The sequence below is a fragment of the Idiotropiscis lumnitzeri genome, chromosome 11, assembly GCF_059441095.1.
Source record: "Idiotropiscis lumnitzeri isolate Australia: NSW breed Sydney's pygmy pipehorse chromosome 11, RoL_Ilum_1.0, whole genome shotgun sequence".
Classification (NCBI taxonomy): domain Eukaryota; kingdom Metazoa; phylum Chordata; class Actinopteri; order Syngnathiformes; family Syngnathidae; genus Idiotropiscis; species Idiotropiscis lumnitzeri.
In genome coordinates, this window is record NC_142401.1 from 14,003,726 (window position 1) to 14,147,904 (window position 144,179).

At 41.0% G+C, this 144,179-nt stretch overlaps 4 protein-coding genes and 2 long non-coding RNA genes across 11 annotated transcripts; 3 read left to right on the forward strand and 3 right to left on the reverse strand.

Moving 5' to 3' along the window:
- Positions 1 to 8,058: 8,058 nt before the first annotated feature.
- On the reverse strand, positions 8,059 to 13,281 carry LOC148327607 (SH3 and cysteine-rich domain-containing protein 3-like). 2 transcript variants are annotated; one of them, XM_088309629.1, is made up of 12 exons: positions 13,259 to 13,281; positions 13,057 to 13,135; positions 11,451 to 11,607; positions 11,260 to 11,357; positions 10,794 to 10,875; positions 10,543 to 10,640; positions 10,401 to 10,464; positions 9,568 to 9,617; positions 9,378 to 9,481; positions 9,235 to 9,286; positions 8,247 to 8,384; positions 8,059 to 8,157 (listed from the first exon to the last, which is right to left on the reverse strand). In XM_088309629.1, the coding sequence occupies exons 1-12, from the start codon at positions 13,273 to 13,275 to the stop codon at positions 8,059 to 8,061; spliced, it is 1,038 nt and encodes a 345-aa protein (XP_088165755.1). In that variant the 5' UTR covers positions 13,276 to 13,281. The 2 variants fall into 2 exon arrangements, with proteins under 2 accessions (XP_088165755.1, XP_088165754.1); XM_088309628.1 differs by having other exon boundaries at positions 10,537 to 10,640; positions 13,259 to 13,275.
- Positions 13,282 to 15,452: 2,171 nt separating this feature from the next.
- r3hdm2 (R3H domain containing 2) lies at positions 15,453 to 60,902 on the reverse strand. 4 transcript variants are annotated; one of them, XM_088308817.1, is made up of 28 exons: positions 60,554 to 60,902; positions 60,108 to 60,190; positions 39,652 to 39,809; positions 38,128 to 38,291; positions 37,823 to 38,045; positions 36,399 to 36,440; positions 35,812 to 35,898; positions 35,597 to 35,720; positions 33,705 to 33,783; positions 33,267 to 33,326; positions 32,891 to 33,031; positions 32,690 to 32,798; positions 32,478 to 32,573; positions 32,171 to 32,220; positions 30,504 to 30,557; positions 25,944 to 26,179; positions 25,012 to 25,145; positions 24,593 to 24,691; positions 23,892 to 24,182; positions 21,894 to 22,029; positions 21,023 to 21,180; positions 20,754 to 20,893; positions 20,050 to 20,150; positions 19,440 to 19,609; positions 19,226 to 19,370; positions 18,189 to 18,283; positions 18,002 to 18,086; positions 15,453 to 16,822 (listed from the first exon to the last, which is right to left on the reverse strand). In XM_088308817.1, the coding sequence occupies exons 5-28, from the start codon at positions 37,979 to 37,981 to the stop codon at positions 16,479 to 16,481; spliced, it is 3,135 nt and encodes a 1,044-aa protein (XP_088164943.1). In that variant the 5' UTR covers positions 37,982 to 38,045; positions 38,128 to 38,291; positions 39,652 to 39,809; positions 60,108 to 60,190; positions 60,554 to 60,902; the 3' UTR covers positions 15,453 to 16,478. The 4 variants fall into 4 exon arrangements, with proteins under 4 accessions (XP_088164943.1, XP_088164939.1, XP_088164940.1 ...); XM_088308813.1 differs by lacking the exons at positions 36,399 to 36,440; positions 37,823 to 38,045; positions 38,128 to 38,291; ... (1 more) ...; positions 60,108 to 60,190; positions 60,554 to 60,902 and having other exon boundaries at positions 32,171 to 32,202; positions 35,812 to 35,967; XM_088308814.1 differs by lacking the exons at positions 30,504 to 30,557; positions 36,399 to 36,440; positions 37,823 to 38,045; ... (2 more) ...; positions 60,108 to 60,190; positions 60,554 to 60,902 and having other exon boundaries at positions 32,171 to 32,202; positions 35,812 to 35,967.
- A 1,877-nt stretch (positions 60,903 to 62,779) lies between these two features.
- LOC148327609 (uncharacterized) lies at positions 62,780 to 65,591 on the forward strand. Its single transcript, XR_015845733.1, has 4 exons — positions 62,780 to 63,706; positions 64,197 to 64,239; positions 64,310 to 64,425; positions 64,731 to 65,591. It is a non-coding gene; the product is annotated as an uncharacterized LOC148327609 (long non-coding RNA).
- A 2,602-nt stretch (positions 65,592 to 68,193) lies between these two features.
- On the forward strand, positions 68,194 to 72,792 carry LOC148327610 (inhibin beta B chain). The gene is made up of 2 exons (XM_088310093.1): positions 68,194 to 68,724; positions 70,314 to 72,792. Exons 1-2 carry the CDS (start codon positions 68,379 to 68,381, stop codon positions 71,078 to 71,080), a joined length of 1,113 nt encoding a protein of 370 aa, XP_088166219.1. The 5' UTR covers positions 68,194 to 68,378; the 3' UTR covers positions 71,081 to 72,792.
- Positions 72,793 to 87,624: 14,832 nt separating this feature from the next.
- Positions 87,625 to 140,540, forward strand: gli1 (GLI family zinc finger 1). 2 transcript variants are annotated; one of them, XM_088309937.1, is made up of 13 exons: positions 87,625 to 87,847; positions 125,909 to 126,021; positions 128,429 to 128,667; positions 129,305 to 129,397; positions 129,480 to 129,681; positions 131,266 to 131,428; positions 131,563 to 131,670; positions 132,678 to 132,818; positions 132,898 to 133,047; positions 133,693 to 133,857; positions 134,063 to 134,305; positions 134,848 to 135,160; positions 135,872 to 140,540. In XM_088309937.1, the coding sequence occupies exons 2-13, from the start codon at positions 125,951 to 125,953 to the stop codon at positions 138,415 to 138,417; spliced, it is 4,434 nt and encodes a 1,477-aa protein (XP_088166063.1). In that variant the 5' UTR covers positions 87,625 to 87,847; positions 125,909 to 125,950; the 3' UTR covers positions 138,418 to 140,540. The 2 variants fall into 2 exon arrangements, with proteins under 2 accessions (XP_088166063.1, XP_088166064.1); XM_088309938.1 differs by having other exon boundaries at positions 129,483 to 129,681.
- On the reverse strand, positions 118,080 to 120,294 carry LOC148327612 (uncharacterized). Its single transcript, XR_015845841.1, has 3 exons — positions 119,946 to 120,294; positions 119,554 to 119,793; positions 118,080 to 118,466 (listed from the first exon to the last, which is right to left on the reverse strand). It is a non-coding gene; the product is annotated as an uncharacterized LOC148327612 (long non-coding RNA).
- Positions 140,541 to 144,179: the final 3,639 nt, after the last annotated feature.

Sequence of the window (144,179 nt, forward strand, 5' to 3'; positions counted from 1 at the left end):
GCAGGATTACATTTTCCAATCAATGTCCGCTTTACAGATGCCCCACAGTGTTTACGTATATAGCACATCTTGTTGTCTTTTCCCACAAAATACCATAATTGAAACATGCATATTGTGGATCATGATCAAAGAAGAAAATAATTGATTTTATTTATTTCAGGTGAGGCATTGATTTATCAACCCATTGTCGAATTATGGAAAAGACGTTGTGGTAATAGGGTCCAAGCAAACAGACATGTTGCATATTTCCACGGCGAAAAGTCAAATAATTCCACTTCATACGACAGTCTGACCTTCGTCAGCCGTTTGTCCCTCTTAGTTCGTCAAGCACTTCAGATTAAAAATTCGACTTCCTGCCGAGCGAGCAGTCAGTCAACAGCCGGCATTCATCAAAAATAATACGTTTGCCGTTTTTTTGGCGTCGGAATGCGTGGCGAGCGTGACAAATTTGTCTCCGCTTTGTGTTGCGCTGACAGGACGGAGGCGACGCGTCTCAGCCGACCGACTTTGTGTGATTAAAGAGACGACGGGCGCAAACCATCTGCCTGTCACGTCCATCTGTCATTGCCCGGCGCTCGCCATCAGCTGCTCATCACTCAAAAAAAAAACAACAACAACAACAATGGCGGGGAGGAGGAGGTGGTGCAGCTTTAGAAATATCGAGAGGTATTCGAGAAGGACCTGCATAGACGGGACGCGGCAATAACATTTATTCGAGACTAATCAAGACACGAAGGCAGCAGCTATCAAATAGTTGATTATTCAGGTAGATATCCGACTGAATATTTGATCGAATAACCGAATATTCGGATTAGAATAAAATGCTTTGTTATAGAACAAATGCAGAAGACAAAAAAAAAACATTTCCCTTTGATCATTTTTTTCACTGTTATAGCAATACGATCGAACGACTTTGCAGTGCATTTGAACAAACGGTCCAAAAAGTTTAATCAATATTGGCAGTTGCACGATTCCATACTTTATTTTTAATTGTTCTGAGGCTGAATTTTTTTTTCTCGTAAGATAATTTTTTTTTCATCAGCAGTGAGTTCTTTTAACATTTCCGAATTCTCATCTCTTGAAAAGGCAAATTTTATGATATATGACTATTCTATTTAAAAGAAAATCACAGTATCCTTTTTCCACCTCATTCAATAAAACCTTAGGTGACATTTTTTTCTGCAAAATATAATGACAGTTTTTTTTCATCAAAATTTTGCAAAATTCAGTTTTAGAAACAAAATTCAGATTTTTTCTTTTTCTCTCAAAATGTAGACGCGTTTGGTAAAATACGTTTAGGAAAAGGTTTACGTAGTACAATAATAAAGTAATTAAAAAAAATGATGGTTACAATTGTTTTTTCTGTCAACATTGCATTTTTTTCTTTTAATTACTTAAAAAATAGTGACTTTCTTCCCTCATAATATTGTGTGCTTCCTTAATGTAACTTCTTGGAATACAAGTGCATTCTTGTAACATTTCCAACTTTTTATCTCTCATAAAGTACACTTATATCCCTTAAGATTGTTTTTTTTGTTTTCATGATTGTGTTCTCGTAATTTTACCAATTAAATTTCCTGAAAAATTCCGAATTTTTTCTCAAACCACTGTGCCTAATCAAAAATGTAGGAATTCTTAGATGGTTACAAAAAAGGCAATACGACTACCAAAACATTCCAACTTTTTATTTGACGCCAAAATGTCTATGCATTTTTTTTTTTTTTGTATCTCCAGTGGAATGTCACCTTCTCGTAACATCACAACCGTTTTCATGAGAAATTGTCCTTTTTCATCACAGTTTTCCAAACTTCAGGATTACCTTCCCCTCGATAAAGACGCAGTCAGCAAAGGGCCTTTTGGGAGTTTGTGGGCAAACGCAGCCCTCATTTTTCATCTTCGCATTCCTGGCCACGTTCCCTCTTTCCCCACCTCCACCTCCATCTTTGTCTCCCCCTCTGCCCTGCAGCCACATACCCGGTGTCTTTTCCCCCTCCCCTCCCGCCGACTATCTCCCTTGGATTATCGATTTGGCGCGGGCTGTGATGGAGTCTCGCTGGGTGTAATGCGGGGCCCCAAAGGTGTCTTCGGAATGGAGAGCATCATGACTTATGGACTAAGTATAGTAAGGCTTCCACAACACCTGAATCGCATACACACCAACACAATGCCAAATGTAACGCGCCCTTGCATGGAAACAAACAATGTGCACATTGATCACATAAATTAAATTCGCATTGCTGAATTGACAAAATGTCACAAGAGGAAAAACTCCAAGGTCTTTTTGGAATTTTTTGTTGCATGCAGCTGGCTTTCTATCAATTGTGATAAACAGTGGAAATGTTCCACTCTTTAACACTAAAACTGGTGACTTCAGATATGGATGACCCGACACAGGTGTTTCTCAAGATACACGAGATTAATCAGATGATTTCTTGCTTTATGGTTTTATTTTGTTTGTGAGCGCAAATTTATACGATGGCAGGTGATTCAAATCACGTCACAAACAAGCACCAGTTAGCCGAGTGTAAAGAATTCTTCCAAAAAGAAGCTTCAAGATGTTTATTGCCTGTCCCAGTTGAAATTCGCAGTCAAACCAAACATGAAATAATCCAGGCAAAAATGAGCAAAAGACAAAGCTTCTGACAGCTCAATTCTAACATGCAATGGGAAACAACTTTGGCACATGGCCTGAAAATTTGCATCTATGTGGCGTTCTTGTGAAGATGCATGATATGTGTTTGATTGTGCAAAAGAAAAATTCCTTTGGTGATTTTTCTTTTGTGGGATTTTTTTAATCAACTTTTGCAGCTTGTCATTATTTACCTCTTTGAATAAAACAAAACAATATTTGATTGTATTTTCTCATTCCTAAATCTCCCTTGACAATCTTTCCATTAACATGTTATTTGTAATTATTATTGTTATAACAATGTAATAATATTGAATGAACGTTTTCCTTCTAAGCTGTAGACTTCAATAAAAGCTGATTTGATACACATCTAGATGTATTAAAGTAGAACAATTTGATTTAGTTCGAGTCAATACTCGTTTCCATCAAAAAACTTTTTTTTCTGATTCAAATTACAACAACAGTCATGATGCATGCAAAAAGACCAATTTTTTCATTCATCCACGTTTACTGGAACAGTAGAAAATATTTCCAGTGGTGCTTTTTTTTTTTTAATTAACTTTAGTAACACGTCATTAATAACAAACTTGAAATAAACAATTACTTTTAATTTCCCTTTAGTGTTAATTCTGGCATAAAAATGTCTTTATATTTGCATCTATCCGCATTTGCTGAACCAATGGAAAATATGCTTTCTTCTGGTTTTTCTTTAACGCATTATGAGTCATTGTTCACAGAATACAAATAAACTATAACCAAATGAATTAATTCTTCCCTTCAGATCGAGCATTAGCATATGTAAGCATTAAGTATAGTTTAACGTTACCTTCATCTGTGTTTTTTCTGAAACAAATAATAAGTGTAGCTGATATGAATAACTATAAATAAAATAATAATTCTAAACATGTTCAATCTTTTTTTTTCATTAGGTAGCAAAGATTTTTCATGGACTGACAACAATTCGGCAATAGTTGTGATGGTTGTGAGGTGCTGATGTAAATTCCCGATTGGGATGTATATGCTCTGCTTCAACAACAACAGCAACATTTTCTTTCCCTTTTCAATTTATCGGTGTGGCCCGGTACCAAATGTTGGAGACCGCTACGCTAAGCTATCTGTAATACTCATTTGGATTCCTGAGCATGCAGTCGAATTACAATTGATCCCCCCCCCGTGCTGAAGTTATTCATGCAACGTCGCTAGCTGCCGCCACATATTATTAATGATAGTTTGCGGGGCTTACAATAGGGGCTGCATAATTGATTAAAAGGCGTTTATTGTGAGGCTGCTTCCAAATTCTACGCATGCTTTTATCATCCATGCATTAACAAACGCACTTTCTCCTGGAGGATGCTACCTAAAGCCCAAAAGCAAAGGCCGCTCATTGTTAATATGTGAATCCGATTACGATTGGCCCCAGAGTCGGCCTCTGCTTAGCAAATAAATAATAGTAATGATGATGATCCCTCATCTTGTCACTGGGGCGCACCCCCTGAGAGGGGGGGGGGGGGTGGTTGTTAGTGCGTGCGTGTGCGTGTGTGTGTGAGTGTGTGGTTCATTTTGGCCTAATTGGTTCCAACCCTGCAGCCTTTTCCCGGCGTCACCTCCCTCGCGCTCAGGATCCGCTCGGTAAACTAGTGTGTTTCATCCTCTCTGCTTATCTGTCTCTATGTTCCACCTCTAGAGTGGACCCCGCTTCCATCACCAAATCTACGGGGATAGACTCCAGTTCCCTGCCGCCCTAATGAGGAAAAGCATGATGGGAAATGAATGGATGTGTCCTGCAATTGACTGGTGACCACTACAGGTTGGATCCCACTTCTTTTGCCAGAGTTCAGCTGGGATAGGTTCCTACGCTCACCCTCACCTCAAATGATGAAACTTAGCAAAGAAAATGGGCGGATGCGTGGATTTGCCTTATTTACTGGCGACCACATACATCTTTCCCCAAAAGCCAGTTGGGATTGGCTCCAGATTTTTGGGGTTTGTCTAGACTTAGTTTTAGTTTGGCTAAGGTGAATTTATGTAGCGGTAGATATTGTATTTCCTTAACTTTCAGGAAGACACAAATACTATTTTGTCATCTCAGTGTAGCGTTTCTTGCTTTAGCTTGGATAGTTAGCCTAACATAGCACATCTTAACATGACTTAGGTGACCAGATGTTACATCACTTTCTAGCACAATTCTATGCTGTTTACCTTACATTGTTTATCTTGATGTACAAATGTCATTTTGTCATTTTATTTTATTTATTTGGTTTTTTTTTTCTGGTGGAGATTGATGTTGATCTCATTTTAGCAAAGCTTGTATGATGTGAACTCATCCAATCATATTGCATTGTATTTACAAGGGCTGTCAAAATTAAAGAATTAATTGGAGAAAAAAAAACGAACGCATTAAATATTTTAACTCTGTTTACTCAATTTTATTTTATTTTGCATATTTTGGAAAGGCAAATTCAAATGCCGTACCACATTAGCAGTAAATCTATCACAAATCATCTCAGAGTAAAACGCCCTGCACACGTTGCAACTGGGCCTTGGAGTGTGGTGCTTGTTGGCAAAACTAAATATAAGTTTTGAGAATTGATTCTTGGAAAAAAAAGCCTGTAATGAAAAGTGACTCAGTTTAGATGGAATTCAAGAATCTAAGAGCTATTAGAAAAGTATTTGAATTAAAGTACACCTTATATTTGGGGATTTTTATATTAATTACAAAATATTATTCAAGTAAATATATGTTACAAGCTTCACAAATAATAGTCGTTGAAAAATTTGATTAATAGCAATTAATTACGGATTGTTTTGTGATTCATTAGATAAAATATTTAATCTCTTGACAGCACTAATCTTAGCATATCTTTTCTAGGACACACACGTTGTCTTTTCATCTTGGCATAGTTTAGCTTAGCTAGTTAGCTTAGCATGGGTTGGGTGACCTGCTCTTAAGCTGTTTTGTATTGTACCATTTTTTTTCTGTTTGAGCTTACATAGCTAACAATAGGCTGATATCATTTAGGTAGCTGAGGTTTTTATTTTTTTAGGTTTGTTTAAAAAATATATATATACACCTTTGATTCTCTCAGGAAGTTGTGGAATGTGGTTTCACGGTTTTAGTAGTCAGACAGAGACAGGAAGCAGCTCTGGAAATGTCCCACTGAGTCGACCAAACATTTCTCAACAACAAAAGTCAACAACAGATTTTGTCACACAAAGACAATTTCTAATATAGTAACTGATTTTCATCACATGTGGGTTTTGTAAATACTAAATGTTCAGGATGCTACTTTGTGCAAAGTACATGCAGCATGAATCGGTCACGTGTTGTTTTTCACTCCAGCAAATTAGTTAGGCAGTATTAATAATACCGTGAAATAATTACCTTCACATTTAAATGTATTCATCACATATGTTGCATATTACGATAATATGCAAAGAAACGATTCTATCTGCTCATTAACGCATCATGCAAATATAATCTCCGTGTACTTAATTAATTGCGTTGAGTAACAAATCAACGCAATAACATGTTGATCCATTTTTGTCCATGTTGAGTTGATCATAATGTGGCGCAGGAGAGACCTCTGTTGGCCAAAAGAAACATTACATGACATGCTTGTCAATGCGTCCTGTTTGTTGAGATTTTTTTTTTTTTTTCATAAAAAAAAGAATTAAAATTTAAAAAAAAAATTTAGATAGATTACAGGGTCCTTCTTGACTTTTGGCAGGATAAGAGTGGTAAACCCTGGACGGGTCACTTGTCAATCAGTTAAAACATGAGTGTTAGTCAACCCTACTGCATTTCTCCCAGCCCATCCTTTAGAAAGCAATTTAATAATATGCAGGTGACGTCATGCCTGGTGACTTAAGACATCTTGGCAAATCATTCCTGAATTGCATCTGCTTAAGCAGGTTTAAGATATCTCGCTGCATGGCTTCAAATGGAGTAGGATGTTTCCAGGGGCGGAAGTGACCTGTGTCCACCTCCTCGCAGTTCCCACCCTCTGATGTCAATTGACAAAGACATCTCAAGATGGAGGAAGTGAAAACAGATTGAGGACACATGATGACAGTGAGAGCAAAGAGGAGGGGAGGGTGATGACGTGCATCTGTCTGTTTTGGTGGTTTCCCGGCCTGCGTGGCATGTGGAATGCCATTCCCGTCATTTCAGATGCCTCTTGACATGGTAAACTGGCCCCTCGCTGTTACTTGTTTTTCATGACGCCCCATGGAAAATAGCTACACGTGTCTTTGAAAGTCTTTAATTGCTTCATATAAATGTGGCCAATTTGTCCAGACACTTTGGAACAAGGCCAATAGAAAAATTTCCTATACATCCTTGACAGGGTTCCGCTTGTTTGGAATTTCTTTTCTCAGGTCACTTAGTTAATATGTTGAAATATGCCTCCTGTCTGGAGTTTGAGGAGTTCGGGCACTCAAAAAACATGAAGGATAGTTTTATTAAAGATTAAAAAATATACTTGGGAGTGAATTTGAATATTTTTGTACAACACATTTGCCCTGAAATGCATTGGTGACCAAAGTCAGATGGATGAGGACAAGAAATATAAAAAATTGATGGATGAAGGGCTCAGACTGTGGAAAAAATTGGTGACTGGGAATATTTTAGTCACACATGAGGTAGGTTTTGCTAATATGATTTTTTTGTTTTCGTATTTTTTTTTTCACATTTTGACAACAATCCATCCCTTTTCATTACAGGGAAATCCATATGCAGGAGTTCTACTTTCAATGGAGACGCAGCAGTCCATTGTATGATGTTGAGTCGTAAACTGGAATTTTGTTAGATGTATTTTCATATTAAGCATGGCCCTTTTTTTTTTTTCTTGGTGTGTGTTAACAAGTGGCCGTCTTGAAAGTGAAAGATACACCGCTAGATGATTCTTGAGACCGCTACAAATCTTTCTCCCACATGAATGGAATATTGATTGCGAATGTTGCGTTCACGTTTGCCAGCGTTCTCGAGAATTTTCTTGTCAGGACAACTGTTGGCTGGAGAACATTTAGGAACGATCCATGACGTGAATGCGCATTCGCTACTTTTGCCAACACCTCTCAGTGGGATACAGGTTTAAATAAAAAATTGCAACAATGAACCACCAGAAGAGATCAAATGGGCGAGAAAATATCTTTGACTCTTTTAATATAGTATTATCATGAGGATTCCTTCATTTGCTAATAATAGAATCAAACCACGCAAATTCAAAATATCACAGTCACATACATTAGAGGCCAGACCAAATGCCATTGTTGTGATAAAACTGCTACTTTAGCATAATCTCTTCAGTTGGCGTAATTGTGTATAAACCCTTTTAAATTGATTAAAATCAAAATATTGACATGATTGTGATCTTCATGACAGGTCATTTAAGGAGTCACTATCATACCATTAAAAAAAAAAATAACCTTCAGATCTCCTGCAGTAAGTTGGCAGGGAAGAAGCCCAACTTGCGTCCCGTGCTGACCTTTAGGTAACCGTTGACCTCATCGCCTTTCTTCACCACAATCTGCACAATCACACACACACAAGGCAATTCATTTTGTGCGTCTCACACAACCTTCTGGGCTTTAATTGTCAAATTGTGTGCGTCTTCACCTGGTCTTTCTTCAGAGTAATCTGGCCCATCTCTCTGTTGCCAACAAAGGAACGCGTCACCTTGTACACTCGCTCACCAGCCCGTACTCGGATGATATAGTTGGCCGGGATGAAGCCCGTCCGTTCGCCGATCTTCCCCTGACGAGAGACAAATTTGAGTGTGATGAAAAGCAAAGTTGGTGAAGATATATCATTTGACATTATTTATTATATTTTGGGCAACTTTTCAATCTGTTTTAAAATGTTAACCAAATGTATAAGGAAAAGGTATTGTAAAATATTCAAAAGTTATGTTTATTGTTATAAGTGTTAGGAGACCAAAAATGAAGTTATTCATTTAATATGTATATCTTTTAATCAGTCATCCGATTAATCGATTACCGGAATTTTTCTTCTTATAAAAATCAGAAACTGTATTGACATTTCAGTTCACGCTGTCGACTTGTGTGATGTCCGTTTAAGGCGGGAGCCATTTCTAAGTGGGTCAGACTTTCTTCAACTAGTAAATCGAGTTTGAGACAAGGTCTGTATTATAATGGTAGAAATAAATTGAGACTGCTTCTTTTTCACGACAGACACAGAAACATTTATGAAATCAGTTAACTATCAGTTGCGTTTTTGAGTGACTAGATTCACGTTAACACGTAATCGGAAATGCTGTAACACGACTTTTGAATAGCATATACGTGGCGCCGTTATTATGCTTTAAGCGACTGATATGTAAACACAAACGGTGGAGCAACACATGTAGTGATGAACTATAACAATACAAGTATAGAATCTTTATCACCGCTCACGGCTAAATGACTAATGTTACTGTAGATTACTGAGTCACTTATTGCAGTCATTAAACTCCCATTGTTATTTTACACACCAGAAGGAGCCATAATGTTTTAATCATGGTGCACAAACCGTTTGCTTCTTTGTGTATCTCAAGGCACCACTCTATGAGTAAACACTTTCTTGTTAAAATGCAAGATGTACTCACTCTCCACCACTCCTCATTGGAGTCATCGATCACTGTGATGCGGTCGCCAGCACTGAGTAACAAACAGGATGTCATTGTCGGCACATTTAAAAAAAAACAAAAAAAAACATGAGAAGTGTGAGGACATCTCACTGTACACTTACTGTACATCCAGGTCATCTTTCTCAATAGCCTTGAAGCGGTACAGGGCCAAGTAGTAATGAGACTGACTGAACATGCCGATCTTGCCTGGCTGAGGCTTTTTACTCTGAGTAACACACAAGACAAATGTCGTCGTCATATTCGTCGTTTTGTCATTAATTAGCGTGATCATCAGAACGTGGTTAATTAGACCTTGTCGTCTGCTGGGGCCTTGTCTACTCGCTTATCTCCTTCTGAGCTAGCTACAACACACAAAAAAGACACTGATAGTCCTGAAATAATTTGAATTAAATAGAAAACTTATAATAACGTATAATAATTTCCAAAAAACAAACGAATCAGGATAGTTGACACACAACAATGATATTTTGATACTTTGCCACAATACTGATTGTATCACAATACATTTCCAAGGATGATGCTCGTAGCACCCATTTCGAGTGCTACAAATATTATTACGTTAATTTGCCAATACTGATGCTATTTTGATACTTCCCCACAATACTGATAGTGGCACCTGCGTCCTCAACAATATGGACATTATCACAATCATTTGTCAATGATATAATAATAATCCACCCATCCATCCAATTTCCGAGCCACTTTTCCTGAGAGGGTCGCAGGTGTGCCGGACCCCATCCCAGCTGTCTTCGGGCAGTAGGCGGGGTACACCCTAAACTGGTCGCCAGCCAATCACAGGGCACACACAGACGAACACACATTCACACTCACAATCACATCTAGGGACAATTTTTAGCGCTCAATTAACCTACCACGCTTGTTTTTGGAATATGGGAGGACACCGGAGTACCCGTAGCAACGGAGAGAACACGCAAACGCCTCACAGGAAGGCCGTAGCCCTGATTCGAACCCTGCACCTGTGAACTGTGAGGAAGACCTTATAGAATAATTATATAAATGAAATAATTTAAAATATTAGCAAAGAACAATGATATTGACAGTATCACCATACATGGTCCAACAATATTGACTATTTTACAACTAAAAATTAATTAGGGACTCACCTCCTTCAGCGTCATTCTCCTGCTGCTTAGGCTGGGACTCGTCCTCCTCAATCATCATCATCATCTAAAATGAACAGTTCGCTAAGACACCAATTACTGTACTGACTTGGATTGTAAGACCACTTCATGCGTCCACACTGACGTTCTTTTTGTCCTCCGAGCCTTTCTTGCGCTCCTTGTTGGCCATAATGACGCCGATGCGCAGCGTCTCAAATACGGGGTCGGTGCGATTCGCCTGTGCTGGAGACCCAAATCGTCCAACCGGTGTGAGGGAAAACACAAATGATGGGAATGGAAAAACGTAAGCAGCGATTATACTGACAACAACAACAAAAATGCAATTCTATTTGAGTTTGTTCCGTTTATGGGTATCGGCGTATTAGTTGGACTCACAGAAGGGCAAGAGCTGGGAGATCGTAGCATTCTGCTGGCTGCTGTACAGAGGAGAACTGTATGCTCTTCTGAAGCCTGGAGGCTGACAGACACACGACACACTGATGTGATGTGAAGCTTTGGAAAAGATATTGCCAGCCTCACAATATTGACAGGACACAGCAACTATATTAAAGCATCTCTGTACTTTGCAAATAATACTGACAGTATCCGGATAGTTCAACTATCCTGCTCGTCTTGCAATACTTTGCCAACTATACTGGCAATATCAGTGTGTCTTTATTAGTGGTGTAAATTTGTGGAAAAATCTGAGAAATTATGTGAGAAGTTGTCATTCAATGACAAGTTTGAGAATGTGTATGTTTCAACACAAAGTACTAAACATGTATATAAATATATATTTCAAAATATATACATATATATATATTCATAGTTTTTGTGTTAGCTTTACTGTGAGGAAGCTCACAATTTTGCCAAAGCACCTCTGGAACTCCACGTAGGACTGACACTGGTGGTGGATGCTGGTTTTGCAGTTCTTGCAGCGCAATGCAAACTTGTTGTTTACTGGAGATAGAGAAAACGAAGGTAAAAAAAAAAAAATAGATAAAAATGTGAGTGCAACACGTCACTTTTTGTCAAATATGAAGACGCACGTACAAACAATCATGCGCGCGCACACATCGCAGAATTTGGGCTTCTTGCAGTAGTGATCCTTGAATTTGTGCGGCCGATCGTTGATAGGTTTGATGGACTCTGGCGGCGGCGGTTCGTCTCGCTCCTCTTCCTCCACCTCCTCGTCGTAGATGAAATAGACCTGCGCCATAACATGACATTTGCTAGACAAGTCAAACAGCAGATCAAAAATAAATAATTTAATTAATTAATTAAAATAAAAGCTAAAAAAAAAGACACAGAAAGTCTGCCATTTCGGTTAGTCATGGAGACTTTGCTACCAAATTTGAATTAACTTATGCTTGGCAAATGTGAAGAAACTACGTTTTGAAGACTTGGCAACATGGTCAAAGCATGTTGGTAAAGTTTGGCCTATCCTCCTCTTGCTTCTCAAAGTTTCTCTAAATCCAGCACCAGTTTGACTTTCACTTGGCATGAAGACAATTTATAGTCATGGCAATCGAGTACAACCAAAAAAGTCTCAAAATCCATTGCCTGATGAAACTAATTTCCGTTTGAAGGACCGCGTATACTATACACACGGGTGATGCTAAATTGCAAAGAGTTTTAGTCACTCATCATATTTAACACATCCAGACAGCGAGTGTCACCTCAGTACATTCTGCTTAATGTCATAAAACGAGTTCAAAAAGTAACTCGGTAGACTCGATACACCACAGGTGGGACAGCACGAAAAGGCTTAGATCCCAAAATAGCTTTTGACTGCCAACTGGCAGAATCCCCAAATGAAATATAACAAAGCTTTACTACGCTCCTCCTAAATATACTGCTGCACTGATCACACACGCACAGTTAGGCTTCAGACGTGAGCGGCCTCCAGCTCTCCATCATTGTCAGGATTAAAGGTTGTGCTGCACTTGTCAGGCTGTGGATTAGTACTGCAATCAGCGGTAATACTGCAGACTGTTCGCACATTACGCCACCGTCAATCGGCAACTCCATCCAGCTGCCTGCATTCCTGAAGCCAGCAGCCACAATGGGTCGGAACATTCCAGGTCGGAATTCCCCCCCGACATCCAATCTGGAGAAGTGCATCCCAAGTGGGAACAATAGCCGATGTCGCTAACCAATGGAAGATTTAGAGGCGGTCATATGCCATCATGTCATAAAGAAAGGCCCCAAAACCCACCACGAAAACCGGACAGTTTTATCCTGAACCTTAGAGTAATCATATATTTCAAGAGAATGTAAATAAATGTTGTGCATAGTGATTTCTTGTTTTAAAACATTGTTATCATGTGATGCGCATACCTTGGCCAAACAATTGCAGATGACAATAATCATCTTGAAACAAGCCCGTGGTTATTATTTTTTTTTTGGAATAGTTCATTATTTGCTGCTTGTTTGTGAAATTTGCTGCCAACATCTAACATATCTGAAATGTTTGCTTGCAATTCAAGAACAAAAATTAAAGCAGCAGCATTGCTATAACTAAAATGCTGGAGAATGTACATTGTGGAAAATTTCATTTTAAAATAAAAATATCACTTCTTAGTGCATTAATCCAACAGCTACTGTATACTTAACTTGGGACACGGCCTGAATAAATAAGCAATGTAATATGATTTACCGTGTTGTCCTCCTCTTTCACCACATTATCTGGCAGAGGGGGGTTGTCATGAATATCCACAGAATCCTTGTCATCCAACCTGTCATCGTCACATAGCAAAACATCACATCGAGTGGAGAGAAAAAAAAAATCAGCACAGACAAATTCCATCAAAGAATATCCACATTTTAGAATCAAATCAGGGTTGCTGACATATACTCACGAGTCGTAGTTGGCCATGCTACACGGCTGAGGTTTTGGGTCCAAGACGTACTGAGAAGCTGAAGGTTTAGTCACAGAAGGTGAGGTTGTAAAGTAGTAGTTGTTGCGGTGTTAGGTACCAGTCGCAAAAACTGAGGTTTGAAGTATCTAGAAGTTGAGGTCTGGAGTCCAAGCAGAGGCAAAAGGAACAAACAAATGTGTGATCATGAAAAAAAAATCTATCATGATAGTACAAGCATGCAGCCATACAACACCACAAACATCTAAATATTGTGACAAAAAAAAAAAAGCTACAAATGAGTTCCACGCACAATGCAGTAGGTCCAATTGACCCTAAATGTCGAACTCCACGACTTCTCCTCAAGATTCTTTCTGGCCGACGTTCCAAATGAGTCTCCAACAGGTGGGAGTCTGGGAAGTGAAATGCCAGCATGGCCAGTCCAGCCCTTCCCAGTCTTGGCTCTCCATGCGTGACAGTTCGGGACAGCTGAGCACTTGAAAAGCTTTGCAAGGGTCTCCCAGCTGAATGGTAAAGAATTGCACTGCTCCCCCAATTGCGCATGGCCTCAATATAACATTTCACTTAAGAAGATGAGCACGGAGGATCTCCCTATTACACGGCATGAAAAAAAATACATTCACAAACTCAATTTCTGTATTAATGGTAGAGACAAATACTTTTTTAAATTCAGTTTTAATTCATTGTACGCATAATCCCTCATGAAGGAATTCAAAGAATGGGACACAGAAATGTTTCAACTTCAGAGCTAGGCAGCTCCTGAGTGCAAGGTATGATTTCAGCACCTTATCTTGCTGACTTAGTGGTTGCTTGCATTCCATCCGCAGCCAGATGCTCACAACATGTTGCTCTTTCGATGATTCTGAAAGCTGAAAAGTCGGCAGTACAGTTCTAGAACATTCTCTGCATTGCATACGGCACTCTGGAAGGTCTCTGTAGAAATTACAACAATTTTAAATCTCAAATTCAGGCTAAGTGTCACTCTTTCGCATTTTGTGAAAGCACACCGGGTATGTAACTAGACGCTTGTCCAGCCGAACCCTGATTTTGGCCTATTTCATTGCCCCTTCTCTCCTGCTAAGAGTGGGGCCAAGTGGCCATGAGTGTCGTGATGTTAACCACTACGGCTTCCCCGATGGCCTTGCCGTGGAGGATCCTGCATTGACTGACCGGGATGCATATTAAGAGGTACAACTACCTGTACACGTCACCCACCTGTGGTGCTTCATTTCATAAAACCAACTCATGCTATTTTAACCAACTTGTAAAGGATCATATCCTGTGATAAATGTTAAGCACGTGCCATCCATTGCAGCATGGTCATCCATTTATGGTATCTTCTCGATGCTTGTTCCGTTTTTTTCTGCTGGAATAACCTTATTGAGGACAATTGCTCTCATGCGCAAAGCTCATAAGGACCGGCAATACGTAAAAAACAGATGGATCTCAAATAGGACTGAGGGAAAAATCTGACCAGTTTGTTCATTAAAAAAGGTTAACGTATGTTTTTGCATTGACAGCACAATTGCATGCCATGCGCGCACTTCTCCCGTGCCACAAAAAGTCCATTTCAGTGCATCTAAACGACTGAAGAACTTTGAAGTCTATTGGCACCCTCTCTTGGTGGAAAGTTAGCATTGCATGCGGCCATGTCTCACTCATCAAGTGCTGCCTCTGTGATTGTGTGTTTGACAAAGTTTCTGCACCGAATACCCTTCTGTATGTATTCCACTCATTTTTTTATCCGAGTTTGGCACCGGATAACACACGCAGCGTCTTGGAATTAGCGTCTAGCACACCCAATTAGGATGCTAGCGTTCCAGGCAGCCAACAATGGTCAGATGTAACGTGATATTTTTCTTTTCTTTTTTAAATCTACAAATCCACCAGTTACCCCAGCATTGCTAGTTGGAAACTAGTGCAAGTGCTTGTAGACTGGTGATGTTAAAACAACTGTTAATGGAAATTAATGACTTGATTATTAGATGAAAGTGTCATTCAGGTTCTAAAATTATTCCAGAGCGACAGCCATAATCTCAACATTAATAAAACAAAAAAAGTCCCAGAATGGTGAGACACGCATAAACGAGATAGCAGTAGACAGGGCCACAACCAAGCAAGTAACTGGACGGCTGAATGTATACGCACTGAAGAGTAATAAAAACAGGACAAGCAATTCTCTTTGATTTTTCAGCTTTTATATTTTTAAAAACAAACAAAAAAATAACAGATTAAATAAAATTTACAGTAGACATATGCAAACATTGTGCACTTCAACTACATTTTCTGATACTTTCTGCACAGCTGTCAACAAAAAACGCAAACACAATGTGGTCGGGGGTAGTTGGGCGTTGTGGGAGAGGACAGTAAAGAGGGGCTATGTGGGGAACAGGAGCAAGGGATGAGAAGGGAAGGAAGGAGGAAAAGGAGAAAATAAAAAGGCAAATAACATTTCACTCGGGGAGGAAGAAAGAAAAAAAAATCACTGAATATATAGATTTCTTTATTCCTTACATCACTTATATAAATATATTGAACCCTCTCCCTCCCCCGAAAAGAAGAGCGCAATACAGAACCCCACAACAGCAGTAAGGCAAACAGAAAGCGAGAGGAGAGCGAGAGACAGAGAGAGAGAGAGAGAGAGAAAGAGAGAGAGAGTGAGAGCAGAGCAGCATGAGACATGGCGAGACTGACTCGAGAGAGCGAGAGAATGTGTAAATCGAAGAGGTGGCAGGAGATGATTGGTGACGGGAAAAGCGCTGGAAGAAGAAAGGACGCAAAGAAGGTGGAGGACGAAGAGGCTTGACTGAGGTCGACTGTCCAGTGTTTTTTCCTTTTGTGTGCTACGTGACCCTGTTGTGAGCGTGAATGTGTATATGTGTGTATCCTGTAGTGTGTGTGAGATTGCATTTTCCGTATGATGGCAGCACAAATTTCAAGGGTGAAACGCATGCTTGCGTGTCCCGTGTGCTCTTCCGCTATTTAAATACAAAAAACGAGGAATAAAAACCAACGACTAAATCATAGTTGAAAGCAAACACCGACCACCTCAAGATTCACACCTTCCCTTTTTATACATTTGACACGTTTAAGTTTTTTTTTTTCCTTTGTTTGTAATTGTACACCAAGAGCAGTCCCCCTCCCCCCGACCCACCTCAGTCCTCCGTCCTTTTCCCGCCGAGAGTCCGCGCATGTCGTCCTCTCACTGAGAGCTGGCTCTCTCCAGCACGCGCAGGTCATAGTTCTTTTTGGCGGCCCTCAGTTTGAAGAGGCCGGCCGCGCTGTTGTTCAGTTTGAAGGAAGCACTCTGGGCCGCCATGGTGCTGGGGAACACGGCCACCACCGTGTACAGGTGGGCTGGGTCGACGCCGCAGCTGCCCGCCACACCCGCGGCCCCAGCGGGTCCGCAGCCTGCCCGGCCTCCCTGAGGCTCCTTCAGCCACTGGATCTTGGCGCCGCACAGCGACAGCTGGTTGAAGAGTTTTTCAGCGTCTGGGCGCGAAATCCCTTCAGGCAGGTCCGTTACTTCCAGCACACGACTCACCACTGAGATACGAGAAGATGGAGGAGGGTTAAAGAGACAAGGGTGAGATTAGCGGACCTCGGAACAGAATTGACGGTGGGGTGGGAGGTGTGTACTAATATTTTCCATCATGATCAGACCGAAAAATTTAGATTTAGGCACAGTGATGCACCAGAAATTGGTGAAAATCCACAATAGAGAGACCAGAATTATTTTGTGTATGTAAACTTATCTAAATAGACCTAAATGCATGAAAAGAACTGAAGAGAGGTGCTTCGTTTAGTCAGGCCATCAACTTGTCTTAGAGAAAAAGTGCTTTGCTGCTATTTTGTGGAAAGTGTAGCCAATTACAAACCTATTTGCGTGGGCTTCAACGACTTGCGGATTTTGCTTATCGCTGTGATATACTGTACTACTAATGTATGTAATGCAACGTCTGTGTACATTTTTTTTTAAAAGACGCAGCCAGGTGGCGTGGCGACTCTGAATGTTGGGTGCTTAATCATGAACGATGTTTGACAGCAGATTCTTTGTGCTGAAGGTGAGTATACGGTAAAATCAACCCCCCAAAAAAAATTAAACGCAATTTGGAGGGCCACAAACTACGACGCAGATCATAAACAGTGTCTTAACAGGACTGTCAGTCAAAATAAAGGCAAATATTTTGCCTGCACGTGACTTATGTCTTGTTAATACCGCATGATTCAGTTGACACTTTTTGATCTCAGGTGGCACAAATAGTGAGATGGACAACAATTAAGTCAAAAATAAGTTTTTTGACATCTTTTAAAAATCATGTATTAAAACCTTTGTTTTGTTTTTGGATCAGAGTTGTGATTGATCACATTTTATGACTTACTGTAGAGTGACATATCTGGACCTGCGTTGGTAGGTTTAACCACTTATGCTTTTCAAGTCCTGCTTATAGTTGTGCCTCTGAATTTGGTGGCTTCATTGTTCTGAGGTGTCCGACTTTAATGTTTGTGGTATTTCTTTAATATTGTTTACGTCCATGCTAAAGTTAAATGTAATTTGGGTCAGTATATGTCCCTTGGAATGTAGTTGATTAAAAAAAAGATATAGGCATTAAATATAACCAAGCACCTGGGCCTAAATCTAACCAAAAAGGTTTCTTAATCACTTGGCAGACTTGCGCTGAATAAATGATTTTGCCACATCACCTCTATGACATTCAAACTCACCAACATCAGTTGTGCCGAGATCTGTGGATGCCGATTTAAGCGTTTGCTTCTTCCCTCGTGCACCGTGTTTCATGACTCCTTGGCCCTGAACGTGACACAGAATGGATTACGGGACTGCAGCTAGGACCAAAGATGGCGACAAACACAACATGGCGAATTTAAATGTCCCAAGTAAGCCAGGCCTGACCTGGTGGGAGTTGTATGATGACTGGCCATGCATGAGCTGAGGAGGGCACAGGCTGTACTGGAGGGGCTGTCCCAATAGAGAGTAGCGGCCGTCACCTGAACACAAGTTAAAAGTTCAGAACACAACAATAGGAGGTTTACTGCACAAAAAAAAAAAACACTCACAGGATACTTCATTCGATGCACCTGCAGACGCTAAGAGCCAATACAAGAGCTGTCTGACTTTAAAATATATATGAATTCTCACTTTTGATTGGCACCGTGAGAGAGATAAAATGTTAATTATTATAAAGGAATATTAAAAAAAAAAGTAAGGCTTTTGCAAGCACCATGTACTGTATGGGCAAATATAGGTCCAAGTGCAGATGAGTAGCTCGTGTGTTTTGTAAACACTATGTTTAAAGTGGCACAAGGCCAGTCATGTGACCCAATGAGGTGACATGACAGCCTAATGGCTTAGTCATTACTTTAAAGCAATTGAGGGCGACGGGAAATAGGTGAAAGATCATTGCCTTCATCGATTTTTCAACTATCCCAAGTATGCATAGTTAGATTGTTGATTTTATGTTGGCGAATATAACTTGGGACATTTGGGTTTGCACAAACTAAGAAACCTTAAAAGGAACAAATCATATATTATATTATATATAATCAAACTTTTTCTTTTTTTTTTGGAATACAAATAGTAAAGCATGACATTCTGAAAGACAAAAATCTGCAAGAGTGCCATTCATTTGCATTCTGGACACTGAGGAGTGATCATCTCCTGATGGGGAGAGAGTTTTATAGTGTCCAGAAATCTCCAATAACACCACAAAAAGTCACAAGAATTGTTGCTAGTCCATTAAAAAAAAAAAGTCATACGGGGTGGGTGGAAAAAGTCACCAAATAAAGCACCTAATTTGGCAAAACATCGAGTAATTTTCCCTTAGTCTCCGCCCCGGTCACCATTAAATGTTTTTCAAGTCCATTATTCATGTCCAATATTTCTGCTTCATAAATGCCATATTTGGTCACAAGTGGATGCTTTTTTTTCACCTGGAGCCGTCCCTCCTGGCCGTGGAAACTGGGGAATGAGGGGTAATGGTCCCAGGCCCGGACAGACGCTGCTGACGCTGCCAGAGGGAGACGGGGTGGGAGACTGAGTCGGAGAGGCCAGCGGACTCGTCAGCTGGGTGCTGGCCTGCATATGAAGAGGAGAACATATAAACAAAGTGCGAACGACTGCTTGGCAGAGCTTCACTTGATTTACCTGTGGAGTGTTGTCAGCTTTGTAGAGCTCTCCCGGCTTGTTGGGTCTTTGTTCTATGCTGTAGTACTTGCACGGGTTCCACTGGACCAGTGGAGGATTCTGGGAAGGTTGGGGTCCATTAGGGACGCTGAGCTGCATTACCATGACTCCAGGACCAGGAGTCGGGACTCCTGATGACACAGACACATGATCAAACATCAAAGTTGGATGTATATTTACAGTATATGACGTTGTTTTGATGTATAAAGGCATAAAGCACAAAGAAGGATTCCTCTGATACTTTCAAGGGTGACTGATAAAGTCCATGTTATTTTGATCCACATTCATTCGCAGCCAACGGTGTGCAAAAGGCAATGGTGTTTTTCAGGTTTTCCCAAATTTCCCAAAAAGTCTTTAAATATTATCTAGCGAGTAAGAGCATACCCTTTTTGTCCCAGTCTGAACTTTCCCCAGGTAAACCTTCACCTGGGTTTTATGTAACCCATGACACTACACACAATGGTGACTAAATAACAAATTGTTTGAGCTATCAAAAAGGTGATGGTCTTCACATCCAAATTTTCACGAAACAAAAAAAAAAGGGTAGCATGTCAGAACGTTGGGGTCTTACCTGAATATTGCTGCTGTAACTGTTGTGGGTTGCAGGGGGACGGCGATTGTGTGATTTGATATTGTTCAGAGCTGGGGGGCTGCAGGTAACCTACTGATGGGCTGTGCAAAAAGAAACAGACATTGCAATTTTTTTTTATAAAGGCACAATGACGAACATCAATGACTTTCATCCGATTGTTGAAATCATGGTTTTATTTACAATTATGTCAAATGGCCAAAGGTTTGAGAGACCCTAAAAATGGCAGAATAAAAAGCTTGTAGTTTCTAAATGGGAGAGTACAAATGGCAAATAATAATAATAATAATAATTAAATCATTGGCTGTGCTTGACATGAACCATCATTCTTAAGTGCAGTAGATCACACCATCACATTAAGCCAACATCCCTTGGAATTTAAATGTAAAACAAATGTGTTGAATGTTTTTTAAGACAGCTATACAGAATAGTGCTTGATTACAGGACACACAGTATTTCAAGGCAAACAATAAAAAAAACAATTTCCCTTTATGGTTATTGCACTGCAAGAACAAAATATCTTTCAGCGTCGCATTAAGATCATTTAATGCAGATAATTTGGTATTTGGAGAACCAGCTGCAATATTTTCAAAATGGTAAAATTGCCTTTTTGCTCAGCAGGGGGCAATATCTGCAACATTTCACTATGTTCTGGCAAAGAGAAGGCTGCACAAGAGAATTTGTACCTTGTGCTGTTCTGCTGTGTGGGTGTGATAACACTGTAGAAAACCGGCATGGGGCCCTGGACTGACTGGCTGACCGGCACCATCACCTGCTGCTGGTACTGCTGCTGCACCACCTGCTGACTCTCGTTAGCCACTGGCACCTGCACAAGACAGCCGGATCTAATAAAGCAAGCCTGAGTGGATTTGGTGTGGTTGTTGTTGTTTGCTTTAGTGGACAACAGACATTTGAAGCCATTTCATATCATGACAGTTGTTGTCTTCAACTGTACCTGATAGGATGGCATCTGTGGGTACTGCACCATGATACTTTGCATTTGTCCTCCAATGCCAGCTCTCTGCGAGTTGAGCAGAGCAGGGTTTTGCTGCTGCTGCACCCCTATCATGCCCTGGTAGCTGGGCTGCTGGCTGGGCATCATAGTCTGCAGACCTGGGAACAGCAAACAATTAACGCACAAAGATTAGGAAACCTTTTGTTTACTGATAGATTAAACTAAATTTAAAATTGTAAAAATTATCCTGTTGTGTGGGATGTGTTGAGAGTGACTTTTCTGCTCTGTAAGATGCTCGGGACGACAACCGTAAATATTAAACCGGTTCAATACCGGTTCCCAGCAAAGATATGTTTGTAGTGTGCATAATGTCTCGAGAACATCACACAAAATAAGAGAGGAGTATGCATAGACCTGCTGATTTTTTTGTCGCTCAAATGATTAAAAAAAAACAAAACATGTGTACTCTGCCAAACTATATTTGTTTAAAGAATTACTGGCTTAAAGACGGGTGAATAGAAGTCTCTGAGCTTAGTGGCACATTTTTCTCTCAGCCAAAAATCAAACAAGACAATGACCGTGGATCAAGGTCACACTGACCGAGATCCACGTGGATCTGGCAGATAATCAGTAAAATAAATAAATGCTAAATTAAAAAAAAAAAAAACACACTGGAGTCCAGTGTATTTGTCAACACCATATATCCAATACATGAGCAACCACCGCAAAATAGAGATGGAAGCAGCCAGGGGGCGATGCATTTTGATTAAGGGTAGAGGTTATCAAAGTATTTATAAAAAAAAAAAAAAAAAAAAAAAAGAAAGATTTTTTTTTTTTTTGTGTGTATGGGGTGTTGAACAAATGTACAGACCTGACTGTTGTGCGGGCTGAGGCATGGGCTGCGTGCGTTGAGCAGGGTAAGACACCTGGTGGGAAATGGGCTGGGCCACACGGTACTGCTGGCTTGAACTGGGATACTGACCAGGGGGGTAATATGAGACTTGAATCTGAAAAAACAAAAAACACAATCACTATACAGTCATATACAAGGTGTGTATGGGTACGTATTATACAAATTCCTTAAGAGTGAAAATTATCCCAAATTTTGGACATTCGCTGTCTTTCCGCCTGGCTCAACTTATTTCTATAAAAAGTGGTGCCTGCGACTGCAGTTAGATTAGTTCATATGGAAAGATTATCGCTGCGAAGCTTACCATTGCAGCCATAAAAAAAAATCACAATAATTATTTAAGAAACACTTCTAGCCTGGGCTGTAATCAACAGAAAAAAAATTGTGCCAAGTGACAATGTATTCTTATACGGCCGCAGAAAGTACAGTAGTTCGTTCCGTGATGTTCACGAGCTCGACATCTTGTATAACGGCTACGTTGTACAGCGAGGTCTCCTTGGACAAAGCAGCATTAAGGGGAGAAAGTTAATTCGAGTTTTAAAAGCTTCTATGGTCAAAACTCCACTCTACTCGAAAGGTGCGTCACCACGGTCGCTTTAAGGACCACACCAACAAAACTTAAGACTGTTTTGCCTTTATCCATCCGTTGAGTGTAGAAATAGAACATAGTCAAATGAAACTTTTCAGGAGAAAAATCAATAGGACTTGGCAAATGTTGCAGCTTGAACCACTTGTGTCTTATACAACGAGGCTAAAAGTGGCATATACTATTTCCAAATGAGACATCCAGCAGGAAGGCAGAGGGGAAAGCGAATGTGAAAGAGGATCGATCTCTTCTTCCTGCATGAAAACATGCAGCCTTTTTTTTTAAGGTGAACCTGCCAATATCTCCACTCCTGTTACACTGGGGACTGCCCACACGTTGAACAACACAGGGCAACAGTCTCTGTCAGTAAGAAGAAGGGAAACAGCCGTGCGTGTGAGTGTACAGCGTGTGCATGTGTGTGTTTAATTGTACCTGTGCACGACAATAAACCTTTAGAAATACACAGAGAGTGTATCGCTTTTCACCTGGATGCAACATTCTTGGCAAAGCCTCACCATGAGTGAGTGCAGCTATTAAGACTCAACTTAAAAAAAAAAAAAAAAAGACCACTCCAGAATTAACCTACGCTTTTACCGAACATTTCCCATTACTCCCGTCGTTGTGCGTTTAATAGCCAGTTTAGAGCAATTACGCCTTTATGGATTCCAGAAAAAAAACTGACTGGGTCAGCAAAGAGTGTGAATGACAGCGAGTGAGCGATGTGATTTTAAATGAACAATTGTCCGGTTCATCCCGTGAAGGTATGGGAAGAGGGAGGGGGCGTGGCTATTGCTAGTTAGTAACTTACTGATTTATCCAAAACTAATTGATTTAAAAAAAAAAAATCAATCAATCAATCAATCAAATGCTAGTAAATCTAATTTTTCTGTTAAAAGAAAAAAAATACAATACATAAATTGAGCTTGTTAGTGAAAAATGGACGATCCGGGCCGGATGGTCCCGTTGAAGTAGGATCCTGTAGCGCATTGTTGCCTAAGGTAGAATAATAGTTATTGCACCAAATTGCGCAATAACCAGTTTTGTTTTGACATAAAGAAGCTGCAGGCTAAACAGGCGATACGTCACACATTGGTTGCAATCACCACCACTACTTTCTACTTTATACTTCTACTTTCTGTTGTCTGTTAAGCTCTGAATTATGCCATTCAGCTGCTTGTTTGAGACTGAAGTTGGTCAAAAAGTGATGAAATTCCAAAAAGATGGACATGTGCAATCAAAGTTTAGAGACGTTAAAAAAAATATTTTGCCCGTCAAGGTCATGCTGCATTTATCCTGAGTTGATTGAACCCTAAAGCCGAATGTCCCTAACTTTTTGTGAGTGGTGTATGTTCCAACTACGATGAGTGACTTACCTGCTGGGGAGGAGGTGGTTGCATGTAGCCTTGCGGGGGCGGCGCCTGCATGACAGGCTGGGACGGAGGAGGTGGCGGCGGCGGGGGATGAGGGTGTCCCGTGGCAGGCTGGTAGCCTGACGGAGGAGGCATGGGCTGGCCGGTGGTCGCCATGATGTAGCTGGTCTGAGGAGGGGGGTGCTGAGAGAGGACAGTTGGTGCAGCCTGGTACAAGGGAGGAGGCTCAGGGTTCTCGCTGGAGCCCTGGCGGCTCAGCGTCATTTGGCTGAACTGGGGAGCCAGTTCGTCTCCCTTGGTAGGGTGGAATAAACAACAACAACAAAAAAACGGGATTAAATCATGTCAAAAAAATTAATAATACAATACTTCAATGTACTGTTCTGTTTATTTATTTCACTTAAATTTGAATGGGAGGTAGGAATTAGTCATGGGAGTTGGACTCTGAAATACAAGTTCAAAAAGATATAAAATGGAAATGTCTATCAATATAATTAACCAGTCTCTCACCGCAATTTATATAATAAGAAGCAGGGAACATTATAGTGTTTTAATGATTTTGTACAGCAAAAGTAATTAAGGTTAATGGCAGTATTATTTCAAAGAGGGAGTGTGTAGATTAATATAGCATTGATTAATTGCCGTGTGAAAGTGTCAGTCAAACAAACAAACAGAATGTAATGACGCCACAAATAGGCTAGTACCATTGTGTACTGCTGGGGAGGAGAAACTGGCAGGAGAACCTGGGGGCAGGAGGGGCTGGAGTAGGAGACAGGCTGAGAGGGCTGCAGAGATGCTACGGGCTATACACACGCACAAGCGCGCACGCACGCACACACACCCATGCACACACGTCACCAGAAAGAGAGAGGAAAAGGAGCACAGCAAGAAGAAAGGTGTCAGAAGCAGGCAGAAGGCAGAAGGAAATAAAGACACATGAAGACATTGGATATGTGGGTGAGATCACTGGAAAAAAGCTGATAATGATAAGATGGCTTGTTGTGGGAAAACACTTTGTTACTGAATGATAAAGAGTCTGAAAATCTACAAAACCTTTTTAAACAACAAATGAAAAGTAATTGGAATGAGAACTTGTGTGAAATAGAAAATGCTTGAGACTCACCTGAGCAATGATGTGGTTGCCCATGGGGTGTTGCTGCGGGGTCGGCAGCAGGGCAGTCTGAGGCAGCGCCTGGGGTTGCGGCTGCTGAGGCGGCTGCGTTGGGCATGGGAGCAGGCTACGGCTGGACTGGGAGGCTACAGGTGGGAGGACAGTGGTTCAGTCTAAGTCGGGTTCAAACTCATCATGCAGCGGTTTAGTGTTCTTAAAAAACAACTGCACAAGCAACGATGAAAAATTAACACTGATCAAATTATTTATCTTGATATTACTGTTTAACTTGGTACCTTGTGCAGTTCATTGCAAAGAATCGTTTAACAGGAATCGGCACCAAAGTGTCCAACCTCATACAATAATGATGTCCCAGCTTGTCAGATGGGTATGCAAATAACTTGCTTGACCTATTACAGTTTTCATACGCATTTAGAACCAGTTCTACAGTTTTGGGCACTGGGCAGTCTGTCAATACTGACGGAGGGTCTGTCAGTCAGTCAGTCGACTGAAAATGACGACGGCGGAATGATGGCATCCACTTTGAAACACTGATGGAATATGAGTCACCGGAACCTTCACAAACCCGTAAAGCAAAGACGACCTTTGGCAAACGTTATGTTACATGTTGGTACGTTAGCCAAGCTGCATCATATCAGAAAGACTGCTGGATTTCGTAATGAAAGGTTGTCTGTTGCAAGCTCCCCAGGACTGAAAGTCCTCTCCTGGGCCATCTTCCCCAAGGAGCAAAAAGAAGCGTGGGTAGACTTGTTCACAAAGTACAACCACACACACCAATAACACCCACCCCAACAGCCTTTTTTTTAACAGAATGGTACTAATAAATTGAGACTCAATGACTGAATAAGCAGTTGAGGTAAATTTCTGGCAAGCGTTCATGAGTTTTACACTTGTGGCTAAATGTTCACCACTTCTGTACTTACCGGAGCGAGAGCCTTTGCAGCTTCCCTGCGAGCCTTTGTTGCTGCCGAGGCTGTCTCCGCGAGTCAGGATGGAGATGCCAGAGAAGCTGCTGGCCTTGGTGACGGGAGGCCGCAGTGTGCGGTTGGAGCTGTCTGAGTCAGTGCTGCTCCAGGGCCGCGGCTCCAAGCATTTCATGTCGCTGTCCGTGCTGCTTTGACGACTGCTGGACGCCCGACTGGAGCTATCGCGGTTCCCTCTGAGAGGAGACGCAAAAGGAGGGATGGGATGAAACAAAAGGGGGATTAAAAAAGATATATGGGTAAAATACAGAGCCAGGAATGGAGAGGATAGAAAATGAAGTTGAGAGCTTTCAAGACAGAGTAACAGAAAAAAAAATAAAATGAAAGGCTTGTAAGAGCAAAGAGGTCCAGTCACGTCGTAAACAAGTGCATCAACAATGAGACCGTATGAGTTTTAGGGGTGAGGACTCTTAACACAGATGCAAAGTACAAATCAGGCAACGAGCCACTTGACAAAAATTTGGATTTGAAAAGACATTCAACCACAATCTCTCTGAGGCACGCACGCACACGCAAACAAACAAACCGGAGGAACACATGCAGAGGGAGGAAAAAAATAAAAGACAGACAAATATCAGACTCCTTGACAGTGACACGTGATGAGATGAAACTTGCACAAACAATCCAAGACAGGAGGAAACAACCAAGTGATGAAATGAACATGATGCATACAAATAATGACAAGGTTGTCAATCTGAATACAGTGGAACCTCCAATTCAGACACCTTGTGAATCGTAAAAATATGTTATCATAGCAAGTGCTCTATTATCAACAGTAGCCTTATGCATATCAGAGCATAGGTATTGGTTCAGTCAGGTCATATTTAGCACATTATCATAAGCTTCCACTTGCTGTTCTATCTTATTCTGGTAAAGCAGGGTAGACATTTTTGTTTAAAAAATGTAACAAAGTGCAGGGGGTTTGTAGGCTAAGCAGTAACATTTACATCTACAAATCAGTTACTCTAAAATTTTTAAATTTCAATCATACACTCATTCAATACAACTTTATTTATATAGTGCATTTCACAAAAGCTGGAGCTTCAACAAAAATTTCAAAAAATTAGAAGACTAACTAAAACACATAAACACTCATTATCCTCACCATTTTAAGTATTAAAAAAAGAAGAAAAAATCAAGCACCCACAACATATCTACTCACCAGCAGGTCACAAGTGTGAGGTGCCAGCAGAGAACATCTCCTCAAAATAATTTTTAAACGATTCTGAATTCTCAATATCCGCGCTGATAATAGGCCTAGCCAATAAACGGTCACTCACTCGAACACACATACCGATCAAATTCATGTTTGGAAGATTATCCTGAGCAATTATTTTGTTGTTTTAAAATGTTTTTCCTCCCTAATCTGCTTTGGAAGCCTGGCCGACAACTATAAATTTTAAAACCGTTCAATAAGATCATTTGGTCAGCCAATTTTATGGACTATGTGAATGAGATGCAAAACAATAATCATTAAACTGGTTAATTTCAATTTCTACGTTGACATTTACTAGCACTACAGGCACTACTTAAATCAGTGCCTGTGCAGTAAATCGGGGTTGATTGATGGGGCAGTTGTTAACTCGGGAACAAATACCAGTACTCGCAGACATTATTAATTCCAATGGGAAATTTGCATTTTATACAATGGAATGAGCTTTGTTTGACTTTGGAGGTTCCACTGTACAAGAAAAACACCACATGCATTAAAACAGTTTTGTATAACGGGCAAACCGAACACACACACACACAGGTAATTTCATACAACATATAAACCCACGGAATTTTATGGAATACAAAATGTTTCAAACATTCAGACTCACACACACATATACAGATACATCATCTACAAAAAAATCGTCTACGACCACTGGTTCAGCACTACTATGTTCCTTATGCTACAAGTAACGTATACACACGCCGGTTGGCCTTTTGTGGTTTGGTTTTGTGACGCTGTCACCCTGGAGGAAGGCCACTTTTGAGAAAACCAATGATCACACTGTAAGGTGAGCCACCACTCAGTGCAGCCGAGCTTACGATGTTACCGATAAAAATGACGAGCGGGTGTAGAAAAAGGCCTAACTTCCCGAGTCCTGAGAATTTTCTTAGATGAGTGATGCATGTCCGCGTAGTGAGCTGTGTAGCGGCGGCTGAAAATATATCCCATCCTCTGTAATTAATGGAGGATCTATTTTGAGGCTTCTCTCATTCTCCCTCTCTCTTTCTGCACAACCTATTTTAAGTCAGGATGCCATTTTCTATAAAGGCTGATCCACACATGTTTACAGATGGAGATGAACTGAGGAGTGAGACAGGCGATAGTGATATTTCTTCTCCAGCCTCATAACAATATTCCCTACCACACACACACCCACACACGCACGCACACCACCCCCCCCCCCCCCACAACGACACACACACAGGTGGTCAATCCATTTCTAGTCCAATCTAAACATGAGCCACATGCCGTATATCATTATGCTACAACACAGAGGGTGAACAAGACACTGGGTCAATAACCAAGTCTTGACATGCCTATGATTGGACTCCACCGCAAACAAATGTAATAACGTATCTCCAGGCAACAAAAAGGAAACGGTGGAGAGACAATGAGCTGTTCAAAGGACAGCAGATTGTTACTTTGGCATTGTGAGTTCAATTCAGATGCTTACTGAGCGTATTTATACATAAAGCAAGATTGGGTGAATTTTACACCATGGTGATTTATCGGTAGTCTGTCTCACAGTTCTGAAGTTTGGGTTTGAATTTGGTCTGCAGGTTTCCTCAATGGCTTCCAGCTATATTCCCAAAACATGCATGACAGCTTCAATGATGACACTTAATTTTTCTTAGGTGTGACCGGTTGTCTATACATTCCCTGCAATTGGCTATCGGGCAGTTCAGGCCCTGCCGGGGCGCCAGACTGCCCCTAAATGTGGGCATGTTGCTCCAAAAATTTGAGAAAGTGAAAGGACATTTTTTATCTACTCGCGCCTGTGAATGAACATGGAAATGCAGAGACAGCCAAGCAACTATTACTTTGACTGCATTTACTTTTAAAACATTATTGTATTTATATACAAACAATGAGGAGCATCCCAGGGAGGACCGGAAAGGACGTAAATCAGTGAAAAAGATTTCAGTTCAAACGTGAAATCATGGTAAATTATCTTTCACCTGTATTGGCACTTTTTCACCTATTAAGGCACTCAAAGCGCTTCGCACTGGCTTTGCATCTACTGACGGCACAGGAGCAACTGGGAGTTCAGTCGCTTGCTTAAGGACACTTCGACATGGTCACAACGGCTGGGCATTGAACCGATAACTTCTGGGTTGGAAAATGACCACTCTAGCACCAAGCCATGCCAACCCCATCATCTTTAATACTGAACCAAGTGGAAGATGGTAATGCTGCGGTCAGACCGAACGCGAGCTGAGCGTTCCTAGCGGTGCATTTCCATATATAATCGATGAATGCAGTTTGCGCGGTTGCATGCATGAAGCAAAAATTCTTGGCCAATTTCGCCTGGGATCATATCGCATCGCTATTAGACAATCAGCAGTAGTACATGCCCATACTGACACAGTGTGGTGAAATTAAAAACTTAGGGCAGAAGCATTTCGGTCTGTGGGACCGAGAGATATAAAACACAGCCAGCTTACAATAGTGGCCGGGACCGGGCTGACTCGGGAGAATGGGGGGGAAGGAAGTTGGCATATCTGTTCTATATTGACTGGTTTGGAGCTGTTAAACTGTCAACCAAGATATCATTTAACAGCCAAAGTAATAACACAGCCACCAATCAACAGCTTGACTAGCGATAATCAAACTTTTTTTCCCTGTTGGCGGAGGAGTTGTTCCACCTCTTGTTGTGCGAGACGCGGGGGCGATGCAATATTTCGTTTTCATTCTGAATTTAGCACAAGGGCGCTACTGTACATTTTATTGAGTGAACAACAGCGTTAATGTGGTTGTGTGATAGCATAAGTATTTGCAGTTACCATGTGTTCAATTCAGACTGAGGGGGGTAAAAAGGAGCAGGTTGTGATTCTCTGCAGTAAATTGATTTTAGGCAGCAGTTTGGAATCACTGCAATGATTTCAACTCTATAATCTCCTTATGTTGGCTCAATTACATCATATGGCTTCTGGCAACAGGTGGCATGCTAACAAAAAACTACAAGAATAGGTCAACCACAAAACAAACATGTCGCTGAGGAGGCAATGTGAGTACTTTATACAATGGTGGCGGTGGATGGGAGGTCCAGAGGTAAAGTACATCAGTCAGTCCTCAGTGAAACCACAAAGCAGCCATGCATGGGCCGCAGGGAGCCCCACGGTGCAGTCGAGAGTGGAATAGCCATCAATCAGTGGACTATGCCAAGCAGAGATACCAAAAAAATGAATACAAATCAAAAGACGTCACCACTATCATCACTAATCCACTTTCAAGTATGGGCATGGCAACACACAAGTACAAGTGCAGCAGCAGCCCAATACCTAAAGATCTGCCTCCTCTTTTGAGAGCTAGAGCAGTAGCCCTCGGTGGAAAGTCTGTTGGGGTTAATATTGGGAGAAAATGCTGGCATTACAAGACTGTAGTTGACAACAGGGGGAAAGGGGAGGGGGGTCGGGTGGGGAGAGGTCATCACAGTGGAGCATTTTGATCTTGGAAAGGACGAGGGAGGGAAGGGCAAAATGCACACAAAGCAACATTCATAACTGTTGAAAGCTCAAGCTTCCCTTTTCTCTGCATGTTATACAGTTTTCTTTCAACTTCTACGGCCAGGGTGCGATTGGTAAAGAGTTGACAACTCTGTGGGATCAACTTCTATTAATCAAAGCCGCCCTTTCTTCAATTCGTTCTCAAACACTGTAGATTGAAGCTCATGCTAAAAAGACATTTAAAATAAATAACTTAGACTGGATTTACACTGCAGGTACAAATGCCCAATTCCCCCCGCAAATAAATGTAAAAACAGTCAGTAACCTGTTAAGTAAATTTGTAAAATCATACATGGGAAATTTAAAAAAAAATAAAAATACGCCAAGGGAAACCAACTAACAGGAGACAGAAGGCATGACTAAGAACTTGTCAATAATTCTCACGCACTCGCGGGCACACCGTTGCGGTCTCAAACTGTTACATTGTTACCCATTACATTGAGCTTGAAGGGGAAAAGTTAAAAGGAAGCGATTGGACATATCCCGAGACCAACTTGGGTGAACATAGGAGCTGCCTTTGAGCGCTAGAGTGACCACAGGCAGCTGAGACGATTTAGAACCGACAAAGGCTGAGCAACATTTTTCCTTCAGAGTAAAGTTCATCCCCTCTTAGATTACATTCCAAAAAAATAAACATTTTGTTTTATACAAACTCTCCATTACAAATACATTGCAAGTCACATCAGTGAGAGTCGTGGATTTGACCAGATGTGAGCAGCAGCATTGTCCAAGTGAGGCTATATTTAAATGCACAGATAAAAAAAAAGTGAAACGACAACTATTTTTGATAAAGAATTAATCACTTGGAGACAGTCCAACCGAAAATTGCCCAAATTCTTGCAATGGGAGCCTCTCGCTGGGAAATACTCTCAGATGTCTGTTGTCCTCCCTGAAAGTAGACTGGCAATTTTTGTGTTTAATCAATTTGAGACATTTGCAAACATTTGCTTTTGCTTTGGAAAATAATGATTAACATTTTCGGCTATTTACAAACTAAACCAGTATTTGAAGCACAATCAATTTTAGATTTGCATTTTCTGCATTGTTAATTTGATGTCTCGTTTGCGAATAAAGGGATGCAAATGTGATCCATATAAACGCCATTAATCGGAATACTACTATGAAATAAAGCTCGATTCGTCGGGTGTATCTGGCCTGCCCGTTTATATGGCACTCGCATGGGCAGCGATCTGATATGGATCAAGTTTTTACCCACATTTCCTAATACGCTGACATGACGCGAATCTAAACCGTGCCACTTGAGAGCAAAGAAAAAAATAATTGTGTCACTTGAACCATGCAGTATATAAATCCAGCCTTAGAATTCTTGAAGAAATAGTCAGAGAACTCAAAACTTTGTTACAGTTATGGGATCTAGCAATTTTTTTAAATAATTGACACCCAACAAAAAAGAAAGAGCAAGTGGCGACACATTATCTTACCTGTTGTCGTTGATGTATCCATTCTGAGAGGACTGTAAAAAAAAGGACACCTGCACATTATGAAAGGCTTCATTCACACTGAGGTACCGTCATAATTTCCATCAGTGCAACAGCTTCAAAGTCTTTCATGCACAATGTTACTTTTTTTAAACATTGACAGAATTGAGTCATGCTTTGAAACACTAGTAAGTTCATAAAGTTTGGCCCGCTAACCTCAGTTTACGCCTAGGTATCATTTATCTGGATAGGAGGAGGAGGCTGCAGGCAGTCTGTGTTTGCTTCACTAAAACCAAGATCCAAAACTTACTTCTCGGGCAAAGATCCGGTCTCGTACCCGCTGATATTCTTCCTCTCGCTCCTCGATGGATTTGCTACGCCGGCCATCCTGCAGTGGTACACGGATCTAATATTGGAAAGAGGGAAGCATTCGATTAGAGTATGTAAGAGTAAATTAGATGTGACAAAATGAGAAAGCAGTCCACTAGAAAGCACATTTAGTCCACCGATGATGTATCCTACCTGATTATCATCCTTGTCCATGCTGGCGTCATCTCTCTTGAGAATGAATTTCTTCTGGAAGTCCATGTTACGCTCATCCTTGATGTGTTCTGAGAACCTTTGCTCAGGGCTAACAGACCATAAAACAAGTTCAGTTATTTAGCACTATGGGGGGAAAAAAGTCAAACGGACTTTTAGCAGAGGTCCTGAATGAATGCTCACATGCGCGTATTGCCTGTCTTGTTGATGATGACCGCCTTGCCCGTTTGATCCACGTTGTGATCCATGCCAAAATAGGCGGCCACACGGTGCAGCAGCATGCGGTGATATGACGTCATTTGAGGAAACTTCTTGTACTGGTTACTATGAGGAACAAATTACACACTGTTAAGTGAGTACTTCCGACTGAATGAACTGAAACTATTTTCATAACACCTCAAATACAATAACATCTCGCGACCATGAAGGATCGATATCATCTTCCAGTTAAAAGAAGGCCCATATTAACTCACAGATTGTAATCTTATTCTTAACACCTTGAAAAGTCTATAAATACATAGAAAGGGATGCGAGTGTCACTCTAAAGCGAGTAACTTACTTGTCGTCATTAATAAACTCCAGGATATCTTGTTCTAGTTTGAGCAGCATCATTCGATCCCTGGCAGCCCAAAGTGGAGGAAGAGAGAGAGAAAGATCAGTGGCTGGACTTGTTGACCGTCTTACTTTTACATTTAAAACACGTCAATTGCTCTTGGTTGACAAATGCTGTTCATTTACATTTTAAAGATTAGCTTGAAAAAAGTCAATCCCTGGAGGGGGAACAAAAACATTCCTGACTTCTCAAAGTCTGGAATTTTGTTCTTTTTAAGAAGCCATGAATCAAAGCGAAACAAATACTTTACCTGCAAACCACTAGTGTGCAACAAATGGATCAAATAGTCACTTTTTTATTTGTGAATCTAAATAAGACTGTTTAACTTTTGCAAAATATAATAAGAGTAGAATCAGAACAAGAGACTAAGGAACAAGTGCCCACCTGGGATTGTTTTTCAGTGTGTTGACCAGAAACTCATGCACGTCGATACCCGTGGAGTCAGTGTATTCCTGACTGGAGTCTGACGGGAGACAGACAGAAAAAAAGGATTAATCAGTGCAAAGTCAAGAAAGTTGCTTAGAATAGCAGCCAGAGCGACTTCTGACATGGTATTAAAAATTCCTAGTCGCTCGGGGGACGACAAATATCAGGAAAAGTAAAGCCTTTACACACACAAACTCGCACACGCACTACATCAGGGGATCGTTTTCCACTATTTTCCACTACACTAAACAGCCAGGACAGCCATTTGATCTCCGCCGCACTCAGAGGCTAATGATGCCTGAGGGCCACTGCCCAAGGTGTGAGGGAGGAAGATAATGAGAGAGAAAGAGCAAGGGAAACCATTTCCTCAAGAAAGAAATTTCCTTTATCATTTTACTCATGCCATTAATAACAAATAGAACCGGCCATCATCTAATAACCAGAAGTCCGTTCTGTGTGTGTGTCTCCAATTTGTAACAATGTGATTATCACATACAAAACAGCGCAAAGGCTTCGAATCATGAGATAGTTGGACCGGATTCTACCATTTTTACCCAGTCCGATCAATGTCAGCCAAGGCTCAATTATCAGATGTCTCCAGCAGATTAGAATAAGCAATGATCGTGTGGATTGGGGTGTGTGAGAAGAGTAAGACTAGGAATGCACCAATACCAGTATCGGTATTGCCGCTGTACATTGTTCTTTGTACTCACGATCGAAAAAATACGCCCATACCATGGCACCAATACCACTTCACTGCCAGACATAACTTCTGAGCAGGTAGACTAAGCTCCATATCATCCCTGCGGAGAGTTTGAGGGTAACACGGGTGACAACAGTAGTCCGCCCGGAGCCGAGCAGCACGGAGCAGAGCACGAGAAATTCTTGCCGGAAAGCCCACCCCCACAACGGAACTGGGTGATGAACTCCACTAGTGTGGCTATGGAGACAGCTGCCCCACAAATTGTGTCGGCCGGCATTCCGGCAAGCATCAAGTGTCTCAAACTCAGCTCTGCACTGCTCCAGTTGAGCCAGCTGCGCTCCCGTCACAAAGCCATGGCGGAGCTGGCCAGCTGGGCAACGCGCTGCAGCACAGCACGTTAAAAAAAGATAAGTAAGCAATGATGTGGAGAAAGTATCATTTACAATGTCCCGCTAACAGTTTTATTTTATAGCTCAATTGCCTCATTTTACAGGGTACATTTCAGTAAAATGTGGAGTTAGACTGTGGGAAATCATGAGAGTGGATAATAAAAATGTGAGTAATTCAAGGTGTTCCTCAAAAACGGGTCAGAAACGGGTTGCCCAAGGACCACAAGAGCAGCCTACAGGCCTGTTCCAAAAATAGCTTACCGGTGAAGGAGAATTGTGATATTCTAGAAATGTTGTAGAGGATCATTTAAAAATGAACACCATGGAAGAGATTTATCCTATCGATTATTCCATCCATTACTGGGGTAATCGCCAGCCAAGCAACCCCACCCCCACCAGTTTTGAGGCAGAATTTTTTGCATCGACAAATTAGTATGACTGACTTAGCTGAGTTCGCAGGTTTTTTTCCAGCATGAATAATAAACATAAAAATAATATGTTAAATGTAAAGTGTGTATAGTGCGTGTAGGGCAGGAGGCTTACAATTTTCAGGAGAGGTTACGCGTTATGCTGATACTCAAGAACACCACCACAATAACAGCAGTTTTTTTACTCATCATGTGTAGGGTCTCTCACATTTGAATAAATAGGTTAAGATGTTTCATTAAGTGTGGACAAGCATAAGTCACATCAGCCCGGTTTCCACACAGTAACAAAACATCACATTATTCCAAGTTTAGGCTCCACCATGAACTTACCACGAGACAACATTTTCCGTGGAGCCTTATCCTTCTTCTCCTTCTCTTCATTTTCATACTCATCCTTGGAGGACTTCTCCTCTTCCTTGTCTGACGGACAGCTGATGTGAAGCTGGATGATATCCTAAAGGAAAAAAAAGAGGTTGCACACAAAAAATTTACACAAAAACCGACTGATAGTGTTCAGTATTTGAAATTATGTAGCGGGACAGTACCGATTCTGGAGGGCCATCATTGGAGAAGAGCCCAGAAGACTCCTCACATACTGCCAGACTCCTCACCAGCTTCAGTTTGGCATTAGACTAAAACAGTAAAGACATTTTACCAGTTCTTTAATAGGTGTTGGCTGTGCAACCATCTCAACAAAGGCAAGAGAAAGTTCAGACTTCAGATTGCTTTTGTACTAATAAGTGGAACAGAATTTAAAAAAAAAAAAAAAGCACATTTCTGCAAGGAACGAGGACGGCCATTAAGTGTCACATGGCGGACGCACAAAGGCTAAATGCGGCAGAGCTCATTAGGACACGCTTTCCTTAGGCAGATTATGGACACTTAAACAAATAGAGGGTGATCCAATTGTTCAGACGGTAAAAGCTATACATCAGTCACCCACTGAGGTACCAATTGAGCTAATCAATCACCTTTACAAGAAGCATGGTGCACATATAGATATTTCTACCGCATACGGATAAATATAAAGAAATATGAGTTGAGAAGCAAAAATAACATTGGTCATCTTGCATAACTAGCTAGCAGGAGTGTCCAAAAGCTGATGTAAAAGAGCGGCGTGAAAGAAATTTACCTTGGCCCTTTTTCTGCCATGGCTGTGGTTAGGAGCCCGTTTCTGCAAGACAATTTCAAGGAAAGGTTACAATGATGGAAGGCAGAAGTTACTTTCATTCCAACATGATATTTAATGTCTCATGTTAGAAATGTATGCAATATAAAATTGCTTGCGTGTGCACTGTCGGCACAACAAGTCAAGACAGAAGTCACAACAATTGTTCATGCTGTCCATGACTGAACTATGTGGGGAGGCCAACTTCAAAATAAAATCTTTCCAATGACAATAATATACAGACAGTGACTTTTTATTTTGAAGCCGTTCTTAGCGTGTCGCAGTGTAACAGCTGACTTGTAGCAAAAAAATAAAAAAATACATACATATTGATTATCTAAAAATGAAAAGCAGTTGGCCATTCATCATTTTGAAAACTATATCAAGGGGCTTTGAAAGACCTTAATTATTGGTTTAAGAAAATATATTTTTTACCTGCATTTAAAAACATTTATACTCTCTTTTATTGGTCAGACTGGCCAATAAATATTTTGGTTTATAAGACAGTTTCAACGGTTTTAGGGTATTTTCATGTCACTGAATACGAAAGAGACATTATTTTTTCCGATTTGGCTCTAGTTGGGATATTCAATGCTCTTCTTTACCAGAAGTGCTAAAAATGTGCAAATTCTTACATTAGTATTTATTCGCTTTATGCCAAAACTTTGAAACTGTATCTTTCTTTTCAAGCATGTCATCTACACAGTATTCTTTCATTTTTGATGCAATATCATGAATGGTGGCAATGATTACCAGAGACTTATGCATATGCATACTTTATGCATATCGTTGTTTCATGTGAAAATCAAGCAAAAATTGGGCAATACTGTTTAGATAGTACACAAGCCCATTTAATTTTTATTGGAGAATAAACAACAAGCAACAAGCCGATATCCCCAAATGAATTATCAATCAATTAATTGTTGCAAATGTAACTCTCTAAGACTAGAGCCAATTGAAAGAAACAGATGTCAATTTCAGACCCAGTTGGCCAGAATTAATCAGAAATTTTAAAAAATGTTTGCCACTTGAAAAAATGTAATAGAATTGTTGCCTTGTTAATATCTGATGCAAGAAAATATGGCGGCTGTATGATACAAAATTACATAATAGAAAGTGCTTTTTAAGGGTGATTTTGGTGGGTTGTATTATAAACAGTATACACAACATTTTATAGTAATTGTAACAGAGTAATTCCGTAGCAATAAAAAAAAATACAATTATTGTATTCATAAAAGGATTTGTGACTTTTACACACGGCAATAAAAACATTTCATTTTTGGTCACATGCAGTACTACATTTTGTCTACAAAAAAAAAAGTTTGAATGGCCTTCAAGCCTATTGGCAAGATTTCCAGTGCATGTACACTGTGTTCATTGTTCCCAACCTGAACATCCTGTGGGGCGCTATCTTCAGGCTCCAGACATTCTCCTGTGCCTTCCTTGGCGCCCTGTGGCTGAGGAGAGGACTTTCCTCGACCGCAGGGCTCGATGAGTGGCCCACTCTCTCCCTCCTTCTGGATGTCTGGGGTCAGGCTGACTGACATCTTCTTCTGGGAGAGGGAGAGGGTGGGAGATGGGGAGGGGATTGGGTGCACGACCCAGGAGCTTCTGAAAGGAGAAACAAAGCAAACAAAAAAATTAAAACTCACAATAATTGTGTTTCGATATGATAACGCATTATGATATCTACCTTTGGGTGGTATCAGATCGTCTGTTCACGTTTTACAGTGAGTGTGGCGGGGAAACTATGGAGAGGAAGATGCGGAGAAGAAGCCACTAAGGTTGTGTACTGGGATGGGCTCCAGCAGGAGGCGAAGTGCAGGCCATAGTAAGCCTCAGCCTTCCAGGGTTGGGCTGGAGAAGAAAACATTTAGTTTATTTGTGATGCAACGGATTAAGAACTGGCCCTTTCTTTTAACCAGAATGTTGACGCTTTTATGGTGAAAATTAACATTTAATGCCCATCCAACTAGCGTTTCTCTGAACCATCTGTCAGCCTTCATCCCGCAGACACACTCGCAAGTCTTTTCCTTTTTCCACTCCCCATCCATCCATCCATCCATTATCTGTACCGCTTCTCCTCACGAGGGTCGCGGGGGTCTTGGAGCCTATCCCAGCCGTCTTCGAGCACAACCATCCGCGCTCACACTAATACCTACGGGCAATTTAGAGTGTCCAATCAACCAGCCATGCATGTTTTTGGAATGTGGGAGGAAACCGGAGTACCCAAGGAAAACCCACGCAGAAAGGCCGGAGCCAGAATCGATCCCACGACCTCTTTCCTATGTATGATTATTATATATTGTAGCAAGAAGTTTTACAATTTTCTACTGTCTGCAAGTGACTGCAGGTGGCCAAATGTGATTCTCAGTGCTAACATCTAGACAAGTGAAAAAAATCTGACTTCTTGATTAATCAATGTCGACTCACCTAAGAACACCTTAGAACAATATATCAATTAACAAAAGAATTTAAGTTGTTCACCTCGAAGCACACAGTATTCACATGCACACACCAATTTATTACCTTGGCTACGTTTACATGCAGTCAATTATCCTTTCAAAGCATTTCCAATATTTGGGTTTTTAAAAATCAAGAAGAAATGTTAGTCTTAAATGTGATTACAGGAAGTACTTGTATGCAAGGCGACGCCGCTTAATTGCGGCAGCAAGAAGTGACCGGTGGCCATCTTTCATTACAACTCGCTACGCAAGCCTAACTTATATACATTGATTTCTCCGCGGCGTTTTCACATTTTCTGTCAATGGCGAAAATGACACAGTGTGTATATGGACTGACACGTATATGTGTGCATATAAGTCAATACGTCTGGCACGTAACTCACCGGAAATACAAGCAGAGGTTTACAAACACGGCGAAAATTATTTTGCAGCGGGGAGGAAAGAGGCTGCTGTATTACTGCGGTGAGTGCCATGAATATATTTTACTGGCAGTAGAAAGGAAGAAGTGGAAATTTGCAAGGCAATGTTATCCATACGTTGCGTTTTATATCAGAATATTCCAGTTGATTACAATTAACAAGTAGACGGGAGTAATTCGGTCCGCTCACTGATTTTAAAAAATGTATTCCAAATGTTTCAGAAATTGTCATTTCGACCTAAACACAAACATTCATCACATGTAAAAGTTGTACTTGTCACAGTCATTCACAACTTAAATATCAGTGGTGTAATCAAATAAACAATATAGTTACAGCAATCAGGTGAAGCGAAGGGGGGAGCAGCTCGCCGGCCAGTCGAGGAGGAGGAGCACACCAATGGGCCAGCCACCACCTCAGCTCTCCTCTGGGGCCTCTCGCGTGTCTCCCTGCGACTCAGTGCAGCAACATGGTCGCTCTTCCACTCGAGAGCCCTGAATAGACAAAGCGAAAAAGAGGAAGACACGCATGACGTCATGTTTCTGAAAACATACACACACAGACATACCGAGTGACTCATCTCTGCTGCTTGCTGCTGCTGCATGTAGAGGAGAGGATAGAGGAAGAAGCGAGCTTACAGTCCATCAGGTTTGTTCTCCCTCCATTTCCTGAATAAGTCACTTTTAAAAGCAACTTTTTAAGGCATCCGAAGTGTCTCTTCTATCCAACACGACATCGAAACAGCTAGACGGAGAGATTTGGCAGCCGAGTCAAGCAAAGCATCTTACACCTGGAGACTGTCTCGCTTGCATGCACAAACGCAGATTACCTGCGTGTGCTGCAGGATCGTCTGAGATAAGCGAACAATCGAGGCAGGGTTTCCCAGGGCAGGGAGAACCCGGGCAATGCTACAGCAACTGCGTCACAGTAGCGCCATTGACCGTGACGCCCACAGCTAGGCTTATACAAGACTCCCACTATTTGCCTTATAGAGACTATCCTCCATTGCGGAAGATCCTCTCATGGTTATGTTTAGATTCAATACATTGGTAGCTTAAGCAGTTACAGTCTGTTGTTATACATTGTGTTCTGATATAACAGGGATGGACAGGAAGTCGGTTGTTGCGGTGTGTCACTAAGGACAACGAAAAAACAAAAGACTTGGGGGTAGAATGTGATGGCTTGCACTGATCTCAGTCCTTGGGGCCACGCTGCAAAAATAGTGCGCTTATGAATAAACTGGCTTCACCTAGTCCCTCCTCCTCCACCCCAATCCTCTTTCATGTTCCCTCCTCACACTCCGCCTGCTTCCCGCAACACACTCGCAGCTACTGGCACACTAGGTTGCCAGGGAGACGGCAACGTCATTCTCAACTGCTGCCATTTGTGTTGAGCGAGTACCAGTGAGGGGGGTCAGGTGGAGAATGATGGCAAAAATAAATACACAGCTTGTAGCACAGACAGGAGAGAAATGTCGATAACGGTTGAAAGCAATAAGGAGGAGCAGTCAGGTATGCATTCGCTAGCGTTCAAATGTGTGCAAGGTTCTTGAGTCTGAGCCACGCAAAATTGACTAGTGGATGACTGTGGTTACAAAAATCAACATGCTCAAGACATTTTATGCCTCATCTTAATAATGACAAAATGAAACGAACTCAGCCTGTTAGAGTCCCCCCCATCTCATCCAAATAATCCATTGTTCCACCCACCGCCTCCACTGGGGATCAAAGCCAAGTAGGACTTCCGTTACCACCACAACCAGGGCAAATAACCTCCACCTCCTTTTAAGTACAAAGTATGTGCTGGTTATCAGACGCTCTCAGCTTTGTCATGATAATACTTCTGTGTGCAAAGCCTGAAAGTGACAGATATCGGCCTGGCAAGTCAGGTGGGAGAATTCAGTGTTGGGACTGAGTGATGTAAATTTGCCTCACTGTTTCGTCATAATTCAGCTCAACTCTGAATGGCTTGCTCAAAGACACATTTTCAGAAGGAGGCAGCTCCCAAATGATTTACTATTCAATTTCTCACTTCATGAATGGGCAGGCACGCCATTCAGCCAAATATTTGCATGCAAACAAATGTATAAAATTTCCATGATGTCCACTTTTAAGGCGGTGTGAGGCTAAATTTATAGCGCAACAAATATTCAAGACATTTTGCAAACTTTCTAAAAATTCAATAAAATAGTTGGTATTGTTTTGTAAGCCATTACCCTCTGTGTATTACTACACCATTTTTGTTTTATGTTAACTATGTATGAGTCACATCAATGACCAATTTAATTTCAGCACTTTGCGTTATGGGTTATTAAGGCCAAGTGTACAACAGACACAGTGCCAAAGAGCAGGCGAGCGACAAAAGCTGCAACTCTATCTGCCCGCGTCACCACTTCGATTGTGCCTGCTGTTATCACTTGACATGTACCACACAGCTCAGGCTTCTTGCTAGTACTGTACTTACAAAAGGTTATCTGCATAATTAAACTACCATAAACCCCATGTACAAACACACATGACATTATCAACGCTTTCAATGACCAACACCGATTACCAACATAATGGTTTAGGACACCCTACAGCTGGCTCGTTACGATGTTATAATAATAAGTTTGACTTGTTTCTGATTCTGGGAGGTTTAGCTGCCCACTTTTTAACATGCATTTAAAATATTGATTCTCAAAGGTTTCACAAAAACGTTTTATATTGACGCGCCTCCTTATCGTAGTAAAGAGTTATATGTCAGACTCGTCTGTTTATGATCCTGAAGCCGAGTTATCTGGGACTTTATGCTGGTAAGGCCCATTCAGGGATGCTAGAGAGGAGAGTGCATTGGAAAATTAAATCTCAGTTTCAGGAGGAGCAGTGTGGTTTTTGTCCTAGCGGTGGAACAGTCGACGAGCTCGACACACTTGGCAGAGACCATGGGAGTGTATGGGGCAAGTCCACACGCGTTTTGTGGACTTGGAAAAGGTGTTTGACCGCTGGAGATCCGTGCGGCAGTGCATTGGGAGAATGGGGTAACGAACACCCTGATGGTGACCAGGTCCGCATTACCGGCCCCAAGTCAGATTTGTTCCCGATGAGGGTTGGACTCCGCCAAGGTTGACCTTTGTAACAGATTTTGTTCATATAAGCTTCATGGATGCTTTAAACTGGGGGAACAAAACCACAATAAATTTAACTGCTGCAGCCTCATCTCACTCTATTTTAATGGCTATTACTAAATACTAAAGTCCTCTGGGGCAGTTTGCACTAAACTGCCTAAAAATGTAATTTTTCTCTATGTAAAACGCCAGAGTTTTGGGGTGTTTTCGAGCATAAATTGTGAAAAGAAAAAACAATTTAAAACAGAAGAGGACTGTTTGCTCACTTACTATAAATAGTAAAAACTGTATTCTATAAAAATATATATGTATTTGAATTATTTAACGTGTATGACACTAATGAGTTAAATGCATTCATTCAGTGGTTCTGTCAACCACACACTGAACATATTGAAATTGGCCATAATATATTTATATCAGTCGGGTCCGAGAAATAATTGAGTGTGATGGCAGCCAATTAGGAAGAGTGTCTGTAAATTACAAAATTTTGGGATCACTGATGGCTTATGAGTTAACCAGTTCACAGCCAGCCAACTCAACACTCTCATTGGCTAGGCAGGTCCCAACCTTTAAAGCCATACACACTTAAAGACACTACAGAGTGAAAGGAAGGTGACACCAAGTGGATAAAAACAACTGCATCTCACTTAGATGTCGTATTTAATCATGCAAAGCTTTTTTTTTTATCCAATTACTTGATTAACTGATGGGGTAACCATTAGACTTGTCAATCTTAAAAATAGCCCTAGCAAATTTATATGAATAAATGCGTGGCAATAGGTGGTGGGTGAAGCGCCCTTTATCCCCTGACGCAGCACTGCAGTGGAAACCATGCTGACCCACTTCCCAGGCACATAGTATGTACTGACGACTTGAAAATGGGACCCTCCTGATGACAGGTAACCAGCTGAGGTGCAGAGGCCAAGCTGCCCTGCCCAGTGTGTCAAGTTTCCACACCAAAGGATGCATGGCTGGGATGAAACACTGGATTTATGCGATTTATCCACTTTGTGAAAGAGTGAGCAGTATGTATCGGGGCTACTCGAGGCACTTTTGTGTGTTGGTGATGTTTTAGGTGCTATGAGCTCATAGTCAGATTTAGCCACAAGTTGAGCTGGGTCAAGGACTGAGCAAAATTTAGCATTGGGGCAAGCGACTGAAATAAGAAAGAATTCTTCAGGAAGGGTCAGTACCTTATCTAAACCAGTAAAGAACATGACGAAGCCCCTTTTGAATGACTAATTCATCGTGCAAAGGAGCTTTAGAATTAAGTTTATAGCACAAATTGGAGATGAATCTGATTTTGTGGTGCATTTAATTTAGAATTCAACTCGATAAATAATGTACTCGTCACAAGTCAGTGTGCACAAATAGAAACCAAAAGCAAAAGTCATGTTTAACTCCCTTTGCCTTGCATTATGCATATTAAAGAGACTTGCACAAACCAATGCACTTCACTGCGCACAAAGTCAACTTCACAAAAATACACAGTACAGTTCAGGCGCTAGCTTGACACTAGATCCTCGTTTGCTAAGCGTGAGAACGGCCAGTTTTGTCGCTACACAGAACGAAGATGCGACTGATTCCAGCATAGGTCACACAACTAATGTCTTACGTGAGTGTATAGTACGTGACAGGTTAGCTGTCAATATGGAGATGTTCCGGCACTTGTCAAAGGTAGTGACCAGGACGATGGACAGCATCTGCACTGCTATGACCACAACATTCTCATTGTGAAATATGAACATGAAACATGAACAAGCATTTGGAAGTGGACTAAGTTGACCAAGCTGACAAAGGACAACTCCCACAAAACCAAATTAAAAAATTGAAATAAAATTAAAAAGCATGTTAAAACAAACTCTGCATGTTACTCTGTGAATTGATGGCTGGATAGTCATAGTAACCGATTAATTGTGTGAAAATGATTGCTCTCGAATAGTATAGTGAAACAAGTGAGGCAAAAATGCTTTTAAACAGCAGAGTTCCTTTATTCGGTCTCCAAGAGATTCATATCGAATCCCTTCATGGTAATACATTGCAGGTTTTTCTGAATGTGTTATATAGTACCTGAGCAAAGCTAAAAATATAATGCAGCACTCTATGGTGAAAAAGAAGAAGTAACATGACAAATATTGAGTATATCTTTTGTAATTATTATACTATTGTGTTTATAAAGATCTATCACCTGCTTGCGTGCGAGCTGTTATGTTATTTTCTCTCGAGACGCCTATTAATTTAACTTAATTTAACAGCTACATTGCAGTTCATAGTTGATTACTCTCCCCCGGAACATGGTTCCAGACAGACTTATATTAAAAGGTTCTCCAGCACCTCAGCACCTCAGTTTTTTTGCTACTCTAAATTTCAAGTTAGCTTAGCAATTAGCGTTGCTTCTCATCTTCTCCTGTTCTCTCATCTTGCTTTGTACGTTGCATGACTAATTAAATATTGTCATCCGTGGAGTTTATTTGCCACCGAGGCAAGGGTTATTAACTTGCAGAACAACGGCATTCCCTGAAAGGACAGTGTTAAGCCGCGCTTTTCAAGCCAGCTGCAGCTCACAGAGCAAGTCAGCAATCCCCCGATAGTTTCAAAGATGTCACGAAAGCAGGAAGCAAGACGCTCCTCCTCCAGCTCTGTGGTCAGATATGATTCATTTAGATATGCTGATGCCATCAACAAGAACCATCGCAATTTGTCACATAGTCCAAATCCATTTAGTTGGCCACATTTTAACAGCATATACGACATGCCCCTTGTTTAAACTAGTTTGTTGTCAACACATATATCCAGCAGGTGTCTGCTTCAACGTTTTCGCCGCACAGAATTATTCTGACCATTGGCACTGAAATAGAAATTCTGAAAATTCAAAGTATAAGATCAAGGAATTTTAGTCTGAATAAAACAAAGCTTGATTAGCAACAAAAACAGAAACCAATGTCATTCATTTAGAAATGCGTAAGTTAGAAGTTATATTGTTAACTGTATAACTGGGAATGTCGCACTTAAGAATGCCTCTCTGTGCTCTCCCCAAGGATGAAGGAGGGAGGAGAAAAGAGAAAGCCCAGGAAGCGTGTAAACAGGTATGTGCACGCATGGACAAGCCCACAGACAGCAAAGGGAGAGCCATCCACAGGCAGCTTGACCCAATTCATCTCGTCTGTATTCAGCCGAGCACCTCGCCCATTTGACGTCAGAGAGAAGCCATTTCACAAAACACAGCAAGGTTATTTCTGCACACAGTGAAGGTTGCCGTGTGTGTGTATGTGCGTGTGTGTGTCGTAACAGCCAAAGTTGTGCAAGCTCAGAGCCTCCGCATATCATATATCAGCAGCGTTTGCGGTGTGTGCGGGCGCCGCGCTCATCTATGTCAGAGAGGATTCCCCTTTGCATCGGTTACACAATATCTCAGGGAGGGGATGGGGTTGCTGCGGACTGGAGGGGACGGCCCGTCAGTCTGGGCGTCGCAGGAGCGATTTCACACGCATGCACCATTTGGCAACGTGACATACTTCCTTGTATAAAAGCGAGGGGCAACTTGTGTTGATGACGACAGAAACACGACATACATGGTCATCGGCAGCGGAAGACGGGCTTTCTCTTGAACCATCTACGTCCTCGCAACCACCCCCACTTGTCGTTCTTCTTCCCGTGCGGCGAGGATACCCCTTCATTCTGTCCTTCCTGCCATCCCTCGCCTCCCCCCCCCACAACTATACAGCATGCTCTATCCGCCCACGACAAAAGTGTTTGCTCTCTTTCTCTCCTTTTCTTCCTCTTTTAATGTGTCTTCTTAAATTGTCAGCCCTGTTGCTGACGCCATCCTCCTCCACAGTCGGCCCACTCAGTCCTGTGGGACGAGCTATGACTCATTCGCTCCCTCCTTCCCTCCCCGTCCTCGTTACCTACCTACCTCCCTACCTTTCTGCAGATTCCCTCAAGTCTCTTTTACCGGCACTCTCGCTACAGTAGTTAGGATCTATGTTTAGTTGTAGGTAGAGTTGCCTGGCAGGGCGTGTGAAAGTTGGGAGGTGTGCCAAACGAAGTACGCAAATAGAGTTTGAAGTAAGACGTGACTGTTTCACTGTTGACTTTCAGGAACCGAAAGCCGACCGTTCACTGCCACTGACAAATGTATCCGTCAATTCTGTTTTTCCATCGGGGAGGTGTGGAAGACAACTCAGACAGCTCGTCTGTGAAATTCTTGCTTGTACATAACTGAAATGACAAACAAACACCAGTAGATTGCAGAGATGCATTGCTTTAGATTTGAGATATGCACCGCTTTTGAGTCGAAAATAAAGATCAGGGGATAAACTTGGCTTGTCACGTCCATTAAAAACAAGAAAAAATAACACACTTGGAAATCAGACCCGTTTAGAAACCTGACACTCAAGAGAGTACTTGCATGTATGAGATAAACAGAGTAGGTGTAGCATTGGGTAGAAAATGTGCGAAAACGGAAAGTCTCTCTCTCTTGTTTAATTAAATGATTATATTGTCATAAAATAAGCAATAGTCTGTAGGTCTTGAAAGATCATTCAAAATGTTCGAAAATAGATAGCATTACAGGGAATTCCTAAAGAATTCGTAAATAAAGAAAAACAGCACGGTATAAACCAAGGCAAACGAGAACACATAGAAATTTGTTAATGTTTTGTATGAGGGCAATTAGCGTACATGCTCGTATCGCAACGGATCACGAGTCATGGCTCGGATCGGCTCCGGATTTTTAATCAAGGATCGGATAGTTATTCAGATCATAAATTCCTCATGTCAAATGTGGCTGTTCAGGATTTAAGAATGCAATCTGGTTTGTATGGTGTATAAAATAAGATATCCTGCCAGAAATTTTGAGCTAAATGTTTTCTTGAAATTATTTAATGAGTAAAAGTGTTTTATAAAATAAAAGACAAAGGTTTATTTAGCTTTTTTTTCATCATAATAAAAATACTTCAAAGAGCAATTTAAGGCATTCCTTCCTTTAAACTTGGAAAGTGCAAAAGTAATCTAGCTCCACAATATTCAAAAGGAAGTTAAAAAAAAGGATGTCAAGGAACAGCTGTTGAACTACCAGCCGAAGCACTTTTGCTAATGTTAACAGCTATCTGCTAGACACTAACGCCGGGCACTCATGTCGTTATCATACAATGAAGGCGTTATTAATTAGCATCTTGAATTCTTTTACCATTTCATACACTCAAATGTAACAAGCACCTCACAGGAGTACTGCTAATCAGTGGGAAAAAAACAGTTGTATCCCCTGCAAAAACGTCACATGCATAAAACACCGTTCTAGTTCATACAGTTCGCCCTTTAGTTAATTTCCAAGCATCACAACTTCTATTTCAGTCTTTCTGGGCTGCCAGTAGGAGGTGAGAAAGACGGAGGAGCAGCTTCTCACGAGTGAGACAGGAAGAGAGAGGGAAAAAGTTCTCAATGATGAAACAATCCGTGCTGTTAAGTGATTGGCCCAACCCTCCGCCAATCGGAGGAGCAGATCCATGGCAACAAGCTCTGTCGCCAAGAGAAATCCAGCCATATCCCTCAACACCCCCATATTTTTCACTCCCTTCCGCACCCTCACGACCCCCTCACGTATCCACCCACCTTCTCCTTTCCCAAATTCCAAAGCCATTATCAAAGGGTACTGAGTTTAACATAGATTTACACCATTGGGAGGAGGGAGAAGGAGAAGGGGACGGGGGGGGACACTTAACGACGCGGCTAAACGGCACAGACAAAAACAAACCCACACGTGCCAACCAAACATGGCTTGAAGATCCCCCGGACTTAATGAGGCTTACAGAGTGATCAGAATGTGATTCATTCACAAAGAGTCATTAAAATGTGCAGCTTCTTCACACGCAGACGGTCGTGTAACCACTCACAACATTCAAATTAAAGCTGCATTCACACAATAAGTCACAGTTTGATCCCTCGCTGACATTACAGGCGGTGGTTACCAAGGTAATTCTCACATGTCCACATTTTCTTGACAAAAAAAAAAAAAAAAAAAAAAAAATCAAGAAAAATCTGCATTTTTCAAGTGTTTTTAAAATGTACTCACCGCCTTTATCATTGTATGTTAAATTGCCACTACCTTTCTATAATTATTTTTTTTTAACAAAATGATTATTCACACTTGGAACTGCTGTGAACTGCCCGCTCCTCAACACAATACAGATCGATAAAGGCTCAGTCAATTCCCAGCATTGGCGCGCACACTGTGTGGTGTAGTCTCGAGTGTGATGGATGAACTCTTGGGGTCAACTAGGAAGAAAATAAAATGGGGCGGCCATCTTTAAACATGAACAAATGCTCGGCGGAAGAAAATCAGCAAGTGCTCTGCCAGACAGACGACTTGCATGCATTTTCTAAAATTGTATGCAAATGTATTGAGGTACGGATCGTTTTGTGCATGAAAAACCTGGAATGAAAGCAAACTTAAATGATATCATGTGCAAAGAGATTTCGTTTTAAACTGAGTCAGTCATTTAGATTGATATGTATAGTCCAATTTATTGATATCGGTAAACATTATGCAAGAAGAACATCTACGTTTGGGGGGTGTGCGCGGCGGCTTGGCATTCATTCTTTTAAAGTTAAATTTATTGTGTAATGAGTATTTAGACAACTGGGAACCATGTCGGTAGAGTTCGTAATAGAGGCGTAAATCCCCCCCAAAATAAAAATTATAAGAAAAAATAATTTAAAAAAATAAATAAATAAATTAAATTAAATTAAAAAAAAGAAAAGTCAACCTCTACTTCGCGGCTTGTCACTTTTCGCAGGAGGTTCTGGTCCCCATTAACCGCAATAAACGAGGGATTACTGTATTGTACAATTAAGCTATCTTGCAAACTCCAGATGGGGACCAGTGGCTTTCATGACGTGCACAAATGCATCCATTTGACAACAGCTGGTAGCCTGGGCCGACATGCCATCAGTGATGGAGGCTTGAGAGCTGCCAGCAAACAGGCTTTACCCTGGAATCAGGCAACCGGCCAGTCACCAATTCAGGCACTGTTCATTGCACGAGTGTGAAGCGCTAAAGTCACTCTTACAATGCGACGAATTGCATCCCAAAAATAGCCAGCGGGAAAGCTGCAAAAATAACCGGGGCATAAATCAACAACACAAAGAAAATCAGACTGTATGATTGCAGGGTTACCTGCAGGATTACTTGTGAAACTCCCCGAAAATCTCTGCCTGCCTCGGAATTGCTTCGTGACTTTACAGTCAGTCTCAGAACTTTCAAGAACTGCAGTGAATACATTTCTAATATGTGTCAGGTTTCAAAATCGAGTGTAACTTTGCGTTATTACAAATTCACCTGAAACTAAAACTATTTGCTCTGATTTGGTGGCATGCAATCAAGGTGTAAATGCTTCAACTATGCGATGATGATCACAGTCAACTGCATTTCTGCGTCGTTCGACTCAGTCAGGGCGGCCAATCAAGCTTCACCCTGCACTACTAACAACGGCCGATGAGAGTGATCATCAAAAGTGAGTAGGCCAATTTAAACCCGGGCTTAATTTGCCCAGCTCATTCTGTACCAACTCCACGGACTGAATGACTCTGGTGTGCAAGTTTCTTCTAGGCTTCAGGTAAGTCAGTGAAAACCTTCTGACCTAAAGGCAATTACAGCAGTGAGTTACTCCAGGGGTTGTCATTGATTATTTTGTCCCCCTCCCCACCACCACCAGCCTTTCCTCTGCCTCTTGAACATCCGCTCTCTTGTGCTTGGTCTTTTTCCCACGCACTGCCAATTAGTATGCAGGCTGCGGGAGGGCCTACTACCTGGGAAGCAGTCGTGCAAAGTTAAAAAAAAAAAAAAAAAAAAAAAAAAAAGGAGTTTGAGTGAAGTTTCCAGGGAAAATTTGCCTTGTCACACAAATTATTGGACATCGTAACGTTATGGTATGCAATGTTATATACAACACAAGGCTTCGTTTCCTACACATTTCCCTGAAAAGACAATACTATGGGAAGAAAAAGACTACTGGAGGTTACTGTACGCAACAATATGCTAACAACAAAGACCTTTGACTCTGATCAGCTGATAAATGTTGTGCATTCGAGTCTCATCAGTGTATAATACCTGAAGAAAGCGTGATCCCGTAGCCATTGAATTAGCTTCTGGCAAACGTTGCTTGTTAGCGCCCGCATGCGCAGGCTGGCTAGCTGTCAGACGCTTGTCACTTGTGATAAAAATGTAAAGTGTGTGTGTTATAGTTGAACATTTTCTATTACTGGTTGATTTTAGTTTATAAAGTTTGTGTTATGTCAAAGAATGATGTGCATGTTTAGCATTAGCGGTGAAATGTTTATTACCATTCATCATTAAAGCATATCAAAGCAGGTGTTACTATTGCTAATGAACTAACACTAGACTGTTAATAATGGCTTTGTGCGGCCATGTTAGTTAAAAATGTTTTATGGACGAGTTGTTCCAAATTCCATCACAATATAATTCCTTTTTGTCAACCTATTTCACGAAATAGTTCGACTTTTGGGGTTCCGCTGTATTATGTTGCAGAAAGGAGATAACTGTTTTTTTTTTGATGCAGCAACATTCAATTAAAAAATTACATGTGACGGTGCAGCGGCTTTTGCTCTCCTTTTTTTTTTTAACTTCAATCTAAGAGATTAAATATCAATCGTCCAGATTTCACCAATTATTTAAAGTAGATGTGGGCTGACTTACTAATGGGCTAAAACTGAGTCTGATTTTGCGAGGCTGTAACCATCAGCAGAGAGCAGGTCTTGGAAGCCAGGTCTCCTCAACCTGAAACAGTCAATGAGGGCGCTTTGCTATTTATAGCCACAGATTTTTTATTCAAGAGGGCTCTTCTGTTGTGCTTTTCTCGCCTCTTGCTCACCTCCTCTCGTTTTACTGCTCCCCGCACATTCGGTCTCAACAGACGGTGAAAATATGGACGTGCGCTGGGGAGACCGAATGAGATTTGAGTGTGTGTGGCGCACACCTAAACTGTCACGATGGCTCGCTACTGCTGTAGCTCTGAGCTAAGGTGATCATTGTGAATAAGCGTCAAGGTCTCTTAACGCAGGACTTCCCACATGCAGTCTTATGTAAGCGACTAGGTTACTGCACCCCTCCCCTCGCTCCTCGGCGTGACGGCGTTGCAGCGATGCCTTCTTTCGCTGCGACCACCGCCACCCGCCGTCCCTCCACCCACACAGGGACACGGTGGAAGGGAATTCCTCATTACCTCCGCCTTTAAGTGGCCACAAATTAGTCAAGACAGCGGGGTCCATATTTGAAGCAATATTGCTAATTCAAACTATTATTCAGATTTTAAAAAAAAGTTACAAGGCATAAGTTAACAGAGTGACAGCAGAACTTTATAAAAGAACAAATCACAATACAAGCCATGCTAGAAGCACAAACAGGCATAAATTGATGTGGTGGATTCAATTGAATTCCAAATAACTTGGAGACAAGCCATGCTTACTGTATGAAGAATTCATCTTGATGGATCTCCAGCCAAGTCAGATCAGGTCAGGTGGTTGATTTTAGTTTTGTTTTGCTTTCAAATCACGCAAAAGGCATCACGGCAGAAGAAACAGCAGCGCTGGACCGGAATGAACTCTCACTGCTAAACTGCAAAACCTAATGAATTCCATATTTTGGTTTGATTTTTTTTGGGGGGGTGGCGAGTTTCAGACAAGTTCAGCTCATTCTACTTTCTCCTTATCACAACGTGCCCTGTTCTAATGCTGAGAGGCGGCTCTTCTTTTTCTCTCAATGGAACTCACACATGCACCAGGATATAAACCCTCGCTGGCTAGTTCTTTCTCGCTCTCATGCCATCATGTGCAGCGTTCGCAACGCTGCCGTCCGTCTCTTGCAAACCCTCCTCCCTTTCGTGTGGATTCGAGCTCTCTCTCTTCCTCCCTCCCTCGCACATCTTGTTCGCTCTCTGGGCTACAATATAATTGCAGTGACAGCCGAGCGAAGGGCTCGCGAGCACCCCAGCTGTTTTAAAAGGCGACATGAATCGGTCACCAAGGTTTCTTGGATGTGGAATATTTCCACCCCCCAATTATTAAAGTATAACTAGTCACGACTGATCAATCCCCATTCACACCGCATGTAAAAGGACATTCTGAGGTTGTATCCGAGGCGTTTCACAATGCCAAGACAGGGATGTGAAATTGAACTCCAGATTCTCAGTTTTGCGCTGACAGCAATTAAGTGTATTTTACACACCATCTAGTTAACTGACGGAGGGAAGCCATGTTGTGAAAATGTACATTTGTGGAGTTCTCTCACTTCACTGGGTTTGTCATAAAAGGATTGAATTATGGCATTACTGTGTAAAGAGGCTGATGATTGGTGGGAACTTCTCTTGCAGGGTATGAAGAGCTGACAGCTGATAGCAAAACACAGCAATGCTGTGACGGTCAAAAGAAAATATACAAAGAATATAAAAGGAAAGATAACGGGCAAAAATTAATGAAAGAAAAAAAACTCATTAGCTAAGAAAGTCTTAATCCCTCAAGACGACATATTTGCATGTTCTCCCTGCAGCCTCAGTGAATACGAGAGGACGTCAAAAGTTCAGCATCAAAGCAAGTATCTGCAGAGAGCCGAGGATAAGACAGATGTCGAGGGATGTCTGCTTGTTGCCACGCTTGACTAACGTGGAACTGGGATTCATTTGGGATACGAGTACATCAAGCACCGGCTTTGATTTACCAAGGAAATATGCAACTGAAATGATTATGAAAACATGTTAGCAGTTAACAAAACCATTAAACGGTCGTCATATGCTACAAATAAAAAACAATACACTCAAACCTAATGCCCCCTGATGTCTTTATCAATTCATCAATAGTCACACATTAGGTCAATTGTGTGAAATTGACCGTCGAACTGTGTCTCAGAAAACAACAACATGATGTCTTCAAAGAGCTCAGCGGAGGCAACACACCCTGGCAGCATTATTCCGAATACAACATTGAAGGAGCTCAAAACGTTCAGACTTTCCGAGCACGCTTAAAAGAAGAATCAACATGTGGGCCACTTATAGGCTATTCTTTGTCTCTCAGGTGCGAGCACACCATGACAGGTTAGTTAAGTAGGAGATAATGGCTTTGCCAATGATTAATTTCACCTATGGAGTGGTCGGGTTCATCACTGTTTTGCAAGATTTCAATCACACATTGCCTTCCAACTATAGCCATTCATCTTGTACAAGATTTTGTTGGAACAGTAAAATCTATCATTTCCAAGTGCAGTCTTTCAACACAACAAAAAGTCAACAGTCAAAAACACATTTGAAATGGAAGTTAGACATGCTAGCCATATCTATATCTTTGACTTAACTACAACAAGCTAGGCTTGCATATTTGATCACTGTCCTCACAGGAAATCTCGGGTCGGCCACATGACCAGGGATAAAGTGGACAGCACTAATGCCGTCTAATGCTTCGCTAGAATGAGCAGAGCCATGTCTTTTGCATCCAAGCTCTTCAAGTCTTTCGTGGGACAGCAGAAGAAAGAGGTGATAGGCTTAGAAAGGAAAATGGATAAAGAGGAGAGGCACTAAGTGAGGATCAGTGGCCAAAGATATCACAGATAAACGATTCGGCGCTATGAACACCTTCACCGGACAGGTAGCGGTGGTGTCGACATGGAAAAACTTGAAAAAAAATGTACATACAGTATGTTAAGCGACCTATTCTGGATGTAATTTTGCATTCATTGAAACCATGTAAACTTATGAAGTAAGAGTCATCATGCACTTGAGTCCATCTGTCTGTGCTGTTTGACAAGAAGCAGCAGTGTATGGACTGAAGATGGAGACGGCAACATTAGCTTCTTTCATAAGACACTAGAAAATTAGCTGCCATTTGCTTGTCACTTGCGATCAAAATATGTTACGTGTCGAATGTAAGGTTTCACATTCTGAGTAGGTGATTTCCTCACGTTACGACGCACTGGACCTGCAACGTTTCGACTTCATGACGGCCGGGCTTCGTCCGACATTTTGGGTTCACATTGAACGCAAATGAGCCCCCGATCGGATTCTTTTGCCCGTATGCGACTTGTATCAGTTTTAATGACATGCTAATTTTTTTTCAAAGCCGACTTGGGCCACTATCATATGTGGACCTCGATTGGATACGTACGGGATTTCTGGAATGGAACCACAGCCGAAGGGCCAGGTAGCATGTATCTGTCATTGACGTCATACGGAGCCCAAAATGCAAATGCATTTTCTTAAAAAAAAAAAACGCGGTCATCTGCATTCACGGAGGACTAAAGAAAACTTGTTTACTGTTCAGAGGCTGAAATACTGAGGATTTGGACAACCATGACAAGGTCTCAAAAGGATGAATCAATTCTTGAAAATTATGATTGATTAAATTGCAAAACATATAATCTAGTAATTGTTGCACCACAATACAAAAATATCTCATTCTTTTACCTTGTGAAAAAAAAAATCTATTTTTTTTTCTTTTTACGTTGTGTTGAGACAGAGGCTATTAATGGTCTTTGCCAAGTGTTGCTATATTTTTTTTTCATGACTGTATTTTTGGTTTTATATATGTCGTATGTTGTATCTGCTGTGCAGGACCGCCCTCCCAAATGAGACGTTGCATCTCAAGGGGTTTATCCCAAGTAAAATAAAGAATTTTGGTCATCTGTCCCCCATAGCACTTGACACAAGTTGACAGTTCCCGCCACTTTTTACAACACCTTTAACAATTTAAGACCAGAGTTACTATTATCCTTGAAGCCAATCTTTTTTGCATTACAACTACTGATCATTATTTCTGTCTTGGATGAGTGTGAATGAAACACTAACCAAAGCGAACACAGCTGCAAAGTCAGCTGGACTATGCACGTGTTCGGTGTGAGGTGGCATGTTAACATTCAGTCCAAATGTATACAAGTAGTGACAACTGTAATTCCTTCTCTTTGACAACTAAAAACTTTTGATGCCATTTTCATCTTGAAAAGTCGTTGCACAACTGAATAAACACAAGCCCAGGTTATCACCCGTTTAATGACAGCTTAGTTTTCAGTCAGATGCCGTCCCTCTCGCTTGTAACATATTGACAGCGGAAACTGTTATGACATCTGACCTTTCCACGGGAAATGCTTAAAGTGCTCCCTTGCATAAGGTCCATTAAGGGTTCCCTTCTGTTATTGAAAGAAAAACCCGGAATGATCGCCAAAAATTAACCAATGAAGCCTTATTTTTTCCATAGTCTAACAGAATTATATTAAAAAACTAACATAACAAATATAACCCCTCAATATTTTATTGCACAACCTTTGGCGGAATCACTTGCAATTCCCAAAAAATTCAGTAACTCTCAAATAGACTTTTAGCACGTGTCAACATGTATTTGAGACCCGACAAGTATTGTGGCCCACTGTTCATTAAGTGCTGCAACCATCTCAGGTTTGAAGGTTGTCTTCTCCTGAATACATTTTTCATCCTCATTTTCTTTCACAGATCTCCAATAACATCAAGACACTTCAGAACAGGCTCCTGTTTTTTTAAGATGTGTGTTTGTCATCCTTTTGGAAGACCCATGATGTGCAACTCGGAGCTAGCTTTTTGACACTGCAACGCACTTCACTCCAGAATGCCTTGACTTCCTTGAATTTTTTTTAAACACCCAGAGCCAGCACAAGTTCAAGAGAGACACCTTGTGCCGGATTTAACAAAGCAAGCCCAGAACGGAACTGAGTTCGCTGTTTGCTACACTGTAGTGGGTAAAGTGTTCTTTTTGTTGTACAGAAAAAAAGCTGAACTGTTGCGACCCTTTTGTTAAAAAAATGAAAAAACCCACAATCAGTGAAATTACTTAAACTGATGAGACTGGAATTATCAGAAATACATGTGCTAACTATTTCCATTTGATTGTTTTCCATTTATGTTTTTCATATATATATATATTTACTGAAATTTGACAGCGCGAGCATGGGTTAATATCTTGCGTACAAATTCGAGTTACGTCGCGGCCGTGGGAACAAAAGTTCAGCGTAAACCGAGGACCCCTTGTAAATTCAACTCGCAATGACTTCTGGTGAGATATGAACAAATCAGTGATCGAACAGCATCCAAGACCACCGCACTGTGTTCGGCCTCAGAGGTTCCACTGCCTCATGCATATGCATTCTAACCCTCCAAGCTTTGCAGCAACGCCTGTGAAGTCAGCCAGGCAATGATTTAAAGCCGTCACCTACCCTCCAACTTGATCAATAATTGACTTCAAAGCAAACTACGGAGGACACGAGTGGAAACATCGGTTTTGGGGGGTGCGGGGGTGAAAACAAACAGAGCTGAAAGATGAGAAGGAAGGAGTAAAGATGGAGACAGAATGAGAGGAGAGGGGAGAGGGATGGGAGCAGCAGCAGCAGCAGCAGCAGCAACACCACGCATGGTGCTCTGGCAGCAATCTATAAATAGCTCTTCAAATCTCACTAGAAAAAGCCACTCTTCTTCCACTGCTGCTGCAAACAAGACATTCAAAGACATAAGCAGATATGGATAGCACGCCGATGAATAAACCTGCGGACTGCATCCCGGTGGGTCAGAGCTGCCCATTTCAATGACATCACCTCTGTAAAACGCACATTTTTAAAAATGCTTTCATGTCAGCCTTCTCGGCTTGTATTAATAATTGATAGTGGGAGTGGAATAGAGCCGAGCTAAGCACACATAACATAATGCGCAGTATGGTAATAAAAGGCAGAAAAACATAAATATCAGACAATTATGGTTCAAGTGACAATTAAGATTCGTTGCTTGGGTGGCACAATTGGGAAATATATCATGGCAGCGAATATATTATACAAAAATAAATAAATAAATAAAAGACATTCAATCAGTTATAGTTGTATTATTTTATCGTATTTACATTGCAAAACTCCCGCAACAAATAAAATTATGTGAAGTAGTGGCTAGATTTTTACAGTATTATATTATTTACAGGATGTGTTTTAAAGCTTTATGACCCTCCACACACTCTTATAAACCTTTTCCATACACTTGTAAAGACTTCATTTTAGTGTTAGGTCCATTGAATAGTTTTAGAATACCAATCATCCCATCCATAAATTGAATAATCACAAGTTTTTACATAATACGCTTGTGACATGCTTATTTTTTCACGTTATTCAGGAACGCATAGAAAGTGCACTGCCAACTGGGTCTCTACTTATCCATCTGATCACAATTTATTCTAACTAGCAGTGATAGATTAGAAAAAATTAGCTAACGTTTACTTTACTGTTGACATTGACAAGCAGTTGTGTATGACAATTTTGCTTTGCTTTTGCAATAGAATATTGATCATCTTTTTTTATTTATTTTAATTAATGAGTTTTAATTAATATTTTATTTTATTTTTATTTAAAGTGTGAGATGTCTGTCTTTTATGCATCCTTTCCTCCTGGTTCATGCTTAATTCTACTTGAATCCACAGCAACATCAGAACCTGGCGAACCATGATCACCGCAAAATCTCAGAATATCGAACTTATTTAAAAACAAAAAAACAGAGTGAGACAGCAAAATGAGTCTGCAATGAGGCGAAGGATGACTGTAATTCCAGATTGGAACGGGTTGTTTCATGTGTTCCGAGAACGCAGCCACATTTGACATGAGTCGCTTAACATGCATGGGGACAAAATAAATCATCTTCAGGCATTAAATTGGAAATGGTCATTGGATCTGCAGTCTCAACCCAGCTTTGCTTAGACAGCATACAGTGGAACTTGAAAGTCGAACGGTATAAAGCATGTGAACTTTAAAGTTCAGTTCAGGGTTAGGATAATATACAGTATATTACTGTATATGTCATGCAAATTTTGGACATTGAACTGTCAATGCATGAATTCAGTCTGCCTCATTAGACTTCATTTCAGGCAGCATTAAAGATACGAGTGTTTTGCCTCAAGTGATCTCCCCATCATTATGGTCATTGACAATCACCAGTAGTCATGCGGGCGACCGAGCAGAAGTGTTGCTTCTGATGGGTCGGATTTTACTTCCCGTTTCAGTGTACAATCGCGTTGGCAATTGTTTAGATTGTGGGATGACCTATTCAACATATATCGAGCCTCCATGGAAGATTTTGCTCAGAACCCACCCCCAAAAAAATCAGAAGTCAAGCAACGTCATGGAATGGATCTTGTTTGACTTTTAAGCATTACGCATGCTGTTGCGTTCTTAACACCACAGAGCAGATGTTCGAGTCACAGCTCGAGGGGTCTGCGCGATGATCCTGCTATGTGTGACATCGAGCACCTCTTCATCTATTTACAGCTGGGGTGTCAATAATGTGATGTCGCTAGTCACCGTTTAACAAGCACTTTTTCATTTTGAAATGAAACAAAGCAAATGACTAAACTTGACACGGGACGGTGGACACTTTCAGATTGAAATTCAAAGCAAGGCGGATTGATTTTTAAGTGTTACACTCCCTTTTTGCAGGGATTAGGGAACACAGGCTTGCCTCAAATAATGGTCACCGCACACACACTTTTGAAAAAATAATGGCCTTTATTAATATTTAAATCCTAAATATAACCCAACCTATCATCCCAAATACTTCAATATCCTCTCAAACTCATTTTACACTATTGCCCTTAAAGATGTGATTTTTGCGAATTTCTGAGCAAAAACTCATTTGAAACTGTTAGAATCATCAACAGATCAAAAAGTATAGTAAAACATTATAACTTATTTTTCATGTCATAGCTGCCATCTTTGAAGAATTTTCTAAAAGAAAAAAATATGAAATATGCACTTTTGAAAAATCTTCAAAAATCCTAACAAATGAATTGGCAAATTAGCAATTGATTACTAAAGTACAAGACCTGCAACAGGTATAGTGCTCACACTGCTATTCTCACAAAAAAAATCTCAATTTGTGCTATTTAAATTGAGCTTTTAGGACAGGTGACCCTGTTTGAAACATCACAGTACTTTATTTCACGTAATTTAAGGGTTGAACTGAAACTTGTCTGTTTCAGAAACTTGTCATTGGGGGGGAAGTTGTCAGAGTAGAACATGAAACAAAAAGGCTTGAGGAGATATGTTGAGGAATAAAAAAGTAATACTCTTCTACTCTAGTTTGAAGGTGTTTTTTTTAGGATAATTTTCTCTAGGCAATATCAGATAAAACCCAAAAGGGCCATTTGTTCCAGAACCCATCATCGGATTTTGTAAATTCTGTTTAAGTAGCAATTCTGAAGAGAGTCAGCAATTTGACTATCATTTTTAAGAAAGCGTGTCACATTTTTTCAGGAGGAGGTAACAGGTGGTAATAAGCAAGTTAGTCTTTTGATAAATAGTTGCACTCTTTCAGAAGTAACCTATGTGAGTTTGAAAATGGTGACTCAGTGGGGGTTCACGCTATTAGTATTTTACAATTGCGTTGGATGCCATCAACAACATTAGACTATATAATTCTCTGTGCTTGCTTCTTGGATACCCATTACATCGTGTTGTCACAGGAACGCAGGCTTTCAGCTCTTCGAAGTACCACCACCTCCTCAATTTAAGCCATTCCAACGGAGATTTTTGCCAACATACAGTCATCTCGCACCAGGCAGAAAGGCAACTTTAGAGATGGCTCCTTGCATTCAGTGTCTGAACTTAAGTCATTAGAGGCGTTCGCCTTACCTATCTTTTGCTGGGCCGAATACAGGAGGATCCGCGTTGACGAATCCTTCCCCCCGTATCCGTCTCTCTCTTACAAGTTGGGGCTGTAGGAAAGCAGATGGTTGGTGTAGTCAGAACCAGGACCGGTTGAGATATTAGCCACACAAGACCAGAAGCTAACAATAGCTAGCACACACGGCATAAGCTCCTCGCCTCCTCCTCCCCCGGCGCATATAATTAGCTACACTCACACACGCGCACAAGCGCACACACACAGCACCTAGCTAACGTTAGCCTGCTAACTAGCCTTTTCTCCATACCAAGCAAATAGATCGAGTCGCTCATCATGCACATTAGCAACCCAAGCTATAACACGCGTTTTCAGCAAACCACTTGTCAGCCCCCCACCTCGAAACGGGAAGGTGCTAGCTTGGTGTCATTCGTCTCGCTGCCCGTATGTGACTTACCAGTGGCTAATGCTAGCCGCTCGGTAAGTGGTGGAGGTGGCGGTGGTGGTGGTGGTGAAGGATCACTGCGACCCCCGGACTGTCAAAATAGCGCCTCGTGAGGCTACACGACAAGCTCGCAGTGGTGACTCAAGAGCGAGTCATTTTCAGAAGCCGACAGCAACAGGCCGAAACGACAAAAGGTCCAAATGAATCGAAAGTAAAGAAAAAAAAGAAAAGAAACCCGATTTCCCCCCGCCGTCTCAGCTCCGGCTTGTGAGTGTGTGTGTGTGTGTGTGTATACACTGTGTGTCGGCGTCACTTTTTCGTCCACCCCCGACCGTCTTCAATTGCCCCTGCCTGCAGCCCGTAGATCAGGGTTGGACTACATGTGGGTGGAGCTAAACGTTTGACTCCGGAAGTGGTCGAAACATTATTTGCAGAGAGAACAGAGGGTCGAACAGGCTCGGAAGACGGTTCCAGTGTGTTCAGGGGCCATGAAATTGAGGAGCCGACTTTGGTTCTTAGTGACTGTTGAAAAAATGTCCTCCACATACAGATGAGTGGAATAGTACTACAAATCCCCAGCAGAGGGCGCACTCTCTTGATGGTTGAAGTGAAGTTAGTAGCAAAGGTATTAGAACAGAAATTATGAAATTAACTTCAAGTGAGTAAAATTTCATATTTTGTGCCATAACCCTTACATGCAACAACTGCATCAAGCCTGCGAACCATTGACTTCACCACCCTGTTGCATTCTTCAGTTGAAATGCTTTTCCACATATTTTTCGACAGCCTTTTTTGTTGCATGATGAACCTTTTCCTGATTAGTTTGGATGCATTTTTTCCATAAATCTCAGGACAAAATGCTTTTGTACACTTCAGAATTCATTTAGCTGCTTCCATCACGAGCTACATCGTTTATAAAGACGAGTGAGAAGCAACCAGGCAAGCGCAAGTTTTGACATTTCCTCCAACATGCTTCAAAGATGAGCTTGTGAGGTTTGGATCATAATCAAGTCCTTTCTGGCTCCATACTTTGGCCTTTCCATCACTTTGGTAGAAGTTAATCTCCAGAAGTTCCATCCATTCCAATACTTTTGTGGCGGTTGGCAATGATGTCACTGACTGTTGTCTTTGGGTGTTTCATCACAGCTCTCGTAATGTTTCTGTCAGCAACTACTGTTGATACACTTGGCCGACGTGTTTGATGCCTGTTGTGCAATACACCAGTTGTTTCTTTCTTTTCAGGACATTAGAAATCTTTGTATAGGTTCTGTCGAATGCTTGTGCAATACATGTGATTGATTGCCCCTCTTCTCTCAGCTTCAAAATTTCTGCCCCCCCTCATAGACAGTTATATTTTCTCAATGCTTGCTTGACAGCAAATCCAGTTTTCACAGATGAAACCCAAAGGAAAAAAACAAGCACTATCGAATGTAACCAATCTAAACGCCCATCCATTCAATCAAAAGGTGCTCTGTCCTGAGTTATCTCAACACATCTAGATGTAGATACCATGAAATAAAAGCTGGAATTCTGAACTTTTGCCTCATCTTCCTGTTTTGATCTGTCTCCGGTATAAAACAAGCGCCATCTCTCTGTTTTTCTGTCTCTCCTTGCCCAGTTTGCAAGACACTGCCGTCTAATGCTCCATTTGTAAAGCTGCAGATCAAGAAAGTTGACATTAACATGCTCATACTGATAATCAGTTGTATGCTTGTCATTATTATTTTGTCATTGGCTGTATTTTATGGTTTCATAATCTCAGTTTTGCCGCATCTGAACCACACAGTGACAATAATCTTTTTATTCTTATTTGTTTTTTTTTTTATTTCTAATTTTTCTCACTCTTTCTGTACATTTTGTTACAGTTGTGGTTGATTTTGTGGTCTATAAGCAATCTTGAGTTAAGCATCTCATAAAAGCCATGCAAGTCTGTGTACACCCGGACCTTTAGGCACTGTGAAAATGCGAGTAGCTCATTAAATCAGAAATACATGCTTTGATCACTTCGCCGAAACTTGGAAAACCGTTTGAAATTGCTCCTCTATGATGTCTTTTTAGCAGAGAGCTGCAGTGTAAAACAAGGTGCTATAAGTATCTCCCCGTCTCAAAAGGGTTGATGACCCCTGATTTAGAATCAGAAGGATTTGAATGTAGCCTCCGTTCACAATTCCCTGCCCCTCATCGAGCCAGAAGACGTGCAAAGTCCAAACAAGACAAAGTCAGACATGGTTCCCTACACTCTAAAAAAGGATTGGTTAAAAAAACTACCAATCTATTTGGTTAAGCTTATTTTGGTTAGATTAACCAATAGATTGGGCGGTCAATGACCAATCCGGTTGTTTATAAGAATACCAAATACATTGGTTATCCAAACAACCAATGAATTTGGTTACAGAAAGGACACTTCACTAGCCCAACTGTTTTGCTACATAGTGTGTAGTGTGCGTCAGACCTACTGAACGAGTATATATTAATTTACAATTTATTTATGTTAATTTAAATTATATTATCTCTATGAATCAACAAGAAATATTGGTACCATTTATGTCATTAATTTAGACATAAATAGTCTGGCGTTGCATTTCACAAACCACGTTGTCTCTCATCGCAAACTTCCATTTTGACTTTTGGATCGAGACGCTACAGGAGTGGGGATTAGAAAACTACGTGGAAAGATTCAAGGGTAAGTATGGAGACTGTTTTTAATGGTTGTACTTCAGCTTGTATTCCCGGGGCTCTCCAAATGGCATGCGCTCCGAGATAAACATCAGACAAGTGTTTAATACTGTTTAATTTACGTATGTATAGCATTTGAAATTAATTACATCTGAGCAGTCTAAACCCTTATTTCAAATGTCCCAAATGTTAACCAGTGTTTGAATCGCTTTAGACAATAGTGTTTGCATGGGTAAAATGTTAGAAATGTGTTTGGCCACCATTGGAAGCTGGCGCTGTTTCGTCCCGTTTGCACCAAAGGAAGTGAAGAAGACGGAAGGCGGGAGCAGACGAAAGCAGGCTTTAGGCGGTTACTTGCTGTATATGGCGTCGGGGGGGGGCGGTCAGTGTAGAAAGAAGAGTAACTGTTAACATCCGCACGGTATTACATGCCTAGTCCTGAACACAACCTGTAACGGCGAGTCCCTGAAATGTAATTGTATTCTCACGGTAAGTCTTTGTTGTCACTCTCATGCTAGAGCTCTTCGGAGAACGTTTGCTGCGCTGGTTTTGAAAATGTGAAAACGCCCGCCATTAAACGACGGTAATGGCTTTTCCAATGTTTTTCGTCAACTGAGCAATTTTTACTTTCGTGAGAACGGTCAGGAAATAAAACATATAAGGCTTTTGTCGTATACTGCCAAGAAATTGTATTCAAATAAAGCTAGTACACCCGCGATATCAATGTATTAGAAGTGCGTGTGGTTATCAACAACGTTGAAGCCCACAACATTAACTTAGCATATTGGCAATGTCGACGTGTTCAAGCTGCTTGTTTTGGAGGAGGACTGACACCTGCTTCATAAGATAACCTGCGCTGATTTGTGTTCAAGCATTCCCCTCTCTTCCAAACCAGTAAACCTGGGGGAAACACTGAATGATATAAGTTTGTAGTGTGTATATGCACTGCCGAGAAAATAATACATTTGTTTATTTCTAGGTATTAGTGCTTGGTGTGTGATGCTTGAATCTCAATTAAAAAGGTATAGTATCAAAAGCATAATGTCATGTATAAGGACTGTGTGATAATATATTAGTTTTGTTCTTTTTCAGAGGAAGAAATTGACAAGGAGAGTTTTTCATGTCTTGCTGATGATCTGGTGAAAGACATGTTTCCCAAAGTGGTTCCACGGGCCAAGTTCATCCAAAAACTACAATACTTTCTGAAGGTGAGGCATTAATTTTGGACAGTACATGTATAGAGTTGGTGTGAAGCATGGTTTACATTTGTTTTAAGTGCCATAAAGAAATCTTTCAGGTTTCACATTTTAACAATGACAATGAGGTCTATTTGTGTTACCAAGATGCATGCATGCACACATTCCGGAAGTAAAGTTCAAATTGCAAACATTTGTTAAATGCTGACCGAGGTAACGAAATGTTTTTTCAATTATTGTTTTAGTTATTTTGTTAGTTTTCATTAACTAAAATAACTGTCTGTACAATAAACTGTATTTTTCTATTCTCATTCCAGCCTGGAAACAGACCCCCTTGCCTGTCAAAGGGAATGGATAGAGGAATGTGCGAAGAGAGGGGTCACATGCCAGCCCAAGTGGTTGCCTCTGGGACCACAGTCTTGGCAGCAAATATTTTCTACGTCCTTTTATGACGACTAGTTTACCAGTTGGACTCTCTTGTCAAAATTGGATATGATGTGGAATACCCAACAGAAGCTGCTGATGTGTGGATGTTTCTTCAGAGGTGCGTGTGTATGGCATTGCCATACCCTCTGATGTCTTAACTCCAAGGACTCAAGAACTAATTATCAAAACAAAATACAATACAGCTTTATTTATATAGCGCATTTTTCAACAGCTGGAGCTGTAAAAAAAAGCGCTTTTGATGTGGTGTAATATTAATTTGTGGGAAATTAGCACACAAATTAAAAGATATAAACACATACAATAGATACCAGAAGAACAACGACAGTCTCATGTCGAGTCGAAAACTAAAGAATAAAAATTTGTCTTGAAATGTGTTTTAAAAGTGGACAGAGAGGGGGCTCACCTAGCATTTAATGGAAGCTCATTCCATAGGGAAGGACTGGCAATTGTAACTTGTGTTTTGTTATCACTGCATTAACTGTTCCAAATGCTATTTACTAAATATTTTGTATACTGTTATGTATTGTATTATGTATGCATTGTAATATATAGTGTATTGTTTTTTAAATTAAACTGAACTGCATTGGTGCTTTAACCTTGCTCATTATTTTATTCCAGATAACAGTGTTAAATTCCAAGCCTGCAGTACCAATCAATAATGGTACCATTTTAACCAATTAAAATAGTCATTATGAACCAATATAGATGGTTCCAGTCCAACCAATTTATATTGGTTGCTTGTGCACAAATTAACCAATATCTTGGTCAAAAGGACTGACGTGTATTGGTTGGAACCTACAACCAATAAACATTGGTTAAAAACGCTATCTATTCTCAATTGGTTGTTTTAACCAAAAGATCAGTCGGACACATAACTACCAACTAGATTGGTCAATTTTAACCATTTTTTTGGTTAATCTCACCAATCCTTTTTTAGAGTGTAGGTTGCTAAAATGATTGACTTGTAATGGAGTGTTGCTGTAACGATAAATGCGAATGATTTGAAACTTACATTTTTGGGGAATGTACAAACAATCGAAATCCAAAAAGAGATAATGAACTTTTTGCGTTGGTTCTGATTCGTTCCAGCTGGCTGTGATCCTCTAACCTCTGAAAGGCAGTTTCAGTGTGCAACATGCGAAGAAAAGTGCAAGGCAAGAATGTGAACCTCACCCCTCTGATACATTAAAGCAGTGGTCTTCAATCCTGTACCTCAAGGTACTGCCTGTTTTGCAACACACTGGTTCAGATGAACAGGATCTGCAAATGTTGCTGATGTTGTTATCTGATGGACAGGACAGCGGCCCTCGAAGAACAGGATTGACGACCCCTGCGTTAAAGAAAGGGTGCTAGCTGGTAAGCGAGCAGCTCAGGCCTTTAGCCGTTTTAAAAACTGCTAGCAAGATTTCTGCTAGTATTTAGCTCTCATTTCACTTTGGACCGTAGGTGTCTTGTCATGTTCACCTCACTCCTCTTACTTTATTGTTCCTCGTCAAAATTGACTGAAAGAGTTGAAAATGTTTAAGTTCAGCACAATTACCAGTATGTGTGTATCCTTCTGGAATCATTCCAAATGTATTTTAGATTCCATCATCTGGCAGTATATGCTTTGCACAATGAGAAAGTTTGGTCACCCGTTGCCAATTCAAGATGCAGGATATATTTGGCATTTAGATTTAATTGCTGCTTGAAAGGAAATCACTTTGTCGCAGAAACAGCCACTAATTACAATAGGCCATGTTACAGTGTTTACATTAAAGGACCTGTCAACAAAAGCTGAAAGGCAAACTGTAAATGATTTGCAAAAATCAAAGCATACATGAGACATGAAAATAGTATTTTTTGTTTTAATGATGTCATTCCAACGATGACATGACTATAGTGCCATATGCATCAACGTTGGCAAATCTATGCCATTTTATTTGCCTTGATTTGTCCAAGAGAAAATACGTTCCGTTTTTTTTTCTTTTTTTTTTTTAACCAACGTTTTAGGACCCTTTAGACAGGCCATCCACTGTTTGCAGAGAGCAGTGCCTGAAATGTTGCATCGCATTCACGTCATGAAAAATGACGGGAGTCACCGAAAGTATTTATCAAATACCTTCTACTATGCATGATTTCTTGGGAAAAGGGAATATCCTCATTGAGTTGTCTTCTGTCCTCCAAAGCCGTGTCTCTCTCTGCGCCCTCTTGTGATATGTATAAGAATCACTGAATCCAATTCCTGGACAGTATTCTTAAGTACAGACCAGTTGCATTTAACTTGTAAGTACAGTACAACACTTTTTGGGGAATAGAAACTCTTCCTCGTTTTATGATGAACACTTACTCCTACTGCACTACTGTATGTTTATGTTGGGCATGTTGGTGAGATTTGCGAGGCAAGACTTTCTTGAGGCAGTACTTGATGTAAAAAGTTTGAAAGCCACTGCTTGAACGGCTCATTTAATGTAGACTGCATGTTTCTTGCTACGGGTAAGCTTTTACACGTATGGTAACTTCCCCCCAGTTGTCTTGAAAAGCTACTTTGTATATGTGTGCGTGTCACGCTTTAACAAATGTGAAACGTTTGCATTAAAAAGGGACCTTCCCTGCCTGACTTCTGTCGAACCAAAAGAATGTAGTTGCATAGATTCTCCACACATCGGCAGTCATGCACTACACAACTGTCCTAACCAACTCTTGTATCGGGCACGAATATTTGAAACCATATCATACGTCTCACTTTTAAACCAAACATTTATCAAACACATATTTTTTATTCATTAGAATATTCACCATAGATATATTGTGATAATATAATATGCTAAAATGTGCATTTTTAGCGTTGGCAATGCATGCGAACGCATACAGAAAGCTTCCACATGCAGATATGGTAATTTATTTCGTTTTGTACAAATTGTAACTACTTGTATTGAATTATTATCGTAACAGTACAACAGGTGAATATTACACCAACGTCGTGGCTACATGTGGACAAAACGCATATGAATAAATAGTATTTAATGTTGCCATTTATGATTGGAGCTACATGACGTACACCTGACATTTTGCCGTGTTGGAACTAGGTAAAAGGGCACCCATCAATTCAACTTTGGCCGACTGAGGTGATGTCACGTTTTCTGCGCATTTAAGTGCGGCCGCTCTTTTCACCCCACGTGTGAGGGGCCACTCTTGCACTGTGTACTTTTCTAAAAGTGGACCCACACGCTCTCATTTGTCCCTGTATGTTCTCGGTCATTGCCAATCAGTCATCCACCTTGTATTGCCCACATGTCTGCATGCGAGTACGTGCTGCGTCTGCAGATGCGCTGCGAATGATTTGAATGCCCCGGTGCGCTCATTGGTGCGTCCCTCCAACGTGTCACCACTTTTGGGGGATTACCCCACAGCAGATATCTTCACCACCAGGACACCGAGCCATCACTCAACTCCTGCTGCAGACCAGGACCTCCTCTACAGAAGCCTTTTTTTCTTTTTGCTATTCGTTTTAACGCACGTGTTGATTTGACAGTCAAATGGCGCAGTCTTCCTCATTGCGTGCGTTTCTCTTTTTGGCCACGTTGCTGTGGGAGGTTCTTTGGGTAAGCGGTAGCCCCTCGGGTTGCGCGTCCTGCGGCCCCCGGTCCCTGGGGGGAGACGCGGAGGAGAGGCTGATGGTGGAGATCGCCAAGCAGCAACTTTTGGACAAGCTGCATCTGAAAGAGAGACCCAAGATCTCTCAGACGGTGCCCCGGGCGGCGCTGCTCACTGCGCTGCGCAAATTGCACTCGGGGCGCGTCAAGCAGGACGGTACCCTCGAACTAGACAACAATGTGCCATCCAAAGACCAAGGCTATGAAATAGTCAGCTTTGCCGATATAAGTAAGTGTACTAAATGGCCTTTATGTACAATTTATAAAATAACTTTTAAGTGGTGCATGGTCTGACACGTGCCATTGGGCAAAAAGGACGAATCAGGATGGATTCTTTGTTCCTGCGTGTCTGTTCAGGTTGTGAGGAAATTGGGTGAAAGTGCAGGAAAAATTGTCTCACCACTTTTCAAGTAATCGGTGTAATAATAGTAGCCTATCAGCATTTCATTGGCGAGTTTCTGGTAACGCTGCAGGTCTATTCCACAAGAGTAACTATTAAATATGACTTATTTAGCTATTTAACTAAAGGTCTTTTGCATATAGATGAAAGTAAGCATGGGGTGTATTTGATAAATTGATGGATGGATTAATCTACAAACAGATGGGTTGAAGACATAGATGGATGGATGCATGGATAAATGGACGGATAGACAGCCGGTAGGTGGATACTCCGAGATACTTGATGAATGGCAGATATGTAATTATAAGGATCACAGCTAGATGGAAAGACAGAAAAACCGAGAGGCAGGTGGATGACCGAAGGCTAGACAGATAGCGAGAAGCCATCAACAAGACAGTTATAAGGAAGCATAGACCGATAGATGAACGGAAAACCTGAAAGATGGATGGTATTCCAGATGAAATAGATAACAGATGTATACAGACGGACAAAGAGATGGATTGATGGATGAATTGACAGTAAGAAAGCTATAAGGTATCATGGTAGAATAGTGGTTCTTAAACTGTGGTATGAGTGCCATTAGTGGTACTGTACATGCATGGGCTCATTCCAGTGATTTGCAACAATCACTGAATTAAATGTTAAAGATGTGCATCGTTATATGGTATCTAATATTGTGTGTAGCTTAAACTTTTTTTTTTAATCCAGTACATTATATTTTTAATTACTGTGAGTTGTATTAAACTTAAATATGTCTGTATTTGTATTTGATAATCGTGTTACAAACATTTAGTTAAAAATTTTATAACGTAATGATACAATAGCTTGAAATAATATTAAATACAGTTTGTAGGACTTAAACCTCTCCCTGCTTTTTATAAAAAATTGGGCCACCTGTGCTCTTTCATTTTAATGTTGGTCATTAATATGCTACTTGGAGAGCCAAGTATTTTGTGAGGTGGCACTTAGTGTACAAAGTTTCAGAACCACTGTTGTAGATGAAGCAGCTAAACAGATGGACATAATGATAGTCAGACATTAAAGATGGACAGCCAGATTTATGGATGAGTGGAGAGATAGAAAACTTTACAGGATCAGAGATAGAACAGAAGGACAAATTAACGGACAACAAGAAGGCATCGTAGACAGATAAACCGATGACTGGACAGACAAACAGACAGATCTTTGGATGGATGGGCAAAAGGATGGGCGGACAGACAGACTCCTTGAGGGCATTACAGATGGGCAGAAAGATGGATGAATGGCCAAACAGGATGCGGTACGGATATCGATAGACAATGAGAAGGCAACATTGACAGATACATTTTATGGATAAATGGATAGATTAGTCAGCCGTGGATACACACGCTCATTGTGGTTCACTGACATTTCCTTACTTTGCTCTGTTTGACCCACAGATGAGAGTGGACACGAGGATGAAGCAAATCTCAGCCTTACCTTCCAGATCCTGCAAGAACATGGGCGCAGCATCCAGGTGCTGCAGTCCTCCCTTTGGATCTACGTCCGCTCCTCCAAGTTGCCCTCGCAAGTGCCGGCTCAAGTCTTCCTCACCGCAGGCAGTGGAACGTCAAACCGGACCTTGGTGATAGAAAAGATGCTGGAGGTCCAAGATAGTAACTGGCACACTTTCCCCATCAGCCGCACCCTCCAGGCCTTCCTGGACGGCGGCCAGAAGCGACTCTCTCTGGAGGTCAGCTGCGACAAAGACGGGAGAAATCTCTGCTCTCTGGAAAACTCTCTCAACAACCCGTATCAGCCCTTCCTGGTGGCTCAGGTGCGTCTCCGCGACGACCCGGCCAAACACTTGCTCAGAAAGCGCGCCTTGCGGTGCGGCAACGACGTCACCGTGTGCTGCAAGAAAGACTTGTACATCAAGTTTAAGGACATCCAGTGGCACGACTGGATCATCGCTCCTGAGGGCTACCACATGAACTACTGCGTGGGGCAGTGCCCCCAGCATCTGGCCGGATCTCCCGGTATCGCCTCGTCCTTCCATGCCACCGTCTTGAGCCAGCTGAAGGTCAACGGTATCAACACGGCTGCGTCTTCGTGTTGCGTCCCCACAGAGCGCCAGCCTCTGTCCATGGTATACTTCAACTCTCAGCACAGTATTATCAAAACCGACGTGCCTGACATGATCGTGGAGTCCTGTGGATGCACATAATAAGAGTTTGTAACAATGAACAGATTTGTTTTTATGCAGAAGTCCTAGAGTATTATTGTATGTGAAGTACGGCTGGCCACAAAAGGCTTGCCAGTGGCTTCAGAATGAGACGCATTTATAGGCAAAGGAATATTGGCTAATAGAATAAATATCATTTTCCAAGTGGAAAGTTGACAAATTACAGGCACCTATGCAACGAAATGCAGTAGGAACGACACTGAAGAGATTCTTTTACCACCATTACAACTAGTGCACGACCAATATGGATTTTTTTTTTTACGCTATGCTCATTCCGATATTTGGAAATCGTCCAATTAATTAAAAACAAAAAAAAACAAACTCATTTTGGGGTCTCTAACTCTAAAAATGTGGATTACAGGCAAAACGGTCAATACAGACAATACTTGGTCCTAAAGTAGCTATTTTTTTAACTTAATAACAGCGAATATTCTGCAAAAATTGTATGATTTCTTTGGGAGCGTCATCATCTTTGTCTTATATATGTATTAATATGTTAAAAGAAATCCAACAAAAAAACAACAACAATAACAACCAAATGACCGACCGACTTTGTGTTCCGTTTTGATTATGTGGTCTTTGAGAAATTTTAGTGCATCTTGTTGAGACAGACATGATCACCCAATTTTGTGACAACAAGGTATTGGGGGCGAATTATTTCCCAAATTTTCCAGGGGGTACGACTTGAGTGAACTTTGGGGCACTGTGGGGGAACACCCCCTTCCTTCTCCCCCAAAAAGTTTACTCAGCATCTCCACTGTATTGTTGTCACAAGCGGTCTTTTCAGATGGACAACATGGTCAGCATTATAAACCCAAGGTCATGATTTGGCAAACATTGGGACATGATTGCCTCAGTGGTCGGGTAATGTGAAGGTCTGCGCGGCGGGTGGGTCAAATGAGCATGTGCTGTTGTACGTTGGCGCGTATAATTGTCAAGGTCCAAAGTTTACTGGTGTGATGTATAATTAGAATGTTTCCAGCAAAACGCAGCCTGTTAATCATTCCACCGGGGACTTGACATCATCCCAATTGCACAACAGGCGCTCAACTACCCGTGTCTCGCATTTATGGTACATTAAACATGCCAATAACCACACCAATAAGCATAAAATGGATCAAAAAAGCCAAAATATACCAGGATTTGTTTTTGTTGGAAACGTTTTTGTTTACACCATGCTCATATTGTAGACTAAAAACCTGTATAATGGTTAGTCGTTCAAATATTATCTTTTAATTCATCCACAGTCAATAGGACATACATCTGTTGCCTCCAAAGCTGCACTTGAATTGTTGTTTTGCTGTTTAATACAGAAGGTTTTTTTGTGTTGTTATTATTAATAATGTTATTATTAGCATCTTGTTGCCATCATACCATAATAAGCACTTTAACACCCCGAGACGATTGTGCTCGAAAACTAAGTACAGTATAACCAAACTGAGGAATAGTTTACTTCACAAGATAAAGAAGCCCACAGAAAACAAATGTCAATCAGTTTATTTTCTCAGGTTTTATTTCTATGAAAATAGGTGGCTTTTGTCTGTAGTGGCATGACTGTAATTGTGTTTTTATTTTTTTATACAGGATATTATATTTTATTGAATGATTCATTGTCAGATTTTTTTAAATTAAAGCATTGCAGTTTCAATGTACTGTATGAATCTATTTTGGAATAAAAGAAATTAACAAATGCATCCGTGCTGTTTTTCTATTATATTGCATTTTAAATAATCCGTCCATCCATTATCCAATCCGCTTCTCCTCATGAGGGGTGCAGGCCTGCTGGAGCCTATCCCAGCTGTTGTCGGGGTGGGCAGGGTATACCCTGAGCTGGTTGCCAGTCAATCGCGGGGCACACATAGACAAACAACCACTCGTGCTCACACTCACACCTAGGGACAATTTAGAGTGTCCACTCAAACTGCCATGCATGTTTTTGAAATGTGGGAGGAAATTGGAGTACCCGGAGAAAACCCACACAGGCACAGGGAGGACATGCAAACTCCACACAAGAAAGCTGGTACCAGAATAAAATCCTGCACCGCCGCACTGTGAAGAAAACGTGCTTACCAGTTTCCCCCGTGCAGTCTCTATTTTAAATTAATACATGATCTTAAAATTTCATAAGCCTAATAACATAATTGCGTTCTTGCGAAAAACTGTGATTTTTCGATTTGTCTGTGTAGCTGGTCAATCATCCAGGTCATGGTAATCTGCAAGGGTTGAAATGAGACAACTAAACTCTTCTTGACAGTTGAATTCATTGTGGGTTTTTTTCTAGTTTCCAAAAACATTTGAAAATGACTGGAAATCATGCTATCATACTAAATGATATTACTTTATGAATAATGATCCAATTTCTGCATTGTCTGAATTTGGGTTGCGGGTGAGCTGTTGAGAGAAGCGGAATGCACTTTGGGTGAGGATTAGAATCGTTTTAGGTAGTTCATTAGTTATTATTTCATTTTAACTTGATTTTTAGATTCCGTTCGCTTTAATTTGCTTCTAGAGCAGGTTTGTTAGTTTTATTATTTTTGTATTTTTCAAAAATGCTTTATTTTATTAGAATTAGTTTTAGTTTTTTTTTTTTTTTAAATGAGTATTTGTCAAGTATACGACTAAAAGAAAAAGTTCACTAAGTATTATGTAATAAAGTAAAGTAAACTTAATGGATGGAAGATTTTTATGCCCCCTTGACCTAAGAGACAGACGCCCCGCCGACGGACTATGATCGAAAATCTTTGTCAGCCCAGGGCTGTGGGGGGAAATGTGGATGCCCCTCCCCACCAGGTAGATGCCCAGGCGGCCGCCTCGTTAAAATCACCCTCTGCATGCCCCTGTTGTGACCAAAAGAGCAATTTTCGCTGGCATGCTACCTGCCATGTCCACGTCTGTAAGGCAAAGGGTGTGTTTGCTCATACAAACAGTGGAAGTGCCTTTATCGACTGTCTGTGTTTGGTGTGTCAACAGTTGTCACATTCCCTTGGCATGCACATATTTTCATTTCGCTATGAGGGTAAATGATCTCTTCATGTGAGCCAACTCAGGATAAATTACGACATCCAGGGCATGAGTGCTTTGTCTCATGGTTCTGCACCCCAGGTCAAGAGCCATATTAGAATCTAAACATATATTTTTGCAGCTCGAAGCATATACTATTATTAGCCATTGACACGGCCCGTGTTGTTTGTCTGCAATGCATGGCTTACTTTGTAAAATGGATTTCAAGGCAGGAGAAGAAAACAAAAAAATGAATTAAAATTCCTCATATCCTTGTTTTCCACAATTCGCACAGCATTCAGAATAATTTTTTTGTGTTCCATTTCCAGCTATGTGGAAAGATCAGCTTTGTAGCAATTGCACTTCTTTTGATTCTGGGCGGTCCGAGCTTGAATGGTGCCCTGTGCAAGACCCCGCTTTGGCGCCCCTGCTGGAAATGCTGCTGTATGCATCTGCATATATCACACATGCAAGAAACGGCCACGGTCGACGAGGGGGATGCAAGGCCACTGGCCAACCAGAAATTATGAAAATTTTCAACTTTTTCCTTTATCACCTGGTTGTTTTATAAAACAAATAAAGCTGTATTTAGAAATATTGCTTTGCCTATCTTCGCTTAAAATGAAAGGTCAGTTTTATCATGGTAAATTAATTGGAATTGTAAAGAATTAAGAGGCTATTGCGTCATTGTGCTTTTTAGATGTAATTTGAATGAATGGACCACTCATTGTAGCAAGCAAAATGGCTTCGGTTGTCTGACAATTGATCACTCTGATTGGCTGTTAGCGAGCAAATCAGTGCATGAGTTTGAAAGAGCGAAATGTCACTGCAAAGAAAATGGCAGTATCAAATCAGTTAAACTCAGCAAAATGTTGCTTTTTACTTAGATTTGTTCCTACTTGATTATGAGTGTGATTGGCATTGTTCTGCATTAGTGGAAATTTTATTTCACGGAACCCTGACTGTGGATGGTATGATGACAGACGCACACATGGCCACCCCTCACTGAAGTGTTATTTCACCCTGGCCACCCCACTGAAAAATTCCTGGCTACACTCCTGCTACTGAAAAGACGTTTGATAGAAAATGGATGGATGGAATTTAGATCTTGATTTAGAGAGGTGCTTTTAAAACCAATGACTTGGAAAATCTCCCTCCTTGTCTTTTCTATCGCATTTGACCTCAGTAAAGGCAACGGTAAACTGGAAAATATCCCAGTTAACTTTGATCAAGAGGAGGTGGGGTGAGGTGCAACCGTTCAAAGGATTAAAAAAAAAAAAAAAAAAAAAACACTTGTCAAAAGTTGGCGGCTCATGGAGGGGTCAGCCAACAGAATTGGCGTTTTACCATCTAAATGGACTCTAATCAGTGTGTATGTTTGAATATCTCTTTTCTTTGGTAAAAGGTTATTGTTGTAATCATTTGCAGACCTCCAAGACAAAATGAAGAAATGCTGTCGGCCAACTGGACTATGACACTGTAATATGGTCACAACTTTAAAATTGAACATTCATGGTGATTGCAATTTGGGGAAAAATACCAAATCTATAATATATCTAATCGATACGTTTGGTTTCTCACAACATGTAAAAAGTCCGATACATATTCAAGGTTGATCTCATTATATGTAAAGCTGTTGACATTTCATCTGTTGAAATTAAAGATCTGACTATTACAGATAATTTCTGTGTGCTCTTTGAACAACAAATAATCCCAAAAATTCATATAACCACTGTGTCTGTTTAAAAAAAACAAAAATTCTCAAATAGCGCCAGAGCTCCTCTCAACAAATTAATTGGATGGATGGATGGATAGATAGATAGATAGATTGTTAGATAGATCGGTAGATATCATTGGCACCACCAATGGAAAGCAGATAACTGACCTACTCTGGGAAAAACTAAAAGTCTACTGACTCACTGATATACTGACACACTGACCCACTGTTGGCCACTAAAACCCTAATCCTTCACTCCACGCAATCCCACAAAATCTCCTTTGTGGAGGCTTAATAAGGTGTGACTTTGGCCTCATCCACTTGCAGCGTCATGGCAGGCTAACCTAGGAAGACCCGGTTCCCATGCACCTTTCTCTCGGCCGGTCAACAGTGAACCGCACCAACATAATGCAAGCTGATTGGATTAGTTCAAGGTTGAACTGTCAACAAAAATGAGAAGAAATCTTTGGGAGCCTGTAATAGTAGTAGTGGAGGCCAGTGAATGGCCAGAATAAGATGTTGAAGAAGTTGAAATTTGCCCAAAATGCTTGACTTCCTGTTCAATTCATTAATTTTTTTCATGCCTCCTCTTATAATTGTCATGTCCACTAAATTTTGTGTTGATCTGTGTCACCTGGTGCCAGGGGCTGATTTTTTTCCGAATTTAGCAGTGAGTGCTCTTAGAGTTCAGAAGTGTATAACAAAACATACATTTTAATCAAGGAACTTACTCTTATAAGAATTGTTTTCTTCTGTTTTCAGGGATGTTGAGGTTCATCAAAGGACACTTGGGGATCATTTGGGCAATTTACTTTGGAGGTGTTCGTCTAAGTACAAATATTGAAAATGACCCAAAATGGTTGCTTTAGCAAGCAAAATAGCAGACTTCCTGTTACATTTCTCGCATGGGTCATTGGGATTTTTTTTTGTGCAACCTGTTATGATTGTGTCCACAAAATATTCCCCGTTGATTGAATAAACACGTGACGGGGACAGTTTTTTTTTCTCTTAAGGGTGCTACTGACTGACCGACTTCTGGGGTGTTTTCATTCGTCTGTAAATATTGTTGAATTTCCGGGGATGGTGAGGCTCCCCCAAATTTGATTCTCTCTTGAAGCAGCCATGATTGGCTTGTATACTGTGACAAAATTGAGAACAGGAGCCATCATCCACACCACCTATCCTGTATCCCAGCTGATTAAGGGCAAAGGGACATTCCACCCTTAACTGGTCGCCAGCCAGTCACAGGGCACACCGAGGCCTAGTGGGAACCGATTCCACGGTACCCGCAGGCGAGTGCACCACTACACCATCAGTGACACCCTGTGAACAAACATTTGCCCCAAATGTGCACCTATCAGAAGGTATTTTCTATTTGATTCTAGTTTCTCAAAAGTTTTGACAAAGAATTTATCTAGAGTTTATAAAATAAAATACAGTGGTACTTTGAAATATGAGTTTATGAAAAAATAAAAAGAACCACCACAAGTGCATGAAATGTGCGTCATTGCTTCACAACCAGTAAAAATATCCTTGTCATGCATTAACGAGACCTGCTGTTTGTTTTTTTGTTTTGTTTTGTCAGCGATTCATCACCCATATGCGGCGAAGACTCTCCTGAAGTTCTACTAATAACCCAGGCTAAATTAGCCCCCCATCATACAACATTAGAACAATTGAGATGCACCACTTCATCTAACTTGGATGACGCCATTTGCTACATTCCTAGCCAAGGCTTTGGGGGCATTACAGAAAGAGCTAAAAAATATGATGAGATTGTGCTAAAAGGTGAAATCGTGAATAGCGACCGACTCACTGTGATGTCAAATGAGGACTGTGCTGTAAGAACCATGAGTGAAAACAACAGACCTGATACAAGGCAAGAACTTGGTCAAATGTGGTCAACGTTCTTGAGGAAGGCAGCACTTCAAATAACTTTTAAATCCACGGCGTGATCTCATTAGGACAGACCCAGTTACCCGTTATATCTCCACGTTACATCACACCTGCTATCACCACAACAGTACACTACTTGGTGTGCTAATTTCCCGCTAATTTATATTACATCATATGGAAAGCGATTTGTTACAGCTCCAGCTGTTGTGAAATGCGCAATATAAATAAAATTGTATTGTGTTGTACTACATCCTTCGTAAACTCACTAATGTAGCTTTCCCTTAGCTTTCATATAATAGGTCAGGGGTTCTCAACCTGTGGTCAAGAGAAAATCCTTTCCCCTGTAAGAGGTCCATGGATTGCAAAAACTTTGAGAATTGCTGTGAGGATGTTTGATTACTCTGCATTTAACTCCATTGAAACACATTTGGCTTCTATTAATAATGGCCTTTTGTTTTGAATTGTATTTATTTTATTTTTTTACGGGTGCTTGCATCTGTTAGTGGATGTTGATGAAATGGACGCAGTGCTGATGTAATGTCGATGAAATGGCAAGCGACTAGTGTTGACAAATGGGCTGCGCCGGTAGCGTAGATTTTGGTAATGTAGGTCACTTGGTCACATTTACTACAAGGTGAAATCCAATTAAAATAAGGCCTGCTTGCTTTACTGTGATGACCCAAGGTCAGTAAAGGCAGCTCTGTTGCCATATTAACCCTAATGAATAGCAAAAAGAAATTCCTAAACTTTACCCAAAGAATCTGTAACAAACCGCATCAAAACTCCAAAATATGGATCCAGTTTAGTTATTGTTATAGACGATCTCGGCAGCACGGGGCACTATGCTTATTTGTTTCTGGAGAAATCTATGATTGAAAAGTACACAGATAAGATATAAATATAGCAAATTAGAGGCACACAGATCATTGAATAGGCTGGAAAAAATGGCACGCCAACTGACTACAGTGTGCACGTATGGAGTTGCACAAACCCTTAAATGTGGTGTAAATATGGCACATAAGGTGCACAAACAGTTCAATATGGAAAAAATACGGTATATTGGTGGTGGGAAAACCATTTAATATCTAATATGACACATTAGAGGTGCATAGAGCATTAAATGTTTAGTTGCGGTACACTTGAGGCGATTTGGCCATTGACTATTGTGGAAGTATGGCACAGTGGAGGCGTGCTGGCCGTAGACTGTGATAAATGGCCCAGGATGGCCGAGTGGTCTAAGGCGCCGCGTTCCGGACCCAGTCTCCCCAGGAGGCCTGGGTTCGAATCTCGTGGCTGCCAGGATGGCCGAGTGGTCTAAGGCGCCGCGTTCAGGACCCAGTCTCCCCAGGAGGCCTGGGTTAGAATCTCGAATTTCCCCATTGTGGGACTAATAAAGGCATTATTAATATGGTCCAACTAAGGGCACGGATCAATGACTATGACTATGACGTAAATAGAAGTGCAAAGACAACAACATTCTTTTCTGAATGATGAATCTCTAACGGTGACATGGAACAAGACTGTAAAAAAAAAAAAAAAGTTTAAAAAGAAAATTTTTCGTTAAGAATTCCTGAAAAACATACATTTTACGGTATAATTTGGGCAAAACTGCCATTGGTTCCCAGAGTGCATTGCGTGGCGCAAAACATTTATTTCAGGAAATTATAAGGATGGATGGCATGATGTACGATTGGTTAGCATGACCGCCTCACAGTATAGAGGTGCAGGATTCGATCCTGGGTTCCGGGCTTTGTCTGTGAAATTTGCATGTTCTCCCCGTGCCTGTGTGGTTTTTCTCTGGGTTCTCAGTTTCCTCCCGGATTCTAAAAACATGCGTGGTAGGTTAATAGGACACTAAATTGGCCTAAGTTGTCAGTGTGAGTGCGAGTGTGCCCTGCGATTGGCTGAAAACTAGTTCAAAGTGTATCTCGCCTACTGCTCGAAGACAGCTGGGATAGGCACCAGCACCCCCCGCGACCCTCGTGAGGAAAAGCGGAAGAGATAATGGATGGATGGACGTTCTAAGGATATCATGCATGCTATAAATGTCTCTGTAATAAAATATGAGAATATTTTTGGAACTTTTGCACTGACGTGGCGCCCAGATGAAATTGGTCTTCGACATCTATAGCAGTCAACAGTAGTGAAGTCAATTGTTTATAAACACTGTAAATGGTCAGAGTACATATTGGTTAAGAATAATTGCGCACTCAGGGTGATTGATCGACAATTTGGTTGGTGATCACCAATTACGTACTTATACATGAAAATCTGCCGATCACAATCGGTGGACAATCGATCGGAGCACCCCTTTTAATTACAGAGTAAATGATTGTAATATATGTTTTTATTAAAACATGACTTTCAGTCAAGAAAAATGGTCCGTTCTGTAAAATGTAGGGTTACCAAACCAGTATACCGTTTTGTTTTTACGGTTTGTCTATTTTTTACACAATTCCAATAACCATAGCTTTCGGTAGGCTATTTTACTGTGAATTTAATGACTTTTCTATTTCTTTCTTTCTTTTTTTTTTTTTTTTAACAGTGATTACTAATAAGATGGCATGTGTTGTTTGATACAAAAACACAATTTTTACAAAGTGTAAAACAAAACTTATTTACTTTTCCAAGGAAACTACAATATTTTGCCATTTTGATGAAGTTTGTGGTGAGAATTGCAAAAATAGCCAAACTTTACAAAAGAAAACATGTTCTTAAGCCATCAGAAACAAACTGTAAAAGTGTCTTCAGTTAGTTAAGAATGGAGAGTGTGATTGTAAATAGTCGAGCATCCACAGAGAGCACAAGCTGAGGGAATTAATGTCACGGTCCATGCTGTTCCACCCTCACATAAGTCTTACGGCACAAGTTCCTGTTCCTGCAGGGGACCTAATTCTGTCCAGGACTAAACAACTAACACCTAATCACGTTATTGCACACCGACCGGCCTCACTTTTTAACACTCGCTGCTGCTTTCATCATTCATTGACACTGTACATGTTGCAGAGACCTAATTTTCTGCAAACGGGCGCATGAATGGATGCTAAAAAGCTTGATTAATTTTATGCGATTCATCCTTTGGTTGTTTCCAAATGCACTTATAATAAGACAATGGAAAGGTGGACTCTATTTTCTCTTGGTGGTGAATATGTACTCACTTTTTTTATATGCACTTGGAATGGAAGAAATATAGCTTGTAAATAAAATGTTGTTAATTTTTGTATGGGATTTTTGTTTTATTTTTATCAACCATTTAAGCAGGCCAGGTGTGGTGTTCTTCTTCTTCTTCTTCTCATTATTATTATTATTATTATTATTATTATTATTATTATTAGTTGTAGTCTAATATACAGCATCCATCCTGAAACTTGTGTTTGTACAAGGATCCTGGGAATGTTTGACGTTTTGGTTGGTGTGCTTCCTATCATTGAGCAATGTTGCCCTCTAGTGGCGGTTAGTCGAGGCCACATCTTTTTTCATGTCTTCCCAATACAAATAGTGTAGCATCAGGATTTCAGCCATAACCTCTATTCGCTCATTATTCTTTATGGATGAAAAATGTTGCTGATATGTTCATATAATACAGTACTGTTAAATACAAAAAACAAAAACGCCAAAACATCTCTCAACAGGCTACGATTCGTTTGCTTTCCATGTATATGTATGATTCTTGGTGTCAAAGTTGTACTTCAGAAATGCTCTCATAGTTATTTAAATTCTCTGACATACAAAAGTGAAAAGCTTTCACACACACTTGTGAAATACTCGCATACGAGCGAGAATTTTTTTCCATTCATGTACTCAAGTGAGACGCTTTTACATTTACTACTGAAACACTCACACACCCAGCAAAAATGCTCTCATCCCCACAAGTGATTTTTGTTCTGGTCACAAATTTAAATAAAACACTTTTATATACACTAGTGAAACAAGTGAATTCATTTTCATTCGTACTCAAGCAAAATGAAATGAAACACTACTGAAATGCTCTCATGTTATTGTGGCTTTCTTATTATACACACACACAGATATACACACAAGATTTTACACATGAGTGATATGTGCTCATATATATTAATTTTCAAGTGAAATTCTTTTGCATGAACTAGTGACTCACTACTGAAATGCCATAATTTGCCTTCAGCAGTCTTGGGTTTTAAGACTTGTTGATGCACTTACCAGGGATGACCAGCAGGTGGTATACACTGCCAAGCACATGATGACAATGAAGTAAAGCCACATTGACACCAAGACTCATGCATTATGAAAGAAAGCAAATTTGAAATATCACTGTAGTGACCACAAGGCATCACAATAGTGATTACTTTACACAATATGGATGCCAAACTTTATATTGTGCAAGTATATTCTAATGTGGTTTAAACAATTATACCTTTACAAAGACTGTATGTATTCATTTTATATACCAAAGGGGAAAAAATAAATCAATTCAAATCTTAAATTAAATTAAAGATATTGATAGGTCAAAGTGACACACTGCATGCCCTCTGTATATACAAAATGGAGGAAAAGTCATCCTTATTTCTGTAACATTTAAAAAATATTTTTGCAGTTTTAAAATTCATTTATGTAGAATATATATATATATATATATATATATGTATGTATATATATATATATGGATAAATAATTCTTGAAATTAAATAAGTAATTATTAACATTATATTGCAATTATTATTACACATTATTACACAAATTGTCAACAGCAAGAAACTCTTACTTACTATAAATACAATTGTATTGTATTGTATTGCATTCAAGTCAATGAAATACAAGCAAAATAATATTGTGCAGGTGTACCTTATGTTTTGACTAGTGAGGTTTGAAATGTAATTCCTGCAGTTAGAAGTCTTTGCAGTTGCTGACTAAAATGCTGCAGTGCAACCATCGGTACATCTGTAGTGCAATCACATGCATACACCCCCTAAAGCATTTCCTTTGATTTCCTTGCAATCTGTGTACAACTCTTACCTGCAGTTGCAAGTCCTCTCTCTAGCTGTGTGGGCCCAGGAATTGCACCGTACAAGAAGGGAAAGAGAGGGAGAGAGTGCCGCCTTATATATGAGCCACTGTCATTGCGGGACCAGGACCAATGGGGATGAAGAAAACATGTGCAAGTGACCATCTGCAACGGAAAAACAAATCCCGCCAAAAGATTCTGCTGGATTTTGCTGCATGTGGGAATGGTGTCCAGGTGCCGCGCGACTTAGCAACAGATGCTTTCTGCCACCTCTTAGAACCTTCATGGACGAGATCTGCATCTTCACTTTGTATCCAGTACACAGAATATCTCGCAGCCCGCTTAACTGCTTAAACAAGCTTCTTTTTACAAAGTACATTAGTGGGTTAAGTTGAGCCATGATTAAAAGGTTTCTCGTTAGAAACTTTTTTCTGCTCCACTTAACTCTCCTGGTGAGGTGAGTCTTAAATTGAGAGATTTTGACATAAGCTGCTGTCGGAGGGTCCGTCAGCTGTGATGTGCGCACCTGCACACCACCTTCCAACGGAATTGTTCATGGGTAAGCCCTACACCTCCACAGATGTGCGGGACCAAGAAGGGTGATTTTAGGAATACTATTAAAAAGAATAATGCAATCAATGAAGTACCGGGGTGTATTCTAGGGGCAGAAGTTTAGGGGGGATGACATTTGACACCTTTTAAAAAGGATTCAATTAACAAATGACAGAAGTTTTACTACGGCCCCCGAATTGGCCCTTGTGCGCGTGATGAATCTCCTGGGCAAACAATAAAAAATTGCCTCAAAAGCACCACAACCAACTGTTTATGGATGAAGAGATGTGAGACAGCAATGTGCGTTCAAGTGTGCCTTTATTTCCTTATTCTGACACCACATAACCTGCGCCTCCCACCTGCTACTGGGGCATACCATTACAAGGAGGGAGGGGGGGGGGGCAATACGACAATCACTATAACACCAACAAGTGCATACTTACTTGCATTTAGAACGTTCATGGAGAAGAAGAAAGAAGAAAAAGGAGACGAATCATAAAAAGGAGATCAATAAGACCGAAATGTTTACAGCTCCAGCTGTTGTGAAATGCGCTATATTGAAAAAGTTGCATTGTATTGTATATTGTATACCTATAACCTCTGCTCTTAACATCTGCGGCGTCATGCTTTTTTTTTCCCTGTACAAATATTCCATTACTCTTAGAACATTACTTAAACACTAAAAATAGGAATTCAAAAAAAGTGAAGCTTGTATTGCCAGAAGCTTCTTCTTTGGCTTACCTGCACCGATACTTGCTCTCTTTCTAATCCCTCTAAAGCCAGCATAAGCTTTGGGAGTGGACAGATGTCTCATTCATTCACCTCCCCTCTCCTCGTGGACTCCATTCACAACATCTGAGCAACATATTATCTGTGAAATGTTTTTCATTCATATTTTGGGTTTTACATACATATTTACATGAAAAAATAACCAGTGGAAGAAATAATTCTTTCATGATGAATTATTAGGTTTGCTCACACTAAATTTTATGGTTGTTATAATAGTATACAGTAGAATATCAGTCAAAAATGTGTGGAGACGGGGGGTAAAATATAAGTTATAAAATGTTGTACATTTAAATAACACAAATCGGAAGTATTCTTATTATCTGAACTCCATAATTCAGCCAGAGTTCTGGCTTGACGCCGTGCTCCAGTAGATCCCTCTGGATAGACCTTCCCTGGCCACCAGCTCTAAAAGTTCAGTTTGGCATTTTCAATATTGGTTGTAGTAGCAGGCAATCCGCTTCACAGTTGTTCAAGAATAGCTATGTTTAAAGTAATTTTTCATGAATTGCATACATCATAATATGCTTTGAGTATTGTGACGGCCATGAAGCTCCTCAACCTGGTGTTGAACTGCTGTCGGCCAAGCGTCAATTTTGCAAATGCGACTTCAATGTCAATTGGCAAGCCACAGGCAAGGTAACGATAGTATATACCTGCAAAAACTGCAAAGCCGAAACTGTCACACGCCGATGGCCTCACTCATACTGGCCTTTTTCAACAACGCTTCTACTTGTACAATAAACAATGCCAAAAAGGCATTTCTGCCGATCCAGTAGTATGGCGTGAATACATTGGAGTGATAGTGGATGGAATAAATCAAATCGAGTCACGACTGAAATAACAAAACGCAGCCACTATACTTGGACACCTGTGCTGATTGGATTTGCCCACTCACCTTTAATCCCTCCCATTAACAAATCAGTGCGGGATTGTGTACACTGGCATATGGCTCCGGCATCTGCAGGCCACTTCAGGGGCCAAGAACTCTCGGCTTTGGCGGCTATATGGGGGACTTAAAACCCCAAGACTCTCATTGACAAAATGTTACTCCTGAACTCTTGCCTTTATCCAGGTCACCAACTGTTCAACCACTAACTCTCGCTGTTTGCTACCCAGTGAAATCATGTTCACAGTTAAACCAAAAACAGCTCCAGCTTGGACTAAGAATAATCAACAAGATCTAAGTGAGGCAGTAACAAAAAAATTAAATCCTGAAACGTGACAAGAACGTCAGTGATTTAAGTGATTCCATTTTGCAAGATGCATGGACAAATCAGTGGAAAGATAGACAAGCATCTATATGTCTTGCGGCCATCACTGGGGACCTACAAATCATCTCAAGGGCTGTGTGAACACATTAACAGTGCAGATGAGTTCCAGCCAGCGAATAATAAGAAACACTTTTTATGGCAGAGAGCTTGATTCAGTTATTGAGGAATTGAAACAATATCCAAGGGCCAGCAAAGTAGAAAGAGCACAAGAGAGAAAGAAATTAAATCAAAGCCAAAAGAAGCAAATGGTTATATAAGCAGCCGGACGCCACAATGCGGATTTGTCAATCCCTCGTTTAATTTGATTAGTAATATGAGGGTCAATTGGGGTTACTCGGTTTGAAAGCATTTAAATTTGTCCTGAAATCTCCGCATTTTCTCCCTCTGTAACCCAGATAGTGCCTGCCAGCAGGACCTCAAGAACGACACTGTGTGATTGTCAGTACTGTTAAGTGTTGGGGTGTTTTTTTTTGTCTAATGATGCTGCATTATTCATTTCAAATGTTTGTTGCTTAAAGGGAACAGTCACAGATGACAATCATTGTCTGTTAGCATTAGCCTTAAGCGAACAAACTAAGGTCTAAACTGTGTGGTTGTTTTAAATACACAATATGTATTTTAACAAGCAACAAGCACACATAGTTGTGAGTTTCTTTGTTTTGTTTTGTTTGACAAGAAATTACAAGTGGGAGTGGTCATAAACAGCAGAAACAAGCCTTTTTTTGTATTTGGAAGAATATTTACTAATTTGATTTGATGCATCCACCATAGGGGGTGATTTTTGCATATCAGCTTTCAGCAAGATTCCCCAACAAGTAAAAAAGTGCAATACCACGGAAAGACCCTTGGGCTCTCGCTGGCTAGGTAAGCCCTCCTCAGACCCTGCAGAGAGAGAGAGAGAGAGAGAGAGAGAGAGAGAGAGAAACAGAGAGAGCGAAGAAGCGAGTGAAAGGGCAGTGACTATTTTCTAGGCCAGGCGTGGGCAAACTACAGCCCGGGGGCCACATGCGGCCCGTTAAACGTTTTAATCCGGCCCGCCGAACCTGAAAAAAAAAATGAATGAACCTTGTTAATGTTTTATTTTCTAAATACTGTGGTGTGTCAAAGACATATATTTTGTTGTAATGCTTTTGTTCACTTTCATTTAAAATTAAATGTATTTTTTTTCTTCAGATGAGGTGAGGTTACCAAAACACACCATCAGTCTGCTCCTGGTCCGGTCCCTCTGTCAAATTTTAGAACCCATTGTGGCCCCCCAATCAAAAAGTTTGTCCACCTCTGTTCTAGGCTATGCCATAAATATACCCCAAAAAAATACACAACCCACAATTATAGCAAGTGTTTGTGTATGAGGCTTTCATAATACACGTTTATTTCTTTACATTTCACTTTAACATGTTCTTATACTTTCTTAATTAAAACATGAAACATTTTCCGAGTATGGTAGTTAATTAAAAAAAAGGAATGGCTTTTCGATTCATTTTAATGGGGAAAATTGATTTGAGTTACGAGTGTTAATCCGTGACGGAACAAATTAAATCTCTTAAATCAACCATAATGAGGAAAAATAATCCAGTCTGAAACTCGGGAGAAAAGTCAGAATTGCTGATACAGATATTATTGGTTCTCATTCAAACATGAGAGTGCTTACTGTATCTAATGTTGTGGCATAACACGCACGCGCGCGCACACACACGCGCACGCAGACGCACACACATAGTTCCAGTCCGGATTTTGCGGTTGAACCGCGCAACGTGTGCAGCATCCACACATGCAGTCAGCCACACACGCTGAATTTACAATGTCAGAAAACACACCAAAATAATCCAGTCACATATTCAAATGATTTATGATTTATGACGGCGTTCTGTATTTGATTTAGACACATGCAAAAAAAGTTTTTTTTAAAAATGTAGTTTAATTTATTTAGAATTTATGAGTTATTTTTTTACAAGCGCGTATTGGAACGTTTGGAAGAGAAAAGCAGAGAAGTAGCATCGTCTTGTCTGTCTTTTTCTTTTCTTTTTTCTTCTTCTTTTTCCTCCAAGAAAAACAAAAACTGAACTTCCTGTTTCGGGGTGGTCCGCAGACTGTGGAGGCATGGAAGGAGGGAGGGGGGAGAGGGGTAAAGGGGGACAGAGAGTGAGCGAGAGTGAGCGAGAGAGAGAGAGAGAGACAGAGAGAGAGAGACAGAGAGAGAGCGAGAGAGAGAGAGAGAGAGAGAGAGAGAGAGAGAGGTGGGGGGGGTGCATTACGCATTACGCGAGGGGCTGATCGAGGCAACTTGCGGGACTCCCTTGTTGCTGCCGAACATGGACCGCCGACGCTGTAGCTTCCACTTGGGAAGCCTAACGACGATGTTGGCCTAAAATAAAGAAAGAACGCGACCAAAGAAGAAGTTGGAGGAAAGTTTGAACAAAGAGGATAAATCGCGCGTGCGTGGGAGAAACAAACCGGACTTCTCGCATCTGAAAACACAAGGAGAGCAAAAGTGGAACTTGGGAAGCTCTTGCTAGATTTGGGGAACTTTGATGCAGGCTGAGGTAAGTGGAGTGACTTCTTTTTTTGCATCACTTCTTGTGATGGAGTGCCTTCAATTGCTCCACTTTTCTTGGGGTGGGGGTCCATCAGTGAGGGTTTGTCTGTCTGTGTGTGTCCAACAGCTGTTCCTTGTAACCTGAAATACTTGAGGTGCCAATATCATTCCCAAATGTGCCCCCCTCCCTCCCACTTTTTTTTTTTACCACCCCCCTTTAAAAACGGCACTTCTGCCTGCCTGCCTGAAGATGTGCACAACTTGTTGGTTGAGGCCTAATCTGAATTGAAGTTTTTTTTTAATCTAATCTGTGGACAGATTAGGACCCTCTCCCCTCTGTCCAAGAGCGTCAACACTGGACTCAATAGAACACTAATTTATTTACCGCAAAAGTGCTAAACACACACTCACACGCCACACACACACAGACATGTGGGCTGGATGGTGTGTACACATCCACTAGAGATAACTCAATAGGTTTGTGTTCGAATCGCAAGGAAATGCATTCGAGGTGCACATTTCCACAGTGTAATCTGTTTTAGTAAACAATGGAAAACCATCAACTCTGTCAAACCATCGCCAACATAAAATAATTTCTAAATTGCAATTTAAGTGTTATTGAATTGTCATACACATTTAAATAATACTAACAACAATAATAATAACAATGTAATAATAATGTAATAATAATGTAATAATAATAATAATAATAATAAGAAGAAGAAGAAATAGAAACAACAATGCTAAAGTCTTTCACCCAAGGAACAGATTGTAACTGCCATACAAAGAGTGAATTTAAGAATCGATAATTTACTCATTCTGTACATGTCAGAGATTTTTGTCAAACTTCAGGATCCCTGAAAAGTCATAGACCAAGAATCTTAAACTCTTGATTGCCATACACGTGTGAGAAAAACTTATTTGCTGTTTATGCTAAATCATCAAAACAATAACACACTCGGCTTTATTTTAGGTCAGAGGCATATGCCAGAGTGGGATGTGAACATTTTATACAATTTTAGAGTCTGAAAGCTAAAGAAAATGCATTTTAACGTCTGTTATACAAGTGTAAGAAAAAGTTCAAGTTTTTGCAAAAATGTCAAAACAACAGAGCGATCTTAACTTGTACAACAAAGACGTACAATAGAGGTTTGAAGTACGACATTTTGTGCAACTGAAGAGCCCTAAAAAGCCAAAGAAAAACATTTTCTTTGACGACAACAGCAATAAAAATATAAAAACAAGTTAACTGCCATCACAACAAACTGACAACAATAAGCACACCCATAACTTTGATGACGTGGAGTTCAAGAATGCACACATGAACACGCAGTTGGGATGCATTCCATTCTTTTGCTGCGTTTGTCATTTCAGCCATATTGCACAAAGCAGCCTGGATCGAGTCGTCCATTGCTGGTTGTTGCATATATTTTTGAATGAAATATATTTTTCAGTATGCACACTTTTTGTGATAGTCTTGTTTGGTGGTCGCCTTGGTAAACACTGATCTAATCATTACTCTCCTAAAAAAAAAAAAAAAAAAAAATCAAAGTTCTTAAGTATTTCTTAATTGATGTATATTTGACTGAGCTGTGTCATAATTCATATCTAATATGAATGGAGGAGTGATTATGTGCGTATTATTAATAGACACCTGGTGACGTTCTCTTCAAACAGACACACACAATTCTCATCTTTTTGGCTCTAAACGCCACCAAAAAGGATTTGAAGTGAAATGAGCAAAGATGTGCTTCAACTGCAGACATTGAGGTTATTGGGGCGATTTGTGATGGTGACCCTAGCGTAATTAAGAATCCAACCGGGGAAGCCTACAACGCAGGAGGTACACGGCTGCAATATGATTGGCCACCGTGTCGCTGGGAGGATATGATGCACATCTCATTTCCTGCCTACAACTCGAGTGTGAATCATGACGCACCGTCGTAATCGTGCGTGATGCCGAATTGGAAAGAAGACAAAAATTTGTGCTAACAGAATGCAGATGAGCTGAAATTAACCAAAACCTTTTAGCAGAACATTTTGAATGCTTTTCAAAAAAACTGTTCCACCCCTAATACATCTGTATCCATACATTCCATAGTCAGTATGAACTGTTGAAATTGACATACAAAGACCGGCAGTATCTTTTATGAAAAAGTGAATCTGAACAAAAGCAAGAACAATTATCAGCATTGCACACCTTCCATAAATTACCTCAAATTAAAATAGCAGCAATGGAGTCTCGACATGATTACTGATGTACAAACATCCAAATGAACAGAATTACCGCCCAATACGATGACTACCTCGGCAGCAAGAATAGTCACCTACGTCGTTTTGATTGACGTCACACGTAACAACAAAATAATTTGAAGTTGACTCCCGTTCAAGGTTGAGGGGGCAAGTTTAGGGGACAGTATGAAGGGTGCACTTGTCCTTTGGCCACATGTGAAAAGCTCAGCGTGGGGGCTTCCTCGTACCCCCTCCCCAACTCTCCAAATTTACCTCTTTATCAAGCCTCCTTAATGGGAACTTGTCCTAAACAAATAGAGCACCCACAGGAAAGAGTCATCTTCCTATAAGGAGAGCGAAACCTCCACTGGGCTTTTATCAGCCGCCAAGATAAGTTGCTTATCAGCATACAGACCACTGATTGGAGGGTTCACGTGTGCGTGTGAGGTAGCGGAAGTTATCACCGAGGGTGTGTGGATCACGTGACGTGAAAAGCAGACGGCAACAAGCGGTGTGTTTTTGTCCAGATTCCATTCTGGGCCGAAACATGTGTCACGTGACGCCAGCAATCGTGCAACCCCCTCTAACGCGATTCCTACTCCAACTTTCCAGAGAGGGCGAGAGAGACTGAGGAGGGCTAGGAAGAGAGAGAGAGAGAGAGAGAGTGAGACCACCCTCACTGGGATCACAGCCCCTCAATCAGGCCCTTTCACACCCTGTGAACCTGAAACAATCAGGCTTTAATAGCAGCTGTCTGTCTGTCTGTTCAAAGAAGTATGCCCGAACAGAAGAGGGGAGGCGATGATGACGATGCTCGGGATGCCCGGCGAGCTCGCCTTTATTCCCGTCCCGCTTTTGCCTCAGCTGGCCAAAGGGACGAGAAAGTTAGTTTTCGACAGAGGTGGCCACACTCTGTTCTTATAATTGAATTCAAATAATTGTTTTGAAATACATTATATGATTCCGATGAAGAATATACATAAAAAAAATATATATAACTTCACATACAGAAAACACACTTAGCGCCCTCTATTGGTGAAACGCCAAAACAATAAATTGCAGTCAGTAAGCGATGCTATGCTAATGCTATTCAAAGCTTCACTTATGGGCTGCACCCCGTAACTTAGCAACATCTGTCCATTCAACACTTAAATTCTGCTGACAAAATAACAAATGAAAAGAAATACAGACAAAGGAAACACCGTAATAGGGCACGTTCGAGCAGTTTATAGACGGGAAAATTGCCGATATGTCCATGATGCAATGAGGCATGACGACACGAAATCACTCAAAGTTACATTTGCGCATGAGATGCTTTGTGTGGGCACTGATTCCAGGAAAAGAGTGGATGAGTCCCGCAAACAGGCAGATGAATTTGGTACAGACCATTTTCAAATTAACAAAAAACAAGTGGTTGTACAAACACAAGGATAAAACCTCGGCGAATAAAATTGTAAACAGAATCTTTGAAAACCAAGATTTCACAGGACATGTTTACACTTAACAGTTGAAAGCGTGCAAAGACTGAAAACTACTGCACATATTTTACAATTAATAATTAAAATAAATAAATAAAATCAATTTGAAATCAATGCTACATTTATACTATTAAAAAAAAGCAAATTTATATTTTAGATTGACGACAAGAGATTCATTACTATTCACTAATGTCTTGAAAAGAGCAATTCCATGTCGAATGGAAATCCCACCGAATCGAACCAAATCAAATCGTCCCGCTTTTAAGTGAACGGACCATGAATTCTTGAATGAAAGTACAACGGATATGATTAAAAATTGGCCGACCCCTCTCACGCGGTAGCCCTTCTTGAATTGTCTATACTTCCCAACTGGAATTGGGATGTACATTTGGGAAAATTAGAAGTACAGACTTTGTGGCTTGAGGCAAAGCTAGATGTTGATCGTATCTTATTACAGTACATGTGCTGCTTTTATTCAAGCATGCGCCTCAAGCAACGTTTGAATGTGTGTGGGCGTACATGGTGCATAACTGCTGGTGTGTGTGTGTGTGTGTGTGTGGCTAATATTATTCAGTACATCAGGCACATATATTTTAAAGTAAACTCCAGGTGGCACGTTCCTCAAACTTAGTTGGATTTGGCAGAGGAACATGCTTTCGCAGCGTTTATTTCTTCCTTTCTACAGGACTGGATTTCTCTCCGGATAAGATATGAGCAATGCGCTGCACAATAATTTTGTAGGAAATTGTAAAACAACCAAGTGTTGTTGTAACATGTGATGAACGTGTCGCTGCAAACATACTACACTTATCCGCACAACCGCAATCTTCCAATATTACAAAGCATTTGGTGTTTGTGGGTTGAAATTGGAGCAATACATTTGCAGAAAATTCCCTCACGTATCCCAAAACAATCTCATTGTTTAGCCTTTAAATCGGCTCTCTTAATGCTAATTTTAACACAGAAAGTAAAATGACATACACATGCTAATGAATATCATCTGTTTGAAAGTGTTATAAATCTTTAAGTGACACTTATAGGCAGGCAACATAACACTCACGGATCTATATTCTTTATCATCTGAGAAGAACAACTAATATTATTGTATATATAGCGATATGTCTGTATTATACTGCCCCCTGGTGGGCAAGGTACACACACCTGAAGCATTGAAGCAAAATTGTGACAAAATGGTTTAATAACTTTTTCTTCCCCTTAAAGCGCCTTTGAGCAACGCCCAAAAGTGCATTACTTTTTTTTTAGATCCTACAAAATAAACTTGGTGACAACAAGTTGTGACGGCAGCACTTTGCACCAGTGAAGTCACGTTTTCACCAAGCAGTTCGGTTCGTGACAGTACAGATCGCTGACTGCAGTGCGTAAAATCATTACTTGCTGAATAGCGAACAACCTAGATTAGAAACACGGCCATCTTGGAAATGGGAGTTGGCCCAGTGTTGCACTCATGATTCAGGAAAACTATGGACTCATAAATATGAAAATTTGACCTAAACCTTGACCTAGGCAACTATTCACCTGTAAGGCATGCCTTCCAACAATTAATTTCTGCACTTGACAAAAATTAACTCACCCCATTCTTATTCTAGGGGGCTTAATTAATGATGCATTGGTACAGGAGGTAAAACAGCAAAATGTGCAAACTTAAAATGCAATTTGGCAGGGCTGCCACATTTTACCACTCCAAAATGATAACGTAGGAAGGCTAACGGAGGCTTGCTCGCATCACGCTTCTCACCATGGACCTTGCCGACCAACTAGCGTGTTATCTGAGAGGAGATAACATCATTGACTTGGCAGCTTTCCTCGACACGCCGTGCTCCTCTTTTAATGTACACGCGGTGTACATTATCACATTAGCACTTCAGGCGCAGACATGGGATGTGCCTCACACATGAAGATGTCTGCGACTGTCTCTATGATACGACAAATCATCTTATATATATAAATTGGAAAAAAATAGGAAATTAATGCTGTCAAGCAATTACATTTATTTAAGTAATTACTCACCAAAAAAATCCACTATTATTATTTTTTTTCCATAAAAATTATTTTCCACCAATTTTTTTCTGACCATTTTCATCCATGCATAAATTTTACTGCGTCATCGTTATGACTTAATTTCCTCTTTTTCATTGACTCTACTCTCCAAGTGGCATGCCTGGCTGGCGCCATATTGAGTAGATCCGATGCCATAACAGGAAGTCTTGGCTTGTGTGACTTACGACCGCCGTCACTGATACACCACGCGTCAACCCGCCACGGGTCAAGCGTCCTCAGATTTACAGCCGCGGTGCGTTCGGACCGACGCCCAATCTGCAGACTTTCGCCAGCCTCAAGGCTCCATGCGGAATGTCATGGACGTGCCGGGAGGATTCCACTGAAAACTCGACACCTTGAGATGATGTGCCAATGATTTAAGATGCTTTTCGAGGTTAGGGTAGATGGCCATGCCTCGGATTTGTATTTTGACATGAATTAGGGTTTGTATTGGAATCTGGGAATGCTTTAAATTATGTTTTTGCAAGATTACATTTTGGGGGTATCTGAAGAGGAACTACTGGAATGAGATATCAATGTTCTATTATATGTACGAGCTATTAATTGCGTCACAAGATGAGAAAGAAATTGTATGAGATGTGTAACCAGATGATGGCGCTAATTTATTTATTTTTAAACAAACTTCTTTGCGAAGGCCCCAAAATACATGACTTTTTGTATGAACCACAGTTGAAACACCATGTTTATGTGTAAGCAGGATGGCAACAGGGACGCTAATTGCACAAACAGTGTGAACAATATGCTTCTCAAAAATTTTGCTGGAGTTTATCCAGAATAAGAAATTTGGGTGAATTCCGGAAGCAAGTATCCTAGACAGATGGGTGACTACATTGTCGATCTTTTTTCCTGACATTGTCATCAAGAGGATCTTAAGGATTCGCTATGAAAGAGTGGTTGTGAGGGCCCGTCTTCTTTATGTTGACAAAACCTTTCTTTTTTTTTTTTTAAGTAAAAAGCAATACTACGATTGGCTCTGGATGAGACAAAACTTTCCATTTGTATTAAGCGTGGTATGTTTTGGAAAGGGAAGAAGCATTTGACAGTGAGAGTGAGATGCATGTTGTTTTAAATGTGCAGCCGCTGCAGTGTACGCCCATGGGCTGCTGCTGCTGCTGCTGCTGCTTCTTGGGTGGGCTGCAGAGAGGGAGGATAGGAGGGAGGGAAGCTTGACGCCGGAGCCAAAAAGCAGGGGGAAAGTTGCCGACTGCTGGCCTGGCTGCTCGGGGATCTCGGCTGCTTTTTTTCCCCCGCTGGAACACATTTCCAAGTCAAGCGTTCCTGGCCCCAGCTGGCCGCGCCTGACTGCCGCACACTTGGCTTGGCTTTCGAACGCTTGTTGACCAAACATGTTTTTCCGCTGTTGTTTTACACTACTATCTCTCCCTTTCCCCCCTCGTTATATCTTTCAATGTTAGTGTTTGACTGCCCGCATTCAGCAGTTTGTACTGAAAAAAAGAGAACAGATCAGAACTTGGATCAGATCAGTACATCATTGCGGCTCTTCTCTGCTTTGTTTGTTTTGAACAAACAGTAAATAGTGATGACAGCACGCATATATATATATATATATATATATATATATATATTTTTTTTTTTTTTTGACAGGCTTATGAAATGATTTTGAATGTTTACGTATCATCTTGAAAAAAAAATATTAAATGTTTCCACCTACTTAATGTGCTTGCGTACTGTAAAACTCTACCTATAGTATATAAGTGACAAAAACTTAGCTTCTAAAAATCAACGGCTAGCTAGCAAGAAGCTAGCATAGCAGTCCTATCAATTCAAGCTAATGTAAACCAAACTAAATAAAAGTACTACTAATACTACTAAACCTACTGAAGTAAAAATGATAATGGTTCCAAAAACTGTTCATTTATTTAATTGACTGATACATTAAACTAACAAAGCCTGTACACAAGTGAAAACAAAACTTGTAGAGAAGTGAGAAGCACATGGTAGCTAATCAGTCGACGGTTAGCTAGCAAGAAGCTAATATAGTGGCCTACACCTTCACATAATGCTCTTGCCAAAGAGTACAGATGGACTCAAATGCAGGGCAACAGTCTGGACATCCAAATTAAATTGTTGACAAAATGCTGATTCACTCCAACTTGGAGTCCCATCAAGAGAATGGGGTCAAAAAACAGGAAGCAGAAACGTATCAAGCTAAAGCAACAAACAGTGTTAAACAACTTCTGCTCTGTCATTCCAAATACTGACACAATAAAACTTTACCAAACACACCAAAATAAAAGATGTGGGAGTTTTAACATATTCAGCTCATTCACCCACAAAACTCTACATTTTATTCTCGAATGACAGGCACTTGGTAGCTAAACAGAACGCAAATAGCTAGTAAGAAGCTAACGCAGCAGTCTGGTTTTTTTCCCCATTGCTCCCATTGGTCAAATAGCATAAACAGATGGAACAGAGAAAGTCTAAATTGAAGTCATTTGTTCACCCCAAAATTGCTAGGCCCACTCTGGGAGTCTCATTCAGCTGGGAATGCTTCTTCATCATCTTTGTCTGATCAGAGAGCTGTCAACAAAACATTCAAATCCGAGCCCTCGGTTCACAAAAAAGTTGGTCAGTATTTCAGCTATAAAAAACAAACACGTCAGCCTCTATGACATTTTTAGTCAGTTCACAATTAACCCACAATACCAACTTGTTATCAAGCGCCATAAAGGCTGTTCACTCCGCTTTGGTGATTAAAATCAAATTCTGATGTTTTTCATTTCCATAAAAGTTGCACGGCAAACCGGCGTTTCCTCCTCATCACAGTCTGCCGTCTCGTGCTTCTGGCTGCTAATTGACTCTGAAGGTATTACGGTTATTGGAGGCTTGTAAAGCACGCGGCCTTTATTTACAAGAGAAGGACTAAAAAAGGCCAAAGTGGGCCGAGCACTGACGCTGACCCCACTGTAAGTGATCGCGGCAAATGAATGAGGGTGTTCCTTTTGAGTGAGGAGGGGGTGAGGGAAGACATCTGGTCCCGTTTGCACAAAACTACAGACCACTCCCAGATTACATAATTGTACCTATTAATTACATTGAGGAGGGCCCTCATTTCCTGTGAGCCAAACATGCCAGAAAAGAAGTCTTCTTCATTTGATCACGTTTGCTAAAACATAAAACATGGCCTCCTGTGGTTTAAAAAAAAGAAAAGAATAAGAAAAAAAGCATTTACATCAGATATATCCACACCCACCTTGGTGCATAGCCATACGTCACCGCCATATTGAATGTGGCAAAGTAGCAGGATTGTGGCCTCGTTCATGTCCAGCTTGCAGCCTTTTCCAGCATGACCTATAACCTGAACAATTCAAATATCGAAAAAAAAAAAAAAAAAAGAGAAAACTTATCAAGAGGAGAATTAAAAACAGACACATAAATAACAGGGACAATGGGGTTGCACAAGCGTACACACCCTCTGACAAATAGAGATGAAGCTGTGCTCAGAATTCAGATCAGAATAAACCATTCACATTCAAACTTATTTGAAATTGGAGTCAGCACACACCTGCCAGTTCAGGTGTTCTAGCAGGCTTTTCCTGACATTTTATAGTAATATCTCTCAGTTTAGGCTGCGGTTCATTGAAAGCTTCATTTGAAATGAATTTATTGGATGATTTTGAACTTTTTTTTAATTATTTCAGTAAAGCCTGACATTTGAATAAGAGTGTGAAGACTTTTTTTATATCCACCTTTCAAGGGTAAATATTTCTAATCTTCATGTACATCATTAAATAAATTATTTTTGGTGCCTCTCTGTTCTCCAAATGTATTAATGCGGTATGTGCATTGGTGAATATGATGCATTCATTTGATACACTGTAGATTTTCACTTAATGAAGTTCTGTTCACTGACTTGCATTCGTTTAGATCTAACACATGCAATATGGTGGACGCGCTGACGTATCGTAGCACCCCCTCGAGGTGGCGGTTAAGGTATATTTGATGTCAACGGCAAATCGCAGCTGCCTGTTTTGAACCGGTCGTTGTTGCTGGCCACACACAAAGCTTCCCCGCGGGTCGTTTCTGCAGGAATACGTCGTACGTGTTGTGACTGGATGGACGCAGGTGTGACGGCCGCAGTGGCTTTCACACCACCACCGCTGCCGCGCCGTTGAGGAGAGCTAGTGTGCTTGTGGAATGTAAGGGTTAGCGGTTGGGGGGGTTAAACCAAACCTGGAACGGACCTCAGAAGACCTCTGCCAAGTCCCCCAAGATAGGAATTTTCTTTCATAGGTATCCTCCCCCGACGTGTTAAATTGCTTTCTAATTAAATGTTTCAAAAGTGTCCATCATGTGACCAAAGGAAACCTGGGAAAGGTGCATGAAGTCGTTTTGTGTGATATAACTTGATTTTGAACGTCACAATGTTAATTGTTCGCATAAGCCTGCTCTAACCTGATATGATGAAACTTGCTTGCTTATAATCTCAAAAATATTGACATCCTTCATTTAGCTGCGTCACCAACATGATAAGAAGAAACTTCTCTGGTGTATTTTCATAGTGTTCGCAAAAGTGAAAAACAAATTCTGGAATTTAGACTTTTTTTATGGAGTCTTTTTTGGCCCCTGCCTCACCTCTCCACAAAATTTTTAAGAAATTCATAATTTAGTTTTTGCATAGTCTAGGTCACAAACATAATAAGACAAAAATTCTTTGGCGTCTCTGACAATATTGCAATGTTAAAAAAGTGGAAAGGAAATCATTCAGGGACTAAACTTGCCCTGGAATTAAATTGCCATTAATTCCTCTGCCTTCAACAAGTCTTGAGGAAAGTTGCGCAATGCTGCAATCTAACACGAGAAAACAAAATTCTTTGACGTTGCTAATATTATTTGCAATGTTAGAAAAAAAATGAAAACAGAATTCAGGATTTGCATTTTGTCTGAAATGTAAATGACTTTAGTGCCTCAACCCGAAAGATTTTAGGAAAGCAGCTTTAGCGCAATCCTGTTGACTAACATGATAAGACAAAACATCTTGCTAATAATTAAAACTATATAGAAGAGAAAATACAAATTCAGAATTTTTGACAACGTCTTCCTTGGCCAGTGTGCTTCCCCCTCTGCAAAATCAGGATTCTAATTGAAACACAACGTCTTTGGTGTGGCTAAAACTTTAGCAACATAATCAATGTCTAGTAGCGGTCCTGAGGTTGGTTCCATGCCGTGACGCGACCTTCCCCTGCACTCAGTGCGAAACAAATGTTGGAATGACAATGCGGCTGCCACAGCTGTTGTTGTTTCACCTCCTCCTCCTGTACTTCTCACTCCTCTCCCTGTATTTCTTCCACGGGGGGTGCACGTGGCAGGGTTGCGCTACACGGCGCTTCTATTTGTGATATTACGGCTATCGCTACGACTGCGGCTAATTTTACAAAGTACAATATTGCTCATGCTACATTTATACTTCTGCTTCTGATAATACTACGGCAGCAGCCATTGCTTCAAATACAGTTTTTTGTTTTCGTTCCTGGTGTTTTATTATGTTTGTATTTCTACTTCTGTTTGTTCTTCTATACTTCTACATATAGCACAACTGCACTGTGAATTCCGTACAGTAGTGGTCCTCAACCGCCGGGTTGCGGGCCACTTTGGACCGGGTCACACAGATGAAAAAAATGGAAAAAAATAAATAATACTTGTGTTTTATTTGTTATTCGAGTCGGGAAAATATTTTATTTTGAAAAGTGACTAGCTTCTTCACTCTTGCTAATTGTCTTGGGAGCATTCCGCTAATAATAAAACCACAAGCTAACAAATCAGTAAAAAACAGACCGCGTATGAAGCACACACTGCACAATATTTACTCTGAGAATTTTACAATGAGTAGTTTACGCTCAAATTTTTATGTGCTTGCTCTGAGACTTTTCAGAGTAAAATGTACTCTACGAAATCGGTGTACAAATAGTGTTCCTACTGCTACTCAGAATTTGTTCACAGAACTGTAAAGTAGTTAGAGTACCTATTTCTACTCCTGCTACTAATAGTAGCACCACAACTGCTTCTGACAGTGATAGTAGTGCAGTTTTGCACGGAATACTTGCGTGTCTCCCAACAAGTGTCTGTGGACCACCATTGTCCTCCAAGCTGATGACAGTGCAGCAGGTTCGCACTTTATGGGACTTTTCCCGACCACTGATGATTCCTGCAGCAGCCCGACCCCCTTGTCAACCACCCTTACATTTCTCTTCTTCCTATTCAGCAAGCAACATGGCAGTTGCTTTGCTGTGGCACATTTATTGGCCCTTATTAGGCAGCACCTGTAGTCCATTAAAAGGCCCGGAATAGAGGTTGTGTGCACGTGCGTCTGGCTTTGTATTCTCGCTGCGGTGAGAGGAACGCTTCTTTTGGCATGTTCGGTCGGTGGGAGAACAATTCGTGAATGTTCAAAGTCTACTGAAGGAACTTTTTGAAAGGAGCTTTTTGTTGAGGGTTGCCCTGTGCTGTGAAAATGGACTGGGTTTGTGTCACTATTAGACAGTTCTGCTGAGCTTTGGGAGTCTACGGATCAATGACGTTGCCGTTTTGTAGAAAAATGTTGCGTTTTTGTGCATTTCGTATCAAATAAGAAGAAAATCCACTGTTAAGATAACGAACATATTCAGAGATCTTTCGCTGTTGTATAGCTAAGTTTGATATGAAAACAATCGAGTAAAACCTCAGTTGTAAATCAAAACTGGCAAGAATGAAGTAAATTGCACCGAAAGCAAAAACTGTGTGCTTATGTACCCAATCAGTCTGAGTTAGAGGTGTGTATGAGATGGAAAATGTTGGAATAATCAGTATACATGCTGTGAGCGTTATTATTTGACATATGGTGAGCACCAGGGGCCATGCTAAATATAAAAATTTTTTAACTTCCATTTTTAATAACTTATTTATAACGCTATTTGATGCTATTCATCAAAAAATGGAATCAACTTTGCTGATTTTTTCACATCTCCTCTATGGATATAACTTCTAACTGGAGAGAAGAGCGAAAAGACTAATTAATCACTCTTATTCAAGACAGGTGGGTGTTATTAGACATTACCCTCATAGGCTACGCAGCGACTATCGCTGCCGATGGCGTGGAGGGGTACTACTTCTCAAGCATGAGCACAAGGTCCAGAGTAGTCGGCGACTCCGCCGGCTTTTTGCTGCGTGTTCTTCAGTCATTTTCCGTTCCGACTTGCTGACTTCTGGACCGATGCAAAAGTTGACCGTGATGGCCGACGTCGGATTGATGTGTAGTAGTTACTTTAACTATGGATGGTAACCATTAGCATGGCAGTAGGATTTTACATTTTTAGGCATTTTTAAATACACGTTTAATTCTCAGTTTTATGTTTAGTTTGATTGTAAAACAGCAACATTAAACAGCTTGAAGCCTCTTTTTGGATGAAGTACTATCTACTAGTCTATCGAGGAATTTCTCCCTAGAATTACGGGAATCTCAATCTTTTTTTCCCTTTACTTCACTTGCGGTAATTTCCTTGCATGAGGGAAAGGATAGCCATTGTCCCCGATGGACTTTTTAGTGGTTTATTGAAACCAAGCTATAAAGAAAAACTTCAGTCACTATTTGCCAAATGGCTACTCATCATGAAGTGAGTTGAATTGCGCTTACTAGCACCATATGGCATTGAAAAGATCAGCCAAATGACTCATACGGCTTGTATCTCATAAAACACGCAAATCACATCACAGGCTGTTCTTTTTAACAGCAAGACGACAAGGTAACTGACACGTTGATGAGATTCATTTCCTTGCAGTCAGCGACGAGTCAGTCAATCCTTAACAGTCGTGAAAACCCTCGCTCGCCCTCCCCCTCCAACCGACTGTCGCTCGCCTTGTGTGTCCTGGCTCACACTCGGGCTTCCTGTGGGTTGGAGACAAGAGCCTCGGGGGCAACGGGACGCTCTGTTTGCAAGCAGCTCGCCCGCATGCCGCAGCTTGTCGGAGACGTTTGGCGTTGAAGAGCCCGCTACATTTGTAGGACTTTTGCTGTGATTGCCTATAGTGTACCGTATAGTCTACAAAACTTTTCCTCTCACTGGCAGCAGAGTCTATTAAACTTTTAGTACACTCTAAAATAATCACATTTTCTTATTGCAGTGGAAAATAAACAATAAGAACTCGCTCATTCCTAATCGAGTCTGCTCACTCAGTGCGACAGACAAGAAAGTCTCTCATTAGCGTGTCATCGAATGCGCTTGCCTTCGAAGTGGCTTTACTTCAGTGTCCTTCTGGTTGGCCATCGGGGCGGACTGTTGATGTGTCTGTGGTGTGTGGCTTACCACCAGTCATTGCCTGGAGGGCCCTTCTTGTCCCACACACACATATACAGACATACACACACATGCACGCCCATAAAAACCTACTTGTTAATCCATGATAGTTTATACATAGTTTCAAATCCCGTCACAAGATAAATAGCACGATACTCAATATTGATGCTAATATACAACACAGTGCTAAAGATCACATCTGCCTCACAGTCGTGAGGTTGTGGGTTCGAGTCCAAGGTCTCACTTTTTCTTATGGAATTTGCATGTTCTACCATGCTTGCATGGGTTTTATTCCCATTTTCACTAATTTTATTCCCACAATCCGAAACATGGGTTTAAAGTAACCCAAATGGGCAGAAATCGCGAACCTAGCACTGGGTCCAAAAGGGACTGAGGCAATGCTGGGTTTTTTATACCCGGCGCATTGAAATGAGGGTTTGACTGAGCACGTTGAGATTTGGATCCAATTTTGTGCGTAGATACAATCCAATACAACACAACTTTATTTATATAGCACATTTCACAACAGCTGGAGCTGTAACAAAGCGCTTTCCACGTGGTGTTATATAAATTAGCGGGAAATTAGAACACAAATACATATACAATAGACACCAGAACAGCAGAACATTGACAGTCTCATGTTGAGTCGAAAGCTAAAGAATAAAAATGTGTCTTCACACAAGTTATAAAAGCGGGCAGAGAGGGGGATTGCCGAACATTTAATGGAAGCTCATTTCATGAGGAAGGACCGGCAACTGAAAAGGCACGATCCTAAGGTTGTGCTTAGTCCTCGACACCTCCAGCAGCATTTGGTCCACAGACCTGAGGCAGGGGGCAGGTGCGTAAGGGTGGAGGAGCTCAGAGGGGTACGCTGGGGTGAGGTCATTTCAAGCTTTGAAGACGAACAGAAGTATATTGAAGCGAACTCTAAAGTGCACTAGGAGCCAGTGAAGAGAGGCCAAGATTGGGGTGATGTGTTCTGTCTTCCGAGCGCCAGTTAAGGAGGCGAGTGGCAGCATTTTGGATCAGTTGGAGGTGCTTGAGGGAGGACTGGTTGACTCCAAAGTAAAGAACATTGCAGTAATCTGGCCGAGATGTAACAAATACATGGATTACTCTTTCTAAGGGCTTTAGTCAGCTGGATCGAACAGCAGCACTGATTTGTCAAATGTTGCTTTAAAAATACACTGACAAGTACACGTGATCCAAAAATGTAAAAACAGCGAGCAAGAGCCTATTCCATCCGATTTTAGGTGTCAACTCGGAGCAGTGTAGAAATTGGATGGATGTGAACGAAAGCAACACTAAGCTACTGAAAAATTGAATAATTAAAAACCATAAATTGGTATTTCTCCAATTTAATCCAAACGTGTGTACTTTAAGTGTAAGCAAACAAGCTCAGGCTTCACAATTCCAAGATGCAATACATCTCTGGGTGAACAAGTGTCTTGTTTTAACCTCTGTCAAGTGGTGTTTTTTTTTCTTCTTTTTTTTTGGGGGGGGGGGTGTGAGCCGAGGGGTACGGGAAATTAATGGCAAGGAGATAATTCATTGGCCTTTACGCGACCACTCTTCTCAGCAAACACAGTGGAGAGGAAGCGTTCTCAACTTGGAGTGCTAGCCTCAGTGCTCTTCTGCTAACTGACCCGGGGCTCTGAAGAGCGCCACAAAACAGGCCCCCACACTGGCTTTTGTGTGTACGAGGGTCTTTACATAACCCACATAACCAGGCGCATTGTCTAGCAACCAGACGGCTGCTGAAGGGCCTTGTAAAAGGGGGAAGGGGGAGCCCGCGAGAGCCTGGGGCCCAGAGGCTGGTGGTGCGAAAGCTAGGCCATCAGAGCAACCAGAAAGATTGACCTCATTTAACCTAAATTGTTTGGTTTTAGCTGTACCAGAGGTGGCAGAAGAACACTAATCAAACTCTGGACTTTAGTAGTAGTAACGATTAAAAAAAAAAGGGGGAGGGGACTGGTAAAGTAGAAGAACTAAACACACAAACACACAGCAGCTTTTCTTAAAGGTATGTATGTAAAAAATAACACAAAAAGTAAGGAAACGTGTTTTTGGTTGATGTTTTTCTTTGTTGTAAAAATGCCCCAAAAATGGTATACTTTATGAAAGCCTTTTTATTGCCCTTTTTAATGGTGGCACATTTGTCAGAAACATGCGCTTGTGGGATGAGCAGCAGAATTGTGCCTCCATTAAATAGGGTAATAAACAGGGAACAAAAGTTATTGCCAAGAAGCATTGCGACAAAATAACAAAAACAACTTTTTGTGCAATGATTTGTAAAAATGAATTTTTACATTTTTCGTGAGTAATTGACACCCACCCAAAAAGGTTTGGAAATGATCTTGAGGCGACAAGATGGCGGCAAAGCACTTTTTTTACTTAATAGAGAAAGCTACGCCTGACATAATTAAGCCCCTCCTTGAACAAAGTTCACTGTGAAAGCTGTACTTCTTGTTCTTGTTTTCAGATTAAATGCAGATTTTTTTTAAATGCCAGGATTTGGGTTTTTAGTTAACCAGCCTAATTCGATTAAGCAAAAAAGCAGAAATTACCGATGTTTTACAAGGTAGGGAGCTAAAGTAAGAAGTCTTTAGAAAAATAAATTTCCTAGTTACGTAAGTGTAGATACCTGAAAAATCTAATAGTTGCACTTCCCATCACTGATCTACACAGATGGAAAAGGTCCATTTTGCCAATGTAAATTGTCACTGTTAAAAAAGTGCCACAAAGCACGGCCTTCTTCACTGTGCCTTCAGCGTTTTTGGGGTGGAGCCAGAAATCCCATGAGCTGCCCAGGATGTTGAGGTAGAATTTTCCTCCCTGGCTGCAAAAGATTCATTTTCTTAAGGTGTTTTCTTATTGGGTAGAAAAAGAAATGTTTGCATATCTCCCATATTTCGCACTTGCATCATAACCTCACCTTTAAGTAATCTAATTTGACATGTCATTATTGAAATAGTTCACCGGTCAAAATTATTTTGGGCACAGTCATTAATGAAACATCCCTTTATGGATACTGACTTATTGCTCAACAAATTTTAGACACAAGTGCCTTCAATCGATTATAATTCGAGAATATTCTGGAAAAATTAATTTGTTTCAGTAGTTAAATTCAAAATGTGAATTATGCATACATTAGACAATTGAGAAGATATTTTCAAAAGAGCAACTAAAAAAAAATCCAACACATTTTTTGATTGTTATGTAATATTCAAATTTCCTGAGATGGTGAACTTTGGGTTTTCACTTTTTGTGTACGGGATCTAGTATTTGTATCTACAGCCATTCGCAAAAACTATAATAATATAATATATATATTAAAGGTTTTATGTGTGACCATACTAACAACTCATACTCACTCACTCACTCAACAGACTAATGCTATGTCAATTACCACAGCTCAGAGTAATTGCAAAACTTTGGAATCTGCATTATTCACCGGTCTATCGTCAAAGTCCTCCCTATAATTGCAGGAATCACAATCTTTTATTTAATTATTTATTTGTTTTTTTTGTTTGTTGTTTTTTTTTAACTCACTGTAATGTCCTTGCACGTGGAAAAGGATAGCAACTGTCTACGATGTAAGTTTCCGTGGTTTATTGAACATTTACAGAAAAACATGATTCACTAATTGCCAAACTGCTGCACATTGTGAAGTGAGCTTGTTGCCACCATAGGGTGCATAAATCATGTTTTGCCAGCAACATCACTCATTATGTTGCTTATGTACTGCATATAAATCTGAAGCTAAATTCATCAGTTCAGGCTGTTTTTTTTTTTTTTTTTGTGCATATTTTTGTACTTTTTGTAACTCCTGTTCGCACTTAAGTCAGTTTATTATACAGCTTCATTCAACAATTTCAAGCTACGGCAATTCTCCTGTCAAGACTCGTGACTCACCCACCATGAGTAACCCGGAAATCTGTGCTCAACCACCAAGGAGGCGTGATGCGGTGCAGTCTGAGGGTGTCTCTATGTTCTGGAAAACGTGAATTCCATAGAGATCCATTTGGAAATTATGTCCCAATTTAAAAGTGATATTAATTAGTGGTTATGGAACTTACACTGACCTTCGCCAGTGACGTGACGTGTGCGCGGCTCATTTACAGGCTACTTTGAAGCAGCTTGTGTATTTTTTTTTTTAATTCACTTTTGAATAAATCCAATCCACAATTCAATAGGAATACTGTGCTCATGACTGAATGCTTAGGAGACAGATTGCACCTCACAAGGTGAAGAAAAAAAGTCTGCTCGCTCTGATCATTTTTTTCCCCCCACCAATCAATATGATATAATGTCAACATTTGTCCGCCGTCATAAAGTAGAGGTAGTCGGGACACATACAGCCGTCGGGCAGTCGGTGAGCGTATATGAACCGGTGCGGTCAGGAGGGCGCAAAAAATAGAAGTATGAATTTCCATTTCTCAACCTAAAATTGTGCTTCCCGCCACTACGCCGTGATTCCGATACAGAGGCTCATTAGCAGCCTCACACGTCATCTCAGATCACATGACAATAAGCCATTTATCACCAACACTTGATGCAACTGTCATTCTTAACAGCTCCCTGCCAGGACAGAGGAAGCTTTCACTGCCCTGTCCTGAGTTGTCGCCATTGTCCCCCAATCCACAAAGACAAGGTGTCCTGATGGCCCCGGTGAGGTTTCCCTGTGTGGGTCCCTTGTTGCAGCAAACGGGCTTTCTCGCTACTGTCAGCGTGGCTGAGGAGAGCGGGCTGAGGGGCTGGGGTGGGCTCGTGGAGTGGGCTTGCAGGGGTGCTTTGAAAAGATGTGTGAAATAAGTGTATGGGTATTAAGGGTCTTGGCTCAGTTGGGGGTCTATTGTGTCGAAGGCTGAGCCCCCTACCGGCATCCATGATCTCCTCCATTGACACACAAGCGCCGGTTCACTCCCTTTGCGTTTTGCCTTCTTACCCACCCACTTTCTCACGTTTTCTTTTTCCTCTCACTTTCTCTATCGCCGTTGACGGCTCGCTCCTTCATTGAGAGTGGCAGTCAAAGGATTCTGGAGTGTTCTACTGTCTTCCAGTCAAGTTAACAGGGAAAAGAAAATAGCAGTCAGAGCTTCCGGCTACCTTGAAATAGTTGCATTTTGCCTCCAATATATGAGATGGCGTGAGTAAATTCTTCAACCATTTACGCAAGTGCGAACAGTTAGATCTACTGATAAAAAATATATATATATATATATATTCGTAATATGTTTTTATTGTTGGCATACTTCTGCTCCACACTTCACCAGAACAATGCTCGCAGAAACTGGATATGATGTGATGACATAAAAAGAAAAGATGTGTTAGAGTTTTGGTTACTACTCAAACTCAACGGGGCATGAATCGGGGTTAGTCTCATGTCACTCGTTTCAGCTAGCCCGATCGCCGTTCGGGTACGTGCGAGTGGCAGCAGAATGGAACAACAAGGGCAGTGATGCAAAGTGACACTTTGTCACGGATTATGTCCAATAATACGTGGACAACAACTAAAGACTACTATTAGAACACCGTGCACCAACACCAAGAAACTTTATAGCGCTGTCATTTTTCGCATACCGTTCGCATCGAAGCCTCACTAATGTTGATTGATATTTTTAATCAGTTTCTATGCTTGGCATTTAAAATATGCCTTCACGTGGTCAGTGCCACGATAACATTTGGGGACCACTGCCATTAAGTGGAATTCTCCGTTGGAATGTCAGTGCAAAGTAGATATTTTAAGAGTTTTGCAATTGCTCTATTGTTTCAATAATTAACATTAATGTGTTCAGTTGCAATTGTTTTGTACACAATCATTGCCATGAGTGCAATTATAAAACTTCAGGTTTCAAATTATGAACATATGGGGCCAGTACGGCTTCCGACAGAGCCTCCACATCAAAAGCCTTGAATGTCAGATCCTGCATAACATGAATATTGCTTCTAATGTAGTGATTTTCAAAATGTGGCAAGTACCACTAATGCTACTCAAAAAAAATCAATACCCGAGTACAGTTCAGTTGTGCAACTTTGTTATATTTAGGTGCTGTTTTAATGTTCAAACTGTGCATTTTAATATTGGTCATTACGATGGTACTTGGAGCACGAATTAATTTTTTAGGTGGTGTGAAAGGTTGAAGAACGACTGCCATCAGTGTACTGGCTATTCATCTCTCTCTCTCTCTCTCTCTCTCTCTCTCTCTATATATATATATATATATATATATATATATATATATATATACATACATATATTGTTGCCTTGATTTTGTTTAATTCACTACAGTCATAAAAGCCAAAAAGTTAAAGGTTGTTGGAGTTTGTTTCCCCATACTTTAAGTAAACCTTCTGGCCAGACTTCACCATGTTATAGGAAGCGACAGCAAACATGTGACATATGTAGCCTCTTTGCCCTCCAAAATATAAGAGACACCGTGGAACCTCTCTAATGGAGCCATCTCTCCTTTGGGGAGATTCAAATGGGAAGTAGTGAGAGTGTTTGAGAGCGGTTTGTGAATTGTGTGTACATACATCTATTTGCTCAGTGTTATCCAGAGTGTGTGCGAGGGCATCGGGAGTCGCGCGATTGTCAATAGCAGAAGTCTATAAAAAGCCGTCATTGACAAAGTGAGGACAAATAGCAGCAGTTTGTTCAGGATTTCCTAACAAACACTTGACAAGAAGGACGAGAGAGGAGCCCAGTGAGGCTGTGAGGATGAGGATCAAGTAGTTGATGGCTTTTATTCATCCTGACTTGAACTAGGAAGGCAGCCTTTTTATTTTCAAATCGGCCAACATTTCGCAACCCTAGGTGAGGATTTAGAAGGGATTCTGATGTAAATCGCTACAAATATATATATATATATATATATATATATATATATTTTTTTTTTCTTTTTTTTTTTTTTTTGCAGTGAATCGAGAGTCCCCCGCTTTTTATGTGGGGGTTTTCACCCCCAAATTTAACTCAGTCCATCATGTAGGCCTGCAAACTTGATTTATTAGGAAGAAAAATTCTGTAGTTACCCCAAGTGTTTTCATGACAAATTATAGCATTTTCCGTGCATTGTATATTTTGCTGGAATGTTATGCCCTTTGTGCGTTTTCCTAGCAAACTCTGTTAAAGCTCCCGGTTTGACCTCGTAAATGTCCTCGCTGGGTGCAGGCCACAGTAGGCCAAATGTGCAGCGGTCAGGAAACGAGGCAAAGCTTGTAAAACTAATAACTATCACACTTACGTCGCACTTTAGCTGCTCGTTGTCAGGAAGTTTGTCCTTTCCACTCCACTGTATTCTTGCGGGAGTCATCATTTTCTCTTTGTCACTCATTCCTGCATCTCTGTGTCTGCTATAGTCCCCGGCGCAATTGTCTTTAAGAGCACCTGTTACGTAGTCGGTGAATGACAACAGTGTCCCTCGGGAGGGGGGGGGGGACGCCACAGTAGGGGCACCGCACTAGAGCCCTTACGCAAACAAAGTGTTCTTAAATGAAGGAGGCATTTAAAAATGATGGCTCTCCACAAGTACAATGTGACCCCCCCGCATCCCTCACTACGCCCCCAAACTTAAACTGTTCTCGCCAGTCCCCTTGGCTGTAGCAAACATTTGGCCTGTGCTCGATAATCCCCTGGTTATGCTATCAATAGTCCAGATTAGGTACTAGGGAACTTTTGGCACTGAGGTAGATAGTTCGTAGTGCTCTTATGAAACTTGGTAAAAACAAACGACGAGTTTAAGCGGAAAAGCCGAATAGCGCCATTTAGACCAAATAAAGCCACGCCTACTAGCGCACTGCCTATCAAAGCAAATGTGACTTCAAATGAGAACGGAATGCATCTGGGAAATGATGCAACACGACGTATATGGATGTAAATATGGTCCCATGTCTAGGGGGCTCATCTCAGACTGACAGAGGAATGAGGCGGGAGGAGGTAGAAATATTTTGGGGATACTTAGCAAGTGCAAGGAGGATCATGATTTGGCTTGACCAGTCACTCTCCGCAACCTGTGTGGAGCGCACATTTGGCTTTATCTGATTCATATGCACATACAAAAAAGGCGCGCGCAAAAAAAAAAAAAAAAAAAAAACTAAACATACCAGCAAAAGACAATAGACATGTATTATGAATGTAGCCTTGTCTGCCTAAACACTATGTGTGGTGCACCAAAGGAACCATTGCCCAAAATTGGTACAGGGCGGAGTAGATGGTTTGGTACACCTCATTAAAATATTTAAATAGCACTAATTTTTGACAGTTGTTCATTTCCATCACTGTGGGAATTGTTTGGAGAAAGCATTTTAGTTGTCATACCGCTGTGCTTTGTACCCCAACTTAACTGTGCCCAAAATTGGTAGGGGGACATATAGTTATTTTGGTAACAATCACAACAAAATTTCCAAACAGCGTTCTAATTCAGACAATTATGCTCCCAACCATGCCGGAATAGTTTGGAGAAGGCTTTTTTAATTTGTAGCTGCCATACCCCAATTTGCTTGGTACCCCAACTCAACAGTACCTAAAATTGGTGCCCTTCACAACTTGATAGATAGATGACAATTTCTTGGCTGGGTTTGTTGTAGAAGAACCTGCACAAAACCTCAATGTGGCACCCCAACATCTTTTGAGAAAGTCTTCACATTCCCAAAGTCTTCTGTCGGTGCGGTAGTCATACAGTTTGAGTCATAAACCGGGAAAGGGGGGGGCTGCTTGGTGGAATTGGAGGAGGAGAGTGATTAAAATTCATCCCACGGTGCAAACAAAAGGAGGAATGAAGACGAAGGAGGAGAATGCAGGAGAGAGCGACAAATGGTTGGGTAGGGTGGTTGTAAAAAGATTTGGGGTGATCTCCCTCCCAAACGGCCGCCTTTGACTCAGGGCACAATTATCCTGGGAGACAACGGAAAAGACGTAAAAGAGCGGGAGAAGGAGGGGAGGTTTGGGGGAAGAGGAGAACGAGATAGATAGATGGAGAGAGAGAGAGAGCATTAATTATTCGTCCAACTTTTAAAGCACAATTTGCTGAGGCAGCTTGAACAGGACAAGGAGCAGGAGAGTGGCAACGGGGGAGGTTGGGTTCGGGGTGTCAACAATTGACTCAATTACAAGACAAACTCTCCAAGGGTCCTACAACGCGGACCCCGCGGCTTAATGTTTGGCCCTCTTCAGGTACCCCCTTTGGCAGGCACAAGGAACTTCCTCAGCTCTGCGCTACTCTCCGCCTGAACATCGCCAAAGCACTCCAACGCTCCCCTCTTCTCTCTTCTTCACGACATGTGAGCCTTCTCTTTGTCGGCCTTTATGGCCAGTAATGAATACCAAACGTCTGCTGGCCCTCAAAGGAGACATGCTTTGGCCTTTTATTATTCTCATCTGTAGCCATGGAATTTTGTTTGTCCTTCCAGGACAACATAGGGGAACCTCTTTTACAGTGCAATCCAGCATCCAAAGGTCCCGTTCACTAATAGGGCCCGACTGATGTGGATTTTTTTCAGACCGATGCTGATTCCAATATTTGGCAGCATGGAATTCCGATAACCAATTATTCGGTCAATTAGATCGGCTGGCCGATTAATCGGTCAGAGCCTTTTCACTGATGTCTTTGATTATTAGTGTTGTACTTATTAGGGTAAAATACAGTGGACCCTTGCATACTCATGGTTCGGCACACACTGATTGAGGTATTCATCGATTTTTATTTATTTTTTTGTTATATTCTTTTAATTTTTTGGGTGAGGGCAACCCCTGTTTGAAATAATTTCCTGTTTTTATATAATAAACGGGTAAAGATGTTGAGAGAATGTTTTTCTGTTTTCAAATCTGAAAAAAACCCAGATACAAATTAATTGATTATGAAAATAATCGTTAATGAGCAACTCTAAAATAAAAAAATAAAAATTGCAGCAAATCCATTTGATCAGTATCGGAAGCGCTATCATGGATAAACGGTAACAGAATCAGCAGCATAAAACCCTGATCTCAACACCCCTAATTATTAATTATTGTAATAGTTTGAATAATAATGATTGTGAAGTGAAATAGTTATTTTTTTTCATCAGGACAAAAAAAAAATACAATCAGGAAGAAAAATAAGTAAAAATTATTTAGATTACACTTAAAATAATTATACTTTCATATAAATGTTGGTCTTTTTAATTTGTTGAACAATATTCAAATAAAGGTATCAGATTCATACAAGTACATACTCAAGTCGTGTTGTATTTAAAAAGCATATGAGTCAAAAAAATCTTCAATCGGAGAAGGTAAAATTATTAGAAAATACAGGGATTGACTCGCTACCATTCCAGAATGGACCCCGCTTCTCTCCCCAGAATTCATCCGGCATCAGCTCACCAGCTCCAGACCCTAATGGACAGAAGCGTAAAAGAAAATTGACAGATTACAAGATACAGTGGATATAAAAAGTCTACACACCCCTATTGGAAAAAACTTTTTTTTTTCTGATATACATATATATATATATATAATTTCTTTATATATATATATATATATATATATATATATATATATATAAAGAAATTATCCACCATTATTATGACATAAACACTGTACAAATCTCAACTCAGTTTTTAAATCACACATTCACACTAGAGCAAGTTGGTTGCACAAGTGTTCACACCCACTAATAAATTGGGATGAGACTGCATGGAGAATTAACTTCACGTTCACACTCATGTTAAGTGGGAGTCAGCACACACCTGCCATCATTAAAAGTGCCTCTTATTTCCCAGAAATAATGTTTAGCAGTTCTAGTAGGTGTTTCCTGACATTCTTCTCACCGCATCTTAGAGCACAAGTTATGGTCCACAGAGCACTTCCACTGGGATCTGATTGTTCAAAGGTATCAGTCAGGAAAATGATCTCCAAGGCAAATAGACCAGGAACACAGCAAAGACAGTCATCATAAAATAGAGAGGAAAATATGAGAATTACTGAACTTTATTTGGGGTTAATCAGAGGACTTTTGAACGGATGCAGGTGTGTGCTGGATAATTATTCATTTTTTTAATTTCCCGGTGAGTGGTACAGGTTAAAAGTCACATTATTGGTGGGAAAAAAAAATCAAATTATGTTTTCATCACGCAAACCTGGAATTCAAACAGGGGTGTGTAGACTTTTATATCCACTGTATATAGCGTCAATGGCAATCAATTTACCTTAACGGGTGTAGCAAAATGAGCGCCAGTGAATTTTTGTTGGCGCTGACCCTGCGATGATCAGGTGGCACAATACAGTGTGCGAAACGGGACAACAGTGCTTCTCTTGTCAGTCAAAAGATCCGTTCAAGCATAGCTTCTCTCGCTCTCTTTTACTTTCTCTCCGTTCGTCTGCGAGCATCAGCTCCTTTTTCTTCTTCTTTGTCACTCTCTCTTACTTCCCCCGTTTGGATCCCCTCCGATTCCCTCCATCCTGCCTTTGTGCGGCAGAAAGGAGGCCATGAATACCACACACAGACTCGGTGAGTCATCCGCTACAAAACAACGTGACAGACGCCAGATTTGCTTTTTTTTTTCTTCCCCCTTCTCCAGTGATTCACACTCACTCGTTTTTCTTTGGTTCTTTGTTTTGGTTGAGCTATCCTCATTTTAGCTTTCACTTGCATGTTGATTGCATTACATGCGAACCGCCATGAGCGCTATTGTGCAATGTGAGTGCCTCATGCCATTGATAAGTTTTTCTGGAACACAACACAAGTTTTTTGTTCATTAAAAAAAAAAAAAAGAAACATGTTACTACCAGCACTACAACGACTCCCACTGTTTAGAAATAAAAATATATATTTTTTTTTAATATTACATTTTACACTTAGTTATTTTTTATTTTTTCGCAGTACATATTTGAAAAGACATTTTACAGTCACTATAATCTTTGTTTAAATATATATATATATATTGTAATTTTTAGAAGAAAAACCCTATAAAGTTATTTTATATTTGAAATATTTGTATATATATTATTTTATATGAATATTTTACTGTTAGAACTACTTGTATTATTAAAAGACAAAATTTAAATGTTTTCAATTGACAGATATTTCACAATTACTATTTGAAAAACACATTAGACAATCACTATATTTTTAGACATTTTACAGTTATAGTAATAATATTTTCAGAAAATATGTTTAATTTAATAAAATAAAATACATTTTGCAGTTAATCGCATTTCAAATTTCAATCATATGTTTTCCACTTTTGACAGAATTCAACATCAAGACAATCCTAATATAATTCCAATTATTGAGATACATTATGTAATTAATGGACTTTTGTGTCTCTCTTGACAGAAAGAAACTTCATCATAAATCATAAAGTACACACATTTGTAACCGAAGAAAAAAGAGCATTGTTTGTAGCATTAGCATTAGCATCATCCCTTCTCCTAATGAGTCGTTTGTTGCCTTTTAGTGATGTTAATGCGCTTAATTACACTCCTGGTGGGACATCACACACACAGCTGCAGTGTGCTCATCTGTTCAGAATGTGCAAGCATACAGCAGAGTACACGTGTGTGCTGCATGCGTGATGTGTATACGTGCAAGTGAGACAATAACTGAACTAAATCGTGTGTGTGTGTGTGTGTGCGGGGGGGTCGTATAATTGGTGGTGATTAATGAACAAGCCTCTTTGATGGACCACACGTGAGCAGAGATCATGTTGTATACGTCAAGCACAAAGCAGACTACGGCAACCTGATCGTAATATCTGACGGGCGTTCAGTACCTTTTCACGTCAATAAGAGGCACAATTTGTAATTCTCTCAATTTTAGGTTTACTTGGACGGTAAACTTCAATTGGCGGTGGCATAAAACAGCTTGAAGCCTGTTTTGAGCTCGCAACTCAAAGGGAGAAAACAAAAACAAAAAAACATCCGAGGGTGGCTGTTAACTTGAAAAACTAACATTGACTATCCGGGAGTCAGTCTAACATGGCCATGACAATTCTTTCAACCAATCAATGAATAGCAATGCATTAAGTGCTACTATTATAGTCGGAAAAGGTGGGCCACTTTTAGAACAGAACTGCATAACGTACTGAACTGAAGCAAACGTCAAGGGGGGTGGGTGGGGTCTCAAAATTGCGTTGTCTGAGATCGTGATTTCAGTCCCTAAACGGTAAATGGTTCAGCTCCTGTCTTTTTACTTAATTTGTTTCTGCTTGTATAATGATTGTGTTGGACAAAGTTAGCGTGTGTGCATTTTATTTCATGAAATCCTGACTGCTGATGGTACGATTAGCAATGACTTCTCAGCCGCGTGTGCTGCCTAGCCGAGGCAAACCTCCCAAATTGTGAGGTGACATGCAGTTCGTGCGTATGTGCGCCGTGCAAGCGTGTGTCATCTCATGGCCCCGCCTTTGTGTGTCACCTGGGCCTCTGAAACATTTCTAGCTCCACCCCTGCAAAGTGTATCGCTTGAGGGGAACTATAGGGTGCGATTACGCTGCATTTGAAACAAGCGGAAGTGTACCGAAGCGCTCGGGGGAAAGGCGTCATTATGACGTGAGGAATTCCTTAAGAGCCTTGAAAGGAAACCACATCACAAAGATCAGACATTTTGTGACCATTCATCTCTCTGGACGTATTTCATAACATAACTAAATGGACTCAACCATTAACGCGCAATAAAATCCACATGAACCATCCAAGCCTGCTACTCCTCCGTGTTGTCGTCATGCATGTCCGGCGGTTTCCTCCCACACACACACACACACACACCCACACACACACCCCTATACACGCTCACACACATACTCGCGTAGTGCATGCCTACTCTGCCGTCTTGTCTTTTCCCGCTTTCTGCCGCACACATGCGCCGGGAATCCACCCACGCACACTCGTTCCCATCCCCTGGTGCCCTTGTGTCTCTCTTCCTCCAGCTGTTGCGCAGCAAAGGAATATATAAGTAGCAGCGGCAGCCCGCCTATAAATATGGCCTGCCCACCCAAGACTGTTAGGATTATTATTTGTCTTATAATCACTGCGGTGCTTGTGTAAACCCAGTGGATAATGATCTGGTTTGGGGTTCAACTAAGCCGCTGGTGTGAGGGGAAAAAAAAGCCTTGGTGGTGACAGGGATGAGCCCAGACGACCAAAGCGTAGAACCAATCGTAACTTTTTTTCCACTACTAGTGCCGCTGTTGGCCTATAGTTTTGACTTTCAGATGGATATCAAGGATATTGAAATTTAAGCTTGTATTTAAGATCCTTCATCTTCAGATCAAGGTCCATGTACCACTAGATCCTTTGTTCTCACGAGTGGGCCCACTAGAAGAAGAACTACAGTGCACTAGAAGAAACATCAGGCATTCCTTGTTTTAAGGTCCATGTAATAGTGCGCACTTGGTCTTCAATTTAGTGCACTAGTATAACAACTAGGGTGCTGTAGAAGAGCAATCGTGATATGCCTAAGATCTAGTTCAAGGTCCATGTACTAGTATGTACAAAAATATGACTACATGCTACTTATTAGTGAGGCAAAACTACTAGTACGGCAAGATTATGGTGCAATTCGTAAAAGCCAGATGGCTACTAGTGCATGACACATGCCTACTTGTTGGTCATACTAGTGTTACCTGTGAGTCAATTCAGCACACTAGTAGAATGACTCTCTTACTAGTAACTATTTATACTACTGTACAACAGGTCTGCGGACTAGTGGAACAATTTTCGTATACTATTAGAACAACTAAATGTTACAAGTGAGTCAAAGCTGTGCAGTAGTTGACTTGTGGTAGTGGACTGGTACTGGTGGCTTTAAAGCCGTTTAAGCATTTCTTCCATTTCCTTGATATACATCTTAAGGTTAGAGTAGGTTAAAGGTCACACTAGTAGTGGCCAAAACATTACTAGTAGAACATCATTCTATCGGAAATCTGAATTCTATTCCAAGTGAAAACAAAGAGCACAGCACTACTTTCTACAGAGCCCTTAAGTTGGATATCAAGGACATCGAAGGAATGCTCCAACAGCTTTCTGTAGTAGAGTGATGATTAATTAGTCGTCGTGGAGAATTTACAATGTCTTCTTTTTTCCACGTTCTTCCTTTGTTGTTTATAGATTAGCATTACCGCAAGCTGCCGTCTACAGCTGCAAGCCAGCTGTGTGAACGCAGCGCTCCTCATCTGCTGTACGCATCTATCATTCCCGCCTACGTCCGCCGTTGTTTTTTTTTTTCTTAGCCCCGTTTCCTCCGCCACTTCTCCTTAAAAGGAGTTCAAAGAAATACTTGCGGTTTTCAGCGGGGCGCTACCTAGCACCGACGCGGCTAACGCATAGAAGTAGACGAAGTGGCAAGGGAGAAGATGAGACAGGATCCAACATTGTCTATACATGTCTGACACGTTTGGGAAGAAAATGGATTTGCGTGAGGTTGGGATGGGGTGTACATATATATATATATATATATATATATATATATATATATATATATATATATATATATATATATATATATATATATATATATATATATATATATTATTAATTTGCCGTACTAAGCCTAAGAATCTGGGAAAAATACTTGCAGATGTAAGATGCATAAGAACAAGACAAATTGACGAGGGGAAGAAGACAAGACGAGAGCCAACGTTGCTCATACATGTTGGACACGTTGATGAACAAAGTGAATGTGTGTGTGCGTCCGTGTGTGTAGGTGTGCGTGTGTGTGAGTGTGTTAGGGGGAGGCAGGAGGAGTGGCAGAGGAGTGGGGTGCAGGAAACCACAGGTATGTGTGGCTAGACGGCTGGGTGGCCTGGAGAGAAGGATTGAAGAAGTGCAGAAGGAAAGTTAAAATAATTTGAAAAAATCTGCACACACAACCTTTACTTTTGGAGAACATAATTGTGTTTAATACACTTAGAAAGGTCCACAAAACCTTGGAGCTTGTTTAAAAAAAAAAAATAATTCATACACCTGATAAAAATATTTGGACGTCAAAACTCTGAGAGGAAAATGTAGCCCAATTCTGACACCAAATGACAGCAAGGAAAAATATGTCACAATAGTCGCAGAAATGTGGGTATTTGAAAAAAAAAACATAATAAAATAAAAATAAATGGAAAAAAACAACTAGACCATTTCAACATTTGCTTAACTATGCAGAAAAAAGATATATATATATATATATATATATATATCCCAGAAAGAAAAACTAAGAGCCCTCATATTATGTTACTGTTATTACCATGTTGTTACAATGTAGTAACACAATATGAATAATGACAATGTTTGATCTCCTCCCGCTACTGTTGGAGCACATCATGAACAAAATCTTCCGGTGTGTCGTCATGTCTGTCATCAATCACTCTGGCCGTGTAACAACAAAGGATCAACGCTTCATTTTGACTGTGTGAGAAGTCCAACAGAGACATATCAGCAGTCACAGTTTACAATACTTCAATAGCCGAGGTGTGAATTAGCCCATTTGATGACTAGGCTAAGCCACAAAGTGAGTCTTGTAAACATTAGCTTTTACTATTTTGTCTTCTTTTCAACACAGGATGATTTGCGGTTTTCTTTAACCTGAGGGAGCAAAGCCAAAAAAAAAAAAACTTGAAAGGATCATCACAGCACTTTCTCGTTGAGTATTATTTGCTATAAAATCATTTAATTACATGCAGATGTGTTCAGAATTAGAAATGTTTCGGTGAGTTGAGAGGAACATTAAAAAACTAAATATCTAATTAAAATTTGCCTTTAAATGCCATAAAATTGAGTACAGTGGTGCCTTGACTTACACGTATAATTTGTTCCATAACCACTGTCTCAACTCAAAACATCTCAAATCACATTAGACCCAATGAAATGAATGCAAATCTTTCATCCATTCAAGCCCCGTCCCCCCAAATACTCCAAAACTGTTGGGGTGTGTTTTAATTTGAAAAATAACACTCTACACTGTTGTACTTCATAAAATCAAACACTAAAAACATACGGTGAATGTAAAAAAATTAACAGTTTTTGCATCATGATTTCATAATTCAATTCCAGTTGACATTGGAGGCCATCTGGTGCACTTCGCCACCAGGTGGCTCAGTTGCAAATGCTTTGCAGTCAATTACAGCCTGATATTTGGAATGCAAAGACATCAGCAGATGGTGGATGTCATTCCAAGTGATGCTCTTCCACGCTTAGTCTGCAAATTTCTTCAGTTCCTGCGTGTCCTTGGGGCATTTTCTCTTCAGTTTTGATTTTGGCAAATGAAATGCATGCTCAATCGGATTCAGGTCAGGGGATTCACTTGGCCATTCCATATTATTCCACTTCCTGGCCTTAAAAAACAGTTGGGTCAGATCAATTTCGATCTGCTTTGCAAAATGCATTTCAATATTGCAAAGATAATATTGCCTTTTTGCTTTTATCAACAGTCACATCATCAAACCAATTCGACCACATTAGTGGTATTTGCAATATAAAACTTCTGGCCCACTATATATCTCAGAAGTCACACAAACTTTGGAATTTGAAAACAAACCTCGGATAAATGCACATCAAAGGTCGGACGCTTTACACGTAAAGTTGGTATTGATATTAATGATGATGTTACTCATACAAAAATTACAAAAATACAAAACAAAACACAATTTTCTCTTTTCACAATGATATTTACCCTTGTTTGATATCTTGTGAGTGTCACGCTCAAGCTGAAAAGGAATTAAAGTCATTTCCATGACGTTCAATGCGAGTCGAACTGACACTAATCTGGCCCGCCGCAGGTCAGTGAGTCGAGGCTTATTGTACATTACGGTGATGTCTCCAGCCCGGTGGCCTTTGCGGTGGTCACATCGTGGCTCCCCCATCGCCCTCCCCTCCGCCGTCCCATCACATTACAGCAACTGCGAGGAATTCACTGAGTAAAAGGGGTAAAAAACAGAGGGGAGGGTGGATGGGGAAAGTGAGCGAGGAGGTGATGGGGTGGGGGGGGGGGGTAAACCCTTGAGAGTCCGTGTCGGGTGGGGTGGGGTTAGCAAAACAAAACCAGAATTTAAAAACAAAGCTTACCACTGAAGGAAAACAAGCGGCCGCAATAAGTCAGTAGGTTGGAGGGCGGAGAAGAGTAAGGGAATGAGAGGGCAGGGTTTTCTGGCCCCCGTGGTTGGATGAGGGTTCCCCCGCCCAATAGCCTTAACACAACACCATCCTCCGCAAGGCCGGCCACATCAGGAACGGCTGGCTACATTATAGCTGCCATTATCGTCTCTCTAAGTCATAACAGCTCCGAGAACACCCACCTCGATTGCACCGCCGCCAGGAGGACGGGGGGGAGCGAGGGAATGAGAGAGGGAGAGTAGGAATGAGCCCAGTGAGAGAGCGAGAGGAGGAGGAATGAGGGTGGAGGCAGCAAGAGATAGTAGACAGAGATACACTGTCAAGAAAAGATGGCAGCCAGCGAACACAATCATGGAGTTTAATCTGAGGAGAACTTGAACTTGTAGCCTGTACAATCGCAATCATTGCTTTCCACTTGTTGACGTGTCAGGCCAAACCGCAGTCGACTTTTGGTGAACTGCATGCTTATGACACAAATAACCCAGCAGACATTTCCATTTTTTTTTATACCTCGTATCCTGTTCAGGGTCAGCCGAAACAAGCGGAAAAAAGAAAAAAACGGAAACCATTGTGCACCGTCCATCAGCATCCTCCGACCACATCCACTGGTTTGGAATCCATCCTATCCATCCCGTGCCTTAAACATGAAAGCGGGCTATCTGAAGTACTCCACCAATGATCCGGATACAAAAACCAGCCATCCATTTTTGACATCCGGTATCCTGTCCAAATTCATCTTAACCATGTAAAATAAAGTTGGACTACACTCTGGATTGGTCGTCACCAATCCATGACAGGTTGGGGAATCCATCCCACGGTATTTGCCAACAGCTCTGACGCAAACACCCAGAAATTGGTTGATATATGTTAATTCTAGAGGAGAACATTCTTCCTGTTCTGGAAGAGCCAATCCCGGTTGACTTAGGATATCGGAGGCAGTCAAAGAATCCATTTCACGGTATCTTCATGGAAGTTGGTGATGTGAGCCACTACACTACCAACAACTCTGAGCCTTCCTTTTGTATTCCATGTATCTCATTCAAAGTAAATCGATCTCACTCAAGGTAGGTTTCAAGGTTACACCGGGTACTGGTTGCTGGTCGCAACGAAAATAGGTAACGTGATCCACAAGTCTACCAAAGACCCTTTTGACGACCTGCTTGTTGATGCAAATAACCATTTTCTTTATGACGTATCCTGTCAGTCATTTCCCATTGACAAATGGTGGACGTACACCCTTGGACCGGTTGCCGGTCAATGCCAGGTTGGGGATTCCATCCCATTGCATCTGAATGAAAGTGGGCTATGTAAACCACTACATCGTCAAAGCCCCTGAGGCAAAGATCTTGGCTACTCTACTGTACACAATGGATGCAATTGTCTGCATTTCCATTCGTCGGGTTTACATGGAGTCTTTTTTGTCGTTCTGATTGAAATCATTCCGAATGAAGATTTCTGGTCACCAATTTACATGTGGCGATCCGCCGTTTACATGCGCCACCCTGTTAATGAGATCAGAGTGACACATGAAAATCCATGTTAACGTCATGTGATTGATCAAGATGGGAGTTCATTCATCTATTTAGCAAAGTATTCACAGTTGTTATGACACTTTTACTCTCGCGGCAGCTTAAAAAAAAATGACGACTTTAAAATAAATTCTTGTGTTGCAGCCACGATCAGCTAAGACCCTACCATTTTTAAGTGCGTATACAACGACGTCACTGCGAATTTACGTCAAGACAGAGGATGGCATAACGGATGCAACCTGGCTATTCCGATTGAACTGCAAACGACATGACGGTCGTTTGCAATGACAAAAGGAATATACCACTGACTGAATGAAATTCCTTTCGGCCTTTTTATTCCAATTGAGGTGTTTATATTGAGCTGTAAAGCATATGAAAAGTTATTGGGTTTTTTTCAGAATCAGAAATCCCTTTATTGTCATTGTACTCAAGTGTGCAACGAGATTAGAGATTCTGTATCGTTCCATGTTTTGAATTTGACTATCCATTGGGAAGCTTGCTGTAACGGTACAGTACCAGGACGCCTGGTACTGCTTCTCTGCAAGGTCCACAGTTGTAATTTTATGACATCACCATTTTGTGTAAAGGACACAAGTTTTAAGGATCAGGGACTCCCAAAAGACCGCCGATCCAGTAAACACATGCTGCGTATTTACATTTCCCAACTTGGAGATGGGGAAAATAATTAGCATATTTTGCCAGGATATACAAGGGCCAGATCCATGTTCAACCCCACAAAAGCGAGCGATAGGGGAAAAAGGGCTGGTTCAGGTCATTTTGTCCCATGTGACCGGCAACCTGAGGAAATGTCTGTCCTCTCTGGAGGCCAACTCACAGGAAGGATGGTCTGATGATTTAGGGGAAATGTCACCCAAAGTGAATTATGACAACACGCTGTTTGCTTTTTTTTACTTGCAGTCATGCCCGCAGTCTTTTGCTACCCTTAAAGGAGACATAATAAGAATTGAAAACAGTTTTCAGTTGTCTTTATAACACAGGGATCAAAATTAATTGCAGAGTTTTCAGATTCATTTTCAAGCCTCCCCGGAATTTGCCTGATTTTGAGGTGGTGCTTCTTTCTCATGCAAATGAGCCACTGCTCAGCCTGCCTCCCTAGAAACTGACCCACGTATGGCTTTCGTTACCATGACAATCAGGGGCGAAGCTAGGGCGTTGCGGGCAGCTACTTGTTCTCAAGCAGCTTAGAGTCTGAAGAGCAAATTTATCATTTGCATTTCCACTCGTGTAGGAAGCACTTCTCCGACATTCTGACGGATTGCACTTCTCAGTTAGTGGGTGCGTCCGTTCATTTTACGCATGTAGAAGACGCATCGCCACGCTCCAAAAGGCTAGCTACCAAGTCATGGAGGGACAAAAATTTGTCAAACTATGGCATCACAATATGGAAAGATTCTGTGTGGCTCACTCGCGGATGCATTCTGTCAATAGGCAGGCTAAAAATTTACTTGGTTTGATTTCAAACTTGATGGTGGGCAGGCACTCCACAGACCCAACTATTTATATACAAGAAGTTAATTCACTCACGTTTATGCCAGTCAATCTTCCATAATGTGAGCCCTGTTATCATACGAATCTCAGCACACATCTTGAAGAAGGTCCACTCAAGTCAGCAAGTGAGAAACAATGGCTGCTGAGCTAAAAAACATGAGCTTTGACTTGGAGCTCAACTGTTCTCGCCCCTCTTGTGTGCGCTTAATTTGGAACAAGGGTCAAGCTTCAAGTGTTGTCCAGGAGGACCAATACATCAACCGCATCCAACTTGTATGGGATTTCTGATTTCTGATTTCTGAACTGCAGGATTTGGATTCCAATGTAGACTGTAGTTCCAAAGTCTTGCAAATTTGGGCCGGTTTGTACCCGCTTCCCTCACTTGTTTTAGTCAGTTGTTAGATTTATGTTCCGACGGTTTTAATCTGCCGCTGTCATAGCCCTCTCAGAGCCAGTGCCACAAAATTCCACTGGGCAGTGGCAAACTCGCGTTGAGTTTCTCATGAGCAATTGGCCAAAAATAGGACAAAGTTGTGTCACTGCAGGACAACATGCAAGTGAAGAGGACTCAAATCTGTGTTACGTTGCTATTAAAATTTGACCTGACAAAATACTTTTTTTTTGGTATTATAATTTAAATAAGAATTTAGTAGATTTAAATACAAAAACCAAATATGTGGACATGAACGTAAGTACTATTGCATAGAATTTTTCAGAAAAAGACAATGAATAGGGAAAACAAATGGAAATATTTTTGAAGAAAAATGTAATTAATACTCCCCAACTTAAATTTTTTGATATCAGACTTTTCATTGCAATTGTAGAATTTTCTTTCTTGGCTCATCTGAGCAAGTTCAGACTGCACCAACTTGAATATGTCCAATTATTGCATTCTTACTTATTATTTATCTAGTTTCGGAAGACTAATTAAACATCCTTTTATTCGGCAAATTTCCATAATCTGAGAAAACCTACAAACAAATATCCAAGAGGAATAATCACTGCCATATAAATCAGGATTTACATAAATGCAGCCTGAGAACTTCAAGTCACTTTCCTGTAATATGACAAAAATTGAATTGACCTATTCTAGTTCTCAGTGGCTCAATTCATGTGCAGGTAGTTTTATGGGGGCTGACTTATCTCTCCAAACCACACACACACACACACACACCCCCAGACACTTGACTTGCACCTGCCACCACACTTACGCATTAGTGTCGCGGCCTCTCCAGACTTGTTGGACAAGTGATCTAATATTGTGATACCCCCTTGGCGAGACTGACAGGTGTGTGTGTGTGTGTGTGGCGGTGTGCGGGTGTGTGCGTGTGTGTGTGTGTGTAAGAGCCCCTTCGTGGCATTTACAAGTTCTGGACAGCTGAAGAGCACGGCGAGATCTCTATTTAGCACTTGCAGCTAATTATCATACATACATGTCAAGCCAGTGGCGAATACATGCAATTACCACCACCAGGCTGCCCATGTCATTTAGCCACTTGCTAACTTTACACTCCAAATCCCCAAAGGTGACTCGGAGGCTTAAACAGCTCCCTGCTGCCCTTTTAACACTTGCACGGCCACATAACGGTCCTGGAAACAGCAGGCGGACGCTTTCATCTTGGAGCCAACGCAAGTTTTTTTGACGCTCGTCACATGAGCGGCAGCAACATGATCGTCTGGCTCCACGAGAGGCGGGGTCATAGGTGTTGAGTGGAAGAATTAGCATCAGCAGGTTCTGATTTTTTTTTCTCAAACACCCCCAAGAGGCCAAAAGATCCCGCCAAATACATGTGAGTCGAAATAAGGTAAAAGGCTGTTTATCAGGATAATCTTTTAGAGACATTTAAGTGATTATCATGTGGTGTGTCAAAGGGGAGTTTTGATCCTTCATATAAAATTGCTAAATCTGTTCAATATTTATACTTGCAAATCTTGAGTGGTTAACACTGAGTTGGGTCGACCCACAGACTCAGTGACTTTTGTCGGGAAAAAATATAATATATATCTATATATATATATATATAAAATTATTGTATATATATATATATATATATATATTTTTATATATATATATATATATATATATATATATATACATAAATGTCTTTAAGATTTAATTTTCAATTTGTAATTTTGAAATTGCAATTTTGACTTAATTTATTCACTTGTTTGCAATGTTTACACTCATTCACATTATAGTTCACCTGTAAAAAAAAAAATAAAAAAATAAAACTGAATTAAGTTTAGTTGATTAAAATATTTAATCGTGTTAAAAATGTTTGAATCTTGAGTCAGTGCTTTAATTTTTACAGCCCTAGTATGAACATATATAATATTTTTCAATTTATTTATTGATTTATTTATTGTAAATTAAATGTATTGAGCCGGCAGTCACAAAAGGTGCTAAAAGAGCATCAGAAATATTTAATTTAAACAAATACTACACACTTGCAAATTGCACTGTATTCTCCTCCAAGCCTTGCTGCTAATCAACAGTTAATAAATATGAGAAATAAATGTAGCTGCATGAAGCATGATAAACAAACGCACACACTTTTCCAATGAATGGGGTCACATACAGCCTTTTCCATACACTCCTACAGCATAAACGATTGTGTGATTTTGAATGTGAGTTATTCCGACCATAATTCCTACTTGTATGCCTAATATAATGTCTTTTCTAGCCAGCACCGCTTTTAAAATAAGCTCCATCTTTGGGACCAGGCGTCCTCTTGTTTGCTCTGCTCTGTTATTAACGTCCTACGCATCCGCAATTGTTTCTGTCACTCTGGGGTATTTTGGGCCACTCTAGTTTGTTTTGGTTTGGCAGCGGGCCAGTCCTAACTCACCCGCATGTGTCCTTGTGGCTATCGGCAGGTCGGTGGCGTAAGGGGAGAAGTCGGCCGCCTCTGAGCTCCGATGCCAGTGGACATGCAGCCGCACCAGGGGCTGTATCACTATGACACCTCGCCAGGACAGCCCTCCAGAGGGTAAGAAGGCATCTTGGAGAGATTGCACATCATGCACTCAGTCAGGAAATTTATTACCAAGTTTCATGATCTTATTACAGAATTAACTGTGATTTTTAAGGATAATTATGCCTACATTTGGGGAAAATAAATATATCAGTAAAATATATAATAAATATGTGAGATGAAAAAAAAACATCTACATACATACAATTAATCCAGTCTTTTCAGGATGGTACGGATATGCATGTACAATACCCATGACTTCAAAACTATTTAGGTATTCGATACATTCGTTACCAAGTTTTATTGTATTAATGAAGCATTCACTGCCATTTTAAGGATAATTAAGACCATTCTTTGGGAAAATGTAGATTAAGGCTTCTCAAGGAAAGAAGAATAAAATAAGTGCAAATGATATGGATATACATGTACAGTAATCACCCCCCCCCCACCAAAAAAAATACATAAATAACACTGTTATGTGTTCTGTGAGTGCAAATTTGTGCACAGCAAAACTCATTAATTTGCCTTAAATCGCATTCTAGAGACTACAGGCTTTTTAATATACATATACATGTATTCTAATTTGATAAATCCTTTAAAAAATATATTTAATTACATTATTTTAAGCATAATTAAGTCTTTATTTAGGAAAATCAAATTTAAGGCTTCTCTCGTGAATAAAATATGCAACTGATCCACCATTTTCAGGCGAAGAAAAATAAAATTCACAAAAGCATTTTTTAAATGAGAATTTTTTTTGGTTGAGATAATTGACATTGGATAACTTCCCACGGCACATTAATATGCCACGCCACTCTCGTTGAGAGTCACTGGTTCAGAAGATAGCTGACTATTTACAAATTTGTCAAATCTTTTACACATTCAAGCTTTAGGTGTCATTTTATGGATGACATAGCCACAAAATAATGTCATCGGTCGGGAAAATCAAATGTAAGGCTTCTTAAGGAAAGAGGAAGATAATACAAGTATAACTATTAGAGTTGTAATAACCCAACCAAAACAAAAACACACTAAAATGACAACGGAATTTTTTTTAGCTGGAACCTGCTCACCCAAAAACGCAAGTGTCCTTTAAATCGCATTTCAAAGCGACTCTACCTGCAACAAAATTTCTCCTTACATCACCATAGCTTCACATTGGTGATGTTGACATCTTAGTAGATGCTCAGAACCTGCTTCTATTCTGAGGTTGCCGTTGCAATTGTTGTGGGGCGAGCTCAGCCTTCACACACCCGCTCTTCGCTCTCTGCACCAAGCCTCTCTCCCCTCCCTTGGTTCCCCATGCCACCCAGGTTGCGGGGCGGACTCGGCCTCTCTGACAGCTGCTAATTACAGGCTGACCGGCCCCCGCTACGCTCTGCATGACTGCCCGCGGCCCCGCTCAGGTTACCGTATTGCGCTAACAGGCCAGGCCGGAGAGGAAGGTGGAGGAGATAGAAGGAGATAGGCGAGGAGGGGAATCGGAGGGGGTTGAGGGATAAACCGAGAAACTGAACAGATTGAATGGCAGAAGAGAAAAGGGGAGGTGGGTTGCATTCTGGGGTAGGATGGGGGAGCAGTTGTGGATTAGAGGGCGCAGATTAAGCTCCAGTGGGGAATACATGTTGTGCTGAAAGACTTGCAGAGCTGAAAGGGAGAATTAGGACAAGGTGGATGCATGGATGGATGGATGAAGGCGGCCTCTTTTTGGAGGTACAAAGACAGATGAGTTTTTCTGGAATGATGTTGAAATTCAAGGGAGACTAGAAAGTCCCCTTCTCCAAATTGGGATAGGAAGCAAAACAATGACTGTCTGCCCTCTAGTGGGGAGAGGGAAATATCACAGCCGAGCCCTTGCTGGACCAGACTGCTTTCAAGCGATTAATTTTTTCTAATTTATTGTGAGAAATTCTGTAATTAATTGCTTTTAATCAAATTTTTTCAACTACTATTTTTTGTGAAGGTTTTAACAGGTCTTTACAGTGTATGAATTTGGCTTTTCTATATATGCAAATTATTTTTCAAGTAAATAAAATTGAGTTAACTGAGTTAAAATATTGCGTCTTTTTAAAAAAAAAAATTTTTTTATGAATCTCGAGTTAATGCTTAAATTTTGACAGTCCTAGTTTCAATACGTTTTGGTTGATGGATGGATTGATGGACTATACTCCAGTCTGTCATAACAGTCTCTACTGACAGGTTAGGCCCAGTAGCTGTCAGTAGCGTGCTATAAAACTGTCCGTCAAAACAAGTCAGGACGGCACAATCTATGGATTAGGAATGCTAACGCTGCTTCTGATAACTGTTCAGTGACATGCATTTATTTAATTACAAAGTAAGCACCACCAGTGACTTATACAAACTCTGTCCTACTTTATCTATTAAGTTGACTAACTTCATGTTATTCTTGATCTTTCCACAGTGTACTGCCCCCGGACCAGTCTCCGTACAGCGATGTCTCCTCGTTGCGAGCCCCGCTCCTCAACGGCCCTCCCCTGGACTGCAGAGCCATGTACAATCCCATGACTCCCGGTATGGGCCACGGATTAGGCCCGGGACCAACGCAAAGCATCGGCCATTGCTTAGATCAATACATGAGGCCCCCCCAGGCCCCGCCGCCCCTTGGAGTGATGGGCCACAGGAGCATGATGTCCACGGAAGGTCCGTGTGAGGGTTCTGTGATGGTCAATCTGGTGGCGCTGGAGTTTCTGTCATAGGTCGGAGGTTGGCGAGAAAGTGTGATGATTCACTATGAATTCGGATGGCTATATTTTATTTTCTGCGCGAAGCTGAGGCAGGTTAGAGCTGGTGGTAAATTTGGCTGTCGAGTACAGGCCAGTGGTTCTAAGAGAGGGAGGGGTGCGTCGCTGTGAGAGCGGTTGCAGCTGACTTCAATCATGGCCAGTCTGCTCTCTCGCTATTTGAATGTGGCATCCTAGTCGTTTATTAGGTCCTCAACATGGCAGAATGGCATCTCAGCAAAGCTGGAAAAACAAAATAAATCTTACAAATGGACAAGGACAAATATCCCCAGAGACACATCCAATATCTTGTAGAAATCATTCCCACAAGGCTGGAAGCTGGGGGACAAACTCCACATTGAGTTATTGTTGAGGCATGATACAAGAGTGGTTAACACTGCTGCCACACTGTAAGAAGGACCCCATTAGATTAGTTCCACTATGCCATGAAGTATTTAGAAATGTAGTTATTACTGTGTTATTACATGTTTATAAATGATACTTGAGGATACTTCTGTTTCGGAGCTAGTAACCAAGGACCCTGACTATTTTCACAGGTAACAACTCCCTGTACTGTAACCAGAACAACATGATGTCCTCCCAACACAACTTCTGCCAGTCATCCTCGGATCAGATTGGCTCAGGTGACGGTAAGAAGCCAAAAATAATAAACGTGGCTATTAAGAGCATTTTTTTTCATTTTTTTTTTTTTTTAACGACACCATTTTGAAGCAGGCTCCAGGTTCTCCACGCCGCGCTCCATGCTAAAGTTGAGTACGAAGCGAGCGCTGTCCATCTCGCCGCTGTCCGACCCCAGCGTGGACCTTCAGACGGTCATCCGGACTTCGCCCAACTCCCTGGTGGCCTTCGTCAACGCTCGCTGCACGCCTAACGGGGGCAGCTCGTATGGCCATCTGTCTGTCAGCGCCATGAGGTTAGACGTCGTATAACAAACTAGATATTGATGTGTTATATGGCATAAGCATTTTATTTAATTTATGAAAAAAATTCCTGGCATATTTTTTTCCCTTACTTTCTGCTTTACTTTACTCCTTTTTTTCTACCCAACTGCTCTTCTTTTTTTTTATCTCTTTCCGACCTTCTCTGCCGTCAGACTTTTTTTTTTTATTCATACATCCTTGCAGCCTTCCTGTTCTGGCTCAAACCAATATCATGCTGAATTACTCCCTTAATTCCTTCCCTCTTTTCTTCCCTCCATCACACCAGTTTATATTCATGCATCCTAACTTTTGTCCTTCCGTTGCAAAACCTCCTTTTCTGTCTTTCTTCCTTCCTTTAATCCTACCTTGCCTGCATTCTCTTATTTCTTTTTTGCCTTCCTTCATTCACTCCTTCAGTCTCTACTCCGTTCCTTCCGCCATACAAATTTGTTATTCTTCATTCATTTCTGACTTTTTCCATCCTTCCTTCCTTCCTTGCTTCCTTCCTTTTTTCCTTCCATTCAGACCTGCTTTGGTTCATGTCTATATATCCTTCCTTCTGTTGCGAAATCACACAAATTTGTTCCTTCCTTCACTTCAAACTACTCGTCTATCTTGCTTTATATTCCACTTTGTCTTTCTTCACTCAACTTATTTGATAATGATTTAATTATTTATTTATTATTATTATTATATAAAGTGGGAGAGGGGGGGCACAGAGAGAGAGGGGGGGGGGGGGGGCGACTATAATTGCACCAATAAAGCACAAATTATTAAAAGTGATTGTTTTGATTTATGCTTGTTGGTCTGTTAGCAGGCTTACCCAAAAACTGATAAATCAATTTGTTAAGGGTACCATGGACGATCTTTTAAAAATTTGGGTACATTTCCGCATGAGTAATGAGTGATTAGTGAAGGTTCGATGTGATGTAATTGACCAACTTCTCCACTCAGCGGCGCTACAATACTGTGATTCAAATTATTTGGGGGGGGGTTAGAAGCCACAGCCACTGCAACGCCCATTTTATTTGAAGGGATTTTACTAATTGTTTATATATATATATATATATATATATATATATATATATATATATATATATATATATATATATATATATATATATATATACATTTGAATGACAGAAAAGAAAACAATACTTTATTGTTAATAATTCAAACTTGATTATTTCTATGGATACTATCTGGAGTGGCACACCATGCATTCCAATTTTTATTTATTTATTTTTTTCAGTTTCATCTTTTTATGAAATTATTTTTAAAAAAATTTTTTAGCAAAGCAAATTTTAATTTATTTTATGCCTCAATAGTTATCATTATTAATCAGTTATAACTATGTTGTATACCAGACTTTCCGCATTTCCACCGCAGTTTGATATTTCACGCTATAATGTGCACTTTTAACCAGTTGTGTAATGGGAATGCATTGGTGGCTTTCCTCATCGTGGTCCCCAACAATACATTTTCAGCTTTACCTTCTTGGTCCCAAATCCAAAATTTCCACAGTTATTTTTTAAGGTATGCATTTTTTAACCACCATTCTGTGTGTTCCATCGCAGTCCATCCCTGGGCTATTCCAGCAACATGAACTGCCAATCCAGGCCTCAAGGCTCCATTTACGGGGGAGTAGGCGGGGGTACGCCTCACACACCTGGCACGTGCCAGGCTTCCCGAATGCCCGCCCACAACCCTCGACTCCACGCTCCGCCCAAACACGGACAAGTAAGACTTCCCTCATCTTAGCTCAGCTGGATGCCTTATCTATTGGCTGTCTGCTTCTGACTGCTGAGGGGAAGCATGATGTCACAAAACTGACAAGGGTATAAAAAATTTTTCTTATGTGCTGTACGTTGTAGCTAAAGACAGAGCCCGGGCTGGGAGTGGTGATAGATGGCATGAATGTCAAGAGCCTGGAGGAGAGGTCTGAGGGAGATGTGGCCAGCCCTTCCTCCACTGGTACTCAGGTACTCGAACTTGTTGACATCCTTACACCAGTTGACCGTAAATTGCAGTCGGGTTTAAAATGAATGTAATATTTTCTGTATATTTAAACATATAACACATTTATATGATTAAAAATGATCATTATTATCATCCTGTGTTTTATTTAGTAATGTGTAATATATATTTTGTAAGTGATTAAATTATTTCGAATGGATTTCAGTATTGTAATTTTTCATATTTTAAATATAATATATTTTAAAAGGTTTTCCATTATTTGCAATAATTGGTCATGTGTAATCATTTTAAATGTTTTAATTATCATCACTTACTATTTGTGTATATTAGGATAACTTTGCTAAAATATCACAGATTTTTTTATAATACATATTTTGAAATAGTTGAACATATTAACAATGATTTTAATCATAAATATGTGCTTTTAGAAACACCTATAGAAAAAGGTATTACATAAAGGAATGCTGTAACAGTGAGAGAAAATGATTAATAAAAGGAAATTTTTTAATAAAATAAGAAAAGATTAATTAAAAAGTCGATAAATAGGACAGTGTGAAAAGATGGGTTTAAATTCAATATATAACCGTCTGAAGACAGCTGGGATAGTTCACCTGGGACTCCAGTGAGGATAAGCAGTTCAGAAAATAAAGTAGTGAATAAATAGAAATATATGTGCTGTAAAAATACCCATTTAAATACTTGGAAATTCCCCAAATTCACTTTATTTTTTTTTTGTATTCAATAGTTTTTCAGTAATAAACCTTAACCATCAAATTGAAAATAACCCAACATTAGAAAAAATGTATCGTTCATTATATTTAATTACAGGATAACTATTTGCTGATTGACAATTTTTTTTCTTTAACGGACTCAATTCGTCATCCTATACTGGATAGTACAGCTCGGATATAAACTTGATGTGGTACATCAAGGTCCATAAATCTGATTTCCTAGGAGGAAAGGTTGTAACATTGTAACATTTTTGTTGCTTGGTTTGGATGCATTTCATCAGGATCCCCTCTTGGGTCTCCTGGACGGCAGAGACGATTTAGACAAGGAGGATGGCAAGCCCGAACCGGAGGCCATCTACGAAACCAACTGCCGCTGGGAGAGCTGCAACAAGGAATTCGACACGCAGGACCAACTCGTTCATGTAGGAACAAATCCAATTAAAAGTAACCTCAAATTCGTCCAAAATATCAAATCCTTTTTTTTTTCTTCCTTTCGTGCAGCACATCAACAATGAGCACATCCACGGCGAGAAGAAGGAGTTTGTGTGCCACTGGCAGGAATGTTCTCGCGAGCAGCGCCCCTTCAAGGCCCAGTACATGTTGGTGGTCCACATGCGCAGGCACACAGGGGAAAAGCCGCACAAGTGCACTGTAAGTAAATGAAAGACTAGAAGAAAAAAAAAACGGCATTGTCACACCTATCATGTACTGCTTGGACTAAGGGGCGGAGCTAAAGGGACTCATAAGGAAAATTGATTTTCACTCGGGGAAGTAGCACCTCATACACAATACTTCATGCACTTGTCAAAAACTATGCAGATCCACGTATGTGGTGCATGCAGCAGACACAATGGCATACACAAATACTCCCCGCCGTCACTGTCTCAAAACTTCACGGACAAATCAAGTATGTGCTGCTTCTCAAAAGCCAAACTGTTAGCCCACGCTATAATTGGTACACCCAACAACGCTCATTGCAGCTTTGCTCAACTTTCTGTAGTACAGCCATTGCTTGAGAGTGGCTCGGGAACTTCACCCAGCCCATCTGTCAAGACTTCATTGGAGAAACTTTTTTTTGTAATTTAGCCACACTGTTGCGTCATAATCCATCAAATTTACAAAAACTCACTCACATTTTTGGGAAATAGGTAGCTCCCAAAAGATTACATTGGTTGTTAAATTCCATACTTCAATATTGGGTAGATAGTCCAGAGACCCTATTTGCTTGCAGTCCATTAACAAAAATTAACTGAAGCCACTTTTAACCCTTGCTGATTCCTTGCAATTTTGTTTCAGTTCGAAGGCTGCAACAAGGCGTACTCCCGTCTGGAGAACCTTAAGACGCACCTGCGCTCTCACACTGGAGAGAAACCCTACGTGTGTGAACACGAGGGCTGCAACAAGGCCTTCTCCAACGCTTCCGACCGGGCTAAGCACCAGAACCGAACCCACTCCAATGAGGTAGTGTACCACAAATGTATCCAAACCCATTGTAAAGCAACCAGTTCAGGGGTGTACCCCGTCTACTGCCTGGAGGCAGCTGGGATAGCCTCCAGCCCCTCTGTGACCCTTGTGAGGAGAAGCGGTTCAAATAACGGAGGGCCTTGTAAAGTATTCTGGCTTAATGAAACTTTTCTGTACTGACTTGGACTTTGCTGTGGTCCAGAAACCCTACGTTTGCAAGATTCCCGGCTGCACCAAGCGGTACACGGATCCAAGCTCGCTACGTAAACACGTGAAGACGGTGCACGGCCCCGAGGCCCACATCACTAAGAAGCACCGGGGTGACACGGGCCCTCGGCCGCCCGGCTCAGCCATGAACCCCGGAGGTCCAGGCGGCGAATTGCTGCTGGAGAAGGAGGAGAGACGCCGGGAGGACTGCAAACTGATGGCGCCCGATACTGCTCTGGTGATTTGTCTTTTTGTCTGTCTCTTTAGTTTCCTGACTCGCACTGATTGACACGTGTGTCAATCGTAAAATTCTGTAATTCAGTGACGACTCTCCAGTCTATATGTGTTTTGCTATTCATGAATTCATCTATTGGCGTTTGTTTTCCTGTGGAACGTATACTCACTATACTCGACTGAGTGACTTAAATTTTTGCTTGTTGGGGAGGAGCTAAGTTTGGCCTGGGTTGTAAGTGGAAATTAAGGAGAGTCTTTGCCGCACGTGCATGCACATACCTACATCTGGCTCAGGACAATGTTGTAAGATAAGTTTGAAATGACATTTAAACATCATAGCTTGTGGTATATTTACAGTTCAAACTGGCTTTCGCTTGACCACTAATAGATGAAGGATTCATTTAAAAAATTAATAGGTGAATTCATTTGTATGGTATTGATTTAAGCAGTCTATTATTGTGAATTATATGATCGGATTATGCAGAAATCCAGGCACTGTAATACCGAATATATACTTTTTCTTGCAAATTTACAATTCTGTTTCAGAAATCCCAGCCAAGCCCTGGTGGCCAATCATCCTGCAGCAGCGAACGTTCCCCGCTAGGCAGCACCAACAACAACGACAGCGGTGTGGAAATGAACCTGAACGCGGCGGGCAGCCTGGAAGACCTCACAGCCCTGGAAGATGGCGGAACAGCCGGAGGAGGCGGAGGGGAGCCAGGAAGTGCGGCAATGACCATGGGAATGTCGGCGCAGGCTCTCAAGAGGCTGGAAAATCTCAAGATTGACAAGCTGAAGCAAATCCGCCGACCAACACCCCCTAGCCGTTGTCTCCCCAACAAGCTACCTGCACTTCCTTGTATGTGCTGTGTAACTTACACATACCCGTTAAATATTTATTGCTACCTTTGCCAAAGAGAGATTCTCGATTGTCCTTTATTGACTAGTTAGTTTATTTTCATGGTTATGCAAAAGCTACGTAACCATTTCCTCCTCTATACTTTTTAGAGGAGAGGGGTGGTGGGTAGGGGTCGCTTGAGACCAAAAACAACCATTTGAATGTTGCTGCAAGTCTGTATAAATCCAGATTGACATTTTAAAATATTTTCAAAATCTGACATGAGAGTCAATGGCGGTGGCTCGGTTGACTCGCCTACCTTGCATGCACGTATAACAACATAAGTGCTCTTTTCTGTTTCCATATGTGCCATGTGATTGATCGAAAGCTAGTCCAGGTAACGTGGTGGACTACAAGTTAGCTCATCTTGCTAGGTTAGACTTCATCTGCAACCCTAATAACGAGAAATTAGTAGTTGTAATTTACTTGCAACCAGTCTCGGCTGAAGACAATCTCTCACCAAAAGTCCCCTAACGAGGAGAAATGCTGAGAAATATTGAAAGCTGGATGAATGAATAATTAACCCTAAAATCATCAAACTCCACGAATCAGAAAATCTGCTAACTAACAAACAGCCAATATAGTTTCCGAAAATATTGTCTTTAATCATCACTCTGGCAATATAGAGGATGTGATTTGATTGTTTCTGAACTATCCCATCTGTTTTTTCAGGTTCGGGCGATTCTATGGGAATGTGCGCCCCGTCTCCCCTCCTTTCAAATCGTCGCGTCATGGAGCTATCCAACCATGAGCTCGGAGGCGGGACTTCCATGGGCGCCAATGCCACCGATCGGCGTGGAAGCGGGACGAGCAGCCTAAGCTCCGCCTACACCGTGAGCCGCCGTTCCTCCATGGTGTCACCCTATTTGTCCAGCCGCCGCTCCAGCGACGTCTCTCAGATGGGCGCAGCAGCTGGGGGTGGATGCCAACTCCTTCAAGATCAGAGCATTGGGGATCCCCTCTCCCCCAAGACCAGTCGTAGAGGAGCTCCCTGTCCAGGAGGTGGCGCATTGCCGGGTCTTTCGAATCTGACACCAGCCCAGCAGTACAGTCTGAAAGCCAAGTACGCCGCAGCCACTGGTGGCCCACCACCTACTCCACTACCCGACATGGATCAGCCAGCTAATCTCGGCAGAAGAGGAGGTGTTTTGGGCAACTACCAGGGGCAACCTCTGCCTCCTTTCCTTCAACAATGTGGTCCGCGTCGCCACAGCGCCAACACAGAGTACGGCACAGGTGTGATCTACCCTCATCAAGCTCCAGGCAACACCAACAGGCGGGCTAGTGATCCGGTAAGATCGGCAGCAGCCGACCCGCTTGCCCTCCCAAAACGGTTCAACAGCCTCAACAACGTATCCATGATGGGCCGAAGAAATGCATTACAACACCAGGACCACCGCGGCACAAGCATCGCTCGCCACATGTATTCTCCTCGGCCTCCTAGCATTACAGAGAACGTCGTTATGGAGTCCATGGGTATGGAGCCGCAGCTACCGCCTTTGGATGTCAGAGACCATTCCATGATGGTACCGCCTGCTGAGGGGGGCTTTATGGGATACCCGCAGCAGCAGTCACTCAGAGGAGGTGGCGGACCGCTTTCAAATCAGTTATCTCCAAGCCATGACCCCCTGGGTTGTCCGGACCAAAGTTACATAAAGGGGCATTACCAGAACCAAGGAGGGGCAGTCACTCCTGTCCGGGTCATTGGAAATCCTATGGGTCAAGCAAGGCCTGTTCACACAGAGGGAATGTCTAATACACTTCTTCAACAGGCCGAGTACAGTATGAGCAACTGTCAGCTCAGCCCGTCAGGACACCACTACCCGACCTTGAGGCAGGGGGGCGAGGCTGGAACTGGTCAATGGCGCGATGGCCACAACCAGGTTCAAAGCGCTCTCCAGGACCAGCGCAGTTTGCCATATTCAGAAGCGAGCCTGCAGCCTCAGCTGACACAAGTCCACTTCAACAATCAGACAGGCCTTTACAAAAATCCAGAGGGAGCACATAAACTCACTATCAAGCCTGAGCAGCAGTTCCACCCAGGCATGGGGGGTGCTGATGCCTGCCAAAGCGCTAAGCTTCAACAGCAACGGCTCCTCCTCCAACAGGTTCAGGGTTATGCCCCGCAGCCTGGCGGCCGAGCTATGATGACGACCTCAAACAGCATGAGCTGTGATTTTCAAGGACAGAATCAGAACTCCTTCTCCAGTGGTGAGGGATTGAGTTTAGGATGTGCTGGTACCGCTCTTTCTGAAGGCCAGAGGCCCGAAACCCCCATGATGCAGGTAAAGGAGATGATGGTGAGAAACTATGTGCAGTCTCAGCAAGCGCTCATGTGGGAGCAGCAACAAGAACAGCAGCAGAGTCCAATAAAACAGCCTCCACTTTCTGATAACATGGATCTGGCCGGCCAGGCACCAATGATACAACACAGTCCTCAGCACCAAAACCAGAACATGTACTCGAACCAGTCATACGCTTCCTACCCCAACCAGAACCTTGTCATCAGCCCTCCAACGCACAGCCGTGGTTCCGGTTCAGCCGCAGCTAACGAGCAACAGATGATGGGGATCCAGGGGTCTTGCTACGGTCAGGAGATGGTGGTCCCAAGACCACCTCCTCAAGGACGTAAATCTCTGAGTCGCCAGAATAGCTTGTCACAAGCCGGAGGAGGCTACATGGGGAGTCCGCAACAGCACAGCCCGGCACACTCCACTTCCAGCCCAAGGAGAGCCGTCCGGCTGCCTCCTGTCCAGCACCCACACCAACCACAGCATGAAATGTTCTCCCCTTCCAATAATAATGTTTATTACTCAGGCCAGATCCATATGGACATGGAGAAACATATGGATACGCAGAATGGACATTGTCTCCCCCAGCAACACAGCATGGGAGCCAACGTAGACCCAACAGCTGGTACAAAATCCACCCCTATGGCTCCCTATTCAGAGTCTGGCCCCATCCCTAACGCCTTAGAAAACTTGGACCTGGACAACGCTCGTATAGACTTCACCTCCATTATTGACGACGCCGAGTCCTCTTCCTTCGGTCCGCTCAACAATCCCATTCAGGGTCAGCCGGGGTCTTCCTCGCAGACATCCTCACGTCTCACCACGCCGCAAACCTCCGTCACCCTGTCCAACATGGCGGTGGGTGACATGACATCCATGCTCACCTCGCTGGCAGGGGAGAATAAGTACCTAAACACTTTATCGTAAAAGACGACACCAGGCCAACAATCAAAGAACCTTGATTTTATGTTGCCTTATAGCCACGGCTCACCAGCACATATTAGTCCAGTTTTTTCAAATATCCTTTTTTTCCCCCAATTTTCTTTCATGGATTATTTGTCAGGGACAAGGCCTTAAATCATCTGAATGCATGTTTCTCAAAGTAAGGACATGGGACTGTCAAAGATTGTTTTCCAACTGGATACCTTTTTCGACACGGACAATAATATGAACGAGAAGGACGATTTACTCTGTGAGAACTTTAAAACCAAAGGTGCCTCCCTGTTCCGTTGCTGCCTTTCTATGCAAGCATATCTGTGCCTTCTGAGTTTGAATTTCTCTGAGTTGAAATTTGACTTAAGTGTATTTTAGTTGCAATTTAAATTTTTCAGTTTAAATTGTACTGAATCACAGAATCTTTTCAATTCAGCATTAAAAAAAAAATCAACACATCAATGTCGCTTCTGAACATTTTGAGATGTTGATTTTTTTATTTTTGACAAATAAAAAATCAGTTTAAAAAAAATTAATTAATTAAAAAATTCAAACTCAGATGTCACATATATTCTTCCATTACGCTCTCCTTTTCAGTGTTGGACACAGAGCTGCTTGCATTTTCTCCCAAAAACGGGGCATTCCAATGGCTACGAGGGTGACTAGAAGGATACGATGTATATAACTTATAGATGCATTTATGCTGTAATATGTTGTGTAGACGGCAATAAGACGACAGGCAAATATTTTGTCTCATGATGATGCTTTTTGTTTGTCAATGTTCACCTGGGCGTTTATACAGAATTATGATGTAGTTCTTTTCGTGGTCGGTCAAACATGTACTACTAACTACTAATCTTAGTAGTCATTAATCAGTGGCCCAGCAGTATTTCCACGCTATGTATTGCACATGACACTCATAGCCTATCACAGAGACACTGTGGTTGGAATCGCCTTTCCTAAATGACTTTGCACTCCACACATTCACTGTTCAGTGTTCCGAGAGCCGTTACATTGCCGAAACGTTTTGGCATGTGCGCAACTATTCCCTCTGCAGGTGATTTTGCATTCGTGGACAGACCTTTGACTAAATTTCTGTTGATTGTCATGCCTGAATATATTTTTAATTGGATGGCAGTCACTCCATAGCATCATTTGACCTCTTTAGACAGCCTTTGACTGCTTGTTGCAGGGAACTTGTGCACTCCATTATTTCTTAATTGCTTGAATATATCAACTATGAATGAATGGTCCACCATAAGGCTATTTAAAAAAATCAATTGCTATGTGCCAACTGTTTACTGAGTAAACAAATCAGTAAATGACAACGCAGGCAGCATAGTGGACTAGTTAGCATGTCTGCATCACACTTCTGCGGTTTGAGGTTCGAATCAGTCCGCTTGTGCTTTCATTTATGTTAGGTTCATCGACGACTCTGAATTGTCAGCCGTGTATATGAGTGGGAATGATTTGTTGGGATTTTTGTGCCTTGCGATTGGACGTCGATCTGTCCAGGGTGGACCACGCTTCTCCCTCCAAAGGTCAGCAGGGATAGGCTTTGCATTGAGGTACGCCTTTGCCAACAGGGAAACGCATCACTCACATTGTGGCTTTGCACTGACCGCCGACTGTTTGCATTAGCGTCACTGCAATAACATGAATTGCAATTACTTTTTAAGTCAGGCAACACGGCAGCTGGACTTTCAAGGCCACGTATGAACAGATAGAATACGAGCAAGCTACCAAAGACACCCTTACTGCCTGAGAGAAATCACTGCTTAAAACACTAACCGTTATAAAACATGGACCCATAGTGCTGTTCATTAGAATGTACAAGATGTTTGTATGATTTTTTTTAATTTTTTTTTTAAAGAATGAACTTCATAGATGCTGCCTTTGACATGTGCATGTGTGTTTTATCCTTTCTTTGGGACCTTTTTGCTGGCAAAAGAATATCACCTTCAGCAAAATTAAAAGCTATGAGAGTACGTAGCAATAACTCTATAATAGATAAAAAGCCAAGTGTTATATTTTCTGTACAATTTTTCTACACTTTTTTTTTATACAAATGTTCTATATTTTACTGGTATGAATAAAGATGTTTCGTTTGAAATGAATGCAGCATGTGTGGGCAACTCTTTATGGGTATTTTGGTTGGGCCATATTGTGAAAAAAAAAATGTTGTTCATATACACAAATGTTGAGTGCTTGCCCAAAATGAAACCATCACAGACTAATTTTAATTTACAGACTCAACTACCCCCACACTGGGTTTCCCCCTCCATGAAATGAGTGACTAGACTGGGTGAAAATCCAGAGCGGCTTACAAGTGACCTCACTTTTTGAAATATTATCATGCAGAAACACCCTTCTCCAGCCATGGTAGAAGTCTCAATGACATCCCGTGGTGCAGAACCCCATTCGAGCCAGGATCATCTCAGAAAACCCCTTTATGGAAGAAATCTTGAGAAGGGATCACCGAAGGAGTGATCCCACTTACAGGATGGCCAGGCTAAATTGGGTGTGAGTGGGCGTTATATGATATTATGCCGTACAATATTAGTTTTAACAGCATGAGGGTCCATTTAATGAAATGAAATCCTAGAGCTGGCTTGCATGAGTTTAAAAATCAAGAAATAGGGTGTGTAAAGTACAGTAACGTGTAATTTTTGATCCTCGGGATGTCACAGATATGTTCTTAAAATCTGGGAACTGCAAAAATTGTGACAGAAAATACAATATGCAAGCTTACCGCCTGGCCATTGAAGCCAGTCCCAATGTCATTCAGTCTCCACTAGAGGGAAGTATAACACGAGCCTACTCTATTTCTGTATTTCTAAGCCAGTTCTGCATACTCACCGTCAAGTTATTAATTCCTTTACAATTGTGCTCCCAATGTGTTCAAAGCTAAACTGGAAGTCACATGACTGAAACAACTAAATATGGCGGTGACATAACGGCCGAAATGGATCTTATGTGGTCACAACTGGCTGCTGAGTGCTTCAAGTAGAGAGCGATTGTTTTTATAAATCGAGCTTGTACAATATTATATTGACATCTCTGCTATAAAAAGCTCGACTGGGCAGTCGTGAGTGGAAACGGGAGTAATGTTCGCAGAGACTCCCAGGGCCTCGCAAGGCCTGTCCAAGTGAAGTCATGTTTTCAGTATTTGAGACCACATCATCATATCCTATGATTAGTGCGAGAGCTATTTGAGTACTCAGTGTTTTCACGTTTCTTTGACGTAATGACAAATTACACACGTCTTCTGCATTAAAACAACAACAATACTGTCGTCCCCTAGACAAAGAGTTTAATTCTGGTTGTTAGAGGTCAATCGATATTGTACGCTGAGGAAGAGCATCATTCATTTTGAATGAGAAATGTTAGCTGAGGCCCTCATAAAAACATAAATTGGTTCCGTGAGCCTGTCTGTAACTCCAAATGTTCAAAAACCGAGGTAATGTTTCCTATTGAAATGAATGGAAATGCAATTAATTCATGACAGCAACAAAGTTATTCTTTTTTTTAATTATTTTTTTTTACCAGTGTGTGATTAAAAATAAATAAAAATAATAATATAATATAATAAAATACAATATCTAAATAAATGAAAACACATTACTATAATCAAATAAAACACTTAAAAAAATACAACTTTTAAATGGAAAGCGCTTTGTGTTGCTGTTGTGAAATGTGCTATATAAATAAAGTTGTATTGTATCAGATTGTATTGCTCAGAAAGGTGGGGGGACTACAGCTCTTCCATTGTAAAAGTCTTATATTTATGGATTTTTTTCTAAATTACCGGTATCCCTGTTTATTTTCTTATTTGTTGTTTGATTTTGGGAAACTTGTCTTTTTCTGTAGAAAAAATAACCAAGTGGGATCTCACATTATTTAATAGATGAACTTGCTACAAATTTATTTTGATCATTTTCATAACTGGTATACCTCGCCTACAGCCCGAAGACATACGGGATAAGCTCCAGCACACCCGCGACCCTCGTGATCCTCGTGAGTATGAGCGTCTTGGATAACAAATGGATGCACTTTCATAACTGTCCTTCTCTTAGGAGCCATTCTGACTGTTTAGTTCTTTATTTGGCAAAAGTTCAACAAGTCAACATCGGAGCTACTTCCGCATTCGTTCATAAAACCGAGCTTCTTCTGGTGTTTGTGATTGGGTGAACGCATTGTACGAAGGTGGAACTTCCGCCTCAAGACAACATGCACTGACGGCTATTTTGACGTGACTACACTAACATTGACCTTTTGTTGCATGCGGCGTTACATTCTAGACTACTCCCTTATTAAGTGAAATCTGTTACATAGAAATGCTCTATTTTAACACTCGCTGGGCATGTTTTTATTGCATTTTCGGCACTGATTTTCTGAGGTCTTATAACACACTTTGAAAATAATACAAAAAACATTTAAAAATGTAAGACCAATGCAAAACAAATATAACGGTGTACCAATCCCACAAATGCCTTTATTCACAAACTAAAAAATCTAACTCATAATCTCATAATATACATTAGTAATCATGCCCAAAAGATGTGCATTTGAATTTGGACAGCCACTTTCTGTTGGCATTTAACACAGGATTTAAAAGGACTGTGTTCATTAAAAAACTAAGACGGGCCAAAAATACTTTTTCAATTTTCTTCTTTCATATTGACAAAGTGACAAAGTGCTGTCATCTGGTGGATGAGAGTGGAAGTACACCCAAAATAAAGTACAAAAGCATTATGACAGTTTATTGATTTATATCACGCTATTGTTTTTTTTGTTTGTTTGTTTGTTTTGCTTTTATGATTGTACATGTTCGTATTGATTTGTCACAATATAGTGCTAGTTTTCCTAAACATGTGTTTGTAAAAGAATGGTGGTGTTTTTTTTTTTTTTGTTGACCTCAAATGGATTAATGGCATTTCAATCTATTTCAAAAGGGGACATTAATCTGATGGGTTCAGAAGACTACAAGTGTTTTTAAAAAAAGCAAAACAATCCTCTGAGTTTTTATGTGCTATTCTTATACAGGATTCTAACGTTAGTCATTTTTTTTTTAAGTGCAGAAGCATGCATTATTATTGGCATTGTGGCGTTGTGGCATGGCACGCTTGCCTCCTTGCAGCCACCAAGGCCTGGCAGGCCTCGCCAAGGTTGACTCATTTGCTCCGAGGCAAATGGGGGGAACGGGGGGGGGGGGGTGGGGGGTTCACGTTTGAGATGTGCAACAATTGCAAATCAGTGAACTTGGGAGGAAAGACTGATTGGCCACATTAAGAAAAATTATACACACAGCCCTTTTGATATATGGCAATTTGAAGTTTTCCCTAGCGCACCCAAACAGTGATGGGAAAAGACAACAGTTTACTCTGGGCCCAAATGAGATAATGAGCGCGTTTGTGTCAGTTTCGTGTTACTTGCCGCCGCATAAATAGCCAAGGCGGCGTTAATGGAAAGTTGTCGACGCTCGATTTCTTCTGAGTTACAAATGGAAATGGCCCGAAATAAGAAGGGAGGTTTTTCAAATGCAAAGAAGTGGGCAGCATAATGACTTTTCTCTTTTCTTGTGCTGCCATTCAGAGGGAGGCTTTTCTTTCCCTTTGTCACTTAGCTTTGGCATATAATTAACTCCTGCTTAATATGCTGTTTAAAGGCTCTCCTCCCCGGGTTGGAAAGCTTTGAACCCATAGACCACAGGACGGGACAAAACCCCAGTGGGACTGCTTCCTTCCATGCTCCTC

Excerpts from the sequence above, each read along its gene's own strand:
- LOC148327610 (XM_088310093.1), top strand. The coding sequence starts at position 68,379 with ATGGCGCAGTCTTCCTCATTGCGTGCGTTTCTCTTTTTGGCCACGTTG. Across the intron at positions 68,725-70,313 it reads AGTCAGCTTTGCCGATATAA|ATGAGAGTGGACACGAGGAT; the intron begins GTAAGTGTACTA and ends TTTGACCCACAG.
- LOC148327607 (XM_088309628.1), bottom strand. Across the intron at positions 11,608-13,056 it reads TGAAAGAGGAGGACAACACG|GTCTATTTCATCTACGACGA; the intron begins GTAAATCATATT and ends GTTATGGCGCAG. Across the intron at positions 8,385-9,234 it reads CCAATGAGGAGTGGTGGAGA|GGGAAGATCGGCGAACGGAC; the intron begins GTGAGTACATCT and ends GTCTCTCGTCAG.
- r3hdm2 (XM_088308817.1), bottom strand. The coding sequence starts at position 37,981 with ATGTCAGTCAGCCTGACCCCAGACATCCAGAAGGAGGGAGAGAGTGGG. Across the intron at positions 21,181-21,893 it reads TCAGCCCGCACAACAGTCAG|GTCTGCAGACTATGATGCCC; the intron begins GTCTGTACATTT and ends TGCTGTTCCCAG. Across the intron at positions 19,371-19,439 it reads AAGCTGACAACACTCCACAG|GCCAGCACCCAGCTGACGAG; the intron begins GTAAATCAAGTG and ends CTTCATATGCAG.
- gli1 (XM_088309937.1), top strand. The coding sequence starts at position 125,951 with ATGCCAGTGGACATGCAGCCGCACCAGGGGCTGTATCACTATGACACC. Across the intron at positions 131,429-131,562 it reads CTCCGCCCAAACACGGACAA|CTAAAGACAGAGCCCGGGCT; the intron begins GTAAGACTTCCC and ends TGTACGTTGTAG. Across the intron at positions 135,161-135,871 it reads CAAGCTACCTGCACTTCCTT|GTTCGGGCGATTCTATGGGA; the intron begins GTATGTGCTGTG and ends CTGTTTTTTCAG.